Below are 144,179 nucleotides of genomic sequence, written 5' to 3'. Positions count from 1 at the left end.
CCAATCCCCTTGCTGTAGAAACAACCACAACCAATCCCCTGACTGGAGAAACAACCACAACCAATTCCCTGACTGGAGAAACAACCACAACCAATCCCCTGACTGGAGAAACAAAAGAGAAGCAAAATAAGCCTATACTTGCAAGAAAAAAGTACTTTAGAAGTATGCTAATGATATAATCAATAAATGTGCATCTATTCTCAGCTTGCCTGAAATAATCAGCAGTGGCAACACTGTTTTACACCCTAGTGTAAAGAATCAAAGATGAGTAATGGATTGTTTGGTCGTTGGTGCCCCTTCCCGCATATGTGATAACCATCAGCTATCCCCTCCCTCAGTCAGTCAGTCAGGTATTCAGTAACTGTACTGGTGTGGAGCAGGTGGATTTGTGGGACTGTTAGTGTAAATCAATGTAAGACATTTACCCATCTCTTCCTCCTGGTCCCTGTCCTCAGCTCTCTGCATATAAAGCACTACTCCTCCCGCCCTGCCAATCGCCTCGTTCCCCTTTTCCTCATTTTCCCCTTATTGATTTTTGGGGACGGCGGCCTGCTTTGGTGTAAGGGATTACATTTAGTGGGGCAAGCTATCTCTTAAGGATTGAAACATATGGTTCTCAGAATGTTGTGGGAAGGTTATATGCAAAATAACCATAGGACAACCATGCTCTCACCAAGCTCTAAGAAACATTATGTGCTAGCTTGGTAGTATTCCAAGTCTCCACATGGCACAATCCACCATCACTACTGTGTGACTAACCATAATGATGAAGTCAAACCTTGGTTAGTATGCTCATTAGCTAGACAGCCAAACAAGCCTGGATACCTCCTCCGTCCTTTCCCTTTAGTAGGAGCTGGAGCCTGCCCACCTAGCACATTTGGTTCCTTGGAAGTTGTGGGAAAATATGTTTTTGGTTTCACACAGGTTGTGGAAACGAAGCTTATACAGTACCAGTCAAAAGTTTGGACACGCCTACTAATTCAAGGGATTTTCTTTATTTTTACTATTGTAGAATAATAGTGAAGACATCAAAACTATGAAATAACACATATGGAATCATGTAGTAACCAAAAAAGTGTTAAACATCAAAATATACTTTATTTTTGAGATTCTTCAAATAGCCATTATTTGCCTTGATGATAGCTTTGCACACTCTTGGCATTCTCTCAACCAGCTTCATAAGGTAGTCACCTGGAATGGATTTCAATTAACAGGTGTGCCTTCTTAAAAGTTAATTTGTGGAATTGCTTTCCTTCTTAATGCGTTTGAGCCAATCAGTTGTGACAAGGTAGTGGGGGTATACAGAAAATAGTCCTATTTGGTAAAATACCAAGTCCATATTAAGGTAAGAACAGCTCAAATTAGCAAAGATAATCAACAGTCCATCATTACTTTAAGACATGAAGGTCAGTCAATAAGGAACATTTCAAAAACTTTTAAAGTTTCTTCAAGTGCAGTCGCAAAAACCATCAAGCTTATGATGAAACTGGCTCTCATGAGGACCACCACAGGAATGGAAGACCCAGAGTTACCTCTGCTGCAGAGGATAAGAAATTGCAGCTCAAATAAATGCTTCACAGAGTTCAAGTCACACACACATCTCAACATTAACTGTTCAGAGGGTACTGTGTGAATCAGGCCTTCATGGTCAAATTGCTGCAAAGAAACCACTACTAAGGGACACCAATAAGAAGAAGAGACCTACTTGGGCCAAGAAACACAAGCAATGGACATTAGACCGGTGGAAATGTGTCCTTTGTCTTTGTGAGACGTGGTGTGGGTGAACGGATGATCTCCGCATGTGTAGTTCCCACCGTAAAGCATGGAGGAGGAGGTGTTATGGTGCTTTGCTGGTGACACTGTCTGTGATTTATTTAGAATTCAAGGCACACTTAACCAGCATGGCTACCACAGCATTCTGTAGCGATACACCATCCCATCTGGTTTGTGCTTAGTGGGACTATCATTTGTTTTTCCAACAGGACAATGACCCAACACACCTCCAGGCTGTGTAAGGGCTATTTTACCAAGAAGGAGAGTGATGGAGTGCTGCATCAGATGTCCTGGCCTCCTCAATCCACCGACCTCAACCAATTGAGATGGTTTGGGATGAGTCGGACGGCAGAGTGAAGGAAAAGCAGCCAACAAGTGCTAAGCATATGTGGGAACACCTTCAAGACCATTGAAAAAGCATTCCAGGTGAAGCTGGTTGAGAGAATGCCAAGAGTGTGCAAAGCTGTCATCAAGGCAAAGGGTGGCTATTTGAAGAATCTCAAATATAAAACATATTTTGATTTGTTTAACACTTTTTTGGTTACTACATGATTCCATATGTGTTATTTCATAGTTTTGATGTCTTCACTATTATTCTACAATGTAGAAAATAGTAAAAATAAAGAAAAACCCTTTTGGTGTGTCCAAACTTTTGACTGGTACTGTACGTTTTCTGACCTGTAAAACTGAAAATGTTTGAGATGTTCTGAGAACAGAAGTGAACAGTTTGTCTGTTCTGGGAACGTTTATTTTTAGGTTGCAGGGAGGTTCTGAGAACGTTTTACTCTGGTTCCTTTGAAGTTTTCCTGTGAGGTTTTATTAACGCTCTGAGAATGGAAATTATAGGTTATTTTGACGTTTTTTAATAACTTCCTTAAAACTTTCACTGAATGTTTCAATTAGACTTTTAATAACACTGCTAGCTTATTTTGGGTTAACTTTTTTGAACTCCAAGCACAGATAGTACACTTGGAAATGAATTTCCTTAGGCATTAATCATGCATACACACTTTTTTATTGTGACATGGCATCTGTTACGAACCCCGTGGCTTTAAAAGTCTAGGATGGATGGACAAGAGACCCGTAACATAACTCATGCAAATTTGAATGGTGACACGGAAACAGTGAGATCAAAAATATACCGACAACCATAAGCTACCGTCAAACACAAAATGTTTATTATGAACACACGGTAAAGGTTTGGGAAAAAGGGCTGAGCAGGACCCAAGGAATGAAACGATAATGTCAAAAATCCCTAAACTGATCTTGCCTGCCTCAAGAACCACTAAGCTACTGCTAATCTTACAAAAATACAGTGGGTGGTCCGCTCAGGTCTAACTAGTGTTTTTAGACAATGTTCTTTCTACAGGTAATGTATGCCCAAGGGCAACTTGCTAAATCCCCCTTTTCCCAGGAACACACAACATAGTTACCATACAGAGTAACCAGCAAATGAGTGAGTACACAAAAAAACAGGACACCACAGTATCCATACTCACAAACGAAAAGAGTCTCTGTCAGCAAACACAACTGACTGGCTTTTAAAACAATGGGATATGTGATGTGAGTGAAAAAACAGAAACAGGTGGTGCAATGCAGAGGAATGTCCACTGATTGGTCCACCTCAGCAATCAGCAGACAAACGGATGTTGGACAGGTGGGACACCCCAACCACCAATCAGGAACACAAAGGACACCTGGGATTAGGGCAGAAGGAGAGGAAAAACACAAAAAAACACATACAGGATACCTGTATCCGTAACACTCCCATCCTTAAAAGAGCAAACCACAATGGTTTGCGACACACGTACTATCACAACACCCAAAAATTCAAAGATCTCTAAACACGAGACAAAGCGTCTGCCAACACATTATCCGAACCCTTTTTGTGGCGGATCTCCAAATTATAATTTTACACTACAAGTGCCCAACGCATAAGGCGTTGGTTCTGGTTGTACATCCGGTGGAGAAAAAGGGGTTATGGTCAGTATACACTATCACTGGTAATGCACTGGAACCAACATCAACTTCAAAATACTGCAGAGCGAACAACAAAGCTAGAGCTTCTTGTTCAATGGTGGAATAGTTTGTCTGACATTTGTAAAATTTCCGCGAATCAGCAATCAGCAGACAAACGGATGTTGGACAGGTGGGACACCCCAACGACCACCAATCAGGAACACAAAGGACACCTGTGATTACGGCAGAAGGAGAGGAAAAACACAAAAAACACATAAAGGATACCTGTATCCATAACAGCATCAGTGAGATTAAAACCTATAATTTTCTCTCTATCCACGGAATTAGTCCACCATGCCATGAGGATGGAGCTAGAATGCATGTTTTTTACGCATACAAAGCTGTTCATTTTAGTCTATTCATCAAACAGACCCCATTTCAAAAGAAACAAGCACTAATTAAGATCAGGTGTGGCCAATTAGTGGGCACGGCCATCACACCTGAACACACTTAACAAAATAGAGGATAGCGAGAGTTTTATTAAAGCTGAGAATGGAATGTATATGTTTTTAAATATCATTCTTAGAATGCTCTCTGAACATTACTAACGTTTTCTTGTGGTTTTTATGGAATGTTTTCTTAACGTTCTCGGAAAACTATTTGAGAACATGACTTTAAATAGAACCATGAGGAAACCTGTAGGAAACGTTATGTTGAATTACTAAATTTCCCATAGAAGTACGTTGTTTTTTAACATTCTTGGAACAATTTGAGAACATGACTTTAAATAGAACCACGAGGAAACCTGTAGGAAACGTTATGTTGAAGTAGTGAAATTCCCACAGAAGAACGTTGTTTCTTAACGTTCTCTGAACTATTTGAGAACATTTCCAATGTCAAACCAGTTGGAGAACGTTCCTAGAACATTACCAAATTTAAAATTAAATGTAACCATGTTTGAACTTTTCAGAAACATTCTATTATAGTAATAAAATACCAATAAAATAATCAAGTTCCTTAAATGTGCTGAGAATGTTCCAAAGCCAAGCAACTATCCTGCACCATTCCCAGAAAATTGTGGGAAGGTCGTATGCAAAATAACCAAAATAACCACGCTCTCACCAAGCTCTAAGAAACATATGGTTCTCAGAACGTTATGTGCTAGCTGGGTGGATACCTTAACACTGCCGAGCATGACAAGGGACAAGCCTGCCTGTCGTCCTTCATCACTTCCTGCCTTCCTACCTTCCTGCCTTCCTGCCTGTCATCCTTCATCACTTCCTGCCTTCCTACCTTCCTGCCTTCCTCCCTCTCACCCTCCCTGCCTCCCTACTGGGGGATGAGTAAAGGTTGAGGCAGGGGGATGCTGGCCCACGCTCCTCTCCTTGTTCTAATTGAAAAGGAAGATAGTGTGGCTGGTTGTCAGGGCAAAAAGAAGTCAGTCAGTCAGTCAGTGCATTATTCCCCAGTGCTTGGCTGGCCTCCCCTACTCTTCTGTGTAATTTAAATGACTGTCAGGTCAGTGGCGAGAGCAGCACCTCTCCTGTTAAAAGGGAGCCTGCCACCGTCGTCACCAGCCTGCCTGCCACACTGTTGATTGTCTCCCCCCCCCCCACCCCCCCAAAGCCAATGGCAGGCCAGGCACAGCTGTCATCCACCGGTCACAATGCATTTACTTAGTGACAGAATTCTAATTAGTGGCTACGGTGGTGTCACCAGATTGAGAGGGAGAGAGGGGGAGCGAGGGAGTTTGTTGAGTAAGGTGGTGGGTGGGTAGGTGGGGCAGAGAGGAGTGAAGTGACAGGATGTAGTTAACTCCCCTCCTGTAAGGAAATAGACCCACATACAACCGTAACAATGTTCTCATTGGCATCTTATGTCGTCACAGTTTTGTTGCATTCAGTTTTAACATTCAGTACATCAGCTATAAAGCTTATCGTGAACATCTTCAAAGAGCTGACTCATAAACACTGCAGTTCTTTGAGTCATTATACACAGGGGATTGAATCCCCCTTTCTTAAATAATGTCATCAAAGATATTATAATTCTGTGCCATAAAAACCGAACCACAATGTAGGCCTACTGCATAATTGGAGAACTTGCACATCAGGACTTGACTTTACACTCCAACACTCAATCCTAACATTTAGCCATCGAACGATGCAGCTTTTACATCACTCACTCCTCTCCAGCCTGCCAGCGTTTCTCTTTTGATAATATTTGTTGAACTGGAGGTTATACAGTAGAGAATGAGAGCCACACACTTGTCCCCCTTGAAATAGTCACCTGGGGGCCCCAGAGGAGGGCCCTAATAACTGGAAGCCCCCAGTTAAAAGCCCACGGGGGCCCCTCTCTGACACCCTCTGTCTCCTCTGTCTACCTCTCCATCCAAACTGACTGTTCCACTCCATCTCCAGCCCTCGGCAGAGTGAAAGCGTGGGCCTAGAGAGACTTTTAAGCCACTTGAAGAGTTCATCCTGGCCCCATTACCATAGCTCAGGAGTGGAATGTCGTCGGCACCTGGGCGGTACAAGGCCCTGGAGCAGGACTGGAGGGCCCTCCAGGAGGAGAGGAGAGCCCAGCCAGGCGAGGAGAGACGAGGGCCCTTTCTACCTCCCTTTCCTTCCCCCTCCATCCCCTCTTTCCGCACCCACGCGTGGTTCAGCCCAGCCAGGCAGGGGAAGGGCCTGTCAAGGGTCCCCTCCAGGAGCAGTTGAAAGGGTCAAGCACAGCTGTGGAGACGGCGTCGGCTGGCAGTGCCAGGTCACAGCACATTTACTCAGTGACACAATTGTAATTAAGCGACGCTGCTGTGTCACTGCACCCCACAGACAGGGCCACGTGTCGGGAGCATCGGGGCCGCGGAGCACTGAATGACTAATTCTGCCTGTCTGGGTGGCTGGGTGGGGACCTCTTCTTCTTCTCCCTCTGTCGAGAGATTTGTCTTGCCCCTTAGCTAAATTATCTGTTTGGCCATTGTTTTTGTGGTTGGAAGTATCATTTTCAATTCACACGTACAGCGAATGATGTCATTTTCATTTGGAAACTATGTTCAGCTCTGTAGGTTTGCTGTACACGTTTTCATCAGATATTGTATCCACAGAAGAACATGATGTAGACATGATGAGACAGACAGACACCATGTTTTTCCACCAACGGGATCAGATCATTTAGACCTTCGACTAGTTGCGTTCTTGGATTAAGTCTTTGGCCATACCTCAACATCGGTGAATAGTGAGAGAGCCCAGCCCCTGTGGCAGGGCTCTCTCTCTCTCTCTCTCTCTCTCTCTCTCTCTCTCTCTCTCTCTCTTTCTCTCTCTCTCTCTCTCTCAACATTCTGCCTGTCTGCAATCAAATGCTGGGCCGACATAATGACAAGGAAATCAAGAGGTGAGATCAACACGGGTCGAATTAACACTCACAGGAATGGCCCCTGCCTCCATGACCCTGTCTGATCTCTGGGGAGAGCGTTGGCCACATTATGTTAATCACTCTGCCTAGAGACACAGCCAGGCAGATGCACAGAGTAATGGTGTGTGTGGTCTGTGAGTGAGTGTGTGTGTTTTTGTGTGTACATGCGTGCGGGTGTGTGTGTGTTAAAGACATTGAAGAGGAAGGAAACAGCGATGGTATATCTGAAAGGCAAGCCCAGATAAGGTGACGTTCCCGGGATTCATTTGTGCCTGGCCATAAGGATTAAGAGGACAGAGGCTGGAGAACAGATAGAAGACAATTGAACCCCATCTAAAGGTTTTTTCCCCTTTCCCCCTTGCTCTCTTTTAATTTATACATGTGTCATGTCTGTCACGACTGTCAGTGAGATGCGGTTGAAGAAGTCAGGCGCAGAACACGGAACTCTCGGAAACGTACTTTAATCCGATACTGAAAAGATGAACACAGAATAACTCCACACAGGGAGGAAATAACCCGCTCACAAACGACATACGTGAAGGGAAGAAATCACACACAAGATCCCGATGAGAGACAGGGGTAATTATAGGGCAACAATCAAACATAATGTGGAACAGGTGTAAACAATACAGACAAAACTAGACAGACACCGATAACATCGATCGGCAGCAGCTAGTACTCCGGGGACGACGAACGCCGAAGCCTGCCCGAGCAAGGAGGAGGAGCAGCCTCGGCAGAATCCGTGACAGTACCCCCCCCCCTTGACGCGCGGCTCCAGCCGTGCGCCGACCCCGGCCTCGGGGACGGCCAGGAGGACGCGGAGCAGGGCGAGTCGGATGACTCCGGTGGAACTCTGTCAACAGGGAGGGATCTAGGATGTCCCTCCTAGGGACCCAGCACCGTTCCTCTGGACCGTACCCCTCCCACTCCACGAGATACTGCAGACCCCCCATCCGACGCCTCGAATCCACGATGGAACGGACTGAGTACGCCGGAGCCCCTTCGATGTCTAGTGGGGGCGGAGGGGCCTCTCATACCTCATTCTGCTGGAGTGGACCAGCTACCACCGGCCTGAGGAGAGACACATGGAACGAGGGGTTAATGCGATAATTAATAGGCAGTTTTAACCTATAACATACCTCGTTCAATCTCCTCAGGACTTTAAATGGCCCCACAAACCGCCGACCCAGCTTCCGGCAGGGCAGGTGAAGGGGCAGGTTTCTGGTCGAGAGCCAGATCCGATCTCCAGGTGCATAAACCGGACCCTCACTGCGGTGGCGATCGGCGCTCGCCTTTTGCCGTCTGATGGCCCGCTGCAGATGGACATGCGCAGCGTTCCATGTATCCTCCAAGCGCCGAAACCATTCATCCACCGCAGGGGCCTCGATCTGGCTCTGATGCCAGGGTGCCAGAACCGGCTGATAGCCCAACACACACTGGAAAGGCGTAAGATTAGTGGAGGAGTGGCGGAGTGAGTTTTGGGCTATCTCTGCCCAGGGAATATACCCCGACCACTCCTCCTGCCGGTCCTGGCAATAGGACCTCAGAAACCTACCCACATCTTGGTTTACTCTCTCCACCTGCCCATTACTCTCAGGGTGAAAACCCGAGGTAAGGCTGATCGAGACCCCCAAACGTTCCATAAACGCCCTCCACACTCTAGAGGTGAACTGGGGACCCCGATCAGACACTATATCCTCAGGCACCCCGTAGTGCCGGAAAACGTGAGTAAACAGGGCTTCGGCCGTTTGTAGGGCTGTAGGAAGACCTGGCATAGGGATGAGACGGCAGGCCTTAGAAAACCGATCCACAACGACCAAGATCGTGGTATTCCCCTGGGATGGGGAAGGTCCGTGACAAAATCCACCGACAGGTGAGACCACGGCCGTTGTGGAACAGGTAGAGGTTGTAACTTCCTTCTGGGCAGGTGTCTAGGCGCCTTACACTGGGCGCACACCGAGCAGGAAGAAACGTAAACCCTCACGTCCCTGGCTAAGGTGGGCCACCAGTACTTCCCGCTAAGACAGTGCACCGTCCGACCAATACCAGGATGACCAGAGGAGGGTGACGTGTGAGCCCAATAAATCAGTCGGTCACGGACCTCGAGCGGCACGTACCTCCGTCCCTCTGGACACTCTGGGGGAGTAGGGTCGGTACGTAACGCCCGCTCGATTTCCGTGTCGACCTCCCACACCACCGGTGCCACTAGACAAGACTCCGGTAGTATGGGAGTGGGCTCAATGGACCTCTCCTCTGTGTCATATCGTCGGGACAGGGCATCTGCCTTAACGTTCTGTGACCCTGGGATATAAGTGATCTTAAATACAAACCGGGCAAGAAACATGGCCCACCTAGCCTGACGAGGGTTCAGTCTCCTCGCTGCCCAGATGTACTCCAGGTTACGATGGTCAGTCAGAATGAGAAAAGGGTGGTTAGCCCCCTCAAGCCAATGTCTCCACACCTTCAGGGCGTGGACCACCGCTAGCAGCTCCCTGTCCCCCATGTCATAATTGCGTTCCGCCGGACTGAGCTTCTTGGAATAGAAAGCACAGGGGCGGAGTTTTGGAGGCGTGCCCGAGCGCTGAGACAGTATAGCACCGATCCCCGCCTCGGACGCATCCACCTCAACTTGGAACGCCAAAGAGGGATCCGGATGTGCCAGCACCGGAGCCGAGGTGAACAGGTCCTTCAAATGATTAAACACCCTGTCCGCCTCAGCCGACCACTGCAAACACACCGGGCCCCCCTTTAGCAGGGAGGTAATGGGAGCTGCTACCTGTCCAAAACCCCGGATAAACCTCCGGTAGTAAATGGGAAAGCCCAGAAAACGCTGCACCTCCTTTACCGTAGTGGGAGTCTGCCAATTACGCACGGCTGAAACGTGGTCAATCTCCATCTCCACCCCTGACGCAGACAACCGGTGTCCCAGGAAGGAGATGGACTCCTGGAAAAACAGACATTTCTCTGCCTTCACATACAGATCATGCTCCAACAGTCTACCCAGCACCCGACGTACCAGGGACACATGCTCGGTACGTGTAGCGGAGTATATCAGAATGTCATCAATATACACCACTACCCCCTGTCCATGCAAATCCCGGAAAATCTCGTCCACAAATGATTGGAAGACTGAAGGAGCATTCATTAGACCGTATGGCATGACGAGGTACTCATAGTGACCCGAGGTGGTACTGAATGCTGTCTTCCACTCATCTCCTTCCCGAATGCGCACCAGGTTGTAAGCGCTCCTGAGATCCAATTTTGTGAAGAAGCGCGCCCCGTGTAATGACTCCGTCATACTAGCAATCAGAGGGAGTGGATAGCTATATTTAATAGTGATCTGATTGAGACCACGGTAATCAATACACGGGCGTAAACCCCCATCCTTCTTCTAAACAAAAAAGAAACTAGAGGACGCAGGGGAAGTGGACGGCCGTATGTATCCCTGTCTCAAGGATTCGGCGATGTATGTCTCCATAGCAGCCGTCTCCTCTTGAGACAGAGGATACACATGGCTACGAGGGAGCGCAGCGCCAACCTGGAGGTCTATCGCACAATCCCCCTGTCGATGAGGTGGTAATTGAGTCGCCTTCTTCTTACAGAAGGCGCGTGCCAAATCGGCATACTCAGGAGGAATGTGCATTGTGGGCATTTGGTTCGGACTTTCCACCGTCGTTTCCCCTACGGAAACACCTACACACCGCCCCACACACTGATCAGACCATCCCTTGAGAGCCCTCTGTTGCCATGAAATGTTGGGGTCATGAGATGTTAACCAGGGAAGCCCCAACACCACAGGAAACGCAGGAGAGTCAATTAAATACAACTGTATAGTCTCCTCATGACCCTTCTGCGTTTTCATCTTCAGTGGCGCTGTGACCTCCCTAATCAATCCCGACCCCAAAGGCCGGCTATCTAGGGCATGGATAGGGAAGGGCCCATCGACTGGTAATATAGGGATTCCTAACTTATATGAGAAATGGTGATCGATAAAATTCTCAGCTGCGCCTGAATCAACTAGCGCCTTATGCTGGGAGTAAGAAGAAACCTCGGGAAACACAACTTGAATACACATATGAACAACAGAGAGCTCTGGGTGAGTTGGGGCCTTACTCACCTGGAATGACTCATCAGTGTGTTGCCTGCTGCCTCGAATCCGAGGAGACCCTCCCCAGCACCGAACCGCCGTGTGTCCTCGGCGGCCACAGTTGGTGCAGGGGACAGCCTCTCTCCTGGCCTCCCTACTACCAGCACCCCCGAGCTCCATAGTGCTCGGCTCGGAAGTGCTGGCGGATGGAATGGACGGCCCCAGCTCCGGACGTCCGCGGGTAGCCAACAGGGTATCCAGGCGAATCGACATGTCCACCAGCTGATCGAAGCTAGGTTGGTGTCCCTGCAGGCCAACTCTCGACGAACGTCCTCTCTTAAGCTACACCTGTAGTGGTCGATGAGGGCCCTCTCATTCCATCCCGAATTGGCAGCCAGAGTCCGGAAGTCCAGTGCGAATTCCTGCACGCTCCTCCTCCCCTGTCTGAGGTGGAACAGACGCTCACCCGCCGCCTTCCCCTCCGGGGGATGATCGAACACCGCCCTGAAGCGGCGGGTGAACTCCGCATAGTTCACAGTAGCGGCGTCTATTCCTCCTCACTCGGCGTTGGCCCACTCCAGTGCCTTGCCGGACAGACAGGAGATGAGGGCGGACACGCTCTCGTATCCCGAGGGTGCCGGGTGAATGGTTGCCAGGTAAAGTTCCACCTGGAGCAGGAAACCCTGACACCCGGCTGCGGTGCCATCATAAGCCCTCAGGAGCGAGAGCCGAATCCCACTGGACTCCTGATGTGAGACGATAGGAGTGGCCGATGGTGGTGGTATCGTTGGAGGAGGTGTGGGCAAACCTCCTCTCTCCCATCGTCCCAAGGTGTTCATCACCCTTTCCATGGCGGCACCAAGATCTTGAAGCATAGCTGCCTGTTGTAGGACGCGCTCCTCGACTGATCCGGTCGGTGCCGTCGCTCCTGCTGACTCCATGTTGTGGTGTGTGATTCTGTCACGACTGTCAGTGAGATGCGGTTGAAGAAGTCAGGCGCAGGACACGGAACTCTCGGAAACGTACTTTAATCCGATACTAAAAAGATGAACACAGAATAACTCCACACAGGGAGGAAATAACCCGCTCACAAACGACATACGTGAAGGGAAAAAATCACACACAAGATCCCGATGAGAGACAGGGGTAATTATAGGGCAACAATCAAACATAATGTGGAACAGGTGTAAACAATACAGACAAAACTAGACAGACACCGATAACATCGATCGGCAGCAGCTAGTACTCCGGGGACGACGAACGCCGAAGCCTGCCCGAGCAAGGAGGAGGAGCAGCCTCGGCAGAATCCGTGACAATGTCTTCCACAGCACCCCTGCCTTTCTCCTCAACAGGCTCAAGTCATTAGCAAAGGGGTGGTCAGTTCAAGATTAACTAGAAAGTCACACAGCCGGAGAAGTTAAAGGCTTGGGCAATAACACAATAATGGAAAAGGCTAATTAAAATCACAGATAAGTTGGATCTGGGAGGGGGATGACGAAGATGCTAATGAGATGAATATGCCAGATCTTTTTCTTATCTGCCTCTCTGATGAACATGTATCAAGCCTAAGTAAAGATTTAAACATTTAGAGGCTAAAGAAGAGGTCATGTCTCCAAATTAGAATTAGTTCGATATGTCTGGGTTTGCACTTAAATTCTGCACACACAGGTGAAGCACATATGAAGTCTCTGACAACTTTTCTTTGCGATATTGACAAGTCATTGACATGAATGTTAATGAATTAGCATAAATCATTCGACATTGCCCTACTGGTTATGGTAATGATAATTCATTAATTTACTCACAATCAATACATTTATATTTCATCAATCATTCATATTCTAATATGCCTCGTACAAAGACAGACCATGAGAGTGAAAGCGTATTTACAGGGAAAAGCATTGGGATAGGTTGTTGATTAGTGATCGGATGATACTCGTGATCGTGTTTTAATATGCCTAAATACACTACATGACCAAAGGTATGTGGACACCTGCTCGTCGAACGTCTCATTCCAAAATCTAGGGCATTAATATGGAGTTGGTCCCCCCTTTGCTGCTATAACAGCCTCCACTCTTCTGGGATGGCTTTCCACTAGATGTTGGAACATTGCCGGGGACTTGCTTCCATTCAGCCACAAGAGCATTAGTGAGGTTGGGCACTGATGTTGTGCAATTAGGCCTGGCACGCAGTCGGTGTTCCAGTTCATCCCAAAGGTGTTAGATGGGGTTGAGGTCAGGGCTCTGTGCAGGCCAGTCAAGTTCTTCCAAACCGATCTCAACAAACCTTTTCTGTACGGACCTTGCTTTGTGCACGGGGGCATTGTCATGCTGAAACAGGAAAGGGCCTTCCCCAAACTGTTGCCACAACGTTGGAAGCACAGAATTGTCTAGAATGTCATTGTATGCTGTAGCGTTAAGTTTTCCCTTCACTGGAACTAAGGGGCCTAGCTCGAACCATAAAAAACAGCCCCAGACCATAATTCCTCCTCCACCAAACTTTACAGTTGGCACTATGCATTCGGGCAGGTTGCATTCTCCTGGCATCCGCCAAACCCAGATTCGACCGTCGGACTGCCAGATGGTGAAGCATGATTCATCACTCCAGAGAACGCGTTTCCACTGCTCCAGAGTCCAATGGCGACGAGCTTTACATCACTCCAGCCGACGCTTGGCAATGCGCATGGTGATCTTAGGCTTGTGTGCGGCTGCTCGGCCATGGAAACCCATTTCATGAAGCTCCCGATGAACAGTTATTGTGCTGACGTTGCTTCCAGAGGCAGTTTGGAACTCGGTAGTGAGTGTTGCAACTGAGGATAGATGATTTTTACACGCTACGTGCTTCAGCACTCAGCGGTCCCGTTCTGTGAGCTTGTGTGGCCTACCACTTCGCGGCTCAGCCGTTGTTGCTCCAAGACGCTTCCACTTCACAATAACAGCACTTACAGTTGACCGGGGAAGCTCTAGCAGGGCCAAAATTTGACAAAATGACTTGTTGGAAAGGTGACATCCTATGACGGTGCCTCGTTGAAAGTCACTGAGCTCTTCATTACGGCCATTCTACTGCCAATGTTTATCTATGGAGATTGCATGGCTGTATGCTCGCTTTTTTACACCTGTCAGCAACGGGTGTGGCTGAAATAGCCGAATCCACTCATTTGAAGGGGTGTCGACATACTTTTGGCAATGTAGTGTATCTGTCAATTTCTGAGATCATCCACAGTATTAACTCATGACATGATGAGAAACACATCTTCACTGATCTTGATCCTACCAGATGACAAAACAGATGATCAAACAGTTAACTGGTGTACTAGAACATCTGCCAAGGGAGTAGAACCACAGCCAGTCACCCAGTGTTGGTACAGCATAGTCTGGCCAAGTGGCCATGCTGGTGCCCTGGGTACGGTGGCCGAGAGTTAGAGTGGTCCATCCAGACCCTGAAGAGTGCCCTGCCAGCCCTCCACCACTCAGAGAGAGTGATCCCATTTAGGGTACTTCAGCTAAAAGAGAAGTGCTGCCTGGTTAAAGTAGGCTTCGTCCTAAATGGCACACACACCTCTATCCCATCCTATCCCATTCCTCTCAGACCAGTGTGCCCAATGCACAAGTCGCCCGCCTGCCTGGGCTGAGAATGATTTAAAGGTCCAATGCAGCAGTTTGTATTTCAATATAAAATAATTTCTTGGTAACAATTAAGTACGTTACTGTGATAGTTTTCAATTAAAATGGTCAAAAATAAACTAAAATAGCTTCTTAGCAAAGAGCAATTTCTCAAGGAAGAATTTTGCTAGGTCTGTCTCTGGGAGTGGTCTGAGTGAGAGGCCTAATTGGACGAGCCTAATGGGAAGGCTACGTAACCTGAAAATTAGTTGTTATTGGCAGAAAGGTTTGAAACTCTCTTTGTTATTGGTCTATTTACTCATACATACTTCCTGGTGATGTCGCCAGGCAGGCCAAAACTCCATCCCACCAAAACAGGCTTACATTTCAGGCGGTCTTTTCAAACAGCTCTTACACTAAAAGTGCATTATCATAATTTTCACAATTTCTTAGTATTATTCCAACCTCATAATCTGGAAGAATATATAAAACACATGAAATTTCACGTTTTTGACTGCACTGGGCCCAGGTAGGAAAAGTAAATGTCACCATAAATACTGCCGATCTCCGTGTAGCCCTGTTTGATCAGCTCTGGGTGGTTCTCTGGTGATTAACCAACAACCTTTTTATGATATTCATCCTCATAAAAACCTGGTCTTTCTAATGCATCGTGATGTTAAATTAAATCTGGTGTCCTCCAACTATCCACTTCGCCCTCATTGTTACAGTTTTGTATATCCAGTGTTATAGCCTACACTATGGTCAGATTTTAATGACCCATTGTCCAAATTCCCAAACTCGGCTCTTCCTCTCACATTAATTGGAGCAGCTGTTTACATGCATTCAAGTAAATGGCAAGCATGAATGAAAATGTTGTTATTAATATTTCTGTTCTGATTGCTGTACCATCCTATTAGATGTTCCAGTCGACGGTCTAGCCGTTTGTGCCCCTCGGTGGCGGCGGTGCCTACTTTGCTGTCTCTGGTATTTGTTTCTAATGAAAGCTTGGAGCTACAGCTAGTTAGCAAGGGGGAGTGTTTGGGCAGTTCCAAATGGGCTGATTTAAGGTACGGGGTCAGAGGCCGGTCCAATTACGTCCGTGGCGAGAGCGCCTCTTGGCTCTTTGATTCCTCAGTTCTAAAGGGCTGGCTGGATGTAGGGGGTCTATGGCTGCCACATTAAGGGGGTGTTAATTGGAGCAGGTTGTTTTCACGATGAAGCCATCAGGCCAGGGCGCAACAACTGTACTTTTCTAATTGCTGAGGTAAAGGCCTTTATTTCTCTCTCTCCTGAGAAGCCCCGGCGGCAGCAACGGGTAGGGAGTGATGTAAAACAGGCAAAACAGTTCAAATTCACGATATTATGCATGGTGGAAATGACTTGCAGTCGCAAGCTGTGAAAATATGGAGGAAGTGCAAACGAGACGCACCTACATAGGCCATGGTTTTTCTTATCAAAAGCATTTTGTCAGTTAACATATGGAGGAAGACAATGCTCATGACAATGCCACGGTCTGATTTCTGAAACCATTAACAAATTGAACTTTTAATGGCAGCGCTGCTTATTTTTTGTCTCATTTTAAAACAAGAACGTTTTTGTTTCAACCCACTCACATCTGAAATGTTTGTTCATCACAGCCCAGAATTTGGATGGTTAGAACTACCTTTGGCTCAAGGTGTTGTAGCCTAAGCTATAATGGCAGCTATAGGCTTTCAGGTGCAGTCAGCTGTGGCAGAGAGAGCTGCTAGCCTGCTAGCTCACACCATCTCATCCTGCCAGCAATCCTAAACAAGGAATGAGGAGGAAAGACAATAGAGCTGCCGACAGCACTGGGGCCCACCGCCATAGACAGCCTGATAGAGACATCAGATCAGGAGCAGAACAGCCAGAAGACAGAGCACTACAATGAGAACTCTTCCCCTGCATTTGGTTGTTCCCCAAATGGTAGCCTATTCTTATATGGTAGCCTATTCTTAAATAGTGCACTACTTTTGATCAGGGTCCATGGGGCTCTGCTCAAAACTAGTGCACTGTGTAAGTAGTAGGGTGCCATTTGGGACTCGGACTTGGCCTCTCCCCTGGTTTGCACCATTTTCTCCTTCGCTTTTATCAATGCTTGTTCGAGACTAAGTGTGATTATTTGCGTTCGAGGGGGTTATTGTTCCCTGGGTCGTCGACACAGCTCAATTTGTGTGAGATGAGGTATTGAGCTGTGTGAATGAGACAAGCCGTTATAAGGCATTTTGTCTGTCATAAAGTATGTCTTCTTTATTGGGCCCAGCAGCACTCTCTCTCTCTCTCTCTCTCTCTCTCTCTCTCTCTCTCTCTCTCTCTCTCTCTCTCTCTCTCTCTCTCTCTCTCTCTCTCTCTCTCTCTCTATATCGCTCTCTCTCTCTCTCTCTCTCTCTCTCTCTCTTTCTCTCTCTCTCTCTCTCTCTCTCTCTCTCTCTCTCTCTCTCTCTCTCTCCTCTCTCTCCTCTCTCTCTCTCTCTCTCTCTCTCTCTCTCTCTCTCTCTCTCTCTCTCTCTCTCTCTCTCTCTCTCTCCTTCTCTCTCTCCACTTTGTGTCCAGTCATCTTTAATCCGGTGCTAAGAGCAATCTCCTGGGCTTTGACATGCAGGCTAGGGAAACAGGATCAATGCTTGTCAGGGATGTGTGTATTTAAACTACAGGGAGCTGCTAGGGGACTGAGTGGGGAATTTAGTGGGTCTGCTCCAGTGACCGTCGAGTACAATTCCTACACCCTTCTCCTTCGACACTATACTATACACTCAACCAAGGCACTTGACTCATCCCTGGTTTTATATCCTTTTCCCTTCCCATTTGGGTGAGGGCTAGGGAATGGATCCATGTGGATTGACTGACTGCCAGACGGTTGTTTAGTCAGCATGTTTTATTATGTTGAGTATTATGACAGGACAGGGAAATGATAGGGTTCTTAACTACATCCCAAAGTGTGTAGGAGAGGCACAGACCATAAAGGAATGCAAACACATACTGTATAGAGCTGAGCGATAGACCAAGCATCAATCAATCAATCTACCGATTGTACATTAGCATATTGTCAATCAATATGCCTATGTTTTCGTTCATTGATATAACTCATTGTGAGTAACTCTTAGTTTATTCTAAGACAGTTAACGCCTGCGGGACAGAAATACTCAATAAATAAATGGGGTTTTCTAGTGATGGAGAGGCATTATAAAGTAGATGTACAGAATGTAATGCTATTTTTTTCCCCCTCTCAGATCCCTCTAAGAGTTTGCCATTTGTTTGAATGGTCTGTACCTATTGCTTACAGATCAAGTAACACGTGTAAGAATAGAATGCACCCACAGACTTTTACTTAAGGACTATTGATTTGAGAATGGTAAATCTTGATTCTACAAGAGAATACTGCATGCTTCATCTTAGGTTTTTCTCTCCAATAGTGTTCCTTTGACCAGCTCCCCATGTCCCATGTCCCATGGTTCTGGTTCTTCTGGTATTCTTAGCCTGTGCACGTTGCTCTGATCTGCCTTATCAGCATGATCTTAATTGCTTATCATCTCATTACACTAGCTTCTCTTCGCTGAACTTGGCTAAATTATTATTTTCAAAATAAAATGTCAATCTACCTGCATCTTTACAGTAATAAGCAATTTCCCTTTCATCCAGAACCTACATTCTCTAGTGTCCGAGTGTCATTTTTATCTATAAAATATAATTTTGTATTTCTGAGGTACATTTAGCCCCACAACGTCAGACAATTCCTTAATCTTCAAAGCTTCCCATCTTACTTGACTTTTTCTGGACCAGGATAGAGTGGTGGTGGACCCCACCAGGCTCCAACAAAGATATGGCTTCTTCCCTGTCCCACTGTGCTAAAACTGGTTGAATCAACATTGTTTCCACATAATTTCAACCCCCAAAATCAATGTGATGATGTTGAATCAACGTGGAAAACTAATTGGATTTGCAAAAAGTCATCAACGTAAGGGCTTTTCGTCTTTTTTTCACCCAGCTTTTAACTTAAATCCAATGACATGTAAACGCTAAACTTACATCTGTGCCCAGTGGGGTTACATTAATCTATTCTCCATCACCAACCTACCAGTAAAGTGCCCCAGCCAAGAAGAGCTCCCACCCAGTGTGTTCAAAAGCTCCTAAAAATGTCCCTGCAATAGCACCCAGACTGAGCCCCTCTCCAGTCCAGCCACCAGCCACCCTCTCTGGTCCTCATGTGTGTTGCGTATGTCCTGATGGATGGCCCCACTCTCTGGGTAGACACCATGATAAACACCATGCCTGCAGATAGCCCAGGGACGGGCCCTACCTAACTGTGGCAGCCCTGCCGGAACCTGCTACCCCTCTCAGTGCTACAACACCACCATCATCCATTCTCCTGCTTTTATTTATTCATCTGCTCACGGCCTGTTTGTTTTTTAAGCAAGACAAATTGAAAGAAATAAAAGAACCAGGTTAGAGTTTGTTGTTTGTATTGCTCTGTGTCAAAAGGCAGCAGTGTAGGTTGTGAATCATGCCATGTGGGGTATGCATAATATGTTACACAGCAGCCGGGATGATTAAAGGGTTGAGACACACTCAGGTGGTGCCGGCTAGTCTGTTCTGCTCACTGGTTTTACAGGGGTTATTTAACCATGCTAGCTACAGACTCAACATAACAAAGGGAAGCTATAGGATCAGGGTGTAAAATGACCATACAAGGTCATGTGACAACAGGAGAGGAAGAGGACTGTGCAGAGAATTGACATCGAACTGTAAATACTGTTTAGAATTAGAAAAATATCCCCTTTTGATAAACTGAGTACTTTGGCATGTAAAGTTTACATACACTTAGGTTGGAGTCATTAAAACTTGTTTTTCAACCACGCCACAAATTTCTTTTTAACAAACTATAGTTTTGGCAAGTCGGTTAGGACATCTACTTTGTGCATGACACAAGTAATTGTTGACAGACAGATTATTTCACTTATAATTCACTGTATCACAATTCCAGTGGGTCAGAAGTTTACATACACTAAGTTGACTGTGCCTTTAAACAGCTTGGGAAATTCCAGAAAATGATGTCATGGCTTTAGAAGCTTCTGATATGCTAATTGACATAATTTGAGTCAATTGGAGGTGTACCTGTGGAAGTATTTCAAGGCCTACCTTCAAACTCAGTGCCTCTTTGCTTGACATCATGGGAAAATCAAAATAAATCAGCCAAGACCTCAGAAAAATAATTGTAGACCTCCATAAGTCTGGTTAATCCTTGGGAGCAATTTCCAAATGCCTGAAGGTACCACGTTCATCTGTACAAACAATAGTACGCAAGTATAAACACCATGGTACCACGCAGCCGTCATACCGCTCAGGAAGGAGACGCGTTCTGTCTCCTAGCGATGAACGTACTTTGGTGTGAAAAGTGCAAATCAATCCCAGAACAACAGCAAAGGACCTTGTGAAGATGCTGGAGGAAACAGGTACAAAAGTATCTATATTCACAGTAAAACCAGTCTTATATCGCCATAACCTGAAAGGCCGCTAAGCAAGGAAGAAGCCACTGCTCCAAAACCTCCATAAAAAAGGCAGACTACAGTTTGCAACTGCACATGGGGACAAAGATCGTACTTTTGGAGAAACGTCCTCTTGTCTGATGAAAAAAAAAATAGAACTGTTTGGCCATAATGACCATCGTTATGTTTGGAGGAAAAAGGGGACAATTGCAGGCTGAAGAACTACATCCCAACCGTGAAGCACGGGGGTGGCAGCATCATGCTGTGGGGGTGCTTTGCTGCAGGAGGGACTGGTGCACTTCACAAAATAGATGGCATCATGAGGAAGGAAAATTATGTGGATATTTTGAAGCAACATCTCAAGACATCAATCAGGAAGTTAAAGCTTGGTCGCAAATGGGTCTTCCAAATGGACAATGACCCCGAGCATACTTCCAAAGTTGTGGCAAAATGGCTTAAGGACAACAAAGTCAAGGTATTGGAGTGGCCATCACAAAGCCCTGACCTCAATCCTATAGAAAATGTGTAGGCAGAACTGAAAAAGCGTGTGTGAGCAAGGAGGCCTACAAACCTGACTGAGTTACACCAGCTCTGTCAGGAGGAATGGGCCAACATTCACCCAACTTATTGTGGGAAGCTTGTGGAAGGCTACCCGAAACGTTTGACCCAAGTTAAACAATTGAAAGGCAATGCTACAAAATACTAATTGAGTGTATGTAAACTCTCTGTACTATTATTCTGACATTTCACATTCTTAAATAAAGTGGTGATCCTAACTGACCTTAGACAGGGAATTACTAGAATTAAATGTCAGGAATTGTGAAAAACTGAGTTTAAATGTATTTGGCTAAGGTGTACAGTGGGGGAAAAAAGTATTTAGTCAGCCACCAATTGTGCAAGTTCTCCCACTTAAAAAGATGAGAGAGGCCTGTAATTTTCATCATAGGTACACGTCAACTATGACAGACAAAATGAGAAAAAAAAATCCAGAAAATCACATTGTAGGATTTTTTATGAATTTATTTGCAAATTATGGTGGAAAATAAGTATTTTAGTCAATAACAAAAGTTTCTCAATACTTTGTTATATACCCTTTGTTGGCAATGACACAGGTCAAACATTTTCTGTAAGTCTTCACAAGGTTTTCACACACTGTTGCTGGTATTTTGGCCCATTCCTCCATGCAGATCTCCTCTAGAGCAGTGATGTTTTGGGGATGTCGCTGGGCAACACGGACTTTCAACTCCCTCCAAAGATTTTCTATGGGGTTGAGATCTGGAGACTATCTAGGCCACTCCAGGACCTTGAAATGCTTCTTACGAAGCCACTCCTTCGTTGCCCGGGCGGTGTGTTTGGGATCATTGTCATGCTAAAAGACCCAGCCACTTTTCATCTTCAATGCCCTTGCTGATGGAAGGAGGTTTTCACTCAAAATCTCACGATACATGGCCCCATTCATTCTTTCCTTTACACGGATCAGTTGTCCTGGTCCCTTTGCAGAAAAACAGCCCCAAAGCATGATGTTTCCACCCCCATGCTTCACAGTAGGTATGGTGTTCTTTGGATGCAACTCAGCATTCTTTGTCCTCCAAACACGACGAGTTGAGTTTTTACCAAAAAGTTCTATTTTGGTTTCATCTGACCATATGACATTCTCCCAATCCTCTTCTGGATCATCCAAATGCACTCTAGCAAACTTCAGACGGGCCTGGACATGTACTGGCTTAAGCAGGGGGACATGTCTGGCACTGCAGGATTTGAGTCCCTGGCGGCGTAGTGTGTTACTGATGGTAGGCTTTGTTACTTTGGTCCCAGCTCTCTGCAGGTCATTCACTAGGTCCCCCCGTGTGGTTCTGGGATTTTTGCTCACCGTTCTTGTGATCATTTTGACCCCACGGGGTGAGATCTTGCGTGGAGCCCCAGATCGAGGGAGATTATCAGTGGTCTTGTATGTCTTCCATTTCCTAATAATTGCTCCCACAGTTGATTTCTTCAAACCAAGCTGCTTACCTATTGCAGATTCAGTCTTCCAGCCTGGTGCAGGTCTACAATTTGTTTCTGGTGTCCTTTGACAGCTCTTTGGTCTTGGCCATAGTGGAGTTTGGAGTGTGACTGTTTGAGGTTGTGGACAGGTGTCTTTTATACTGATAACAAGTTCAAACAGGTGCCATTAATACAGGTAACGAGTGGAGGACAGAGGAGCCTCTTAAAGAAGAAGTTACAGGTCTGTGAGAGCCAGAAATCTTGCTTGTTTGTAGGTGACCAAATACTTATTTTCCACCATAATTTGTCTGTCATAGTTGGCGTGTACCTATGATGAAAATTACAGGCCTCTCTCATCTTTTTAAGTGGGAGAACTTGCACAATTGGTGGCTGACTAAATACTTTTTTTTCCCCACTGTATGTAAACTTCCGACTTCAACTGTACTTTCATCAAAGTACTTCCCCAAACCAAGTACTTTCTTCAATCAAGGTGGCATTAACAAATTGCAAATGCACCTACGATTATATGTTGTTGTATAACGCACAGTTTCTATTGTGTTTACAAAAACCCACTGACCCACAGTTTGATAGATCTGGCTACCTGATCATCTGAAAGGAAAATACGCAGATACACCGTCTTTTCTGTAAGAGGTCGGTTTGGAAAAACACATAAAAAACAAACGTAGCCTGGCTGTCTGAGAATGCCTCTCAATGCAGTGTCACACATTGTTGTCATATCGGTATAAGTGCCGTGCCTGACGGACTGGAAACAGAATCAAAGTCCCCAGATGAAAGACAAGCAGAGTGGAAGGCAGTTGTGCACAGAGAAGGGCACATCAATCATTTTGCAATGCTCTGACCGCTCCACGCACTGAGCTCTGATGAGATCCCCTAACTCCGCTGGCTATGCCTGGACCGCAAACCTCTGGGTCCACAGACCAGGTCTGGTCTGGTTTGCTCTGGTCAAAATAATTGCACTATATAGGGAATAGTGTGCCATTTGAGACACACCCTAGTTCATCACCTTTGGTGCCTCAGTGCTCTCTCCTCATTCCCCTGCGGCCTGCTCTGCTACAGAAAATGTTCAGCACCCTGGACAGCAGCACTGACTCACTGTCAAAGCTCTGCTACCCTCAGTGCAGCTACTCAAAACAGTAACTCAGAGGCACAGGCTAACTACACCCATCCAGGTGGGAAAGGTGGAGGATTCCATCCATAGGATAGAATAACTGTCTTTACGGATCTACTTTTTGGGAAAGGGAAGTAGGAGGGAATATAGGCTGATGTCAATGAATCTTTGTGTGGAGTCCAGAGGAGTTTAAAGCCTTTTGAAGTGTCCTGGTTTCTGATAGGACATCCAACCCGTCCCATTAATCTGGGTTTGTGTGAGGATGAGGGACACTCCCACCGGACCATACAGAGGAGTTCCAGCACACTGCTTTTACAGGACAGGACAAAAGCACTTCAGTCTGCTCTGGCTGCAAGAGAGAGAGAGAGAGAGAGAGAGAGAGCTGAGAGAGAGAGAGAGAGAGAGAGAGAGAGAGAGAGATGAGAGAGAGAGAGAGAGAGAGAGAGAGAGAGAGAGAGAGAGAGAGAGAGAGGAGAGAGAGAGATAGAGAGAGAGAGAGAGAGAGAGAGAGAGATGAGAGAGAGAGAGAGAGGAGAGAGAGAGAGAATCATCCCCAGAGTGTAACTCAATAAAGGAGAAAGTGTCACGTTGACAGGGTGAGATATTATTTAGAACAGAGACTATTTAAACGACATGTACAGGGTGAGATATTATTTAGAACAGAGACAATGTTAATGGAAGTGAGGGCGGCAGCGGTGGTGGTTGGCGGGCGACGCTGATGTCCTACATTTTTATCCCCCACCCTGCGCTTGTTTATCACTGCCCCCCCCCCCCCCCCCCCCCCCCCCCCCCCCCCCCCCCCCCCCCCCCCCTCCCACCCCCCCCCCAACCTGTGAGTCTCAATCACTGCCTTTCTTCCAAGCTGGAACAGTGCTGCCTACGGTGGGGAACAGGCAGGCACGCTGCCTCTGACAGAGAGTGCAAGTTTTAATTTTGTCCAGAGGGGCTTATTCTAGCACATTTCTCTATCTCCTTTGGAACTAACAAATATATGTCCTCATTATTAATTAAACAGGGAGAGGAAGAGCACAGATGGAAATTGACGACTACATATCCACACGCACACACACACACAGACACTAAAAAACACACCCTCTGAGACACACTTGCATATAATCGTACATTCCCCCTGGCTTGGAGAAACGACTTGCTGTTGTGATTTACGAGTGCTGTTGCATTTGGGCTCGGGCGTCCACCTGTAAGCTATTCATAAACAAAACAGCTAAATAATAAATGTCTTTGACTGTGGCGCTTGCCATGTGGCGTTTAAATGAATAGGAATTAGTGGGGAAGAGTTGAGAAGGGAAGGGCCCTATGTGGGATGTTGTTTATGTGTATGGGGAGATCCATTTATCAGACTGTGCTGTTTGGTGGAATAGAGAGGAGAGTAGAGGAGGGTTGGCTGTGAGGAGAGAACCGTGGGTGGTCCTGGAGCATGCTGCTCTGTTTGATTAAAACCCCCGGCGACCCCATTCACAAAAACAACATGGACATCTCTGCTTACTGCCAAAAGGATTTTATTTCACCCACTTCCTTGTAGAACTGTTGTACTGTACAGTGTATGGGCCTAAAGGGAAGAAATGCTCCAAATGAATATAATCAAATACAGCACACATCTTTTATTGATTGTTTATGCCATGTGTGTTTCATAACGCAGCCCTTTCCACACACAGACTCTGTCATCCTGTATATGGGTTGAAAATGGCAGATTTGGTCATTGATAAGCGCCTAAATTGGAACAAAGTGGCTGTACAGTAACATGCTATAAATGACGTCAGAGCTCAGGTTCTCCGCTTCAGAGCTCTGTATTGGTTTTGAGTGACAGCCGTTATAAACTTGAGCACTGCACGCGACAAGAAGATGCCCCCCATCCCTACTGCTAATTGGGCTACTTTTTCACATTTGTTGTTGTTGAGTGAGGGAAATGCTGTAAATCGAGAGGAGTTCATGTGTTCTGAAAGATGAGACGCTGGGGATTACAATAATTGTCACTTTGATATCATACAAGCAAACCACACACCAATGAGTCCAAATGTGCATTCACATTTCCATATTTGAAAACAATTACAGTATCAACATTTCTGATCGATATGTTTGAACCACAGTTACAAGGATGACGTGTTATATCCTGGGTTGTCCTGAACAAAATGAGCCTATTTTTGTCGAATTGTGAAGAAGATTTGACGTGGAACACGCACTTGAATGCACTCATGACTCCATTCTATGCGCACCAAAATTACAATCTGTTTGTCTGAAGTGCCTTTTGAAAGCCTAACACTGTAAGATCATATTTTGTAATTTAGCTAGTCATGTTGGCAAAACTGGGCAAACACTGGTGGAATCACGGTTGTTTCCACATCATTTCAACCCAAACAATCAATGTAATGATGTTGAATCAACATGGAAAACTAATTGGATTTGCTAAAAGTCATCAACGTAAGGGCATTTCGTCTTCTTTTCACAAAATATTTTACCTAAATCCAATGACAAGGTGATTTTATTTGTTGATTTCACGTTGAATTCACGTTAGTTGATAACTCAAAACTAAACGACCTCTCACTTAAACCCTTGTAATCGTTTTTTCTTATCTTGCACCTACTCCAAAATGTAACTGGATATTCTTATTATGTTACTGAATGTATCCAGAGTATTTTCAGATTTCATTTTTGACAAAATGCTGTGAGAATTACAGTAAATATAAAATGCACATGAAATCAACAGTGTAATGTTTGGATTCAGTCTTGTGTCAGGTGACCTGTTGTGTCCTCACTTTTGGTCTGACAGTTTCCCCATAATGTCCAAAGTGTTCTCTTTCAATTGCTACCATGGTCATGCATATGTTTTTTATAGTTCTTCTGTTAGAAACACTGCAATTTGGCCCTATCCATATAGGCCAATTTCTACGGGTGTAAGGGGTTAATGATGCTATGCCAAGGTCTTTAGTAGTCATAATTACACTTTAACTCATTGTAAAACCCTGGCTGGTTGCTGGTTTTTCTGAGGTCTTCCTCCCTCCATCTGGAGCGTTTAGTCTGTCTGTAAATCAGCTGGCGTGGGTAAGAGGCTGACCTTTCCACTCTCCAGCGGCTCAGCCCACAGTCAGCACACAGCTAATGGCACCTGCCACTCATCCAGCCTCTGCCCTCGCTGCTGCCATTGGGGGGAGAAACTGTCACAAGTGTTAAGAATTAGTGGGCCGTGTGATCTAATGGCAAGATAGAAGGAAGTATGGAGGGATGGCTAGGCTAAGGCAGGGGAGGCAGAAAGGGACCCCCCCCCCACCCCCCCCAGACATGGTTTCTGAATACCAGCATGATGGGCATCACCCGGGGCTGATTGACAGCTGTACATCTGGGTTAGGACAGACTGGATCCTGTCACACACAAATGCATGATGATGATGCTCAGTCTTGGACATACACAGAAGGTATATCACTCAATAAAAACAACGCACAAGACTTCAGTTGCTACATTATTTAGTCAAATAATTCTGATGAAGATTTTTTTTTTTTGATAAACAGGATGTCCATTTTCTTCTTCTCTCTTCAGATATTTGGGGGGAATATTTAGTTAGAACATTAAGGTGTAGCTCAACATAATACTGTACATATTGAGTAACAACAGGAATATGTAGTCTACTATAGGTCTGAGTGTGTAATGAAAGCCCTATCTGATGTCCAGCCCCACCCTAATTACGTGTAATCAGAGTGACCCAGAGCCCTCCCAGAGCCCTCACACTGACACAACACTAGCAGTTGTGACAGCAGCCAGCCAGGAGAGAGGAGAGAGAGCACTACCCCTGGGCTATCCTTGCACCTCCACTGACATTTAACTAGAAACCAATCTCCATGTCTATGAGTGGGGGCCCTTACCTGAGGGCTGCTGTGCTGTGTACTGGATGAGCTTGTGGTGGATGTGTGTGTGTGTGTAGTGTGTGTAGTGTGTGTGTGTTTAGTGTGTAGTGTGTAGTGTGTGTGTGTTTGTGTGTGTGTGTGTGTGTGTGTGTGTGTGTGTGTGTGTGTGTGTGTGTGTGTGTGTGTGTGTGTGTGTGTATTGAGTGTGTGGCTATGTGTATACAGTAGGGTGCATGTTAATGCTTGTGTACAGCTCAAGTATATAAATGTGTATGCTTGTGTATAGCTCAAGTATTAAATGTGTATGCTTGTGCATAGCTCAAGTATATAAATGTGTATGCTTGTGTATAGCTCAAGTATATAAATGTGTATGCTTGTGTATAGCTCAAGTATATAAATGTGTATGCTTGTGTATAGCTCAAGTATATAAATGTGTATGCTTGTGTATAGCTCAAGTATATAAATATGTATGCTTGTGTATAGCTCCAGTATATAAATGTGTATGCTTGTGTATAGCTCAAGTATATAAATGTGTATGCTTGCGCATGCTTTGTATGTGTGCACTACCTGGTATGTGTGTGTCCACGGGTCGCTGTGTGGGTGAGCCAGAGTAGCAAAGGGGATCTCTGCAACCAGAAGAGAGGTCAAGGTCCGACACACTGGAACATCAGCATCTCCATCTTATCAGCGTTGTAATAATTTGACGATAAAATAAAATAAAAAATAAAAAAAGCACCATAATCCCAGCTCTCTGGAATTGGAAACTTATACAAGGGTTAGCGATTGGAGGTGGATGACGCCCTTGGGCCTCCACTGTGCATTGGCAGGGGAGAGAGAAAGAGTGAAAATGTCCTTCTGTTTGACATATTGCACATCATTTCGCCCGTCTTTTACGGTTCTGCAATCTTTAGCATTTCACAGAAGGGTCTCCGAGTGCAGGTTAACTAGTAGCCAGGGGCTAAAAGAATTCTGTGTGACAAATGGGACAGTCAATTGGAATGGGGAAGTGGAGGGGGGAGGGGGTGGGAGAGGGCTGAGTAGGGGGTGGAGGGGGGTGGGGGTGTCCAGGGGAAATGGATGGAGTGGGCTGATCAGTGGTGTGTTGTAGAGGGGGGTGGAGGGATGGAGCTGGAAGAGGGAGGGAGGGTTGAAAGAGTCAGATAAATCTCTCTGGTTGGATTGCTTTAACCAGGTAGGTAAGGAACATGGACGCTCTGTCAGGGTCGAAGGTCAATGGCTAGAGTTCTAAGGGCCATCGGGGGAACCAGGCAATGTGATTTTTTATGGCGCCCACTGCCCCCAACTGACACAGCCTGCCGCCTGCACTATCAGGTCCTAGGCCTCACTGACTCTCTGGTGAAGATAGTAAACACACTAAGTATTATCCTGATATCTAGTTTTTACCACCAGGGTTGGGGAGTTCTGATTACGTGCTGTAACTGTAATAAATTATGTTAGCAGCAAACATATTGTAATCAGATTACAAGATGATTACTAGATGATTACTTCTTGGATTCTTTTCAAATTCAGAAAGGGTGTTGTGAAAAAATACGTTATGACAGCTTTCTGACCACAAGTCAGATACCACTAATGCCTCTTCTAAGGGGAAAGTAATACAAAAGTAATCAGATTACATTACTGAGTTTGGGTAATCCATAAATTATGTTACTGATTCCAATTTTGGACAGGTAACTAGTAACTGTAACAAATTACATTTATAAAGTAACCTATACCCAACCCTGTTTACCAGCTACACATATAGATGTTTCATGTATGTGTTATGCTGTTCTCATTGCAAATCATTTCTTGACTTTACTGAAACATCTTCTCCTCATCCTCCAACCTATTTCAAACAGGTAATACTGTTGCTGCATTTACCATAGAGCTGTAGAATTTAAACAAGTTGGTTATTTTGTCCAAGTTCTCCAAACTTCCCCCTACCACTGAAGCAAACATTTAGCTTTACAGTCCATAGACTCTTATTCATTCTTCTCACTCTCTCTTTTCTCTGTCATGAAAAGGCCATCAGCTCCACACGTTTTTCCAACTTCCTCATCCACTCATTTTCCACCAGTCCCCATCCCTCCATTCCCATATCCCTCCCTCCATCCCCATATCCCTCCCTCCATCCCTCCCTCTGTCAGTGGCACAAATGCATTTGTTCAATACCTCCAGCAAACAGATTAGAGGGCTCTTATTGGAGACAGGGAGTACGTGATAATGGTTTTCACCAGATCCCTGCACTGTCACAGATTAAAATGGCCCCGGCTGAAGCGTATTAGCAATCTGTTTTTTCTTCTTCATTTTTTTGTCTCTGCTTGCCATTGGATTTCCTGTCCAATCTATTGTCACAGGACCCTAAAGATACAAGGAGAAGTCAGTTTCAATCTGATAGGTGATTGTTTTTTCCCCTCTCCCTGTTGCTGATTCCCTGGTCTGCCATCGATCGTGGCTTCGCTCGGCTGTTTGTCACCTTGGTGTGTGTGTGTGTGTGTGTGTGTGCATGCGTGTGTGCGTGCGCGTGCATATCTGTGTGTGTTTGTGTGTGTGTCTTAGAGCTCACCTCCCACTCTTCCTTTAAACTTGATCCACAGTGATTGATCTTGGGGTCCACTGAACAAAGGCAGCCAAGTGAGCCTGAGGACAGACACAATGTGCCATGCCACGCACCCACTGACGCTCAATTACCAGGGTTACCCGCTCTGAGACTACACCTCCCAATGGGCACCAAGGCCCCAGAGCCAATGGTGGCTGGTGGCACTTTAAATCGGAGGATAGGCTCATCGTAATGGCTTGAACCGAATGAAAGGAATGGTATCAAACACATCACATGGTTTCCTTGTGTTTGATACCATTCCATTCTTTCCCTTTCAGCCATCAGTATGAGCCATCCTCTCCTCACTAGCCTCCTCTGCCCAGAACCCACAACTCAACAGGTTCCCCTACCACAGATGGTACACTATATTTTTCCCAACACGCTAATTTGCATCCAACCACAGAGAATGTATAATAATACTTTATACCTTTGTGATTTAAACCTGTCTGGCTTTTCATGGAATCTATTTTCTGCCACCTGTGTAGCGGGATCCGGTGAAGCTGGTCTCTAACTAGAATAACAGAGCCATAACAGCGTAGTTATGCCTCTGCAGCAATGATTAATGAGCAGGATGCAAGCGTAATGTTTCCCTGCAAAGCCCCGGGCAACGAGAATCAAGTCAATAATTGTCGTTAGGATGGTACATTTTTTACAACAAACACTTGTCGTTTTATCAGCGGGGCAGATCATGCTCATTAGGGACGTGTGTGTTTGCAGAGAGATATGGTGCTACAGGAAAATTGATAAAAACTGGAATAGTTTGGAGCTGCTACCTGGCATTACTGTACCTTACTGATATAGGGCTGGTCTCAGAGGTGTTCTGACAGGTCTTGAAGACATGAGCCCCCTAGTTCTTCCCTGTAGATACAGTAGTGCATAATGTGTTATCCTCCAATATCTACCTTTGTCTACAGACTGACTGCCTGACCCTCATTATTTTGGAGCCCTCTGCCGGTGTTCCATCCCAGGTCCAGGGGTGTTCTCTCTCTCTCTCCCCATCTCTCTCTCCCCGCCTCTTTCTTCCCGTCTCTCTCCCCATCGCTCTCTCTCTCTCTCTCTCTCTCTCTCTCTCTCTCTCTCTCTCTCTCTCTCTCTCTCTCTCTCTCTCTCTCTCTCTCTCTCTCTCTCAGCCCACCCTGGCCTATGCATGGGAGCCCATTAGCAGGCCAGTCCTATCCCTGTGAACACCTCAGCCCTCCCTGTCCCTGTCCATGTCCCTGTCGATGGCAGGAATTTACTGCATGCAAATAGGCCCCAGCGAGCGCCTGCCTGCTGAGGGTGTGTGATGAGATATCCATATTTAATGAGACGGAATGAAACGTGGGCGAAGGCAAGGAGGGTGGAGGAAGTGCATCAGACCACCGTCACCCTCCTCACACACACACACACACACACACACACACACACACACACACACACACACACACCATCACCCCCATCTCCTCGTTTGGCTGTTTTTATAGACTTGTCCCTTACAAGGCATTAAATGTCAGTGCTGTTGTTAATCCCACTACAGCTGAACTAATGAGATGAGGCCATACTGGTGTCTGTGTCTTTGTGTGTGTGTGTGTGTGTTTATGTGTGTGTGTGTGTGGTGCACCTGAGTAGAGTGGGGTGGGGGGGCTGCTTCTCTGAACTCTCAGAAGAGAATGCCACGGCAGGCTGTTTTTGATGTCAGAAGTTCTATTGTGTGCCCCAAGGGTCTTCTAGCAGTCATGTTTTCCCTGTGTAGTGAAAATGATTATGTGGCTGGGCCGTTTAGCCACGCAGGTTCATCCTAATGAAAGCCTCCCACAGGAACAGGACTGTGCTGCTCTGCACTGCTGTAGAGGTTGTCTCTCATTCTGCTGGACCACCTCACAATCACACTGCTTTACTCAACGGGCTGAGCTGCCAGGTGCACACACACACGCTCGCAAACGTACACACTTAGGCCTGCACGATGTACTGGGGAACTTTACCCTGTAGCTGCAACACACACAACACTCCTTGATCTCTGTCTCCTGCCTCTGAGGCCAACCCTGTCCTCTTCCCGCCCTGAGGGGAGACCCAAATCATTTTACATAGAGATTAAATTATGCATGCCTGTTAGGAGCACATCCTGTGTCAGACTGGGGCAGGGTAAGGATGTGTTGCGAGACCTTAGCTCACTGACTGTCACCGCTGTTGGGAAACCACTGTAGTAGAGACCCTATTTACAGTGTCCTTAGGATGGGGACAGGGAAGGAGAGGAATAGGAGCTGCCAAACAAGCTAGTTTAGAGCTCAAATTAAACCTAATGACTGGAATATGATTTTGGATGGGATTTTCTCATTTTATACCTATAGTATATGTCGTTAAGTCTTGCCAGGGCTTAGATGGTGGGGGTTGGTTCATTGGTTTGTATTGTTATCTTTGTGCAGTAACGTTGGCTATACTGGTAAGGAGATGTCTTAGCATCCGGGCTCACCGCATGTGTAAATCAGAAGAAAATTGGATCTCTCTGGTTGGATTGTTGTGGTAAATGAAAGTGTGTTTGTTGAGTCTGTATGTGTTTGTGTGTGTGTGTGTGTGTGTTTGTGTGTGTGTGTGTGTGTGTGTGTGTGTGTGTGTGACTGTCTGATGGGATAAAAGTAGCCTGCAGATCTCCACTTATGAGACAGTAGTGCAAAGAATGACGGCAACTACTTTTGACTGTGACAACATTCTCTAACCTGCCAAATCAGTAAATGGTATGATCACATATTCTGTAACATTTAGTCTTTTATTCTTTTGAATGAAGAGACTGCTTGAGCTGAACAGTATTGAAACAATAAACCATCCTTGAATTATCGGAAAACCAACATGAATTAAAAAAAGAGAAGAAAATCTATATAAAAACAAAACTCAAAAACTCAAAACAAACATTGGCAGGATGCAATGAAGTAGAGTCTGTGTAAGCTCCCCAGAAATGGCCCAGTGTTAGTGAGCCTGTGTAGGATTGGCAGCATCCCCCTGGCCGGTGCCAGCGCAGTCTCTGTCACTGTGCCATTATTATGAATAGTGAGCATAATGCATTGCCATGAATAGGATTGTCGGCCTGATTGTGATGTATAGTTTTTCATTACTGTTCCCCAGCCCCTGCCATTAGGCATGTGGAAAATTCTATTTATCCCCTAATTTGTAAAAATCCCTTCCCTGTCTGATAGCAATCAGAGGGCTGTAATTGTCTGTGCAGCTCTGACGGCTGGGGGCTGATGAAGAGCTATGTGCCGGAGCCTGGCCGCGGAGAACGCCTGTCCTGTCGCCCTGCTGCCGCCAACGTCACCGCCCGCCCGTCGCCCTGCTGCCGCCACCGTCGCCGCCCGCCCGTCGCCCACCAACCCGCACCTCATCCCGCCATGCAATTAATAACCATTTGCAAATGGCAGACACGTAACAGCTCTCCCTGTCCTGCATCATCCTACACCACGGCCACGGCCACCTCTAGTCTACAAACAGACACCCTACCTGCATGCAGGGATATGGACAGGGATAGAGACAGAGATAGAAAGGTGGTGTATGAAGTTCAGGCTCGACCTAGACAGGCAGGGTAAATAAAGATTTAAGGGGTGTAATTAACGATTGCGTGTGTCCTCTGGATTCTGTGAAAGAGATTGTTAATTGTGGGTGCACCATATTTTTTCAATGTGAAGAAAGAACAAAGACAGTAGAACTCCCCACAGAGAATTTATGTATTTATTGAAGTCAAGTGTTACTTTTTATGTTGTGGCAATTAACTGAAGATACACTTTTCTCCTCTTAGCTTATAAAGGTAAAAGCATGTATAGGAAATAAAATGATAATTTACAGTAAGCACATCTTCTCCCTAGCTCATCATTCCTTTCATCTAGTCATGATCTATGCATGTACTTTATTTTAGCCAATTCTGAAAGCTTTACCCGTTAATTCAGTTATTCTAATTTATGATACAACATTATGCAGATAATACTGAATTACTTCTTGATTGAGGACCACTAATAACACTCCTTCCCAACCCCCCAAATCTTAGCTACAGAGCTGGTTTTTTTCTACCCAGGTTTACAGTGAAGTGGCTCAGCATTTTAGTGGATCCTTTCTAAGTGGACATTGTCTGTCTTGATAAACACTTTATGCATATCAGGCTCCGCATGTCTCCCGGCAGTGAGAATAATGGCTGTCTAATTGTCTCATTTGGATGCTTTTTGCCTACAGGAAGGAGGACCTTGCATTAACTGTTTGATCTGCCTAATTTCCAAACACATCATTAGGTCCATCTTGCTCTCCTCTCTTAATAAGGACTTTATGAGCCTCGCTGCTTTAAAATTATTTTTCTCTTATCGCCAGGTCCGGGACCGGCTAATTAAGTCAAATATTTCAAAATATGGTAATGCAGGACCTGTTTGAATAAGTGTCCGCCATTTCCATTATTTCATGATCACGTAAAGCACACTAATTGTGTCAGAGTGTGGGGCAGTGCTTGGCAAAAATGTTATACTAATTACAATGAGAGTGGCTGGCCAAGCTGAACTCCCAGCCTTAGTGTGAGTAAGCAGCCAGAGACCATTTAGACACTGTGTAGACATTCTTGGCCACAGTACAGTGTTGGTTAGCCCAAGGGTCCTCTTTCATGTGGATGGACTAATGGCTTGCTTATTTTTATTATTATTAATACATCTAATTCCTAAAAGGTCAATGTTATTTTATCCATTATGAGTCCAAGACCACTAATTCTAAATGTTTTAATTTAAACAGAAATATCAAACTCTACTATTATTATCGTTTTTAATAGCACTGTCTTGTGTTTTGGCATGTGGATTCAGTTCTTTCCCCCACTACCGCCAGTGAGGGAATGCTGTTTACATCCTGCCTGTCTTCCTCAAGTCGTAGGATTGTTGTTGTTACAGCCCACAGCTGTGACTATTGGTTCAAGTAGAGCGTCACCACACTTCCTCTGTATCCAAATGGCTTGGACCAAAATAATCTCCTGCCTGTTGTTCAGCTTTCCTTATTTACAAACTGCCATGAAATACAAAGTCTGGAAGTTGCCGGAAACATCTTTATATGAAAAAGGAGAACTGGCTCTGGTCATAATTCATATACCTTAAAATCAAATTAAAATGGTTGATTTGATGTTGTTGCTATGTCATTTGTCATTCGGAAACACTTTGTTTTTTGTGTATCAAATATTGAGTCTAAAGAAAAGCACATGTAATGTGTAAAGAAATTGTATGAATATTTGAATGTTTATTATGAAGATTCCGTCAGAGAGGTTTGAAAAAAGGAGCTGAAACGGTGCCTTTCCATTCATGGAAATAGGTGACCTTTTCAGAGATATTAAAGTTATCAGGATTATCAATTTTAGTAACCGGGTTTAAAAACATGGTAGGAAAATGTAATTCTTGAGTGGGCTTTTAGCCATTCAGGGTTAGGCTAACAGATTAGAATTTCCCATCTGCTCCACCTAAATCATCTCTGACTCCGCTTAGCGCAAAGGGCATGCTTCTCATCTCTCACTGCTGGACAGATTGCATTACAGAGCAATATATGCCTTCCATTTAATCCTTACCATGTAATGGAGCAATGCAAAGTCCAGTAATAAGACACAACAATCAAATGTAATCAGTCGTCTGGGCGATCAACTCGGTACTGTTTACCCAGTGCATTGTGTTACAGAGACTGTGTCAAAACATTCTTGTGAGGAGGAGACAAACAGTTGAAAACCCCTTCAGCACCACCATCTATGGCTCATGCATCTGTAATCAACCTTGATGCTTAGCGCTGTTGTTTCCATTGATTTTTCTGTTTCACATGTGGGTGAAAATTGCACTTTAAGTTACCCTGAGTGTTAAATTAATAATGAAACCACAAGAGTGCCCTCCTCTGACTTTCAATTAAAACGATCAGGCTTATTGGGATGGAGAGGAGGAGGAGAGGACAGCAGAGGAGGAGAGAATAGAAGAGAAGAGAGATGGAGGAGAGAAGAGGGAAGGTCGCTTTGCAGATGTTATCGCAGGTGCAGCGAAATGTGCATGTTTCAAGCTCCAACAATGCAGCAATATTTCGAAATACATTAACAATACAAACATAACTACACACATAAACATAAAGAACAAGAAGTTAAGACATATCAGAAAGAGCAATATCAGAATGAGCAATGACAAAGCCTGGAATATAAATACATATTTATGAATGTGAATAGTGTGTATAGACAATATGGACAGTATATGGATAGAAAATGTGTGTGCAGCATTAATTATATAGGATGAGCCATGACTAGAATACAGTATACAGTATACATACAAAGTGGGTAAAACAGTATGTAAACATTATTAAAGTGACCAGTGTTCAATGACTCTATGTACATATGGCAGCAGTCTCTAAGGTGGTAGCCAGCTAGTGACAGTGACTAAGGTTCAGGGCAGGGTACTGGGCGGAGGCAGGCTAGTTTAGTATTCTGATGGCCTGGAAATAGAAGCTGTATCAGTCTCTCAGTCCTAGCTTTGATGCGCCTGTACTGACTCCACCTTCTAGATGGTAGCAGGGTGAACAGGCTGTGGCTCGGGTGGCTGAGGTCCTTGATGATCTTCTTGGCCTTCCTGTAACACCGGGTGTTCATTAGGGTCTCAGCGACCAGGCCGAATTTCATTAGCCTCCTGAGGTTGAAGAGGTGCTGTTGCGTGATGTGCACACCAAGGAACTTGAAGCTTTTGACCCTCTCCACTGCAGCCCTGTTGATGTGGATGGGGGTGTGCTCTCTCTGCTGTCTCCTGTAGTTCACTCTATGTGGGGCCCCCGTGTTGAGGATCAGCGTGGCGGAGGTGTTGTTGCCTACCTTCACCACTTGGGGTTAGCCCGTCAGGAAGTCTAGGACCCAGTTGCACAGGGAGGGGTTCAGACTCAGGGCCCTGAGATTAGTGATGAACTTGGAGGGCACTGTGGTATTGAAGGCTGAGCTGTAGTCGATGAACAGCATTCTTACATAGGTGTTCCTTTTGTCCAGGTGGGATAGGGCAGTGTGCAGTGCAATGGGGATTGCGTTGTCCGTGCATTTGTTGGGGTGGTATGCACATTTTAGTGGGTCTAGGGTGTCGGTTAAGGTGGAGGTGATATGATCCTTAGCTAGCCTCTCAAAGCACTTTATGATGACAGAAGTGAGTTCTACGGGGTGCTAGTCATTTGGGTCAATTACCTTCGCTTTCTTGGGTACAGGAACAATGGTGGACATCTTGAAGCAAGTGGGGACAACAGACTGGGATAGGGAGAGATTGAATGCTGTATGTCCGTAAACACTCCAGCCATCTGGTCTGCACATGCTCTGAGGACTCGGCTTGGGATGTCGTCTGGGCCGGCAGCCTTGTGAGGGTTAACACGCTTGAATGTCTTACTCACATCGGCCACGGAGATCAGGAGCACATAGTCCTCGTGCTCCCACACTGGGAGAAAAGGGTCCATATCAGGGAATATCTTTACATGACACGTTTTTGATTTTCTACAGAATAGAGACCATTTCCAATGCATATTTTGAGCTTTGTGGATGCACCATATCCTGACAAATTCTGAATCCAGATGTGTCATTTAGACATATATGATATTGGGATTACGCCGAATATCACACATGGATATTCTCTATGGCCGGATACGGGCTCATTCAATATCCTGAGATATGTGACATCATATTTTCTCTCTTAATGTTGACAAATACTGACTGTATACATCGCATATCTTTGTTTTTCAGCACATGCTCAATAATTTGACAAATATGAAATCCATATTTTTCTTTCAAGCACAAATCATTTTTGGATTCCCTCCGGATATCGTACATGCTATGGCCAGATATTGACTCATTAGATATCCTGAGATAGGTCTATGTGGACATTTTATTTTCTCTATATGATGACAAATACTGACAGTATGCCTACAGAGTATATTTCCTCAAAATGGCATATGCTCTTGACTTAGGTGTACACTACCGGTCAAAAGTTTTAGAACACCTACTCATTCAAGGGTTTTTCTTTATTTTTACTATTTTCTACATTGTAGAAGATAGTAATAGTGAAGACATCTAACTATGAAATAACACATATGGAATCATGTAGTAACCAACAAAGTGTCAAACAAATAAAAATGTATTTTATATTTGAGATTCTTCAAATAGCCACCATTTGCCTTGATGACAGCTTTGCACACTCTTGGCATTCTCTCAACCAGCTTCACCTGGAATGCTTTTCCAACAGTCTTGAAGGAGTTCCCACATATGCTGAGCACTTGTTGGCTGCTTTTCCTTCACTCTAAGGTCCGACTCATCCCAAACCGTCTCAATTTGGTTGAGGTTGTGGGATTGTGAGGCCAGGTCATCTGATGCAGCACTCCATCACTCTCCTTCTTGGTAAAATAGCCCTTACACAGCCCGGAGGTGTGTTGGGTCATTGTCTTGTTGAAAAACAAATGATAGTCCCAATAAGGCCAAACCAGATGGGATGGCATTTCACTGCAGAATGCTGTGGTAGCCATGCTGGTTAAGTGTGCCTTGAATTCTAAATAAATCACAGACAGTGTCACCAGCAAAGCACCCCCACACCATAACACCTCCTCCTCCATGCTTTACGGTGGGAAATACACATGCGGAGATCATCCATTCACTCACACCACGTCTCACAAAGACATGGCAGTCTAATGTCCATTGCTCGTGCTTCAGGGCGGCAGGTAGCTTAGTGGTTAAGAGCGTTGTGCCAGTAACCGAAAGGTCGCTGGTTCTAATCCCCGAGCCGACTAGGTGAAAAATCTGTCGATGTGCCCTTGAGCAAGGCACTTAACACTAATTGCTCCTGTAAGTCGCTCTGGATAAGAGCGTCTGCTAAATGACTAATTATTATATTATAATTCTTGGCCCAAGCAAGTCTCTTCTTATTATTGGTGTCTTTTAGTAGTGGTTTCTTTGCAGCAATTCGACCATGAAGGCCTGATTCACACAGTCTCCTCTGAACAGTTAATGTTGAGACGTGTCTGTTACTTGAACTCTGTGAAGCATTTATTTGGGCTGCAATTTCTGAGGCTGGTAACTCTAATGAACTTATCCTCTGCAGCAGAGGTAACGCTGGGTCTTCCATTCCTGTGTCGGTCCTCATGAGAGCCAGTTTCATCATAGCGCTTGATGGTTTTTGCGACTGCACTTGAAGAAACTTTCAAAGTTCTTTAAATGTTCCGTATTGACTGAGCTTCATGTTTTATAGTAATGATGGACTGTCATTTCTCTTTGCTTATTTGAGCTGTTCTTGCCATAATATGGACTTGGTCTTTTACCAAATAGGGCTGGTTGAGAGAATGCCATTGAGTGTGCAAATTTGTCATCAAGGCAAAGGGTGGCCATTTGAAGAATCTCAAATATAAAATATATTTTGATTTGTTTAAAACTTTTTGGGTTACTACATGATTCCATATGTGTTATTTCATAGTTTTGATGTCTTCACTATTATTCTACAATGTAGAAAATAGTAAAAATAAAGAAAAACCCTTGAATGAGTAGGTATTCTAAAACTTTGGACCAGTAGTGTATATGAGGATCTTATGTACGCTACACAAGGATTATTTCTGATGCTTATTTGAGTTTTGGGGACATGCTTAATAATTGGACAAATATTACATCCATATCATTCTTTCAGACACTAGCTATAAAACATTTATTCCCTCTGCATAAAGGTGCGCAAACCGCAAGCTAAAAGCACTGTAACTGGTAGCCTAGCAACAAGAATCATGTATTTTCTGCTGTGAAGTTCCAACTGTCATTTTTTAATTTGGGTGCCATAAATGAGTGTGTATACAGTGTGTGGTCGAACAGACAACTGGAGAATCAAAGAAATTAGAAGCTGTTCAGAAAATACCTTAAAGAAGTTAATGCTAAAACGAGTAGCTAATTTGAGATGTTTTATTTATCTTAGTAACTAGAATTAAGAACGTTGGCTAATTTGACCAGTAGGGCTAGCTAGCTAGCTAGGCTCGATAGGGGGATAAAAGCTAATTGGTTGGCTGCCTAGTAAACTAACAAATAACGAAATTGCCTTCCCTTCAATGATTTTTTTGTTACCCCCTATCAAGTCTCAAGGTGACAGCTAATGTGTTCATACATTTAGGCATATTTTGTATTGCTGGTTAATATAAGCTAGCTAACTACCTAACTAATTTAGCTAGCTAGCTAGCTAGCTAGCTAACTATCAACTTGGCTAGCTCGCTAGCTTGTTCCAGTTAGTTTTCTCATCATGAATGAAGCAGGTAGAGTAGCTACCTTGTGGTATGGTTATGTGAAATGACAATATTTTCTTGCAGTATTAACACAATTTTGATTTACCGATTTTGCATTGACATTTTGGAATGGATCACAGACCAACATTACCACCACATTGGGTCTAAACTGTGTGGGACCACCACAAATGAACCAATCTTCTCCCTTCAAATTCATCGTCCATGACAAACAGGGCAGGCAGGGGTTTTGAGGGTTTGCAACTTTTTTTCTGTTAAATAAATAAAATATATTTTTAGCAAAGATTATGTTTGCATCTTTACAGAAAACATGTTGTGATTTGCTGGATTTGATATGCTGCACAGAGATGTGCTTTGGAAACAGCAACTTGGATTAAATATGACAATGTTTGTCTTTCCATGCCCTGTATTACAATATTACATATCATGTCAGGATATCTATTTTAATTCTGGCAATTACATGGCAGTGACAATAACCAAATAAAATTATCTCGGGTGGTAATGCGGTCTGCATTTTATGGTGAGATATTCCAGATTGGGAGAACAAAAGGACTTAAGTTCCTGTACATTACCATGATCTCACCACATATTTTTATAATGAGACATACCCCTCCACCTCTGTTTTTCCCAGAGAGTTATTTCTTCCTGTACGCATGACGAACCAAGATCCCCACTGGCTGTATGGGGCAATATATCCAGAGAGAGCCATGATTTCGTAAAAAATAGTATGTTACAGTCTCTTATGTCTCTCTGAGCTCGTCTACTTTGTTGTCTAGGGACTGAACGTTAGCGAGTAATATACTCGGAAGCGGTGGATGGTTGGCTCACCACCTGAGCCTGACTACTAGTAGTAGTAGGCCTAGTATAAGAGATTTGACTCGTAGGCCCAGTATAATAGATCAGACTGGTAGGCCCAGTATAAGAAATCAGACTAGAAGTGGTAGGCTCAGTAGAAGAGATCAGAATAGAAGTGGTAGGCTCAGTAGAAGAGATCAGACTAGAAGTGGTAGGCCCAGTAGAAGAGATTAGACTAGAAGTGGTATGCCCAGTATAAGAGATCAGACTAGAAGTGGTAGACCCGGTATAAGAGATTAGACTAGAAGTGGTAGGCCCAGTAGAAGAGATCAGACTAGAAGTGGTAGGTCCAGTAGAAGAGATCAGACTAGTAGGCCCAGTATGAGATTAAGATCATTTTATTGGTCAATTGTACACAAGGTCCAACCGAAATGTGACTCCTACTTTTAACCCAACCCATCCGAAAGACACACATACAGGTTTTTGGAGAGTAGCGGGAGGCTGCCACACTGGGTGCCGTTATGTGTCTTGCTTAATGGCTCAACGGCATCTAGGATTTGACACCAGCAACCCTCCCGTTGCCAGCTCACTTACTACCCGATTTTTACGTCAGACCCAAGATTCAAAGTGGCAACCCTACGGTTGCTGGCTCGCCTCGCTATCCGCTAGGCTACCTGCCGCTCACTATTATGCCCAGTATAAGAGATCAGACTAGTAGGCCCAGTGGAAGAGGTCAGCCTGGTAGTCCCAGTAGAAGAGCCTCTACAGACAGCTGAGTCACGTGACCACAGGAAGCCGACCAGAGCCAGAGCCAACAGGCAAACAGGGAAACAAACAGCAGTGTTCCAGAGGAAACAGGTGCCTGCTGCTGCTTTGTGTCTGGGGCTCTAGGGCTGGCTTTGGAGCTGGCGGTGGAGTCCCCTCGCTGTCCCCTCACAGCTCCCCATTTAGACTGCTCATCAACCAGGTGCTTCCGCCACAGAGGAATGTCAGGGTCCTTGCGGTCTGTCAGCATGGCATGCACACAGCAGGAGAGAGAGTGTCCTGTGGTCATTGGTCAGTATCAGGGCAATGTCATTCAGGAAAATAACATTGTCAGCATTGGAATGTGGTCACTCTGACAGTCAGCCCAAACATGAGGTCAGTCAAGCATATGTAGATGACAGACATGTGACTCATACGGTGTAGGACACTGACAGTGAGTGAATTAGTGAGTCACTACACACAAAGGCAGAGATCTTGCATAACAACATGTCATAATGGATGTCTTTTGGAAAGGTCTGTTGTGAGTCACTTACTTGGTGTGGGAGTGCAGGTGAAGGTAGAGTGTTGATGAGGTAATGTTTTCAATAGATTGACTGTCTGGCTAATGTCTTCCTCTTCCTGTTGCCCTGGTGTGTCCTGGTGCGTCCTGCTCCCTGGTCCAGGCAGGGTCCACCCTCTGGGCCACGTGGAGCCATGCCCATAAAAACACACGACAGACCCGCCTCTACTCCCACACACTCCCCCCAATTCGTCTCACACACAGTCAGCGTGCAGGGAGAGGTAGCAGGTGGGACGGGGGGCTGGATGGAACTGTGTGTGTGTGTGTGTTTTTGTGTGTGTGTGCGTGTGTGTCTGTGTGTGTGTGTGTGTGTGCGAGTGTGTGCGTGTGTGTGCGTGTGTGTGCGCATGCATGCGTGTGTGCCCTTACCATTTTTTTTATTTTGTAATCACATGTCAAATCAAATCAAATCCAATTTTATTGGTCACATGCGCCGAATACAACAGGTGCAGACATTACAGTGAAATGCTTACTTACAGCCCTTAACCAACAGTGCATTTATTTTAAACAAAAAAGTAAGAATAAAACAACAACAAAAAAGTGTTGAGAAAAAAAGAGCAGAAGTAAAATAAAGTGACAGTAGGGAGGCTATATATACAATAAAATAAAGTGAAAGTAGGGAGGCTATATATACAGGGGGGTACCGTTGCATAGTCAATGTGCGGGGGCACCGGCTAGTTGAGGTAGTTGAGGTAATATGTACATGTGGGTAGAGTTAAAGTGACAATGCATAAATAGGCACGTGAAGTTTACATGGATTTTCAGATGTGTAAATGTATTTATGTAAATGTTATGTTGTTTATTGTTTTTGTCTATATACAGTGGGGAGAACAAGTATTTGATACACTGCCGATTTTGCAGGTTTTCCTACTTACAAAGCATGTAGAGGTCTGTGATTTTTATCATAGGTACACTTCAACTGTGAGAGACGGAATCTAAAATCCAGAAAATCACATTGTATGATTTTTAAGTAATTAATTTGCATTTCATTGCATGACATAAGTATTTAATACATCAGAAAAGCAGAACTTAATATTTGGTACAGAAACCTTTGTTTGCAAAATACAGAGATCATGAATTTTATTGCATGACATAAGTATTTGATCACCTACCAACCAGTAAGAATTCCGGCTCTCACAGACCTGTTAGTTTTTCTTTAAGAAGCCCTCCTGTTCTCCACTCATTACCTGTATTAACTGCACCTGTTTGCACTCGTTACCTGTATAAAAGACACCTGTCCACACACTCAATCAAACAGACTCCAACCTCTCCACAATGGCCAAGACCAGAGAGCTTTTTTTTTTCTTTTTTTTATTCCGTCTCTGTAGACCTCTACATGCTTTGTAAGTAGGAAAACCTGCAAAATCGGCAGTGTATCAAATACTTGTTCTCCTCACTGTATATATTATTTTTTTAAAGTACAAGAAAATATTACAAAAAATAAAATTAAAATATCACGTGAAAAAAAACATGGTTTTTAGACACGTGAAGTTTCACATGACTTAGACACGTGGTTTCCCAACATTTCACGTGATATTCTAAATGTCATATATGTGTTTCTAACCAGCGGGATTAGAACCTGGGTCTCACACGGGAGAAGCCAAAGTCTTGACTATTTGACCAAGAAGGCCAACACTGTGTTTCTCTTCCAATGTAAATTTATTATCAATTTCTCTTTCTCTCAGAATATTCACTGTTCATTTCAAAATAGGTTTAAAAATGTAATCAAGTTAATCGCAGGATTTGCTGTGATTAATCACGATTAATAACAAATTCAGAATTTGCTGAAATTGATCTGTAATCTAAGATTTTTTATATAAATGCATCACAAGAATATTGATGTCTTGATTTTGTCCAAAGTAACGGTTAGCAAAATCTGGTAAATTGATAAAGCACACTTGTCACGGATTCTGCCGAGGCTGCTCCTCCTCCTTGCTCGGGCAGGCTTCGGCGTTCGCCGTCCCCGGAGTACTAGCTGCCACCGTTAGATGTTTCAGTGTTTGATTGCTTTTGTCTGTCTATTGCACCTGTGTCCGTTTGTGTCTGATTATGTGTCCTATAAGTTGCCTGTTTTGTGTTGGTTAGTTTGTGTGTTGTTATTCGCCTGTCCGTTAGTGCTGCGTGTTTTCTCTGTTTGTTGTTTTTGTAGTTTACGCAGAGTTTGCGTAATCGCTCGCCTCTGGTTTATGTTGAGGCCGTTCATTTGTATTGTGCCTTGTGTTGCACTAGTCAACTTTGTTGGACTAAGCTTCGGTGTCCTGCGCCTGACTCCCACACCACATTCACCTCAGCCATTGACAGAACAACACACCACATATGGAGTCAGCAGGAGCAGCGGCGGCACCCAAGTCGCTGGAGGATCGGATCAGCGACCAAGACACCATGATCCGGCAACTTGGGGCCGCCATGAACGAGGTGTCCAACACTCTGCGCCGGTTGGTTACGGGAGAGGTGCCCACGCCTTCGCACACCTTACCATCACCATCGGCCAGTCCTCCTCTCCCAGCACCGGAACCCAGTGGCATTCGGCTCTCGCTCCCGAGGGCATATGATGGTTCTGCAGCCGGGTGTCAGGGGTTCCTCCTGCAGGTGGAACTCTACCTGGCCACCATACACCCGGCGCCCTCGGGATACGAGAGCGTCTCCGCCCTCATCTCCTGTCTATCCGGCAAGGCGTTGGAGTGGGCCAACGCCGAATGGAGGGGAATAGACGCCGCCACCATCACCTACGCTGAGTTCTCCCGCCGCTTCAGGGCTGTGTTCGATCATCCACCTGAGGGGAAGGCGGCGGGGGAGCGTCTGTTCCACCTCCGACAGGGGAAGAGGAGTGCACAGGAGTTCGCCCTGGAGTTCCGGACTCTAGCAGCGGATGCGGGGTGGAATGAGAGGGCCCTCATCGACCATTACCCGTGTAGTCTACGAGAGGATGTTCGTCGTGAGCTGGCCTGCAGGGACACCAACCTATCCTTCGACCAGTTGGTGGACATTTCCATCCGTCTCGACACCCTGCTGGCTACCCGCGGACGTCCCGAGTGGGGGTCGTCCATTCCACCCTCCAGCACCTCCGAGCCGATTCCCATGGAGCTCGGGGGTGCTGGCGCTAGGGAGAGGAGGAGAGAGAACCCGAGGGGGGCCGTCCCCTGCACCAACTGTGGCCGTGGAGGACACACTGCGGCTAGGTGCTGGGGAGGGTCTCCTGGGAGAGGGGACAACAGGTCACGCACTGGGGAGTCATTTCAGGTGAGTAGGCGCCCCACTTACCCAGAGCTCTCTGTTGGTCACCTGTGTATACCTGTGAGATTTCCACAGGTGGCACCTCATTCCCAGCATAAGGCGCTAGTAGATTCAGGTGCAGGAATTTTGTTGATCGTGAATTTTGTTATAGGTTAGGAATTCCCCTTCGGCCGGTAGAAGCCCCCTTTCCTGTTCATGCCCTAGACAGCCGGCCGCTGGGGTCGGGGTTGATCAGAGAAGTCACAGCACCACTTAAGATGACGACGCAGGGGGGTCATGAGGAGATCATTCAGTTTTATCTGATCGACTCTCCTGCGTATCCCGTGGTGCTGGGGCTTCCCTGGTTAAGCGCCCATGATCCTACCATTGCGTGGCAACAGAGGGCTCTTATGGAGTGGTCTGCCCAGTGTGTAGGGAGATGTCTAGGTGTTTCCTTAGGGGCGACCTCGGTGGAGAGTCCGAACCAAGTGCCCGCAATGCGCATTACCCCTGAATATGAGGATTTAGCACTTGTGTTCAGCAAAACTAGGGCAACACGGCTACCACCTCATAGACAGGGGGATTGTGCGATAGATCTCCAAACGGGAGCGGCACTTCCGCGGAGTCGTGTGTATCCCCTGTCTCAAGAGGAGACAGCGGCTATGGAGACTTACATAGCCGAGTCCTTGGCACAGGGATACATACGGTCCTCCACTTCCCCGGTTTCCTCGAGTTTCTTCTTTGTGAAGAAGAAGGACGGGGGTTTGCGCCCGTGTATTGATTACCGTAGTCTCAATCAGATCACGGTTAAGTACAGTTACCCTCTTCCTCTGATTGCGACTATGACGGAGTCATTACGCGGAGCGCGGTTCTTCACAAAGTTGGATCTCAGGAGCGCGTACAATCTAGTGCGCATTAGGGAGGGGGATGAATGGAAAACAGCATTTAGCACCACCTCGGGTCATTACGGGTCACCCATGCATGGGCAGGGTGTGGTAGTATACATCGACGACATCCTAGTGTACTCTTCTACACGAGCCGAGCATGTAGCCCTGGTGCGCCGAGTGTTGAGGAGGCTGTTGGAGCATGACTTGTATGTTAAGGCAGAGAAATGCTTGTTCTTCCAGGAGTCCGTCTCCTTTTTGGGTTATCGGTTGTCCGCGTCTGGTGTGAAGATAGAGGTTGACCGTGTGTCGGCCGTGCGTAATTGGCAAACTCCGACCACTGTAAAAGAGGTGCAGCAGTTTTTGGGTTTTGCTAATTACTACCGGAGATTTATCCGGGGCTTTGGACAGGTGGCAGCTCCCATTACGTCCCTGCTAAAGGGGGGTCCGGTGCGTTTGCAGTGGTCAGCTGAGGCGGACAGGGCGTTTGGTAAACTTAAGAACCTGTTCACTTCGGCTCCGGTGCTGGCGCATCCTGATCCCGCTTTACCATTCCAAGTTGAGGTAGACGCGTCCGAGGCCGGTATTGGGGCAGTCCTGTCGCAACGGTCCGGCACCCTACCTAAACTCCGCCCCTGTGTGTTCTATTCTAAGAAGCTCAGCCCGGCGGAGCGCAATTATGACGTAGGGGACAGGGAGCTGTTAGCTGTAGTCCAGGCCCTAAAGGTGTGGAGGCATTGGCTTGAGGGGGCTCAACACCCTTTCCTCATTCTGACTGACCACCGTAACCTGGAGTACATCCGGGCAGCTAGGAGATTGAACCCTCGTCAGGCTAGGTGGAACATGTTCCTGACCCGGTTTGTTTTTAAGATCACATACATCCCAGGGTCCCAGAACGGTAAGGCAGACGCCCTGTCCCGGCGGTATGACACAGAGGAGAGGTCCATTGAGCCTACTCCCATACTGCCGGAGTCTTGTCTGGTGGCTCCGGTGGTGTGGGAGGTCGATGCGGAGATCGAGCGGGCACTGCGTACCGACCCTACTCCCCCAGAGTGTCCGGTGGGGCGGACGTACGTTCCGCTCGAGGTTCGTGACCGCCTTATTTATTGGGCTCATACATCACCCTCCTCTGGACATCCAGGTATTGGCCGTACAGTGCACTGCCTTAGCGTGAAATACTGGTGGCCAACGTTAGCTAGGGATGTGAGGGTTTATGTCTCCTCCTGCTCGGTGTGCGCCCAGTGTAAGGCGCCTAGACATTTGCCCAGGGGAAAGTTACATCCCCTGCCCGTTCCACAACGACCATGGTCCCACCTCTCGGTGGATTTTGTGACTGACCTTCCCCCCTCCCACTATTTTGGTCATTGTGGATCGGTTTTCTAAGGCCTGTCGTCTCCTCCCAATGCCGGGTCTCCCTACTGCCCTACAGACCGCTGAGGCCCTATTCACCCACGTTTTCCGGCACTATGGGTTGCCCGAGGATTTAGTGTCTGACCGAGGTCCCCAGTTCACCTCCAGAGTCTGGGGGGCGTTCATGGAACGCTTGGGGGTCTCGGTGAGCCTTACCTCGGGTTACCACCCAGAGAGCAATGGGCAGGTAGAACGAGTCAACCAGGATGTGGGTAGGTTTCTGAGGTCCTATTGCCAGGGCCGGCCGGAGGAGTGGTCTAGGTATCTCCCCTGAGCAGAGATGGCACAGAACTCTCTCCGCCACTCCTCCACTAATCTAACCTCTTTCCAGTGTGTGTTGGGGTATCAGCCGGTCCTGGCACCATGGCACGAGAGCCAGATCGAGGCCCCTGTGGTGGACGAATGGATTCGGCGCTCGGAGGAGACGTGGAACGCTGCTCATGTCCATCTGCAGCGGGCCATCCGTCGACAGAAGGCGAGCGCCGATCGCCACCGCAGTGAGGGTCCGGTGTACGCACCGGGAGATCGAGTCTGGCTCTCGACTCGAAACCTGCCCCTCCGCCTGCCCTGCCGGAAGCTGGGTTGGCGGTTTGTGGGGCCCTTTAAAGTCCTGAGGAGATTGAACGAGGTGTGTTACAGGTTACAACTGCCTATTGATTATAAGAATATTAATCCCTCGTTCCATGTGTCTCTTCTCAGGCCGGTGGTAGCTGGTCCACTCCAAGAAGGTGAGATAGGAGAGCCCCCTCCGCCCCCTCTGGACATCGAGGGAGCTCCGGCGTACACGGTCAGGACCATCTTGGACTCGAGACGTCGGATGGGGGGTCTCCAGTATCTCGTGGAGTGGGAGAGGTACGTTCCGGAGGAACGGTGCTGGGTGCCTAGGAGGGATATCCTAGATCCATCTCTCCTGACTGAGTTCCACCGTGGTCATCCCACGCGCCCGGCTCCGCGTCCTCCTGGTCGTCCCCGAGGCCGGGGTCGGCGCATGGCTGGAGCCGCGCGTCAAGGGGGGGGTACTGTCACGGATTCTGCCGAGGCTGCTCCTCCTCCTTGCTCGGGCAGGCTTCGGCGTTCGCCGTCCCCGGAGTACTAGCTGCCACCGTTAGATGTTTCAGTGTTTGATTGTTTTTGTCTGTCTATTGCACCTGTGTCCGTTTGTGTCTGATTATGTGTCCTATAAGTTGCCTGTTTTGTGTTGGTTAGTTTGTGTGTTGTTATTCGCCTGTCCGTTAGTGCTGCGTGTTTTCTCTGTTTGTTGTTTTTGTAGTTTACGCAGAGTTTGCGTAATCGCTCGCCTCTGGTTTATGTTGAGGCCGTTCATTTGTATTGTGCCTTGTGTTGCACTAGTAAACTTTGTTGGACTAAGCTTCGGTGTCCTGCGCCTGACTCCCACACCACATTCACCTCAGCCATTGACAACACTTTCATTAACCTCCATGTCAATTTGTTTTCACATCACCTTGTTATTTTTAGCTGTATAGATTATGTATTTAGGATGTTTTCAGTGCATTTTGAAAGATTTCAGACCATGCCATTAATCACAATAAAAACATTTTCCCACAAAAATTACAAAAAGTTAACTTGAGTTAACTGATTAACTCTGACAGCCCTAATTCAAAATCCTCTCTTTGTAGGAAAGTATCTGTTTACATTCATTCCAATAACAAACACATTTATACATTTTCAAATACATTAAAATCAGTTTTAGGCCTGCGTTTTAAATTAAACAAAATAAATGGAAAGCTAAAAATAGCTAGCTAAGATGAAATGGAAGGCTAGCAATCGCCTATCTCTAAGCTAGCTAGCGGTTAGCAATTAGCATTAGCATTCTAAAATACATATCATTGGCGTGGTTCATAGGTACACGTAAATACACTCAATATGAGCTCTCTTTTGTAAAAACAAAAAACTACAAAAACATTTAAGAGCCAAAACATTTATAATGGAAATAAAAAATAATCTGAAACACAATCTTGTTCTCATTGACTTGAATACAAAAGTGAGCTAGCTAGCTACTTAGCTTGGCTACAGTCACGTAAATTGGAAAATCTCACAAGTTTTTTACTTTGTGAAAACAATTCAATTATACATCAAAATGACCAGAAAACTCAACACGGTTTAGTTGAACATCTCTAGATTTAGAAAACATAACCGTGTGTACAAACCGGAAAACGGAGAGCTAGCTTCTCTGTTCTTTTCACTGGGCTTCTTCCAACGGTCACGGACCAACATACGAAGAAGAGAGGGGCGCCTGCAGCAGTAACACTGAATGCTCCCTATTGGTAGCGCTAAGTATACATACAGTGGGGAGAACAAGTATTTGATACACTGCCGATTTTGCAGGTTTTCCTACTTACAAAGCATGTAGAGGTCTGTAATTTTTATTATAGGTACACTTCAATGGTTAGAGACGGAATCTAAAACAAAAATCCAGAAAATCACATTGTATGATTTTTAAGTAATTAATTTGCATTTTATTGCATGACATACGTATTTGATACATCAGAAAAGCAGAACTTAATATTTGGTACAGAAACCTTTGTTTGCAATTACAGAGATCATACATTTCCTGTTGGTCTTAACCAGTTTTGCACACACTGCAGCAGTGATTTTGGCCCACTCCTCCATACAGACCTTCTCCAGATCTTTCAGGTTTCGGGGCTGTCGCTGGGCAATACGGACTTTCAGCTCCCTCCATAGATTTTCTATTGGGTTCAGGTCTGGAGACTGGCTAGGCCACTCCAGGACCTTGAGATGCTTCTTACGGAGCCACTCCTTAGTTGCCCTGGCTGTGTGTTTCGGGTCGTTGTCATGCTGGAAGACCCAGCCACGACCCATCTTCAATGCTCTTACTGAGGGAAGGAGGTTGTTGGCCAAGATCTCGCAATATATGGCCCCATCCATCCTCCCCTCAATACGGTGCAGTCGTCCTGTCCCCTTTGCAGAAAAGCATCCCCAAAGAATGATGTTTCCACCTCCATGCTTCACAGTTGGGATGGTGTTCTTGGGGTTGTACTCATCCTTCTTCTTCCTCCAAACACGGCGAGTGGAGTTTAGACCATGAAGCTCTATTTTTGTCTCATCAGACCACATGACCTTCTCCCATTCCTCCTCTGGATCATCCAGATGGTCATTGGCAAACTTCAGACGGGCCTGGACATGCGCTGGCTTGAGCAGGGGGACCTTGCGTGCGCTGCAGGATTTTAATCCATGACGGCGTAGTGTGTTACTAATGGTTTTCTTTGAGACTGTGGTCCCAGCTCTCTTCAGGTCATTGACCAGGTCCTGCCGTGTAGTTCTGGGCTGATCCCTCACCTTCCTCATGATCATTGATGCCCCACGAGGTGAGATCTTGCATGGAGCCCCAGACCGAGGGTGATTGACCGTCATCTTGAACTTCTTCAATTTTCTAATAATTGCGCCAACAGTTGTTGCCTTCTCACCAAGCTGCTTGCCTATTGTCCTGTTGCCCAATTTCATCCCTGATGTCCTTACACAGCTCTCTGGTCTTGGCCATTGTGGAGAGGTTGGAGTCTGTTTGATTGAGTGTGTGGACAGGTATCTTTTATACAGGTAATGAGTTCAAACAGGTGCAGTTAATATAGGTAATGAGTGGAGAACAGGAGGGCTTCTTAAAGAAAAACTAACAGGTCTGTGAGAGCCGGAATTCTTACTGGTTGGTAGGTGATCAAATACTTATGTCATGCAATAAAATGCAAATTAATTACTTAAAAATCGTACAATGTGTTTTTCTGGATTTTTTTTTTCAGTTGAAGTGTACCTATGATACAAATTATAGACCTCTACATGCTTTGTAAGTAGGAAAACCTGCAAAATCGGCAGTGTATCAAATACTTGTTCTCCCCACTGTATATATCAATGCAACACCATGGATGACTACAATAATAATGGAGTGGTTGTCTCAGAAATAATAAATAATTATTAGCGTACTTCAATTATTATACTCAGGTAGGCTAAGTACATTTTTTACAGAATGGCATTACACATGTGGAAACATTGCTACTGCAACTTGTTAACACCACCTTTTCACATTTTAGGAGAATAACACTATTTTACCCTCACATATGAACATGCAAATCCACATGTGAAAGTGAGATTTTCATGTGGAGTTTTCGTGATTTTCACATGTTCATGTTTTTTAAATGTGAACTTGTAATTTCACATGTGAAAGGGACATCCACATGTGAAACTGAAAATGTGCTTTTCAAATTTGATTGCAATTCACATGTGAGGTGAAAACATGTTATTCTCCTCACATGAGAAAATGGGGTGTTATCATGTGCAATCTAAAAGTAATACATGTAAAAATATGGTTTCACGCTATTTTCATGTGAAACTGCTAATTTCACGTATTCTTTTGTAAGGGTGCGTGCATGTGTGCGTCAGGCTCATGGATAGGAGTTGTTTGGATGTTGTTTCAGAGTTTGATGATGAGACATCACATGGGAGGATGTTTGAGTCTAATGTAACCTCCTCTAGTCTCATTAAAGCGCTGTGCGGTCACAGGAAATTCCATCACGTTGAGGTAACGCCGTTTCCTGAGCGATTAATATGATGTTGACAACATATGCTGGTCAAGATGAATGAGATCTACGGTACGTAAATAGAGAGAATTCATATTCAGTATGAAGCGCATGAGTAAAACAGATGTCACATTGTTTCTTGCTGACTTCCAAAAAATACATTTATTTAAATGTTATATAGCCTTTATAAATGTTTGTGTGTGATCTACTGTATTTTGGTGTTTGTGCATTCTCAGTTGTGAGGAGGGAGGGAATATTTCCTCCTGTCATGGACTGATGGCTGACTGAGGACCCTAGCTGTCCAAATCGCCTGGCACACTAGCTTATGGATGAGTGACATCTGCTGGGGACATTTATGAGGAAGCCCTGTCACTCTCCCTGACACTCTTCAAGTTTAGAAAACCACATCTGGGTCTGTATTGGTCAAACCAACATGATGCAACTAAAACAGGCTACATAGGCTCGGTAAGGGGTGAGGGAATGCTTGGGTGGGGAGTATGACTTATGCATATGTACCATTAATGACAGGTTTGTTATTGTATCAACAAAGAGAAATGTCTTTCGAACAGTCCCTTTCCGTCCCTCCAGTTTTTCTTATTCCTACATCATCAGGAATTCTATCATCACAGTCTGGCTAGGACTGTGCATGGAATGTCCCCTCATAAGAAGTTGTGGGGAGTAGATTATAGGGTTCCACAGTTTATAGCCTGCCTTACTGTCCCGCTAGCCCGGCAGTATTAAGCACAGTTAAATATCACTCATTAAATGAAATCCACTCTCAGCACTGTCATATAAAAAAGTGATGAAGGGGAGCAGGGAGGTTCCATGGTGTGTGTGCAGATAGAGGCGGGGTGAGGAGAGGAGGCGGGGTCTTGTTTTGGTGCTTTGCTCCTCCTCTCTGACATACACGCTCAACACAAATATCATTCATTAACCGTAATCTGCCATTTTAACACTGATGTATGGCCACCTGGTTGCAGAGCCACTGGTTCACACCCCTGGCTATAAAACACAGGGACGATTTAAATATGGACCTGCTGGGCTGGGGCTGAGTGGCTATCCGTCTCCCGGCCCCCATACTGCCCTACCCCCTCCGTCACTACCCCAGAGTCTCAGGTGCCACGCCAGTGCGCTGCAAATGAACACATTTCCAGCAGCCGGCACCTTTGATAGCTCTATGATTCCTAGTGGGTCAATAGCAGGCAGGCAGTGGGAGAGGAGACAGCAGCACTGGGTTGGCAGGCCGGCAGCATGGTGTTGATACAGAGACACTGGAGGGGAGAGGAGGCAGGCAATAGAAACAGCAAGGCTGGAGGGAGCACCAGGGAGTAAAGGCAGAATATGTCTATGGTTAGGTTCAGTTGTGCTGTTTGAGAACACAGCAAAGGGGAGCGGTAGCTAAAGTAGTATTTATACTACACTACACCTCATGCTGGAATGCAAACAATGTATTTAGCTACATTTGTTCAGGCATTGTAGCCCAAGGTTAGAAGAGATTACAAAAACAATACAGCTATTATTCTACTTTTATCATTAACTACACTGTAACCATACTCTATGAATAAAAACAATATTATCAGTAATTGCTATGATTATGATTCGGACTATGCAAGCTCAATTTGGCTGCCATTTGAAACTACAGAGCCCACTTTACAGCTTCCGTTGGTCTTCAACTTTGCCTCACAATCATTTCAATTTACACATTTTGGTTGCTGCATTAAGCTGAAAGACTAACACTGCTGCCTGTCCCCAGGTGAATGCTGACTGACTGGCATGAAATACTTAAATGAATACCTTGGAAATGTTTTCCCACAACAAGCGTCAAGTCACATAGACCAGCAGACAGACAGACTGTGAATAACCAAGCTGTCTCTTCCCTAAATGCCTTGTGTGCTATGTTGTTGTACAGCCTCAGCTCTTCACCTGGCTGTCAAGCCCAGTAAAAACTCTCCCCCACACCCAGGTTGTCTACTGAAATGAATTTGTGGACATCTTAATTATCTTAGTTATTTGAGGTTCCAAATAAATATTTATCTAATGTGATCCATGGCAGTGTTTCCCATCAGGCCCTGCTAGCTATTAAACTGATTATATTAGGAAGTGATAGTTTGAGAGATGGCCACTGCCACGTTTATGAGCCAATGGGCCTCAACCACCATCCACCATGCCATTATAACACCTAAAGTCATTTGGGGAGATGCGTTTGGTAATATGAAAATTGATGCAGTGAGCTGACCTCTTTGTCCTCTCATTTCAATGCTGCCATTTTGTGTTGAGGATGGTGAGGATCCATAGTGGTGTCATGGTGGGAGTTTGTCCTCATTAGAACCACCTCTGAATAGGAGAATATAACTAGTCTTCGTGTTGTTGGACACAATCTGATAACATAGCACTGTGCAGAGTGGAAAATTAATCTGCCCAGGCTTTGACAGCAGAAATGTGTGGAGAAATTGCTTTCGTGTTGCCGGATGAGTCAGGAATGTATGTCTTCTTCACCATGTGGAGAGAGAGAAGGAGATAGGGTGAGAGAGAGAGAGCTGTGAATCATATCTCTCCAGAGTGAATACTGAGGTTATCCCGACTCCACATCACTGATATGTAGCCGATATGAGCATTATCATATAGAGCAGCCATATCCTGATATACAGTACATTCATGTTGTCTTGCTGTCATTATTGTTATTGATTGGGCACATTTCGTAAATGCCGAATGCATAATGTGGGATATAAAGTATATCACTGTAGATAAATTATTTTTTATAAAAAGAGTCAGTGAAACTGTTAATCATCGACTCAAGTAGATATCCACTTCATTCTCTCTAATACTTATTGCCTAGAGATCTGTAATAAAATATGTTTTACCAAGCGTTGCAAATCATTCAAGTGTGTTTTTCTGAATACAGATGTAGGCTACTGTATGTGAAGAGAAAAAGCATAGTGCATTTTTATTCGACTGCCCACCCTGTTTTCTCTCCTTTTTTGCTCTCTGTTGGCTCAACGCTGCATGATGTATAGACAGGAGGACATAATCAGAGTGTGGCTTTTGAAGATCTAGTCATGTGCAATGTGGTCCACTGCGCCTTAAATACACCTGTCAAGGGATATTTGAGAGCACTGGACACACACACACACACGGCGGTAGATAGTGGTCAGTGACAACTTAAGTGGTGACAGCTAGATTGATTTAGTGAGCATGCAGTCTGTGATAACCCCTGCAAACATCCCATGGAGACCAGCTGCTTTGTTCATGTTTTCCCCCTGAAGGAAATACAGCCGTCTCCATGTGCATTGAAATTTATGAAAATTGTGTTTCTAATATTCACCAAGCCCTGCCCATATAATGGCCTTATTAAATCAATTGGGGATGATTACATTGAGAGGAAAAAATCAATGCCACCCTGTAATTGCATATTACAAAGTTATTTTCTGCATTGATATTGATAATACGTATGTTTACATTTCATATGATTAAAATCAATGTTGTAAAGTGAGTTATGACAGCTGCCCCTGATGAGACACATTTATGGAGCAGGCTTAATGGGCTTGTTGATGCTTGCCATGGATTGCTTTATCCATCTCCATACAAAATGCTTCCGGGGGTTCCAGCCATCCAGAGGGCTCTACAGCTAATGCCTGCCTGCCTGTATCGCACATGGTACTGTACACCACTTAAACAACGCATTGTCTTTGGGGCTTGGGCCCATGGTTTTCAATGATGCATTGGTAAATCTTTGGGCTGCTCTGACTGTAAATATTTGATATGCATAACTCAAATATGGGTATGGCTTATCATTATGATTTTTTTGTAAAATACCGGCAATACCAACATTTCCCAACATTTTATTCTATCCTATTTTTGAGGCCACCCAGAGCCATGTTCAACCCTCATATTTGATTCGATGATGTGTCCATCATTGAAATGAGATTGAGTTCCATTTTAAGATAGATGCCCCTCTCTGAATGGTTTTCCCCTTAAATAGCTGTGTCATTTTACACCAGGAGCACTGATCCAGTCAGCCTGGTGCTCAGCAGCTAGCTAACAACTCCTCTACTTAATTGTGTTATGTGGCTCTTTGGACGATGCATTTTACTTTGGGAGCCAATGTTTGTTGCATGTTCCTGGTATCAGGTGCCTGGTCCTGTAGTGCGTCTGAAACCAGATCCACCTCAGGGAGGCAGTTGCAGAAGAAACATCATAAGAGGCACACACACATCCTCAGCTGCGGTGTCTTTAAAAACCACCAGGCTCTCCAGCACATCATAGAGAGTCATTGACAGCAACAGGGCTATCAGATAACAGCCACGCTCAAAGGATATTTGGATTCTGTCTGTAAAATGCTTTTAGGCAACATGGCTGTTTGCCTGTGTAAAATTGTTATCCCTCCAGAGTAGATGATTGCTGCTTAATGACTCATAACTAGAGAACACTATAGACCAAGATAGAATTATGCATTACCTTGCCACAAACACAGTTAAGCTTCCACAAACAAGCAACACAACTGTACATATCATTGTGTCACCCGCACAGATACACAGAGTGCAGGTGGGTAGGTGGAGGTTTGGGGTGGGGAAAAACACTCTCACTTTCTCAATCCATTGTTGGTTAGTAAGGACATAACCTTGTCCATTAGGTAAAATTCATGGAAATTACCTCCCCTCTTCCGTGATGTTAGTGCCCAGATTGGGTGGAGGAGGGTAGCGGAGGGGGGCAGGAGCACTGCTAACCCCTATCCATTCTACCCCATCTCGTCCCGAGGTTTCAAGCTGCTGCTGAAGCTTTAACTTTAATTAAACTTTTCTTTCCTTCTAGGTGCCCTATGTTCTCTGCCAAGGTGAGTGAGAGTCAGGGGAGGTGACAGAACTGATTAAAGAAGAGGGAAGGGGGAAATGAATGAAAGGAGTGAAAGGGAAAGATCGTTGGACAGGCAGGCTTACTGCAGGGACTTATGGAAATTGTGTAGCGTCGTCCCTCTTTTGCAATAAACAAATGTTTTTGTACATTTGGATGTTTGAGTCCTGCATAAATAATGAAACTATACACTCTTAGAAAAAAGGGTTCCAAAGGGGTTCTGTGGCTGTCCCCATATGATAACCCTTTTTGGTTGCAGGTAAAACCCTTTTTGGTTCCAGTTAGAACTCTTTTGGGTTCCATGTAGAACCCTCTGTGGAAAGGGTTCTACATTGAACCCAAAAGGGTTCTACCTGGAACCAAAAGGGGTTCTTCAAAGGGTTCTCCTATGGTGACAGCCAAATAACCCTTTTTGGTTCTAGATAGCACCTTTTTTTATAAGAGTGTAGTAAAGTTGAAGTAAGTAAGTACAGGCATGTGACATAAAATCACACAGATTATATCCGTGTTGAAGATTTACATTACACATGACATTTTAACCTTGTGTTAAAATCAACCATACAGTACATACTGCTAGACCATAAACATCTGAACAACTTTCCAGGTCTCAGGCAAGGCTGCTCAATATGAGTCTATTTATGCTTTTCTCCATACACCCCATTAATGAATTTGGCCCACAATCAACTACAATCATTCCTCTGATTTGCAGTCTTATGCCTATATACATTACGTATATCAAACATTAGGAACACCTTCCTAATATTTAGTTGCACCCCCCCCTTTTGCCCTCAGAACAGCCTCAATTCGTCGGGGCATGGACTGTAAAATGTGTCAAAAGCAATCCACAGTGATGCTGGCCCATGTTGGCTCCATTGCTTCCCACAGTTGTGTCAAGTTGGCTGGCTGTCCTTTGGGTGGTGGGCCATTCTTGATACACACGGGAAACTATTGAGCGTGGAAAAACACAACAGTGTTTCAGTTCTTGACACAAACTAGTGAGCCTGGCACCTACTACCATACCTCGTTCAAAGGCACTTACAATTTTTGTATTGCCCATTCACCCTCTGAATGGCACATATACACAATCCATGTCTCAATTGTCTCAAGGCTTAAAAATCCTTCTTTAACCTGTCTCCTCCCCTTCATCTACACTGATTGAAGTGGATTTAACAAGTGAGATCAATAAGGCATCATAGCTTTCACCTGGATTCACCTGGTCAGTCTATGTCATGGAAAGAGCAGGTGTTCTTAATGTTTTGTATAGTCAGTGTATAGTAAAGATGTGACCATCCCATCCTGCTAAGCTAAGGGACCATCCTGAAACTTAACATCCTCATCTGATCTACACAGCCCAGGCCTGAACTCCAGGGAGATCCATTCTGCTTTAGTAAGAGGGAGAGGGGTGGAAGAGGGGTACAAGAGGAGGAGAGGAGGGGGACCCTCTGTTTCAATTACTGTCTGTCTCTTCCCTCGCTCCCAGCTGAGCCCTCCCTGTGAGTCGACTTTATCTGCGTTCAATCATGCCGCCGCTCCAGCAGGCCAAATCGTTCACCACCCGAGCTCCCGGACAGTGAAATATGGCCACAATTAGCCCTGGACACAGTTCAATGATGATAAAGAGGATTCACACCTTTTAGACCATGATTAAAAGGCCTGCCTACTCTGCCATTAATAGAGAGAACTAATTTCACATTATTATTATTATCACCATCTCTTGATTATAATGCAGTTTTTCTCTCATCCTCCTTCCCTCTTTTCCGTTCCCCCCTTGGCCGCAGGTACAGTGCCTTGCAAAAGTATTCATCCCCCTTGCCGTTTTTCCTAATTTGTTGCATTACCACCTGTAATTTAAATGGATTTTGATTTCATGTAATGGACATACACAAAATAGTCCAAATTGGTGAAGTGAAATGAAAAAAATAACTTGTTTCAAAACATCCTAAAAAATAAATTACGGAAAAGTGGTGTGTGCATATGTATTCACCCCCTTTACTATGAAGCCCCTAAATAAGATCTGGTGCAACCAATTACCTTCAGAAGTCACATAATTAGTTAAATAAAGTCCACCTGTGTGCAATCTAAGTGTCACATGATCTGTCACATGATCTCAGTATATATACACCTGTTCTGAAAGGCCCCAGAGTCTGCAACACCACTAAGCAAGGGGCACCACCAAGCAAGCGGCACCATGAAGACCAAGGAGCTCTCCAAACAGGTCAGGGACAAAGTTGTGGAGAAGTACAGATCAGGGTTGGGTTATAAAACATATCCAAAACATTGAACATCCCACGGAGCACCATTCAATCCAAAAAGAAAGAATATGGCACCACAACAAACCTGCCAAGAGAGGGCCGCCCACCAAAACTCACGGACCAGGCAAGGAGGGCATTAATCAGAGAGGCAACAAAGAGACCAAAGATAACCCTGAAGGAGCTGCAAAGCTCCACAGCGGAGATTGGAGTATCTGTCCATAGGACCACTTTAAGCCGTACACTCCACAGAGCTGGGCTTTACGGAAGAGTGGCCAGAAAAAAGCCATTGCTTAAAGAAAAAAATAAGCAAACACTTTTGGTGTTCGCCAAAAGGCATGTGGGAGACTCCCCAAACACATGGAAGAAGGTACTCTGGTCAGATGAGACTAAAATTGAGCTTTTTGGCCATCAAGGAAAACTTTATGTCTGGCGCAAACCCAACACCTCTCATCACCCCGAGAACACCATCCCCACAGTGAAGCATAGTGGTGGCAGCATCATGCTGTGGGGATGTTTTTCATCGGCAGGGACTGGGAAACTGGTCAGAATTGAAGGAATGATGGATGGCGCTAAATACAGGGAAAATCTTGAGGGAAACCTGTTTCAGTCTTCCAGAGATTTGAGACTGGGACAGAGGTTCATCTTCCAGCAGGACAATGACCCTAAGCATACTGCTAAAGCAACACTTGAGTTGTTTAAGGGGAAACATTTAAATGTCTTGTAATGGCCTAGTCAAAGCCCATACCTCAATCCAATTGAGAATCTGTGGTATGACTTAAAAATGTCTGTACACCAACAGAACCCATCCAACTTGAAGGAGCTGGAGCAGTTTTGCCTTGAAGAATGGGCAAAAATCCCAGTGGCTAGATGTGCCAAGCTTATAGAGACATACCCCAAGAGACTTACAGCTGTAATTGTTGCAAAAGGTGGCAGTCAATAGTTATGCACGCTCAGGTTTTCAGTTTTTTTGTCTTATTTCTTGTTTGTTTCACAATAAAAAATATTTTGCATTTTCTAATATTTTGCATCTGTCGCACATGTTAGACATAACTCCACCAGTCCTACCGATGATATCATTTATCAAGATTATACCTTTTTTAAACATTTTGTCCAAAAAAAAAGTTTTTTTATCCATTAGTATATTTGAGTTTAACCACAATATTTGTTGCATTATTTGTTCTGTCGTTTCTGGAGGATTAAATTGAAATTGCAACCAACTTTCTATGGCTTGTTTTAGAAATAGTGATATTTGGGAGATTATTTCCTTTTCAAATAACTGAAAGTGAGAGGTTGTAATCTGAATAAAGGGAAAAAGGCCGTTCTTGAACATTGGGTGAGACAATCTTACTAATTTGCTAGAGAACCAGTTCGGATTTAAGTATAACTTTTGTATGACTGAAGCTTTTAGTGATAGGTCTAATGCTTTAATATTTAATCATTTCTGTCCTCCGAATTCATATTCACTATATAAATAGGCCCGTTTAATTTTGTCTGGCTTGCCGTTCCAAATAAAATGACTCCCTTTTTTTTGTTTATACCTATGCTATGTCTCTATTCACATCATCCAGTCTGCATAGAGGGCAGCCCATCTCCCTCTCTCCGGCCTATTACCCATACCAGCAACACTAACAGGGCTGGCTCCAGGAGACCATTGAACATCATCACCCAGAGAACTTCTCATGTCAACCAATAAATACCCCCTCCCCACAGGCAGATAGTCATACAATCACTGTCCCCCTCACCACTACCAGGCAGATAGTCACACAATCACAGTCCCCCAAAATTGTGCATGAGGAAATTCACTCCTTAAAAAAAAAATGGGTTGTTAAATGGAGGGGCAGTAATGAAATGGAGACATCAAGGAGCATGAAAAGGAGAGGAGGAAAGGATTTAGGGATAGGGCAGTAATCTGGCAGAGAGAGCGAGAGAGAGAGAGAGAGCGAGAGAGAGAGAGAGAGAGAGAGAGAGAGAGAGAGAGAGAGAGAGAGAGAGAGAGAGAGAGAGAGGGAATGAGAGAGATAGAGAGAGAGGGAATGAGAGAGATAGAGAGAGAGGGAATGAGAGAGATAGAGAGAGGGAATGAGAGAGATAGAGAGAGAGATAGAGAGGAAACGAGAGAGGGAGAGAGTGAGGGCGAGAGAAGGAGAGAGAAAGAGGCAGAGGAATAAGAAGGATCGCCTTTCGCCTGTGTTCCATCAAGGGAGAAATTACACATTTACTAAGGTTTTTTCTTAAGACGACGGCCCCATAGATCAAACCACTAGATGTACGAGCCAATTTTCAACATGAAGTATAGACACCAGGAATCAATTTCACCTGTGTTCTCTACCCCTGTCTACCACAAAATATTACTCCTGGCTCTTTTAGGGAATGTATCTACCTATGTCTTTCACTGTCTGACACATTACATTATCTGATGTACTGATGTACTATTAAATTAAATTATTATGTGAGCATTTAAATAGTCTTCTATAGGTATGTTTCTTTTTTTCTTTTCTTTTTTACATTTCTGTAAAGTTGATGTTATAAAAACTCTCCAGCAGGCATTAGATATATTAGATATATTAGATATAGGCTAGTCTTTAATTGACTTGAATAGAGTGAATCATGTTGTTTTTGCAAAAGGACAAGTGTTACCATTGTCTAATTCAATAGAATCCTGTTAGATCATACATTATGTTTTTGTAACAGTAATTAGAAAGGTATTCAGACCTACTAGAAATCATAAAAGAAAGCAACGGAATTCACAGTAGAAGAAGCTGACATCATTCATTGTTCTCTTGACCTAGGGAGTTTTGACATGATGTCATGTTTTTTGCTTCATAGAGTTAATAGTCTTATTGTCATTGAATAGATAGCGGAGAGTACATAGAATATCATGATACAGCTGGTGTCTCCTGCACCTGGTTGGCAAGAAGTGATTCACTTCCTGCTCGGAGACAGAGGGGAAACGCCGCTGTGCAAACAGTTCCATCCCGTACGGAGCAGGAGCAGGAGGGCACCTGGCTAGTTTACTGTCTGACTGCAGACACCTTGGAAAGTCATTGTCAGCAGCACAGCAGACGACTAGATCAGGAATATGGCCCTTTGGGATAGGAGAGGGTAAAATATGCCATTGGGGAAGAATAGGAGAATCTATACATGCAGCTCGATGCAAGGATATTTAGTCCTGTAACAATATTCGGAATGTAGGCCTATATCATGATATTAAAATGAAACCAGATGTGTTTTTATCTTCATTTTGGACTATGTGACTATCTCTTATTTGCCTTTATTTTACCCTCTCTTTGTAATTTTTGACTATGAAACTGTCTCTACAGTTTGTCTTTTTTTAAACTTCCAAACTAGTGCCAGTGGTGCACAAGGCCCCTCCTGCCACATCCCTCTCTCAGTATGAATATAACATTACTTCAGTTCACTTCCCCCCCAGCCCCAGTCATCGTCTGTGTCACAACACAATTACTGCACAACCAGTCAGGGGCCGCGGTGGAGAAGTAGTGGGTGGATCTTCATGTAAAATTAACTTAGGTGCCATATTTTTCCTCCTGGACAAGATTAATTGCATTATAACTCGTTTTGGGAAGAATAATGGCAGTGCTACCGCACTGCTCAAACACCCCGGCTTACGGCGATTTCTTAATACATCGCACCAAATGGAGGTTAAGAGGGGATATCCTGGAGGTTATCTGGATCTCTTGCACAAGGCGGAGATTGATGGGCTAAAAAGACTGGCCATATTCATATGGTAATGCTCTATTGTCAGGAGGAGCTGGGGCTTTTCTTAATCTGGGCTGTAGTGAAATGAAGCTGTGCTGAGCACTTTATCTCCACACCTTGATGATGTGGTATGAGTGTTGCAACAAAACAACATGTTTTATAAATTAAAGAGGGTTTGAAGAAAAAAATGGACACATCAGATTATTTCATGTGGGATATTATAACTCTATTACATTATTGGGTTATAATAATATAATAATCCATGTCTGGTACAAAAATTGTACTTCAGACATTTGATGAAGAAATATAACACTTCAGAAACAGGAGAACCCTGTGATATCAGTCATAACATTTTCACAAAAACAAAATAAATCTATGTAGAATTTATTTTAGATCCAAATGGCATACAGGTTCAATGTAATGTATGCATGTCTGCAAAACCTATTGTATATTTCCACTAAAGAAAAATGACTATTATGCTATTAATTGCAGCCTTAAATGGACAGCCCGTTCACTTTGAATGATACCTGCATCTTCCAAGAATCACACATCACTGGTCTATAACTAATCTATGCAAATGAACACACAACTCTATGTGTGTGTCCCTATTCCCCATAGGGCTCTGGTCAAAATTGGTGCACTATATATGGGATAATGTGCCATTTGGGACACAGACAGTGGCGGCTCCTGAAAAAATTCTCAGGGGGGGCAATTTTTCTGATGATTTAGGTGACCTACACACATTTAAAAAAATATATGTCCAGCAACAACATGAAGACAGGGGCAGCATATAAGTCAATACTGATATACACATTACTTGCTTCAAAAAGGCCTCATGGTTGAATTGGAAATATGTGCACCTGAGCATAATTCACAACAAGCAAGCAGGAGCTTTTGATAGAGGCTACTGAAAACATTGATGCAAGTTATTGGTAATAAGACATTTTTATAGACTTCCATATTCTGCCCTCTTGTATAGATTTGTGAAAATGAACAGTGATAGACATTTTGCCTGAAAACAGAATTTGAAAATAATTTATAGAAAAGGTAAACACAGCTATCTGTATGGCTTTGTAAAAATGAACAACCATATTCTGGCCAATTGTATAGATTTGTAAATATGATGATGTCTCCTTTCATGCATACATTTTCAAATAAAGCTCTGCTTTGAGAAAGATTGAATGATATTGTTTAATCTTACCTTATGGCCTGCACACTGCTTGTGAAGCTGTCGAGGGCACGTTTGATGAAGACAGCATCGATGTCCTTCTTCTGTAGCTTCTGGTACAGAATGTCGACGTGGGGCATGATTTTGTGAAAAAGCCCCAGGAAAAAAATTAAATCTTCTTGCTATCTATGTACCTCAGCACAAGCACCAGCTGTGTCTGTGTAAAAACGTCCGTGGTCTCGTCAGCTTGGATAGCTACGAAGTTCGCCGACTTCACCTCCTCCACAATATGTTCCCTCATGACCGCTAGCATACACTCCAGTAGCTCGTTTTGAATGGTCTTTGATGTGCCCTTGAAAACTTTAGCATTTTTAAGATGGTCATCAAACACCTCATCTAATTGTGCCACAAAGTTGACAAGTCCAAGAAAAATACCAGGGTTGGTGGAGCCCTCAGTTTCATCTTTGCCTCGCAAAGCTAACTCAAACACTCCGCAAAACTTCACACACTGGATTAGCCGGCTGAGGATGTGGCGGTTCTTGCTAACCTCATCGTTGTGGCGGCGCACAGCTAGCCTGTATCCCTCATCCAGTTGAGTGGCAATGTTCACTCTCCCCAAAGCAGACAATCTCAAACAGCTATCCATGTGGGTCTTTGACAGCTCATGTTTCTTAATCTTTTCTGAAAGATGGTGCATGTCCGTTACACCAGTCGCTGTCCAAGTGGTGCTGTCTGCCGTGCCGCCTTCAGGGTGAAAGAGTAAGCAGGGGTAGCAGAAGACTGCATTAGCTACATCGCAGCCTGCTAGCCAGGTTTTTCGTTCGTACCAATTTTTGGAAAATCCTCGGGTGTAGGACTTTCCCCCTTTAGTAGAAACCTGTTGAATTATTAAATTTGGTCTGGGAGGTCCTAATTGTTTCGTTGCCAATTTATCTTGATTTGTTCGCCGACAAAAATGAACTTCTTTCAAAGAGACAATCGAGTTGCTCTGAACGCTAACCATCTTGACAGTAGTACGTGAATTGATTGACGCTGCTACCCGCTCTTTTCTTAGTTATGTTCATGGTTATATTACGTATGACGAAAGCGCGTAAGTGCAAGCCCTCCCGGAACCCATAGAGATTGTTTTGAAAGCTCTGATATTTGAAAAAAAAAATGATTTTACATGAGAGTCTGAGAGACTTCTGGGGCGATTTTCAACCGGACTAAAATCGCCCCAAAACGGGCGGGGCCATTTGAAGCACGACTTTAGCCTGATTGGACATTTAGTGGCAGATCAGACGTCTAGATTAGAACACTGAAAACTACTGTTGCCGTGATATAATTGATTAGAAAAAAAATCCCTTCCTTTTCCCGTTTGGCAGTGCGTCGCCCATATCGCCCTAATGAACACACCGCCCCTGGACACAGACTATATCTAGACAGTATGGATGCCGTTACTGAAAGTCACCATGGCTCAGAGAAGCTTTGATTAAATAGTTAAGGATCTTAAGCACAGCAAATTTGTAACATATTGAATGATTTGGATTCATAACATATCATATGAATTGCAACAGGACATAACATATCCTACGAAATGGATGACATCGTACACAATTGGATGACGCAGTACACAAAAAACAGGGACCCGTTTGGCTCGTGAGCACCACTTTCAAAACTACTGGCTGAAATTATACAAAGGTTCAGGAGCATCACTTTAAGATGGATGCAGCATTTTTGACTGCTGGCCACTCTTTAAGTGCCCATTGGATTTTTGTATCCTAGTGCTTGTGCATGCATTTTTCTCCATATTATCTGCACGCTTGCCGGACCCTAATCAATAGGCATATTAATCACTTGGAAGAAAAAAACCCGGTGACAAACCAATTATTAATCTGCCCTGTCAAGTCCAATACAGTAATGAATTTACTAAAAATGGTCTTAACTTCATCCATTCATTAACTGCTGATGGGTGGCAGACTTCACAATGTCACAGGATTTTCTCTGGTATTGACGTCAGCTCTGGCAGCTAATTTACAACCCTGTCTCTTGTGCAGAGCTCCACCATGCGCTAATAAAGCGTACAGAGGGAGCTTGAAGCTTGATAATCGTTAAGGAGCCTGATGGAGGGGAAATACAGCACCCTTCATCTGACTCCATGTCCCAAATAGCCCTGTTCTGGAAGTTGGAGTTCACCTTTGAAAGTCACTTTCCCAACCTACTAGCTGTAGTGTGTGTGGATGTGTGTGGATGGCCAATTTCTTCTAGGCCACAGGAAGACAGCCCATACTCACTGCCCTGCCCCTGCTTGTCAAATATGTTTGAAATGAACGTCTTTTATGTTTGCAATATTCATCAACAGCTGGAGTTTAGACTGAACCAAACACACAACAGGAGCATCAATTTAATAAAAAGAAAAGCTTTAAAATGACTCAATCAAATCAAACTGTCTATTGTGCTTTCTGCCTATTCCCAGTCAACACCACTAGAGGGTGTAGCGCTGTAGCTCTCTCCCAGGTCTTCTCTTCACCTCTACTTATTGATGAGATGGCTTTACACTCGACTAAGCCTGTACTCAACAGAAAAAGATCAAAGCAGGATGATACATCGGGAAATCATTTACTGGGACCACCCCACTCCAGTAACCACAATGTATGAACATTTGATGAATTGATGAGCTCATGTTTCAGACAGTAAGCAAAGCTGCTTCATGCCTCTGAGCAGATTGTTACTAAATGAGTGACAGCAGCAGGAGAGTAACTTATCTTCTACCTCCTTGAATGTTGACATGATTCGTTCTTTTAGTTTGTTAGTGATAAAATCCTAGTTTCTCTGCTGCATGCATCCACACTATGCAATAGCCCAGCCATGCAACCTAGTGTAAGATCATATAGGCTACTATTTCTACACTTTAAAGAGCGACTGTCCCTAAAAAAAACAACTTCTCGTTTCGTAAACGGCTTATGTGGCATCGATGTGAGTCAGAAACATTTATTGTAGTGTCAAAATGGACTACAAAGTGTAAATAGGATCATTTTGGTCACATCTCATCCAAAACTGAGATTTGCGAGATGATAGGAAAGAATTGTATGTCATGGAATGAAGGGTACCGTAACAGTTTTCCTTAGGTTGGGTTTAATGGTGAATTTAATAGTGCTTTCAAGACAACTGGGAACTCTGAAAAATACAAGGTCAAATCCTGGTGTCAGTGATCTTCAGGTCATAAAGTCAGAGCTCTAGAAAGAGGCCCAAGTCCCCGAGTTGGAATTCCGAGTTCAATGACCGTTCAAAACAATTTTTCCCAGTCGAAGCTCGTTTATTTCCGAGTTCCCAGTTGTCTTGAACACACTGAGGTCGGAAGTCGGAGGTTTTCGAGTTCCCAGTTCCCAGTTGTTTTGAACACGGCACGAGTTCCCAGTTGTTTTGAATGTGCGGTCTCTTTCATTCCTGCCCACATGCCCACAGTTGGCAGCACCCAAGTAATCATCAATTTGGAGTGCAGATGCACATGACCCGACCCAATCGTAATGCCCATGGTTAATTTGGTTGGACATTCGATATCCTTATGGGGCTAGGTAGGGACCATCAGTAAATTACACACTGTACATGGGACAATATTTTTTAAGGTCAATAGCTCACAATTTCAATGACTTAAAAACCTCAAACCGACTATACATTGTAGACATTCATATACAAATATTGAAAGCATATAATGAGACAACTAAAAGATGTGCAACATGAAAATATTGTCAATTTACATTGTGTAATTTATTGACATCCCTAACTAGCCCCAGAGATAGGCTACCCAGTGGTTAGCATCTTTCTTTATGAATCTTGTTCTGGAGGCAGCTCTGCAGAGTGGTCACTAGCTGGCACAGCCATAAAGTTATAAAATCGGATTTTAAACCTAACCCTAACCTTAACCACACTGCTAACCATAATGCCTAACCCTAACCTTAAATTAAGATCATAAAGCTAATTTTTAGTTTTCATGAATTTGTACAATATAGCCAATTTTGACTTCGCAGGAAAATCGCTCAGTTCTGCCTCCAGGACAAGACTCATGACAATAAACGTCAACCTGTCTTTAACGTTGTCAAGTGGTGAACCCCTCTCCTTCCCCACAACCCTACATTTGCATACAAATGAAGTTCTAAACGGGCTCAATTACATAATTGACTTGCAATTAGAAATATTCTTGAGCTGGTCACTTTGCAGTGGACAGAGCAGGTGCAAAATGAGGGGAAAAGGCCTGTTTAGCATTTTAATGAAGCTCATTACTTGTCACTTCGCTGGGCTGACAAGAGGACCTATTTATACAATGGCCTTACAGCTTCATTTGAAACGTGAGTTCTCAGCAAAAATTGTTTTTGAGCATGTTGTCCCTTGATCATCATTGAAATTAGGCCCATTTTAGTAGATTAAACTTGGCCAACATGTAGAAAGTGTCACCTACTACAGTGCCTTGCAAAAGTATTCATCACCCTTGGCGTTTTTCCTATTTTGTTGCATTACAACCTGTAATTTAAATGGATTTTTATTTGGATTTCATGTAATGGACATACACAAAATAGTCCAAATTGGTGAAGTGAAATGAAAAAAATTACTTGTTAAAAAATAAAATAAAATAAATAACGGAAAAGTGGTGTGTGCATATGTATTCACCCCCTTTGCTATGAAGCCCCTAAATAAGATCTGGTGCAACCAATTACCTTCAGAAGTCACATAATTAGATAAATAAAGTCCACCTGTATGCAATCTAAGTGTCACATGATCTGTCACATGATCTTAGTATATATATACACCTGTTCTGAAAGGCCCCAGAGTCTGCAACACCACTAAGCAAGGGGCACCACCAAGCAAGCGGCACCATGAAGACCAAGGAGCTCTCCAAACAGGTCAGGGACAAAGTTGTGGAGAAGTACAGATCAGGGTTGGGTTATAAAACATATCCAAAACTTTGAACATCCTACGGAGCACCATTCAATCCAAATGGAAAAAATATGGCACCACAACAAACCTGCCAAGAGAGGGCCGCCCACCAAAACTCACGGACCAGGCAAGGAGGGCATTAATCAGAGAGGCAACAAAGAGACCAAAGATAACCATGAAGGAGCTGCAAAGCTCCACAGCAGAGATTGGAGTATCTGTCCATAGGTACACTCCACAGAGCTGGGCTTTACGGAAGAGTGGCCAGAAAAAAGCCATTGCTTAAAGAAAAAATAAGCAAACACTTTTGTTGTTCGCCAAAAGGCATGTGGGAGACTCCCCAAACATATCGAAGAAGGTACTCTGGTCAGATGAGACAAAAATTGAGCTTTTTGGCCATCAAGGAAAACGTTATGTCTGGTGCAAACCCAACACCTCTCATCACCCCGAGAACACCATCCCCACAGTGAAGCATAGTGGTGGCAGCATCATGCTGTGGGGATGTTTTTCATCGGCAGGGACTGGAAAACTGGTCAGAATTGAAGGAATGATGGATGGTGCTAAATACAGGGAAATTCTTGAGGGAAACCTGTTTCAGTCTTCCAGAGATTTGAGACTGGGACGGAGGTTCACCTTCCAGCAGGACAATGACCCTAAGCATACTGCTAAAGCAACACTCAAGTGGTTTAAGGGGAAACATTGAAATGTCTTGGAATGGCCTAGTCAAAGCCCAGACCTCAATCCAATTGAGAATCTGTTGTATGACTTAAAGATTTCTGTACACCAGCAGAACCCATCCAACTTGAAGGAGCTGGAGCAGTTTTGCCTTGAAGAATGGGCAAAAATCCCAGTGTCTAGATGTGCCAAGCTTATAGAGACATACCCCAAGAGACTTGCAGCTGTAATTGCTGCAAAAGATGGGTCTACATTGACTTTGGGGGGGGTGAATAGTTATGCACGCTCAAGTTTTCTGTTTTTTTTGTCTTATTTGTTGTTTGTTTCACAATAAAAAATATTTTGCGTCTTCAAAATGGTAGGCATGTTGTGTAAATCAAATGATATAAACCCCCCAAAAATCAATTTTAATTCCAGGTTGTAAGGCAACAAAATAGGAAAAATGCCAAGGGGGGTGAATACTTTGGCAAGCCACTGTATGTTTAACTTGTGTGTGGTAGTTCTCTTTCATCCTTCTGTTTTGATCCAAGACAGGGCAACACTATCAAGGTACAGAAATAAGGAGCGAAAAACAATCAGACATGTTTCAAATGTGACCAAACCTATCTTTAGATTCAACATTGCTTTGTAAGGGTTCAAAAACATATTTGATCTATAGCAACTCTCCTGCTTTGACAGTCACAAAGCATAATCTGATTTGAACAGATAAGGGCACCACACACCTTACTTTGTATCCAAGGTACCCACTGTACTCACATTCAGATGTTTTGTTTGCTGGCATCCTAATTATCCTGCTATGCTGCTCTTTCCCTGGGTGTGAACCAGGCAGGCAGACAGGCAGACAGGCAGGCAGACAGGCAGACAGGCAGACAGACAGACAGGCAGGCAGGCAGGCAGGCAGGCAGGCAGGCAGGGAGGCAGCATTACTGGAAGATGGTTATCTCCTATCTTCCAGACAGGTTTAGCACCCCACATTGTAAACAAGGGCCCCGATCGCTTCCTTCAGCTTGTTAACATCATCTCCGTCATTCAGCGCACCGTTACTGTCAGGTCCTCGCTGCGCCCTACGCAATCAGCATTAACCATGTCAGGCCCTTAATGGGAGCGCTGTAAAACCCGTTGACAGGCCTCGCACTGTGGATTCACATGGAAGACAAACTGCCTCCTCCACCACACATGTACTGATATGCCACATTCATAGAGACACACACATAGCGTGCACACACACACACACACACACTGAAGGCTGTGGAATAGGATTACTGTACAAATTAGAGGAGCATACCTAAACATCTTTCTCTCAACAAGAAGCCTCATAATAGTGTTTGTAATGCTATGTGTTATTTCCTTGTTAGTACCTCAGCACTGCATGGGTCAGTGACAGTCTGATAAAGAATGTTGGGTGACACCTGTGACTGGTGCATTATGAAAGCATATGTTGTAAGGAGCCATGTTCTGTGCATTTATTTATGCATTATAGACTGTTATGAAGTACCAGTGCGCTGTTATACATGTTTGTAGAAAGTCTTATAATACACTAAGGTTTGATAGAAGGCATTATAACTGCATTACACATTATGCATCATGTTTAGATTCAAATACTTCACTAGTGCTGTGTCCGATTTCGTACAATTACAAAGAAGTTGTACAGAACATAATTGCATGTTTATAACATTGCAACAAGGAGAAACTCAGATACATGCCTAAGAGGGGTGTGAGAGATATGTCTGAAAGTGAGCGAACGGAGGTCAAGTCAGAGTTAATGTGATCTGTACTGTGGCGACCGATTGCATCATCCCCCTGCACAGCCTCTGTGTGGATGCTTCTCAAATGGCACCCTATACCACAGGGCTCTGGTCTGAAGTAGTGCACTATATAGGGAATAGGGCGTAATTTGGGGTGCAGCCACTGTGTCTGCTGCCTCTGCCCTTCATTTAAATTAAACAGGCCATTCTCCATCTCTCCCAGCCCACGATTAGTGCCCCTCAGCAATTTACAGGTTATATGTGACTTGATTTTGGTGTAAAAGGGACACCCGAGAGGTGTAAGAGGGATGAGTATAATGGAATGACATGTCATTTAAAGTCCAGTGGTAACAAGATACAATCATGGCAAGGCTTGAGGTGGTGGGGACTGGGGAGACAGACAACGTGATAAGGTTTGAGGATAGTCAGCGTCTGGTTTGTCGATATAATTCAATAACGCCATCTTCTAAGCTCATTAATAAAACACAAAGACCAAGACAAATATTCTTAAAGGGAATCACTGGGGATGACGATGCTTTCAGCCAGGTATCCATTGAGCACATAAAAAGGAGAATATGCGAACCATGTTGTGATGTTGCCCTTTATGCAAACGGCTTTTGGGGCCACAAAGGTTAACTGCCCCCTCACTTGGAGCCAATAGGTTATTTCCGGGATGCCACTTTGAAACAATCTCTACCTGGCCGAGCAGAACGGCCACAACTGTGAATGCGCTTGACCTTTCCCTCCCTGGACTAATCTGATTGTGCCTTCTTTATGAAATCAGCCGCTAAAGGTCGCAGAGCTATTTAACATAAGAACCCTTTAGCTATGGAATTTGCCTTGCAGTAAATTACCTTTATTATGTTTCATTCACATGTCACCCATGCAAAAGGCTCCTTAACTCATTGGGTGTCATGAGCCAAGAGATTCTAGAGCAATGGTGTTAATGGTTAATGTAACTCTGGTTTATTTGACGTTAAATCATGTGATGGATCGGCAAATGCCTAAATACAGGGGCGCAACTTTCACTGAGGACATTCTGAAATTGCATTTTTGTCCCCCCCCAGTTTTATCATTGGAATGTGATACAAAACGAAGCAACGGTGTGCTTTAGAACCATGCGGACGCCTCCGAGCGGTCGGGTATGCTGTTTGGAGTATTTATCTGACTGGGCAAAAAAAAAAATGTCCCCCCCACTTCTAAAACCAAAGTTGCTCCCCTGCCTAAATGTGTAGGCTATCAGGCTAATGTTTTTAGGAGCAGAACCCTGAACATGTGTATACAAGGCTAAGATACACACATAATTTTGTGTGCAGCTCTTCTATAAAAATACCACAGAAAAAGGCTCTGTGGTAACTGACTCCCAGACCAAAGAGAGCTTTCTGAATATGACTAATAACATAACATGTCTGACTTGAAAATTGACAACCATTCATCATGAGTGTTGTTAGAGAGATGTTATAGAGAATCAGAAAGGATAGACCTTCAACAAACATTAAATTCATCCTGGAGAGAGACTGTCTCAGAATTAAGAAGCAAAATGTCAAGCTCGATATGGCCATGATTGTGGGGCAGATGTCAAGGCAGGAACTAATAATGGGCTTGTCATTTGAACTGTTGAGCCATCATCCAGCAGCTCGTGACCTTTTGCTTTCATGGATACTGTATGTCAGATATCCTTGGCCCCAGTTCCACTGTATGCCACTATGCCACTAATGGACAACTGGATTACTGTCTTATTGGTGACATCAGACTTTCTGTTGCTGCCTATAGGAGGGGGAAAAAGATAGGATGCATCTCAGAGCTGCAGACATAGGATGGGATCCAAATGGCACCCTGTGCCTTAGGCCCAGTTCTGGTCAAAAGTAGTGTACTATATAGGGAATTGGGTGCCATTTGGGACATAACCATATATACAATACCAGTCAAAAGGTTGGACACACCTGCTCATTCAAGGGTTTTTCTTTATTTGTACTATTTTCTACATTGTAGAATAATAGTGAAGACATCAAAACTATGAAAATAACACATATGGAATCATGTAGTAACCAACAAAGTGTTAAACAAATCAAAATATATTTTATATTTGAGATTCTTCAAAGTAGCCACCGTTTGCCTTGATGACAGCTTTGCACACTCTTGGCATTCTCTCAACCAGCCTCATGAGGTAGTCACCTGGAATGCATTTCAATTAACAGGTGTGCCTTCTTAAAAGTTAATTTGTGGAATTTCTTTCCTTCTTAATGCGTTTGAGACAATCAGTTGTGTTGTGAAAAGGTAGGGGTGGTATAAAGAAGATAGCCCTATTTGGTAAAAGACCAAGTCCATATTATGGCAAGAACAGTTCAAATAAGCAAAGTGAAACGACAGTCCATCATTACTTTTAGACATGAAGGTCAGTCAATACGGAACATTTCAAGAACTTTGAAAGTATCTTCAAGTGCAGTCGCAAAAACCATCAAGCACTATGATGAAACTGCTGCAAAGAAACCACTACTAAAGGACACCAATAAGAAGAAGAGACTTGCTTGGGCTAAGAAACACGAGCAATGGATATTAGACCGGTGGAAATCTGTCCTTTGGTCTGATGAGTCCAAATTTGAGATTTTTGGTTCCAACCGCCATGTCTTTGTGAAACGCAGAGTAGGTGAACGGATGATTTCCGCATGTGTAGTTCCCACTGTGAAGCATGGAGGAGGAGGTGTGATGGTGTGGGGGTGCTTTGCTGGTGACACTGTTGGTGATTTATTCAGAATTCAAGGCACACTTAACCAGCATGGCTACCACAGCATTCTGCAGCGATACGCCATCCCATCTGGTTTGTGCTTAGTGGGACTATCATTTGTTTTTCAACAGGACAATGACCCAACACACCTCCAGGCTGTGTAAGGGCTATTTGACCAAGAAGGAGAGTGATGGAGTGCTGCATCAGATGACCTGTTCTCCACAATCACCCAACCTCAACCCAATTGAGATGGTTTGGGATGAGTTGGACCACAGAGTGAAGGAAAAGCAGCCAACAAGTGCTCAGCATATGTGGGAACTCCTTCAAGACTGTTGGAAAAGCATTCCAGGTGAAGCTGGTTGAGAGAATGCCAAGAGTGTGCAAAGCTGGCATCAAGGCAAAGGGTGGCTACTTTGAAGAATCTCAAAAATAACATATATTTTGATTTGTTTAACACTTTTTTGGTTACTACATGATTCCATATGTGTTATTTCAAAGTTTTGATGTCTTCACTATTATTCTACAATGTAGAAAATAGTAAAACATTAAGAAAAACCCTTGAATGAGCAGGTGTGTCCAAACTTTTGACAGGTACTGTATATATATTTTTTAACTCAACTGCCCCTAAAGGTTCAATGTGGAGAATGTCCTGTACTTGATTAAGATACCGAAAATCTCTGTTGTTCCATCAATGGATAATTTGTGCAATACTGTATATAAAAAAATAAAAGTATCATACAAGTACGCAACACAGTTAGTCAACTAATTTTGAAATATGTTTAACATTTAAGAAATAGCAGCAAAGTAAAACATCTACTCCCGTCCAGAGTCTTAACAAGAGTCTGTCCATAAGAAAAAGTTGAATCATGGCCAAGAATGTAATTTCTACAAAACCTCCTTTTGAAAGTGGGAGCATGCTTGTATTCAAGCAGATAGATTTATGAGCTGCACAACAACAGAACTTGTTATGAAAGGTCACGTCAAAGCTTGATCCACATCGTCCTTCATATCACCATGGTACTGGAGATATAAAAAGCCACATCTTTCTAATCTCTTTCCCTTCTTTGTCCTTAAATGTTACCATGAAATAGAGAGGCTCTTTAACCCCCCCCCCCCCCCCCCCCCCCCACACACACACACACACCGTAATCCAACATGGTCCTGAAAACAGTCCAAATGGAATTATTCTTGTCTGTTTTGTCTAAATGGGAAAGCAAAGTTTTTCTAATAGATTCATATGTCATCTGTACTAAAAGCCTCTCCTCGAGAACAATTAAAGATAACAAATGAATATTGCCTATTATTTCAAACAGATTTCATAGCCTATGCAGCATCCATTATTCTAAACCAATTGCAAAATTACTTCTAACAAATGTGTTGCAACGTGTAATGCAATGTTTCGTACTAAAACCATTTATTTCAATAATCAGACGTTAATGACAATGAAGTTAGAGTTGATGTGATGGTAGGCCTGCGCACTCAGACTTGGGGCACTCAACTTTTTCCTGTAGAAAGCAAATTATACTATACTATAGGATAGATAGGGACAGTATGGAGATAAAGCAAACGTTTAGGAATGGTGTAAAATACTATTTTACAATCTCAAAAGCAAGCCTTAATTTATTCATTAACGCTAACTCTATTCGTTACTAGGCTCAATAACTATTGCATAATCCCCCACTTAAGCATACATCATAAACAAGACACTTTTGTGTTGCATCATTAAACATTTTAAGTGCATATAGTGCCCATGTGTAAACAGATGTTCTCTCTCAAAATCGAACTGCAGTACTAGTAATTACTTGTTAATTTATAATATCTAACAAAGGTTACAGAAGTAAATAGAGAACAGTAGCTCCACATCATTCACTCTCCACCAGTCCTTTGTTATGCTGCTGTAGGGGGAAATGCCTGATGAGAGATTAATATAATTATTGAAATGTTATTATATGGTTTTCCTCAAATTGGAAGGGTTGCATTTCTCTCCTCCTGAGATAACTTGTAGGTTCAGAGAGGAAGTGGAGACAGTGTCAAAGTCCCCTGAATTGACTACTGTAGCCCGGGACTAAACAGAACATAAAACTTCAGAAGAAAAGATGTGACATATATTTCTATACACAAGACTGCAATCCAAACACCTACTGTAAGTAGGGTTGCAAAGCTACCAATCATTTACCAAGTTTACCTGAATGTTCTGTAATTTTGGTAATTGAAAGGTAATCTATGGCAATCTATGGTAATTTAGGTAATTTATAGTTGAATAACCTTATTTATTTTTATTCATATATAGTATTATTATTTGTATATCTGTGTCCGTATTGTCCATGAGTTTTTAGTGGATAGACCATATAGTTCAAGAGAAAATAGCCAAATTAATGAAAAAAGCATCTAATCAACAAAGGCTTTATTTTCAATTAACTCTGCAACTCTTCCAAGTCATTGTCTTTTTTCACAACTGCAATGAGTTTGGCTGCAAAACATTCACAACAAAGACATATTGACATAGTAAAACAAATAAAAGTTTATTAAAAAAAATGATATTTCATGCTGAAACCCTCATATTAAACACCAATGGTATCCACTACAGTGGCTTGTGAAAATATTCACCCCCCTTGGCATTTTTCCTTTTTTTTGCCTTACAACCTGGAAATAAAATTGATTTTTGGGGGGTTTGTATTATTTGATTTACACAACATGCCTACCACTTTGAAGATGCAAAATATATTTTATTGTGAAACAAACAAGAAATAAGACAAAAAAAACAGAAAACTTGAGTGTGCATAACTATTCACCCCCCCCAAAGTCAATACTTTGTAGAGCCACCTTTTGCAGCAATTACAGCTGCAAGTCTGCAAGGGGTATGTCTCTATAAGCTTGACATATCTAGCCACTGGGATTTTTGTCCATTCTTCAAGGCAAAACTGCTCCAGCTCCTTCAAGTTGGATACAAAGCAATCTTTAAGTCATACCACAGATTCTCAATTGGATTGAGGTCTGTGCTTTGACTAGGCCATTCCAAGACATTTAAATGTTTCTCCTTAAACCACTTGAGTGTTGCTTTAGCAGTATGCTTAGGGTTATTGTCCTACTGGAAGGTGAACCTCTGTCCCAGTCTCAAATCTCTGGAAGACTGAAACACTGGGGAGGGTGTTCTCGGGGTGATGAGAGGAGTTGGGTTTGCGCCAGACATAGCGTTTTCCTTGATGGCCAAAAAGCTCAATTTTAGTCTCATCTGACCAGAGTACCTTCTTCCATATGTTTGGGGAGTCTCCCACATGCCTTTTGGCGAACACCAAACGTGTTTGCTTATTTTGTTCTTTAAGCAATGGCTTTTTTCTGGCCACTCTTCCGTAAAGCCCAGCTCTGTGGAGTGTACGGCTTAATGTGGTCCTATGGACAGATACTCCAATCTCCGCTGTGGAGCTTTGCAGCTCCTTCATGGTTATCTTTGGTCTCTTTGTTGCCTCTCTGATTAATGCCCTCCTTGCCTGGTCCGTGAGTTTTGGTGTGCAGCCCTCTCTTGGCAGGTATGTTGTGGTGCCATATTCTTTCCATTTGGATTGAATGGTGCTCCGTGGGATGTTCAAAGTTTCGGATATGTTTTATAACCCAACCCTGATCTGTACTTCTCCACAACTTTGTCCCTGACCTGTTTGGAGAGCTCCTTGGTCTTCATGGTGCCGCTTGCTTGGTGGTGCCCCTTGCTTAGTGGTGTTGCAGACTCTGGGGCCTTTCAGAACAGGTGTATATATACTGAGATCATGTGACAGATCATGTGACACTTAGATTGCACACAGGTGGACTTTATTTAACTAATTATGTGACTTCTGAAGGTAATTGGTTGCACCAGATCTTATTTAGGTGCTTCATAGCAAAGGGGGTGAATACATATGCACGCACCACTTTTCCGTTATTTATTTTTTAGAAGTTATATTTTTTCCATTACATGAAATCCAAATAAAAATCTATTTAAATTATAGGTTGTAATGCAACAAAATAGGAAAAATGCCAAGGGGGATGAACACTTTTGCAAGGCACTGTAAGTTGATGGTTTGTATTTAGGATAATGCTTTACAGCTTTATCATTCTATTTTAAAATCACCTTATTTTTAAAATATATTTTACATGATAAGGCCACACAGAAGGTCAGAGATCATTAGAGACACCTGTGATAATCTGAAGTACCCAAAAAACCCTCTAGCTGTCATCTGATAATATTCCATATATTCCTTGAAAGTTACCAAAAAGCTGGTAGTTTACTGGTAAACCTTGAAATTGACTGTACTACACTGTAGATGGGTTGGCCAGGGATCAGGTAATGGAGCTGTAATATATTCCAGATAAGATTCATATTATTTAAATGACATTGTAGCAGGAAGGAAGGAAACCATGCTGGCCTGGCCTAGCTGGCAAGCACACAGTGGACAGTGAGTAGGGAGGAACAATATGATTTAATGTAATGGGGAGAATAAAGCATAATTAGTGCAAATTAACTTTTGTCAGCTGAGGTGATCTTGTTGGGTGCTAATGCCACTGGCAACCGTGGAGATAGCAATTTATGCTCAGGGGGTAGGGTGAAGTGAAGTGCACTCTGTGATGCATTTAGCTCTGAATGGCAGCCGTGGTCACCGGCATTCCACACTGTTTTGTCTCCCTGAGTTTGCAGTGCCAAGATGAAGGATGCACCATGTTTAATTCATACCGTTGGTGTTTCATTCGGAGCCAGGAATGGGCCCTAGTCCATTAATTAGTACCAAACGACCATTCAAAACAAGATCTGCCTTGTATAGGTCGCCCATTTTGCAGGTTTGAAGCGCTCTGTGTTGCCTTGCTCATTTGGCTGGAGTGGAGTGGACATCCAAGGCTAAAAGCATGTGTCCTGCTGACTGCTGCCTGCTGTGGCTGGAATATGGCACATTACACTTTCTCATAATAATGCAGATAGCTGCCTAAATGATGCATTGCAGCTGTAATTAATGAGAAAGCACTTATCTGAACAGTGTCATCATTATAATTATTGAACTGCTAATGCTGTTATGTAAGATTATGATTGTTTGATATTATCATTGTACAACAGGATGTCCTGTGTACTTGTCTCTTGGCTGCTTTGTAGCTACGCCTGAGTACTTGGATGAGTGTGTACTTGCCTTCCAAATGTTTCATTGGCTTAAGTTGATTCATTATTATAGTATTGTTCAAAAGGTGCCAAGAATATAAGAAAGTATTGATGCTTAGAAAACCGCATGACATCATGGTTTTCTGTCCATTTTAAAGTGGTAACTATCATATTCCACCTCTATCATCACTCATTTTGTAAGCTGCAATAAACGTAATGAACTTATTACAATTAAAAAGACAAAAGAACAGTGTTGACTAATTCAGATGGACCCTTGAGACAGGATTCTCCTTTCCTGGGGAACGAAGCCAAATTGATTTTACATTTACATTTTAGTCATTTAGCAGACGCTCTTATCCAGAGCGACTTACAGTTAGTGAGTGCATACATTATTTTTTTTAGTTTTCATACTGCCCCCCCGTGGGAATCGAATCCACAACCCTGGCGTTGCAAACGCCATGCTCTACCAACTGAGCTACATCCCTGCCAACCATTCCCTCCCCTACCCTGGACGACGCTTGGCCAATTGTGCGCAGCCCCATGGGTCCACCCACAGTGTAATTTCCTCCACAAAGATAGAGTACATATTTTTCTTCTGTCTTTTTTCATGCCAAGAAACCAGTTATTAGTGCAGGGGTTGCACACAACTACACCTATCTCCCTTCTGCAGTTTCTCTGTGTTACAATTAATTGTTCAATGTTATTTATTTGACTGTGTTGCTATATTTTTCTTAACCTGTATTTTCTCCATTAAATGATAATGATGAAAACATTAAAAACCTTTATTCTGGTTTTTATGTTTTGTCGCTTTTTTCCAGAAAACAACATCATGTTTCAAAGGAAACTACAGCGCATTCAGAAAGTATTCAGAACCCTTGACCTTTTACACATTTTGTTACATTACAGCCTTATTCTAAAATGGATTAAATCGTTTTTTCCCCTCATTAATCTACACACATTACCCCATAATGACAAAGAAAAAACAGGTTTTACATAAGTATTCAGACCCTTTACTCAGTACTTTGTTGGAGCACCTTTGGTAGCAATTACAGCCTTGAGTCTTCTTAGGTATGACGCTACAAACTTGGCACACCTGTATTTGGGGAGTTTCTCCCATTCTTCTCTGCAGATTCTCTCAAGCTCTATCAGGTTGGATGGGGAGCGTCGCTGCACAGCTACTTTCAGGTCTCTCCAGAGATGTTCGATCGGGTTCAATTCCAGGCTCTGGCTGGGCCACTCAAGGACATTCAGAGACTTGTCCCGAAGCCACTCCTGTGTTGTCTTGGCTGTGTGCTTAGGGTCGTTGTCCCAGTCTGAGGTCCTGAGTGCTCTGGAGCAGGTTTTCATCAAGGATCTCTCTGTACTTTGCTCCGTTCATCTTTCCCTTGATCCTGACTAGTCTCCCAGTCCCTGCTGCTGAAAAACATCCCCACAGCATGATGCTGCCACCACCATGCTTCACCGTAGGGATGGTGCCAGGTTTCCTCCAGACGTAACGCTTGGCATTCAGGCCAAAGAGTTACATTTGGTTTCATCAGACCAGAGAATCTTGTTTCTCATTGTCTGAGTCCTTTAGGTGTCCTTTGGCAAACTCCGAGCGGGCTGTCATGTGCCTTTTACTGAGGAGTGGCTTCCGTCTGGCCACTCTCCCATAAAGGCCTGATTGGTGGAGTGCTGCAATGATGGTTGTCCTTCTGGAAGGTTCTCCCATCTCCACAGAGGAACTCTGGATGTCTGTCAGATTGACCATCGGGTTCTTGGTCACCTCCCTGACCAAGGCCCTTCTCTCCTGATTGCTCAGTTTGGCCGTGCGGCCAGCTCTAGGAAGAGTCTTGGTGGTTCCAAACTTCTTCCATTTTTAAGAATGATGGAAGCTACTGTGTTCTTGGGGACCTTCAATGCTGCAGAAATTTTTTGGTACCCTTCCCCAGATCTGTGCCTCGACACAATCCTGTCTCGGAGCTCTATGGACAATTCCTTCGACCTCATGGCTTGGTTTTTGCTCTGACATGCACGGTCAACCATGGGATTTACCATGAATTTACCACAGGTGGACTCCAATGAAGTTGTAGAAACGTTTCAAGGATGATCAATGGAAACAGGATGCACCTGAGCTCTTTTTCAGGTGTCATAGCAAAGGGTGTGAATACTTATGTAAATAAGGTATTTCTGTATTTTATTTTTAATACATTTGCAAAAATTTCTAAAAAGCTGTTTTCACTTTGTCATTATGGAGGATTGTGTGTAGATTGACGAGGAAAAAATACAATTTAATCAATTTTAGAAAAAGTCTGTAACTTAACAAAATGTGGAAAAAGTCAAGGGGTCTGAATACTTTCTGAATGCACTGTATATTACAATGTAATGAAAAGTAAAACATTATACTTCATTATCAAGTCTTCTGAACGGCCTACACAGGGAATACTAATTAACCATATTAAATGTATTAGTAGTTATATTTAAGGATTCTTACAACCGGAAAAGAGGAGAACATCTGAGACTAAAAGCATGATCTGAATCCTTGGCGGGGTAGCTGAGAGACTAGGAGGACCATGTTAGACGAGAGAGAGATAATGCCTTGTATGTTAATCAAGCCATGATGTATAGGTCATGCTCACACAACCACAGGAACATCAAGAGTCCCTTGTGCATTCTCCACACAACTGGGACGGGAGGACAAGGAGAGAGAATTAATTATATAATGTGAGCTTGTACTGTATGCAGATAAGTGGTGTGGGGTGGGGGTGGGGGTCACTGGAAAGTTAAGTTCATGTAATGCACTTCAGAGGTGGGGCTGTCATCACCGTATCATATCTAAATCTGCTTAGTTAGTGGGGTCTAGCTAACGGATTATCAGCCACGTTTGAGTAATAGACTTCTCATTTAGCTTTAATGTGTTTTGCATAGAGAGCAACCTCCCCTCATCACTCTTAAAGATGAATCGGCTTCTAGGCAAAATTCTAAAGATATTAGTCTGTCGGCAACTGCATAAATCAGTATATTTTACTAATGGGAGCAAAGTTAAACACTCCTCCCACCTAAGCACATGGAGGAGGATTATGATGATGCTGCCATGGCCATTGGTTCTCCAAAGCAAGCAAAGGTCCTCTTTATTTACATGGACTGTATGCATCCCAAATGGCATCCTATCCCCTTTGTAGTGCATTATTTTTGCCCAGAGTTCTATGGGCCCTGGTCAAAAGTAGTGCACTATAAAGGGAATAGGGTGCCATTTGGTACGTATCTATGGAGTTCCACACAGCCCACAGGAAAACTGGCTTTACATAAGCATAAAGCCATTTATCATTGATATTTATTTCCATTAACTACTGCAATATCATAGTGTAATTTATAATGTTTGCCTCTGCATAGGACGAATACTAATGGTAGAGTGTTGACCTACCGTGTGTTTACCGCTCATGAGAAGATTATATAATAAGATAGAGGGAATAGTGTAAGTGAAAAGGTGGATTATTAAGATTACTATTAAAATAAACTTAAATGGGTATATGATATGATTCTCATTTAATTTATGAACCTACAAATACTCTATGAAACTGTATGAAATTCACATAGGGAATCAAATAACTCAGATTGTATTCATACTGTAAAAAATAGAGGTTAATTACTCACCGTTGATAATTATCACATTCATTTAACAATGAGAATAACTGTATTTTGTGCCCCTGTATTTTAAAACGTATGAAACCTATAACCTGGAGGTTTCTTGGAATAAAACAAAAACACACAAAGACAGTCCATGTCGACAGGAGGCTTGACGACAAGGCGTGAGGCAGTATCAAAAGGCTGCTAGCTTGTGCCTGGGCCTGTGTGGCTCGTGGCTTTTGAGAGTCCCACACTGGTGGGCTGTCAGACACTGGCACTGCTTTCCCCCTCATTAGACACGCTTCCCCAGTGCCACTCCCCGTGTGCCTCTCCCCCGCTCCGAGCCAAATTAAACACACAAACACACACACACATAAGCGTGAGCACACACGGCCCAGTACACCGTCACTGCCATCACACCAGCGACGCCTAACTGACACACAGTTTGTTTTGTACATCTAATTTGACAGTGCTTTAACTAGAGAGCCTGCTGCTTGTCAAATGTGCCAGCAGCACACAGCTGAACTGGAGGTATTCAGTTGAAGGGCATCTGTGAAGCAGCAGAGTCCCTTTGAACAGGCCGCGATGGCTGCTGCTCGCCCTGTGTGCTGAGAGGTGCTGCGCACACGCTGAGGGCTTCCGTGTCTGTCTCTTTCTTTATTTCCCTTCTTAAGTGGAGGGCTGATGGGAGATGGGAATTCTGATGATGACAGTTGGTTCCATGTCTAGTCCAGCTCAATCCCCTCCCCCCACTCTCTCTCTCTCTCTCTCTCTCTCCATTCTTCAATCCAAGCACCAGGGAAACCTTTTAAAGTGTCTCAAAGCAGAGCTGACTTTGGTCCCTATAGCCCCCTGGCTTTGAAACCGAGGGAGGGTGCCGTGCTGTCACCAGCATGTTCCACGGGACACTTTGCTCATTAGGGAAGAGGGGACTGGTTCGTGGCTCCCTGCTCAACTTGATAACAAGTCAGTCAGCCAAAACAGCTGCAGAGGAAAGGGTTGGACTAGGAAGTAGGAACAACCCTTAGTGTGTTTTCAGTAAACGTCAGTGTTCTGTGCCAGAGTAGTCTGAGGGCATTAGAGACGGAAGGACAAACCAGGGATGATGTCTGGTGTCTGTTTCCTGACTCCAGACAGTCAAGGCTGGAAAACAAAAGCCTACGAGCTTACAAGAGGGAAAAGGTGACCAAACATATCTGTTCACATATCTGTTCACATTCAACCTTTAAAACTGAATGTAGGGGGTTGTCCCTAAATGTGGGTAGAGGAGCAGTATTACTATACTACATTTATTATAACACCTTGCTATATGCATGGTGTTGCTGTTATTTTGTTTTTAAGGAAGGAACTTGATTTGGTCAGAATTACAACGTATTTAACCTACTGAATGTTGAATGGAAATCAAACTCAGTGAACCTAAGTCATGACTTCAATAATAAATCTAAATGTCATATTTTGCCTCATCATATCAGCGCACATCATCTGAGGAGAACAGACATATGTGAATGATTCCATCTACATCATTCACTGATATAAAATTGGTTTATAGCAGTCCTCGGATAATGCATTGGCCTATTGCTTGCAAAATGTAATAAATCAAAATACAGTGTTCCACCTCAAAAAGCCTCTGCTTAAATCAGACATATAACCTGACATTAAACTGAGCAAAAGCAGCCTCTGAAAGACATAACTCTGGTGAAAGAGAGATCATTCTCTCTTTTAGGTTTAGTGCTACTGTACATGTTTGATGGTCTACACAGCAGGCAGTGTACTGGTCACACAGCCATCCGTATTTAATACGGCCATTTATTTAAGGGACATTGTACTGACTGAGTCCTACAAGAAACTTTGGAAAACCCATTAGCTCCTGTGACCAGCATTGATTCACATCATCCAATCTCATGTTATTGAGCAGGCACTGCACCCTGAAGAGCAAGACTAGAAATTCTTGAGACATATAGAAATGCTTGAGACCCCATGAAACAATCATTCCAAGGCTGATGCCTATTTGTAATCCATTGCGGAAAATGCCCTGCATGCAACAGAAGAGATGTTCAGCGTCACAAAAGAGGTCTTCATCTCGGACAGGCCGTCCTCCCCAACTTCTGATCCGACGAAACCTAGACTAGCTCTTATTGAAGCGACGATGGCTATATTCTCCAGAGCAGACAAATTCAGGTAAGTTCGATAGATAGATGTTTAACTAGACTTTCTAGGAAGGTAAGTAAGTGCAATTTGTGTCTTCGCAGATGTAAAAGTTCCAGCTCAACAGATAGTGTCCATCTCGCTTCTCCTCCTCACATCTCGAGCAACATCACGAGTCCGAGTGACCTAAAAGTAAAATAAGTCGCAAAATAATTAAGTGGATGGCACATTAAAGAATTCAACCAAACAGCGACTCTTTAAAACATTGACATGTCGATTCTTTGAAGTTTGCACATTAAAGTAAGTGTTTGATGCAATGCAAACCAACATAGGCTCAAATGCAAAGGCTGTAGTAAAACTTAGTTCTCAAATATATGGTTTTAACAGGGTATTTCATAAGATATGATTGTTTGATATTATCATTATACAACAGGAGGTTGGTGGCACCTTAATAGGGGAGAACAGGCTCGTGGTAATGACTGGAGTGGATTCAGTGGAATGGTATCAAATACATCAAACACATGGTTTCCAGCTGTTTGATGCCATTTCATTTGCTCCGTTCTGGCAATTATTGTGAGCCATTCTCCCCTCAGCATCCTCCACTGCGATGGTACAATAAGATGTGGACTTGGCTGCTGTTTAGCTACACCTGAGTATTTGGCTGAGTGTGTACTTGCCTTCCAAATGTTTCATTGACTGATTGGTTAATTCATTATTATAGTATTGTTAAAAAGGAACAACAGGAAATCATTGTAGGTTTAGTGCTACATGGTTGATGGTAGAGACATATATGAGACTATCAGATTAAACTGAGAAAATGTTGCTTGATTGCCAAATTCTACCACTTAACACCATTCATCTTGGTGCTTGCCTTGCTTGCTGTATGAACGCTGAGCGTCTTCTACTGTAAGGAGCTTGACAGTGGCCATTTTCCATGGAAGAGGAGGCGAAAGAGGCCCATTGACCCCTCTTCACCACAATTTTCCCTCATTGTGTCGAGACTTCATTAACTTCTAGGGCAATTTCGGTGCATTTTCAGATCAGAGCAACCTCCTTAGAGCTTCGACTGTCAGTAACACAGCCTGACTACTGTTACCTCAATGAAAGCCTATCATAAAGGCATTGCGGTTCTTTGAAGGCCATTGGATGGTAAAATTGTGTAAAATAATATACTGTAAAATACACAACTAAATGTGAACAATTACCCTTTCTATATTTCAAGAGCAATGAGAAAGTTTACAGTGCTTATAAACATTTAAATAAAAAATAATATATTGTGTAGTCTTTGTATGTATTGTGGTGAGACGCTGAAGAAATACTGTTGTTGAAAATAATGGTTAAATGCTGCCCTCCACAGGCATAGGCATGTTACTGTGGTCCAGTGTGGACACAATACAGCTCAACAACTACTATAGGCCTATGTGAACACATGGATCTGCCCTGCTTCGTTTTCCAGAATTTGACTCACAACAATGCTGCCATTATAGTACCTATAGACCTTGCCTGTTAGTGAACAGATTGAATAGATTGATACTTGGATGAGTATATGAACAATGGTTTGATATTTTGTAGAAGGTTTTTCACAGGTTTTTGTAAGACATTTGCTCCGTAACTTTTTGCACATAGACAAATGTTGGTGAATCACTCAAATAGAATATTGACCAACAGAGAATCTCTGAATAGTCCCCTTCATGTACTGCTAAAATCACAGAACAACACCTTTGTTTATTCTTTACTCTTTTTAAAGTTTTTAATTAATAAACTAGAAACAAAACACCAGATGAGGAGGGTTTCGAAAAATTATAAAGTTATACTTTTTTATTACAGATGACAAGTGTATTTGTGACGACTTCAGCTGACATTTCAATTTTCACCTGACATTTATTTTCTCAAATTACAACCAATCCTACACTGTACCTCTATTTCAACTTTACCTCATTCGCATCAGCTGATTGAGGCTAGAGGCAAAACCATTTAAACAAAGCATGTCATCAACATTTGTTTTGATGTAATTAGAATAAAGCCCCCCATTTATGCCTCATATCAACATTTTGAGAAAATAAGGCAGGAATATTAAGGTCATAGAAGCTAAAGAAAATAAATGTCTACAAAGAGAAAGAACACACACACACACACACACACACACACACACACACACCTATCCCTTTAATGTTTGTATAATTGGCACACCATTACTATTAGGAGCAGTGTGTATGAGTCTGTATTGTCACAGAGTTGGCCATAGTTTATCCACAAATCACCTCAGGAATTATTTCATGTCTTTAGTAATATTGCAATTCAGACTTTCATTAATTGGGAACACCATCCAAATGGTTATTCATGCTTGCTCTTCATGTCATTATTTAGATCCAGACATGTTGTCTCCTTGCTTTGTTAACCACCTCCAGCATTCTAACAGCACATTTATATTTGTCTTTCTGTTGAATGAAAAGTTCAAACCTTAAACTCAGAGAGCCAGTTAGGTTTAAAATCAGGTCAGCAGGAAGTGTCTGCATCGCTGTCAAACATTTCCAAAACAACCATTTGGCAACATGAGCCATGCAGCCACCCAACCCAAGCCAAGGGAACAAAAATAATCTAGTATGCACTCCAATAAGTGATGTTCATCTGTCTCTGCAGATATATCAACTTTTCCCTTCTCCTTTTCCTTCGAGTGGCTCTAAATGATGTATGAAGTGCCAGGGTGAGCCTTCTGGAGAGACAAATGCCAATGACTCGCTCCAAAATGTCAAACATGACAGTCAGAGACATTCAATAATCATATCTGCCTGACCAATTCAGAGCCCTGCTCTTCAAACTATCGCTGATGTCTGGTGAGGCAAAGGCTGAGTTTATCTGCCTTGAGGTAACATATCTCTCTTTAGACAAGGCCAAAGGTAGCCACGCACAATCTGCAGTGCTAGGTTGAGTGGAAGAGGTCTTCCATCGCAGCATATAAATATAAAAAGTCAAGTCAGAAAGAATACCTACAAATGACCTTTTGTGTGATGCAATATTTACTATTTCAGTATAAAGTAAATATCAATGCTACACTGCATTACCATAACTGAGACATGTTATTTAAATGTAATCAAGTGTTTATAGCGGCAATCAGCAGTTAAAACAATAGCAAAGCGTCTCCCCACTCGTTTTAATAAAAAGCAGAGGAACGGGGTTGGAGAAATGTAACCACTATCAAATTTATAGACAGAGCTATGGATGCAAGGACTGACCATCCATGATAAACATTATAGTTTCAACCATGTTTTGAGGCTATACAGTGTTTGTTTGCATTTACTTTGTTTACAAACATTGGAGTAAAACAAGCTTAAATGTTGGGTTCTGATGGGGTATGACAGTTGAACTAAGCTAGTGAGGCATTTATAAGTTATATTCTTCAAGAATCAATGGGAACATTGATTTATAAGTCAAAAAACAGATGTAGCAACTGCTGATTGCCCCTTTAAACATATCATTTCACAAGAAACTTAATTCATGCAAGGGCCATTGCAAACTAATTGTCAATTTTCCAAAGTAATCTACAGTTCCACATTTTTAACCAAGAAGACCAAATGAAATGCAAATGATGAAAATGCTTTTTTAATTGTAAAACACATGTTTAGTAAGTACATTAATTCTTAGTCAATCACATTCTCTTGAAGACATCAACAAGTGGATTAAAGATTTAAGATTCACAAATGGTACCAATCAAATTTCACCACGCCGGCAATTTGGTTATCACCTGTATAATTTTGCTTTGTTGTCTTCAACTCCTAAAACTTTAGCATTTGAAATAAGGTGTCCAGTGGAGCTGCAGATTTCCTAGTACAGATTTACACATGTGTAACTTTACAGTAGAATCACAAAAATATAAGTGCCATAGACTTTTGAGAAATGTTACAGTAGTGTGCTTTCAATGCTGGATCAAGTGTCGCTTTTTTGTTTGGGTCCCTTCTGAATCCTTCATACAGTTGGTCAGGAAAGCCAGGCATCGCTTGGAGTACTCCTCTGGAAAGTCACGGAAATGGCTCACATGGGCAGGGGTTTTGAAGTCAAAACTTTCAACAGACACGCCTTTCTCCTTTAGAGCCTTGACCATGAGCTCAACATCACTGTTCCGAATCACTCGATCAGCTCTGGAGTACAGGTACAGCTGGGGCCAGGTAGGAGGGCACTCCCGGATGGCATCGTAGTGGTCCTTGTGGATGTACTTGGTCACAGGATATAGAACCACCCTAAGCAGGAAAACTGTTACAGCAAACAGTGCCAAGAGAACATACCTCAACATCACATTGATTTTGGGTCCCAGAGTGTCTGTAAGAGCCCGTAATGCCCCCCTCACATTTCCACTGCCTGGGGCACTGTCCACCACAGTTCCAACTATACATAGGGTGCTGAACTGTTTATGATTGTGCAAGAGCTCAACAATGTAGCGGTAAAGCATGAATCCCCCATTGCTAAACACATGGAAAAATATGGGACTGTTTTCCACTTCGTAATCATAGAGTATCTCAAGCAGTTTGTGGGCAGTGTTACTCAGCTCCTTGTAGCCAAAAGATTCAGAGATGAATACTGTCTTCAAGGGCGCTGTGTAGCAAATAGTGACACAACCCTGGAACAAAATGGGGGAAAGGTAAGTCACACATTAATAATGAAGTAGATTAATAATTCCTTGAAATGACAGGAAACATTAACCCCCACAATAATAGTTTAACTCCAACCTGTTCGTTATAAATGGAGCTGTACTTGGCAAGATGTTTGTCTCTGCAGCCAGCCCATCCCAACAGTATGACAACTGGTTCATTTGTTCCATGCCAGTGTCTATCTGAAAGGAGGGAAAAAAAAAACTATTCTCTGATTAGTAAGCTAGTTAGCTACTTAACCAGGACAATTAATTTAGCTAGCTAGCAAGCAGCCTTTGAGTTTGTCCAATTCAGCTGTCACTGAATTATTATGGACAAACCTGCCAGTGCCAACGTTGACTAAATAGCTCATACCATGGCTCTGGGTGACACTCAGGTGACAGCTAATTTAGCTAGATGCGTGTTGTTAGCTAGCGAGCTACCCTAGCAAAGCTATATCGACAACAAATTGCTCACCCGAGATCAATGCATCTGGAAACACAATGTTGTAGTCCATGCCATCATTTGCCATTTTGTATCCGGTTATAATCTCTGTTTCCCTTTTGCTATACGATTCATTTGGCTGATGTGTTAGCTGAACCTTTTTCGCAGGTTTACTCGCCGCCACTCGCTAGGAAAGTCAAAGGGTTGTAGTAGTTCGTTCATTGGTTCGCGTTCCCTTCACCAGACAGTCAGTTCCATGTTCCTCCATGAGATGGCGTACAATGTCCATATTTGAGTTTTCAAGCTTCTGTAGAAAAACAAATCGAATTTTTCACTCAGAATAACATGGGAATTATTTGACAACATTATGCAATCTGTGGAATAATAATTTAGTCAGTTATGACTTTATTTAATTGGAACAAAATCGATTCACCAAATTATGTGATTAGTGTTGTAGTAGAGTGATATGTGAAATAACTGTAAATTAGAGTCAATGCATAGTAGAGGGAAATGAGTATTCACAGCTGGTCAAATTATTATATACTTTCAAACTACTATCAATATTAGAGCTAACGCAGTAGATAATAAAATACCGTACATTACACACCACTCCATCATAAACAAAAACAGTGTCGCATGCTCGTCCCTGAATGGAAGCTTCAGCTGTCAATCTGGACGTTAAAAGGCGGAGGAGGGCACTTAAGTGGGAGTGTTGAAGGAGCCAGCCAACACTGCGCAGCAGAGCTGTCAAATGGTTGAAATATCTAACCACCGCAGACGGCAATTGTGTCTTACTAATGAGAAAACAAAATGCCACATAAGGGGGACTGTGCGTTTACGTTTTGAGGTCAGCTATAATTCGTGTAGTTAGCTAGAGTTACTTCGGCGTTGGCTGCATAACTTCTCGTTTGTTAGCAAACTGGAGTGGCTAACGTTAGCTAGCCTCTCGTCTTGTTTGGACTGTTGACAAACTAAACTAGCTATCTAGCTAGACCAGCGAGCTAGCCAACTAACCACAATAAAGTTAGCCAGCTAGATACTCTACTAGCTCGTGCTCTCTTGTGCATGGTGAGTAGATCAAATAGCCTGTAAGTTATTATTACAATGAGATGTAACTGAGTTTGGCCTGTTATTTCATCTAGTTGTTGAAGAGTCCATCATCTCATCGTCGTCTTAATGACAAACGGCAAGGTAAGAACTCTTGATAATTCTGCCACTGCTGCCAGCATGCGAAGTTTGCTAGCTAATTTAGCAAGCTCGTTAGTTAACGAAGCCAGCCTCTCAAATTAGCTAACTGTAATGTGACCATTTAGTAACTAACTAGACAAGAATTTGGTCAGCATATTGTATCCAAGCTCAATATATCTTAGTTATTACTAGGTTATAGATTGATTACAGATCAGGAGAAACTGGGCCCTCCCCTATGTCTATGAACTAGACTGGGTCATTATTTAAAATCTCAGGAATGTCATGTATGTTATTGCTGCCTCTGATATCCACCCTTTACAACAGATTGGGCTCAGATAGTGAGACTAAGAATAGCTGTTTTGGTGATTGCAATCCGTTGACTAGCTATTTCACAACAGAAACCTAACCAGTGCATTCTGTTTTCTACCCTCATCCACTCATCATCCCTCTTTTTCCTGGGGATTATCAATCTTGCACTTCCTCATAACCAGCTGACCCTCCTGTTCGGTTGATTTACAATAAACACCTTTTATTATAGCCCATTTACACAGCTATATAAAGCAAAAAAACATTGCCTCAGGGGACCACAGGGATGTCCCATCTGTTTTTTTATTAGCGGCCCAGCCCTCTGTACCAATTCCTCTGTTAAAATTCCTCCACTTTTCCTTACAGTCACTTATAGTTGAGTCTGAGATTTATCACTTTGGAAGCATGCATTATGTCCACACAGGCCTTATTGTTTTCTCACCAGCTATGACATGTAGGCTACTGCTGAGATGCTAGTGAGGGAAGTTAGTGTTTAGACTGGAGAAATCCCTCTTTGCCTGTATACAGTAGGCGCAATGTGGCTGTGGGAGGGTTGAAATGACATCCGTTATTTATGTTGTGTTTCTGCTTTGAATGAAGGGAAATGTATCTTCTTTTTTTTACCCAGACAATGCCTAGCAGCAATTGAAATGAAAGAACTACCTTGTATGTTCTACCCTCATTCTGCTTCTGAAAAGCTGATTGTTTCAAGTTGCTATTTTACTCATTCTTGGCAGTGGGTGTTTGATCATTGTCATACAATTGCTAAATGGCAAAGATGCTTTTAGTAGTAGAGGAGGATAACATCAGCAAAAAGATCCCCGAACTAGTCCAGTAACTTTGGAGGGTTTAATTTGATTTCAGTTGTTTTCATTTGGGATTGGATGGGAATCTCGCAAGAGGCTGAATTAAAAATAAATAGCATTATTTTCCCAGAGTTTAATAGCTCCTCTCTAGTGAAGTCTCTAACTCAAGAAAAGGGGAGGACAGCAGAATAATCCAGGGACATCGCCTAGTTACAACCAGCCCTTTGAGTAAACTCAATAGACCTGTGCATGCTGTGAAAATCAGGGGTCCTGAATAATTTAAATCAAAGGGCTGCTTCCTATGATCATTACTATGGGGTTCTTATGTCTCCTTCTGTTCCTGTTCATGGCTCCCTGGTTTGTTTTGGATCTCAGTTTTGGACTTTGGCGTTATCTTGGCTTAATCTCATATAATTGGAAAATCAATCCCTATTAGAGCCATTATTTGTGAACTTGTCAGACGAGAGGCGGGGTAGGACCCCTGTCGTGTGTGTCTAAGAAGATTGACCTTATCTAATGTAATGTTTTTGTCATTCTTAATTGTTGGGAAAAAATGGAGGAAATGTCAGAGGAATGTGATAAATAGATTAGGCTCATTATCCCCCTCATGACAACACAACCATGTTCTGTTTAAATTAATGGGGATAAGATCACACACACACCACACACGCTTATGAGTTAAAATACTTTAGGGGTACATACATCACCATTTTTTCCATAGAGATGCTATGGATAACAGCTGAAACTTTAAATATTTTTGTGTTTTCTGGCTGGTCATCCACAGCCTGTGAACCATACGCTTTGTATTGTGTATTCTGAACTACAGAGAATTATTAGTAGCTGGCACCCAAACACACCTTTTCCTCAGTCTGCCAGCTGAGATAGTATTTTTGTGTTTCTTTCCCCTTAGGGCAGTAAAGAGTTGCAAAGGAGTTGTCGAAAATGTGAAACCTTTATCGAGGAGTCCCTCACAGAGTTCACATTGAAGAAGAGGCAATGATGGATCGGAACAAGCGCAACTCCATTGCCGGCTTCCCCTCCATGAGGCCTGACCGTCTCGATGACCTGGATGGTGGAGGGGAATGGGCCCCGTCTCAGGTGGGAAGAGTGTGCCCCTCGTCCTACCGTGCCCTCATCAGTGCCTTCTCCTGCCTGACGCGCCTTGATGACTTCATTTGCGAGTGGATCGGCTCTGGCTTCTTCTCAGAGGTCTACAGGGTGAGTTTGTAATGCTTGACCTGAAATGCAAGAGGTTTATGCCTGGTAGGTGTGGTTGTCTGAGGACAGCTAATTAATTCATATCAACACACAGTCACCTCCAAAATGATTGGTACCCTTGATAAAGATGATAAAAAAGACTATAAAATAAATAACGCAAATACCGAGCTATGTTGTATGCTAATAAAAGAAAATTGCTCAGAGAAAGAGATTTTGTACAACAAAAAAATCTAAAAGATTATTGGCATCCCTAAAGATTATTATAAAAACAATCAAACAATGTTAAATCTGCATTAACATTCTACTTTTTTAAGTGAACCTAAGCTTAACCCAGTAAGACCTACAGTTGCAAAAATGCAACATGTCCTAAATTGCATCCTGTATCGGTCCTAAAATAAAAAAATAATGTCAAACAATACATAGGCTGTTTGCACAGGCAGACACTTATTTTTTTTTTTTTTTCACTAATTGGTCTTTTGACCAATCAGATCAACTCTGAAAAAGATCTGATGTGAAAAGATCTGATATGATTGGTCAAAAGACGAATTAGTGGAAAAAATGGGCTGAAAATTCGAAATTTGGTTGTGCATCAGCAGTTTTTCTCTTATGTCAGTCACTTAGCCCATGTCAGCAACAACAACAAAATTAGATTGGTAAATTAGTCTAGCCAGCCATCTAAACTTGTAGTAATCATGGTAAAATTATTGACCGGGGGGCAAATAGATTTTGTTAGTCACTCTCACTCAGATATCATATAAATAAACTGCAAACATTTCTCTCCGCCCCATTGGCTAAATGTGTAGAATTGCAGCAAACTTGCTTTAAAACTGTCACATTGTCTCTAAGCCCATGGCAAAATGTGTAGAATTGCAGGAAATCAACTCTAAAACCTTGCAACAACATTTCCCTTAGGACCCCCAACAGGCTAGGGCTGGCTCAGACTGCATGTGTGTGTATGGATGTGGGTATGCAGACCAGCGAGCCACTGCAGCCCTTGATGATGAGTTCACATTTTTTGTGGCCCCCACCCCCATCAAAGCTGCCCATCCCTGCTGTAAAGCAATGGTGTGTCATTTCATTGCACCTATCCGGTGTGTGACAGACACACACCGGATTACTTAGAAACCTATGATCTCATACACTGAGTTCAGCCCTCATTCTATTATTAAACATGTTAGTGGTGCGCAATACAGTTAGCTAATACATTGACTTCTGTGCAGAGTAGGAAAACCCTGCACCTCCCTCCAAACCACCCAGATATGTTATGTTATGGACCAGCCCCCATTGAGGTCAGACAGGCCCTTAGAGCATGCAGATACTCATGTGGCCTCTCCCTATTACATTGATCCATTCTCTCACAATAGACTGATTTGGGACGTGCGAAAAGCCCTTCTATATTTCCATGTCGTTGTGGTTACGACTCGGAGAGCTCCCTCTGAAGAGGTTTATTGATGGGACTGGTAGTTAGGCTACAATGGCTCTCGGGTAAGTGCTGTATCGTCAATTACACTAACTCAACCGGACAGTTGGTACTTGCACAGAGATGGCTGTTGAAGTCTGATGTTCAAGTCCTTAACTTGAACTCAAAACATCAGTAAACTGCCTACATTCACTTTTGTTGTAACTCACGTTTTCATTTCCTCCACCCTTTCAATACAATTAGGTGTAGGCTATAGAATTCAGCCCTGCCTACTGAAGTCAGTCTGAGTATTCTATTTTTGCTTGCACAAATACCACAATAATGTCAGCACCCACCCATGTCCCTGTCTTGCATCTTAGTCATACATACAGATGGAACTGAAATAGAATGCTGAGCAGTTTGCATATCTAATAGGAAATGATAACCTCGTTTTTAATTGAAAGAAGTGTTGCTAGGTGTTGAGCCATGCTTCACAGTGTAGGCTAATGCCTGCCTCTGAGCATGGCCACAGCAGTCTGCCTTGGGACCGCTCATTCACTGCTCATTGAATTCAATGGGTTAATGCACACCACTCACACAGGACCAATCACTGACTTGGTGGGGGAAGGGCAACATATAGACTCCTGCCCCAGTCTGTCTGAGGGGAAGTAATTACACAATGTATTTTAGGGATGGAATGCCCATCCAACCTCAACATGACTGGGGCCTGCTGCCCTACAAGTATTCCTCCTGTTGAACATATGCTAAATAAATAGCTTCCTCCATTCACCCGAACGCTCACCCATGTTTTAAACGTTGTTGTTTGATCCTTGGGGCTATTATATTGTTATAGCTTCAGCTGTTTCCAGTCTTTTCCACTCGAGATGCAATGAGGACAGGAACTGGCTCAAGTGATGACTTCGGCTTTATTAGTGCAACGATATTTACCCTCATTGCTTGTCAGTTGTTTGATTTGTCTCACTGACATGAGAGTCATGAGAGTTCCATATCTGTCTAAGCAAGGGGACTATTGATCTACATTGCTTTGAAAATGCATGAAATCAATGGAATGAGCTGTTTCTTAGACTGTGTCATGTTAACATGGCTAGGTATTGAGGAGTAGCTGGAGAGACAGATTGGAGCTGCAGGGTTTTGCTGGGGCAGCCTATGGGTCTTTTTAAGCCAGGCTGTTCTCTTTTCTCTCCTGGTGGGGAAGGAGAGTGTGTGTGTGTGGGGGGGGGGGGGTTCTAGAGAAGACCATCTGCTGCCTGCTCCTCTCCTACAGGGAAGAGGAAGACTAGCTCCTCCTTTGTACTTGAACTTCAAGAGTGGCTAAAGAAGCATTAGTCACAGGAGAGACTCATCCAAATGCTATATAAGGCCTAGATCGTTCCTCTTCCTTTTTCTGTACCTCAAACCTTTTATATCCTCTCTCCAACTGTGTTGATATACCACTAATATCTATAGGAAAGGGGGATCATAGTCATTAAGAAAAGAACTGAAAGTATAACTATATGCATTGTATCTGTTATTGTACTTGCAGACTTTGACCTGAGTGGATCGATTTAGTATATTCTTAGTCACTGTTGGTTTCAATGTCTTAATATTTCAGCTGGAGGAAGTGAGCAGTAGCAGATGAAGCTCACCATTTTCTCACCCTGATGCATAACTTCCTGTGGTTATGGCCCTCTGAGAAAGCAAATCGATCCAACCTTAAGCTTAGGGATATACAGAGAGACTTCTGTATTTTTATAGGTGTTAGTCTATGTATTCTCTGCCAAAGCATAGCCTACATTTTCTTAGCCTCAGCTCATTGTTCTTTCTAGTGCACCACTGTGGAATACAATCAGCCACTCATCTTTGATCACATCAGAGATAATGCTGCAAGGAAGGCAAGTGACAGTAGAAAGGCCTGCTGACTCCATGTACAGTTGAAGTCGGAAGTTTACATACACTTAGGTTGGAGTCATTAAAACTCGTTTTTCAACCACTCCAGAAATTTCTTGTTAACAAACTATAGTTTTGGCAAGTCAGTTAGGACATCTACTTTGTGCATGACACAAGTAATTTTTCCAACAATTGTTTACAGACAGATTATTTCACTTATATTTCACTGTATCACAATTCCAGTGGATCAGAAGTTTACATACACTAAGTTGACTGTGCCTTTTAAACAGCTTGGAAAATTCCAGAAAATGATGTCATGGCTTTAGAAGCTTCTGATAAGCTAATTGACATAATTTGAGTCAATTGGAGGTGTACCTGTGGATGTATTTCAAGGCCTTCCTTCAAACTCAGTGCCTCTTTGCTTGACATCATGGGAAAATCAAAATAAATCAGCCAAGACCTCAGACATTTCTTTTGTAGACCTACACAAATCCTGTTCATCCTTGGGAGCAATTTCCAAACGCCTGAAGGTACCACGTTCATCTGTACAAACAATAGTATAGTACGCAAGTATAAATACCATGGGACCACGTAGCCGTCATACCGCTTAGGAAGGAGACTCATTCTGTCTCCTAGAGATGAACGTACTTTGGTTCCAAAAGTGCAAATCAATCCCAGAACAACAACAAATGACCTTGTGAAGATGCTGGAGGAAAGAGGTACAAAAGTATCTATATCCACGGTAAAACGAGTCCTATATCGATATAACCTGAAAGGCCGCTCAGCAATGAAGAAGACACTGCTCCAAAACCGCCATAAAAAAGCCAGACTACGGTTTGCAACTGCACATGGGGACAAAGATCGTACTTTTTGGAGAAATGTGCTCTGGTCTGATGAAACAAAAATAGAACTGTTTGGCCATAATGACCATTGATATGTTTGGAGGAAAAAGGTGGACAATTGCAAGCCGAAGAACACTATCCCAACCGTGAAGCACGGGGGTGGCAGCATCATGCTGTGGGGGTGCTTTGCTGCAGGAGGGACTGGTGCACTTCACGAAATAGATGGCATCATGAGGAAGGAAAATTATGTGGATATATTGAAGCAACATCTCAAGACATCAGTCAGGAAGTTAAAGCTTGGTCGCAAATGGGTCTTCCAAATGGACAATGACCCCAAGCATACTTCCAAAGTTGTGGCAAAATGGCTTCAATCCTATAGAACATTTGTGGGCAGAACTGAAACAGCGTGTGCGAGCAAGGAGGCTTACAAACCTGACTCAGTTACACCAACTCTGTCAGGAGGAATGGGCCAAAATTCACCCAACTTATTGTGGGAAGCTTGTGGAAGGCTACCGGAAACGTTTGACCCAAGTTAAACAATTTAAAGGTAATGCTACCAAATACTAATTGAGTGTATGTAAACTTCTGACCCACTGGGAATGTGATGAAAGAAATAAAAGCTGAAATAAATCATTCTCTCTACTATTATTCTGACATTTCACATTCTTAAAATAAAGTGGTGATCCTAACTGACCTGACCTAAGACAGGGAATTTTTACTAGGATTAAATTCAGGAATTATGAAAAACTGAGTTTAAATGTATTTGGCTAAGGTGTATGTAAACTTCCGACTTCAACTGTAGCTATGGTTCTGGAAAGATACGTCTTGATTCATTTTGCTGCAGGGGTAGAGCAAGCCATGCTCCATGATCTTGGAATATTGATCATGTTTAGAGAAAAGTGTCCCCATGAGAAGGGAATATTGGCTAAGGGAACTGTATGGTTATAGAGAAGTGTTCATTTTCAGTGTAACTGCCTAGATATCGCCTAAATGACCGGATTGTTGTGTTTGTTGTAGGTGCAACACAGAGTGTCGGGCCAGGTGATGGCTCTGAAGATGAACAAACTGAGCAGTAATCGAGCCAACATGCTGAGAGAGGTCCAACTGATGAACAGACTGTCCCATCCTAATATCCTCCGGTGAGCTCCAGGAAACAAAACGCCTGTCTACCGCTAACTATATTCTGCATAGTTTTTCTTGGGCCCACCATCATCATCATCATCATCATCATCATCATTTTTTGTATAGTTTGAATATCAATCTGTCCATTGAGGAAACATTGAAATATAATGCCTTATGCAGTTTTATTCAATGGTGTTGAATTAATTATTGTTCAGTTGCTGATTGAATTACCCCAGCATAAAAAAAAAAGTAAAAATTTTAATAATCTCAAGGGGATATAAAAACAAAAATGGGTAAAATACAGGGCTAGCAAAGTTCAGTTATGGTGCCATATTCATAAATAGGCTTATTTTTTTACGGACTCAATATCACAGTCATTTTTGAACCCTTCATCTTTTAAAGAGACTTGGATCTGTAGCTTTGTGTCAAAATGACATAAGCCTCCTCTCCTTTGTAATGGAATCAGTGGGGTGACCTTGATCGCCCCTATTCCACAGAAAGCAGGTCAGAAACCTATTAACAATGGATTTTCTGGAACGACATCCTGAGTTTGAATTTCATTGACATGCACGCCCTTTCCTTTTTCACTTTCTTCTCACCAAGGCTGTTTATTTTCGTATAGCGTTGTGAGCCTGCACAAAGTATTTGACCAAACCCATCACGATGGAACACATTTCTTTGGATACATAATTGTATGACCATGTTTTATGTTGTCGTGGACAATACAATTTAACTATATCTAATCTGTGAATTTGATATCTTCATGGATTAGGCTGACCGAAGCTTTGCATGATCCTTGAGGTTGTTCAAGTTTCTCTGTGATTTCTGCCATTCTCAACACCCAATGTGTCTCTTTACTGAATTATATTCTACAGAGCTCACATTCTGCTGTAGGTGGTGGGTAGGAAAGAGAGACAGTCTGTATGTGCTGTGGTACAATCACAGCTTTGTTGCAGCTAGTTCTGTGGGGGTGGGCAGACGAGCATTCTGAGGGGGTCTTTGTCTGAGAAACCCTTCGAGGACGCACCAAGTCTCACGTTTATTGGGTCATAACTCTAGGGGCTCCAACACTCGCTGTGCATACAGCCTGGCTATTGATACAGGCAATTTGTGTCATTTAGAAAAAACTGACTTGACTGTGACTCCAGCCTGTTAAGATTTGTAAGCAGTACCTCAGGAAAAGAGGGAAAAGAGATGGAATGCAGGTCAAGAGCGTGAGCCTTGTTTTCCCCTCTGAAAATTACATTCTTGTTTGCACCTCTTGTTGGGTCTTGTCTTGCAGCCCACCAGTGCAGAAATATTTAACAATATCCACGCCAAGAGCATTGTCATTTTTCTTTCTAAAGGACTATGCTGGCCAGCTTATGACTTTTTGTACTAGCGAGGCTGCATTTACACAGGCAGCCCAATTCTGATCTTATTTCAACTAATTGGTCGGTCTTTTGACCAATCACATCAGCTCTTTTTCAGACCTGATCTAATTGGTCCAAAGACCAAAATGATCGGAGTTGGGCTGCCTGTGCAAACACAGCCATATATAGGCCCACTCAAATGTTTTATTCTGGACCCCATAGCTTAGCTTTGTCATGTCAATATAGATCAAGATTCTAAAATAAATTGGCAACGTGAGATTAGCACAACAGGAAATACACTACCGTTCAAAGGTTTGGGGTCACTTAGAAATTTCCACAAATAATTGTCCATTAAAATAACATCAAATTGATCAGAAATACAGTGTAGACGTTGTTAATGTTGTAAATGGCTATTGCAGCTGGAAACGGCTGATTTTTAATGGAATATCTACATAGGCGTACAGAGGCCCATTATCAGCAACCATCAGTCCTGTGTTCCAATGGCACGTTGTGTTTGCTAATCCAAGTTTATCATTTTAAAAGGCTAATTGATCATTAGAAAACCCTTTTGCAATTGTGTTAGCACAGCTGAAAACTATTGTGCTGAAAGAAGCAATAAAACTGGCCTTCTTGAGACTAGTTGAGTATCTGGAGCATCAGCAATTGTGGGTTCGATTACAGAATCAAAATGGCCAGAAACAAATAATTTTCTTCTGAAACTCATCAGTCTATTCTTGTTCTGAGAAATGAAGGCTATTCCATGTGAGAAATTGCCAAGAAACTGAAGATCTCGTACTCCCTTCACAGAACCGCGCAAACTGGCTCTAACCAGAGTAGAAAAAGGACAACTGAGCAAGAGGACAAATACATTAGTGTCTAGTTTGAGAAACAGACGCCTCACAAGTCCTCAACTGGCAGCTGCATTAAATAGTACCCGCAAGACACCAGTCTCAACGTCAACAGTGAAGAGGCGACTTCGGGATGCTGAGGTTCTAGGCAGAGTTGCAAAGAAAAAGCCATATCTCAGACTGGCCAATAAAAATAAAATATTAAGATGGGCAAAATAACACAGACACTGGACAGAGGAAGATTGGAAAAAAGTGTTATGGACAGAATAATTGAAGTTTTAGGTGTTCAGATCACAAAGAACATTTGTGAGACGTAGACCAAATGAAAAGATGCTGGAGGAGTGCTTGATGCCATCTGTCAAGCATGGTGGAGGCAATGTGATGGTCTGGGGGTGCTTTGGTGGTGGTAAAGTGTGAGATTTGTACAGGGTAAAAGGGATCTTGAAGAAGGAAGGCTATCACTCCATTTTGCAACGCCATGCCATACCCTGTGGACGGCGCTTGATTGGAGCCAATTTCTTCCTACAACAGGACAATGACCCAAAGCACAGCTCCAAACTATGCAATAACTATTTAGGGAAGAAGCAGTCAACTGGTATTCTGTCTATAATGGAGTGGCCAGCACAGTCACCGGATCTCAACCCTATTGAGCTGTTGTGGGAGCAGCTTGACCGTATGGTACATAAGAAGTGCCCATCAAGCCAATCCAACTTGTGGGAGGTGTTTCAGGAAGCATGGGGTGAAATCTCTTCAGATTACCTCAACAAATTGACAACTAGAATGCCAAAGGTCTTCAAGGCTGTAATTGCTGCAAATGGAGGATTCATTGATGAAAGTAAAGTTTGAAGGACACAATTATTATTTCAATTAAAAATCATTATTTCTAACCTTGTCAATGACTACATTTCCTATTCATTTTGCTATATTTTCTATTCAAACTAATTTCATGTATGTTTTCATGGAAAACAAGGAAATTGCTAAGTGACCCCAAACCTTTGAATGGTAGTGTATGTGTCCACCACATGTTTCTCTGTGGTAGTTACATGGAAACATAACCCTTTTTTTTTTTTTTCTCTGTTTTTTCTTCCTCTAGGTTCATGGGTGTGTGTGTTCAGGAAGGCCAGCTCCATGCTCTGACTGAGGTAAGAGGGACCACTGTTCTCCTTTGTGACTCTGTAGCTCAATTGGTAGAGCATGGCGCTTGTAACGCCAGGGTAGTGGGTTCGATCCCCGGGACCACCCATACGTAAAAATGTATGCAAACATGACTGTAAGTCGCTTTGGATAAAAGCGTCTGCTAAATGGCTTATTATTATTATTATTATTATTATTATTATTATTATTATTATTATTATTATTACTTACAGCCTCCTATAGATAGCCTACACCTGAGAAACCTGACTGTGCCACTGGCTGTCATGTTTCAGGTTGGGACGTTGAGACACTGTCTGTTTTCTTATTAAGTTTTTCATCCACGCTATAATAGAATGTGATTCTAGAAACATGATGGGTCCTCTAGCATCAGTATAGGCCTAGATGCATTTTACTTCTAATGTAGCTTATACTGTCATATTATTCAATGAGTCACGTTGCAGTACAGTCAGTTTGATGTTATATTACATGAGTACGTCTCAGATAAGTATAACCCTCTAAAAGGTGACCTCCTTGCAGTGTGAATATAATGAAAAGGTGTAAGTGTTTGACTGCGTGCTCAACCAAGTCTTTGTCAGGGGTTTTTCTCAGGTGAACATTGACACATCACCCAGTACAGGAACCTGTAATTGAAAGAACCTTGTGTTCACCTGAAGGCACAGTTTACATGTGCGCAAATAAAGCTGTGTGTGTTGATGTTCTCAATGAGAAGCCAGGGGATGGGTTCCATTATTGTTTTCAAGCTCAACTTATTTTTAACCTGTGTGGTGTGCTCTCTTGTTGTAATCCAAATAGATAACCTTGTGCTAATGATTAGCGTTGATTAGTTAGGGAAAAGCTTTACGACTGACTGCCACATCACATTCACCCAAGCACTTGTGTGAAGTGAATGATAGCAGGATGTTATCCAATATGTGGATCCATGGAGATGGGGAGGGAGGGAGGGAAATGTCTCTGCTGGCGCGCTCGCAGTTTCTCGGTTCTGCTCACCCCACCCCCAGTCTCTTGGGCTTTGATGTCAGCAGCCTCAAGCCACAGGCTGTGAATACTGAAAACACTGCATCATGGGGATATGTTTTGGAGCTACTGCTGTGTTATCAGAACTAGCAGCTAGCTACCAGTGCTGTTTGCTCTGACTGGATCCTGACCTTAGCGACGGGCCTGACAGACCTCCATGGTAGGAAATGAAGAGTCAAGTTACTGTGCAACCACAGGCTTAGAGATACAATCAGTCGTCCGTATAAAGCTCCTTGGCCTCCGCCGGCCCCGCCATGGCCCGTTGGGTTGGCACAGTAACCGCTGCACTGCTTTCCCACTGCCTGATAGATCTAGGCTACACATTAGGCAAATACCGATTAGGACCATTATAATCTGGGTAATCCATGACCCACTTGGGGATTACACCATTATTTGAAGATGCTCACAGTGGTCACGAGACAATTAATTCCCATTTTCTTTCCATCTTTCTTAGCTTTTCTTTAGTTCGAGGAAAGTTTCCTCAGCTGGTCGATATTATCAGTTGAGAAATTCTAAGAATAGCATCCGTGTAGATGTGTTACTCCATGTTAAGACATTTCAACGTCTTGGGTTTTTCCCCCTCTTCTCCTGTTGTCCACTGCTTCTGCTGTCTTTGATCTGTGATCACGTGTCAATGGCCTTGCACTCCCTTCTCCGGGTTACGGTGTCAGGGATTGGGGTGGAGGTGAGGTGAGGTGATGTTGCCTCATAACCTAAAATGGGCCTCCCTGTGTGCCTAACTTTGTCCTACGCTCCTTCGCTCACTCCTCTGATCTGGAGACTCTCGTCTCTAAATCTACTGAGTTCATGGAGTGCATCATGTCCACACTGACCGATTGGCAGCAGGATTTGTCTGGGCTTTACCCCTGTGTAGGGGAGGCTCCTAGTGGAGCGCTAGGCTGGCAGACGACAGATGCAGTGGGGCTACAGAGGAATTTGTAAGGTAAAGCCGACGTAATCCTCTGGTTTGGGAATGGTCTGCAGGGCAGGGGGAGGGAAGACAGAGGAGGTAGTGTAGAGAGCCTTACAGCGTGGGGGGCTTTTAGTGCCTAAACTTAGACCCATGGACATGCACATCCAACACACTTGAAGTTCATTTGTTTCTCTGGTATCATATGCATATCCTGTGGTAAACTATAGGCCTACCTGTACAGTATATTGTCTAGGTTGACTTATTATTAGGCTTACTACAAACAGTCTACCTGAACAAAGATAGAAGACTGAAGCACAAGTCAAAAGTGAGTGACGTTGTAACCTCTTCACTTTGGGCAGACTCAATTCTGCTCACTAATCCCATTAAAAGGTATAGGCTATAGGCTGTGTTCATATTTCGTGATCATTACAGTTCCAGCTGTGTGAAGACAGACACGTTTGAGTAATGTTAACTTTCCTAAGGCATCAATGAAGTCATTGTGACAGTTTGCCAAGAAAACTAAAACACACCAGTCTAGAACCACTGGTAAGGCCCAGAGAAATTAGGTCAGTCAAGGGACCTGTGTCTTACTCTCTACATTACTCTTGTCTACTTTCATTTCTCTCTGTAATTAATTGTCACGTTATTTATTGGATGTGGTGAGGCATTCTACAGCACTTGTCATATAGTAGTTCTGTGTACGGGACAGCCAAGCCTGTCACGATTAAAGCTGACATGCACAACGTAAAAGAGAGCTACTTTCTAGCAGATTCCCACTTCACTTCGTTTTCCCTGCACGCAGGCAATCCCGTCTGTGTCACTGTCATTGTCCCCAACTGTGCCTGGCATTAGATTGATGCTATGTTTAGAGCGCTCAGAGTAACTCAATTGAGTTCTTTGACCGGTCTTCCTGAATGGAATGGAGTGGTGTGTAGAGTAGCCTCAAATGACCGACAGGATGCTGTAACAATGACTTTACTTATAGTGCAGTACCTTATCTCTACCTCATATAAAGTACATACAGTAGGCTTATATATGGGAATTGAATTCAAGACAATGTGCATTTAGGCCTATTCGTAATGTGTACTTTGTACTGAAGTCTAATTTTAAACGTGAGCATGTTTTCCCTCCCTCTCTACCTTTCTGCAGTACATCAATGGTGGGAACCTGGAGCAGCTGTTGGACAGCAACAAGCCTCTGAGCTGGGCTACCAGGCTCAAGCTGGCCTGTGAGATCGCCAATGGACTGGGCTACCTGCACTCCAAAGGCATCTTCCACCGGGACCTCACCTCCAAAGTGGGTGGCTGTTAACTGTGGATGGATGCGTCCGAAATGCACTATATATATAGGGAATAGGTTGCCATTTCAGATGCACCTGTGTCTTCTTTCTACAACAGAGATAAGAATCATCGATCTAGTCCGCTTTAAATACAGCAACGTGTGCTTCAGTTTCTGTTCTTCAAACCTTGGGCGTTGGAAACTGTTTTTCCGCAGAGTACATTGTTATTGTAAGATGTGATTATCTGGCTAATTCGGCTTGTACTTCGGGTTGAAACACATGGGGCTTGCAAGGTGTAAACCTCTTGAGTTGGATCTAATTTACACACTTTGTTCGGTAGCTACAGTGGGGAAAAGTATTTAGTCAGCCACCAATTGTGCAAGTTCTCCCACTTAAAAAGATGAGAGAGGCCTGTAATTTTCATCATAGGTACACGTCAACTATGACAGACAAATTGAGAAAAAGAATTCCAGAAAATCACATTGTAGGATTTTTTATGAATTTATTTGCAAATTATGGTGGAAAATAAGTATTTGGTCACCTACAAACAAGCAAGATTTCTGGCTCTCACAGACCTGTAACTTCTTCTTTAAGAGGCTCCTCTGTCCTCCACTCGTTACCTGTATTAATGGCACCTGTTTGAACTTGTTATCAGTATAAAAGACACCTGTCCACAACCTCAAACAGTCACACTCCAAACTCCACTATGGCCAAGACCAAAGAGATGTCAAAGGACACCAGAAACAAAATTGTAGACCTGCACCAGGCTGGGAAGACTGAATCTGCAATAGGTAAGCAGCTTGGTTTGAAGAAATCAACTGTGGGAGCAATTATTAGGAAATGGAAGACATACAAGACCACTGATAATCTCCCTCGATCTGGGGCTCCACGCAAGATCTCACCCCGTGGGGTCAAAATGATCACAAGAACGGTGAGCAAAAATCCCAGAACCACACGGGGGGACCTAGTGAATGACCTGCAGAGAGCTGGGACCAAAGTAACAAAGCCTACCATCAGTAATACACTATGCCGCCAGGGACTCAAATCCTGCAGTGCCAGACGTGTCCCCCTGCTTAAGCCAGTACATGTCCAGGCCCGTCTGAAGTTTGCTAGAGTGCATTTGGATGATCCAGAAGAGGATTGGGAGAATGTCATATGGTCAGATGAAACCAAAATAGAACTTTTTGGTAAAAACTCAACTCGTCGTGTTTGGAGGACAAAGAATGCTGAGTTGCATCCAAAGAACACCATACCTACTGTGAAGCATGGGGGTGGAAACATCATGCTTTGGGGCTGTTTTTCTGCAAAGGGACCAGGACGACTGATCCGTGTAAAGGAAAGAATGAATGGGGCCATGTATCGTGAGATTTTGAGTGAAAACCTCCTTCCATCAGCAAGGGCATTGAAGATGAAACGTGGCTGGGTCTTTCAGCATGACAATGATCCCAAACACACCGCCCGGGCAACGAAGGAGTGGCTTCGTAAGAAGCATTTCAAGGTCCTGGAGTGGCCTAGCCAGTCTCCAGATCTCAACCCCATAGAAAATCTTTGGAGGGAGTTGAAAGTCTGTGTTGCCCAGCGACCGCCCCAAAACATCACTGCTCTAGAGGAGATCTGCATGGAGGAATGGGCCAAAATACCAGCAACAGTGTGTGAAAACCTTGTGAAGACTTACAGAAAACGTTTGACCTGTGTCATTGCCAACAAAGGGTATATAACAAAGTATTGAGAAACTTTTGTTATTGACCAAATACTTATTTTCCACCATAATTTGCAAATAAATTCATAAAAAATCCTACAATGTGATTTTCTGGAGAGAAAAAAATCTCATTTTGTCTGTCATAGTTGACGTGTACCTATGATGAAAATTACAGGCGTCTCATCTTTTTAAGTGGGAGAACTTGCACAATTGGTGGCTGACTAAATACTTTTTTTCCCCACTGTATGTGATTCAGTTCATTTCTGATTCAGTTTAAGTATGACTGATTGAGCATTATCTCTGAAACATCCCATTTTCTCCAGACATTTTTGTCATTTTAGAAGCTAATGATGGAATTTATGCTCACTGTTTATCCTCAGAATTGCCTGATCAAGTCTGACGAAAACGGCTACACAGCAGTGGTTGGTGACTTTGGTCTTGCTGAGAAGATTCCCAACCAGGAGTAAGTCATTTCCACAGAAACGCTTATTTATCAAACACGATCCATGACATGATAAGATCAAGACTGAAATTGAATCCCACAGTAAAATATATATAAATATACTGCTCAAATAAATAAAGGGAACACTTAAACAACACATCCTAGATCTGAATGAATGAAATAATCTTATTAAATACTTTTTTCTTTACATAGTTGAATGTGCTGACAACAAAATCACACAAAAATGTATCAATGGAAATCAAATGTATCAACCCATGGAGGTCTGGATTTGGAGTCACCCTCAAAATTAAAGTGGAAAACCACACTACAGGCTGATCCAACTTTGATGTAATGTCCTTAAAACAAGTCAAAATGAGGCTCAGTAGTGTGTGTGGCCTCCACGTGCCTGTATGACCTCCCTACAACGCCTGGGCATGCTCCTGATGAGGTGGCGGATGGTCTCCTGAGGGATCTCCTCCCAGACCTGGACTAAAGCATTCGCCAACTCCTGGACAGTCTGTGGTGCAACGTGGCGTTGGTGGATGGAGCGAGACATGATGTCCCAGATGTGCTCAATTGGATTCAGGTCTGGGCAACGGGCGGGCCAGTCCATAGCATCAATGCCTTCCTCTTGCAGGAACTACTGACACACTCCAGCCACATGAGGTCTTGCATTAGGAGGAACCCAGGGCCAACCACACCAGCATACAAGGGGTCTGAGGATCTCATCTCGGTACCTAATGGCAGTCAGGCTACCTCTGGCGAGCAGATGGAGAAATGAAAAATAAATGCCACCCCACACCATGACTGACCCACCGCCAAACCGGTCATGCTGGAGGATGTTGCAGGCAGCAGAACGTTCTCCACGGCGTCTCCAGACTCTGTCACGTCTGTCACATGTGCTTAGTGTGAACCTGCTTTCATCTGTGAAGAGCACAGGGCGCCAGTGGCAAATTTGCCAATCTTGGTGTTCTCTGGTAAATGCCAAACGTCCTGCACGGTGTTGGGCTGTCATTTTGCAGGGCTCTGGCAGTGCTCCTCCTGCTCCTCCTTGCACAAAGGTGGAGGTAGCAGTCCTGCTGCTGGGTTGTTGCCCTCCTACGGCCTCCTCCACGTCTCCTGATGTACTGGCCTGTCTCCTGGTAGCGCCTCCATGCTCTGGACACTACGCTGACAGACACAGCAAACCTTCTTGCCACAGCTCGCATTGATGTGCCATCCTGGATGAGCTGCACTACCTGAGCCACTTGTGTGAGTTGTAGACTCCGTCTCATGCTACCACTAGAGTGAAAGCACCGCCAGCATTCAAAAGTGACCAAAACATCAGCCAGAAAGCATAGGAACTGAGAAGTGGTCTGTGGTCACCACCTGCAAAACCCATCCTTTATTGGGGGTGTCTTGCTAATTGCCTATAATTTCCACCTGTTGTCTATTCCATTTGCACAACAGCATGTGAAATTTATTGTCAATCAGTGTTGCTTCCTAAGTGGACAGTTTGATTTCACAGAAGTGTGATTGACTTGGAGTTACATTGTGTTGTTTAAGTGTTCCCTTTTTTTTTGAGCAGTGTACTTGTTCTCCCCACTGTGTATATATACAGTGAGGGGAAAAAAGTATTTGATCCCCTGCTGATTTTGTACGTTTGCCCACAGACAAAGAGATGATCAGTCTATAATTTTAATGGTAGGTTTATTTGAACAGTGAGAGACAGAATAACAACAAAAAAATCCAGAAAAACGCATGTCAAAAATGTTATCAATTGATTTGCATTTTAATGAGGGAAATAATTATTTTACCCCCTCTCAATCAGAAAGATTTCTGGCTCCCAGGTGTCTTTTATACAGGCAACGAGCTGAGATTAGGAGTACACTCTTAAAGGGAGTGCTCCTATTCTCAGCTTGTTACCTGTATAAAAGACACCTGTCCACAGAAGCAATTAATCAATCAGATTCCAAACTCTCCACCATGGCCAAGACCAAAGAGCTCTCCAAGGATGTCAGGGACAAGATTGTAGACCTACACAAGGCTGGAATGGGCTACAAGACCATCGCCAAGCAGCTTGGTGAGAAGGTGACAACAGTTGGTGCGATTATTCGCAATGGAAGAAACGCAAAATAACTGTCAATCTCCTTCGGCCTGGGGCTCCATGCAAGATCTCACCTCGTGGAGTTGCAATGATCACGAGAATGGTGAGGAATCATCCCAGAACTACACGGGAGGATCTTGTCAATGATCTCAAGGCAGCTGGGACCATAGTCACCAAGAAAACAATTGGTAACACACTACGCCGTGAAGGACTGAAATCCTGCAGCGCCCGCAAGGTCCCCATGCTCAAGAAAGCACATATACAGGCCCGTCTGAAGTTTGCCAATGAACATCTGAAGGATTCAGAGGAGAACTGAGTGAAAGTGTTGTGGTCAGTTGAGACCAAAATCGAGCTCTTTGGCATCAACTCAACTCACCGTGTTTTGAGGAGGAGGAATGCTGCCTATGACCCCAAGAACACCATCCCCACCGTCAAACATGGAGGTGGAAACATTATGCTTTGGGGGTGTTTTTCTGCTAAGGGGACAGGACAACTTCACCGCATCAAAGGGACGATGGACGGCGCCATGTACCGTCAAATCTTGGGTGAGAACCTCCTTCCCTCAGCCAGGGCATTGAAAATGGATCGTGGATGGGGATTCCAGCATGACAATGACCCAAAACACACGGCCAAGGCAACAAAGGAGTGGCTCAAGAAGAAGCACATTAAGGTCCTGGAGTGGCCTAGCCGGTCTCCAGACCTTAATCCCATAGAAAATCTGTGGAGGGAGCTGAAGGTTGGAGTTGCCAAATGTCAGCCTTGAAACCTTAATGACTTGGAGAAGATCTGCAAAGTGGAGTGGAACAAAATCCCTCCTGAGATGTGTGCAAACCTGGTGGCCAACTACAAGAAACTCCAGATACTCAACTAGTCTCAAGAAAGCCAGTTTTATTGCTTCTTTAATCAGCACAACAGTTTTCAGCTGTGCTAACATAATTGCAAAAGGTTTTTCTAATGATCAATTAGCCTTTTAGAATGATAAACTTGGATTAGCAAACACAACATGCCATTGGAACACAGGACTGATGGTTGCTGATAATGGGCCTCTGTTTATGGAATATCTACATAGGTGTACAATCTGCCGTTTCCTGCTACAATAGCCATTTACAGCATTAACAATGTCTACACTGTATTTCTGATCAATTTGATGTTACTTTAATGGACAAAAAAATTGCTTTTCTTTTGAAAACAAGTACATTTCTAAGTGACCCCAAACTTTTGAATACTACCGGTAAAAAGTTTTAGAACACCTACTCATTCAAGGGTATATTCTGTATACCCCCCCCCCCCCCCCCCTATCTTGTCACAACACAACTGATTGGCTCAAACGCATTAAGAAGGAAAGAAATTCCACAAATTAACTTTTAAGAAGACACACCTGTTTAATTGAAATGCATTCCAGGTGACTACCTCATGAAGCTGGTTGAGAGAATGCCAAGAGTGTGCAAAGCTGTCATCAAGGCAAAGGGTGGCTATTTGAAGAATCGCAAATATAAAATATATTTTGATTTGTTTAACACTTTTTTTGGTTACTACATGATTCCATATGTGTTATTTCATAGTTTTGATGTCTTAACTGTTATTCTATTAGTAAAAATAAAGAAAAACCCTTGAATGAGTAGGTGTTCTAAAACTTTTGACCGTTAGTGTATAATTCAGATTTGCTCCTTTGAGTCAGTCCAGTTAAATCTCTCTGTACTAAATGAATGTGGGACTGCGAGGTAAAGGGATGGACAAGTGCCAGTATGAGAGGGCCATTTGATTAGGAAGGAACATGAAGTACTGTTCAGGTCAGGAATAAACTGGAGCGCTAGGCTAATAATACCAGGGCAGGTTAAGAAGGCCCCGCTCTCTCATGGCTAGGACTTCATTATTACATATGCCTTGCAAAAGTATTCAAACCCTTTGGATTTCTTTACATTTTATTGTGTTACAAAGTAGGATTAAATTGATTTAATTGTCATTTTTTGTAAACAATATACACAAAATACTCTGTCGAAGTGGAAGATTATAAATATTTGTTTTATTAATACAAAATTAGACAACTAAAATATAGTCATTGCTTAAGTATTCAGCCCCTTTGTTTAGGCAAGTCTAAATTAGTTCAGAAGTAACATTTAGCTTAACAAATAACATACGTTTCCTGGACTCACTCTGTGTGAAATAATAGGGGTTGACATGATTTTTGAATGACTACCCTTCCTCTGTGTCCCATGCATACATCTGTAAGGTCCCTCAGTCAAGTATTGAATTTCAAACACGGATTCAACTACAAAGACCAGGGTCTTTCGAAAGCCTCATAAAGAAGGGCAGTGATGGGTAACAATAACAAATCAGACATTGAATATCTCCTTTAAGCATGGTCTAGTTACTAATTATGCTGTGCATTATGTATCTTGGCCAGGTCGCAGTTGTAAATGAGAACTTGTTCTCAACTGGTTTACCTGGTTAAATAAAGGTGAAATAAAAAATAAAAATAAATTAAACCACCCAGACAACACAAATATAGTCATCCTTTTGAACTGAGCTGTAGGACAGGAATGTAACTGCTCAGGGATGTTACCATGAGGCCATTTGGTGATTTTTAAAACCGCTAGTTCAATGGCTGTGATGGGAGAGAACTGAGATGGGTCAACAACATTGTAGTGACTCCACAATAATGACCTAAATGACAGAGTGAAAAGAAGAATACAAATATTCCAAAACCTGCATCTTGTATGCAACAAGGCACTAAAGTAATACTGCAAAAACACATGGCAAAGGAATACACTTTTTGGCCTAAATGCAAAGGCCTGTGTTTGGGGAAAATTTAACACATCACTGAGTAACTGCCTCCTTATTTTCAAGAATGGTGGTGGTTGCATTATGGTATGGGTATCAAATCACATTTTATTTGTCACATACACGTGTTTAGCAGCTTTAGATGCTTGTGCTTCTAGCTCCGACAGTGCAGTAATATCTAACAATTTCACAACATATCCCCAATACACACAAAACTAGTAAGGAATGGGATTTAAGAATATATACATACAGTGAGGGAAAAAAATATTTGATCCCCTGCTGATTTTGTACGTTTTCCCACTGACAAAGAAATGATCAGTCTATAATTTTAATGGTAGGTTTATTTGAACAGTGAGAGACAGAATAACAACAAAATAATCCAGAAAAAACATCAGCATCGAAACCTTAATGACTTGGAGAAGATCTGCAAAGAGGAGTGGAACAAAATCCCTCCTGAGATGTATGCAAACCTGGTGGCCAACTACAAGAAACGTCTGACCTCTGATTGCCAACAAGGGTTTTGCCACCAAGTACTAAGTCATGTTTTGCAGAGGGGTCAAATACTTACTTCCCTCATTAAAATGCAAATCAATTTATAACATTTTTGACATGCGTTATTCTGGATTTTTTTGTTGTTGATCTGTCTCTCACTGTTCAAATAAACCTACCATTAAAATTATAGACTGATCATGTCTTAGTCAGTGGGCAAACATACAAAATCAGCAGGGGATAAAATACTTTTTTCCCTCACTGTATATGGACAAGCAATGACAGAGCGGCATGGACTAAGATACAGTAGAATAGAATGCAGTGTATACATATGAGATGAGTAGTGCAAGATATGTAAACATTATTAAAGTGACTAGTGTTCCATTCCTTAAAGTGGCCAGTGATTTCAAAAGGCAGCAGCAGCCTCTAATGTGCTAGTGATGGCTATTTAACAGTCTGATGGCCTTGAGATAGAAGCTGTTTTTCATTCTCTCGGTCCCAGCTTTTGGTATACTTGACATTGGCAAATACTGGGGAGTTTTTCAGGATAAAAAAAACTGGATAGGGCTAAGCACAGGCAAAATCCTAGAGGAAACCCTGCTTCAGTCTGCTTTACACCAGAGACTGGGAGAGGAATTCACCTTTCAGCAGGACAATAACTTACAACCCAAGGCCAAATCTAAACTTGACTTGCTTACCAAGAAGACAGTGAATGTTCCGAAGTGGCCAAGTTACAGTTTTGACTTAAATCTGCTTGAAATACTATGGCAAGCCAAGACTTGAAAATTGCTGTCTAGCCATGATCCCCAACATGATGACAGAGTTTGAAGAATTCTGAAAAGAATAATAGGCAAATATTGCACAATCCAGGTGTGCAAAGCTCTTAGATACTTACCCAAGAAGACTCTTAGATGTAATAGCTGCAAAAGGTGATTCTAACATGTATGGACTCAGGAAGCGGAATACTTATGCAATGACTATGTTTGAGTTATTTATTGCATTTTTATTAGTCTTTAAAAAATAAAATAATTTTCTTCCACTTTGACATTACAGAATATTTTGTGTAGATTGTTGTCCAAAAATCACAATTAAATCCATTTTAATCCCACTTTGTAACACAATAAAATGTGAAGAAATCCAAAAGGGTCTGAATACCTTTGCAAGGCACTGTACCTGATCATGAATAGACCTTTTCCTCAAAACAGTCATGGAGAAGGAACATAAAATGTTTGGTTTGTCTGCTAATTGTTGTGATAAAAATACAAAAATTTTCAAATTATTGAAGTAATTAATTGCATTATTCCCTTACCCTAAAGACACAACCTCCAGTCTAACATTTGTCTCCTGTACTTGTGTTGTGCCTGCAGTGGTGAGGGGGAGAAGCTGGCGGTGGTGGGCTCTCCCTTCTGGATGGCCCCCGAGGTGCTGAGAGATGAACCCTACAATGAGAAGGTATAATAATATGCCATTTAGCAGACGCTTTTATCCAAAGCGACTTAGTCATGTGTGCATACATTTTGGCGTTACAAGCGCCATGCTCTACCAATTGAGCTACAGAGGACATTGTCACTGGGCATGGGCATGGGAGAGGCAGGTAGGTCCCTGACTTCTGACCTCTAACCCTTGACCTCTCCCTGAACTAAACAGGACCACTTATCTCCTACACATCAACCCCCCCCAAGCTAAGAACTCATCTTAAACGCCTGTCTCTCTGTTTTCTTCCATTTCCAGGCGGATGTGTTCTCCTACGGTATTGTCCTCTGTGAGATCATCGCCCGAATACAGGCCGACCCCGATTACCTTCCTCGCACTGAAGTGAGGATTGCTCCGTTTCCTCTGTCCTCCATCCCCTTGATCCTCACATTACATAAGACTAACACTCATAAGACTCATGTCTAGATCTAGTTGACATTATGTTGGCACCAGAGGTGGTTTAGAAGAGCACAGCTCTTTCAATATGTTGAGTTAGATGCCAAAAATAGATAACATCCCAAAGTATGGATTTCCTGTCGGACCTCTCCCCCTCTATTTTATCTCTACCTACTCCCTCTCTCCTCTCCCTCCCTGATAGAACTTTGGCCTGGATTATCATGCCTTCCAGCACATGGTAGGAGACTGTCCTCATGACTTCCTACAGCTGGCCTTCAACTGCTGCAACGTGAGTAGGCCCTCAATCTCTTAATTTTCCAAAATCTGTATTTGATTGTGTGGAATAGAAACTAGTAACACAATCTGATTAGAATTAATCTGATTTAGTAGTACCCCCTTATCTTGTTTGACCTGGCTACTCTATCACCTCTCCTCTTCATATCCACTCTCCAGATGGACCCCAAGCTGCGGCCCTCGTTCCCTGAGCTGGTCAAGAGACTGGAGGAGATCCTGTGTCGGCTGAAGGCCGAGGAGTCTGGACGAGAGAGGATCCCCCTCAGTGGGGAAAATGACAAGAAGACCATCCCCAAAGGTGATGCCTCCAACCACCTCGTATCTAACCCCTTCAGAAGCCTGACTGCCATGGCAGTGGGACTGTTTTATTTATTCATTCTTGAGTAGAATTTTATGAGGATAGCATAAGATTAGCATGATCAAAACCATAAACATCACCACCAGATGAACTCCCTAAAACATTTACAACAGTTTAAAAAAGCCCCTCAGTTACCACTTTCCCTTCAATGTCCACTACACATGATTTTGAATCTCCAAGTCTGTGATCTAGTGTTGCAGATGCATTTGTACTGGCAATAAAACCTCGCCTCACATTATTGCTTTTCATAGTGGCAACTCCCCCTGACTGCCATGTGTTAGCCTGCAGTCCTGCACCACTTGACACCCAGTTTCCTGCACGGTGTCAAGACTGCACAGTGCAGACCAATGGTTTCTTGGAAGCAGGAAGAAGCTGTAAACCAAGCAGCAGTGAGGCTGCCAGTAGCTGCTCCACATTGTAATCTGCCTGTTGCATATCCACCGGGGTTGCCTCCCAAATGACACCCTAATCCCTTTATAGTGTACTACTTTTGACCAGGGCCCACATAGGGAATAGGCTGCCATTTGGGATGTAAATCAGGTCTACTCTAAATAGGTCCAGTGGCAAGCCAGGGCTGTCCTTTCCCTCCCAACTCTGTCCCAAAGAGTCATATACTTTCCCCAGTCCTTTCCTCTACTTTTATGATGCAGTGTCTGCTTGCAGGTTCAAGTTGCCTTACTACAATTTAGCATGACATAAACTTCTAACCTCTTAAGTGTTTTCGCAATCACCCGATTCTGTGAAACAAAGAATAAGCTACAGTAAGGTTGTTAGGTGGGAACCACCATGTATACACAGAGTAGTTGGAAATAATTTGTCTATTTCCTTTTTAATTTGGTTCATGGGAGTATTGGGTCTGGGCTTTGTTTTGTTTAGCTAGCTTTCCTTCCTCGGCCAGTCACTCCCTCTTCACTGTTTATTTACCTTCTGCTTCCCAGTTCACTTTAGTATTTCTACATTATATCTTAGAAACGATTTTGCATATGTTTCCCATAATGCTTCCACCTATGCGATTTACTTCAATTTAAGAATTTGACTGTGCCTCCTTTATTTATCTCATGCCTGTACTGTAGGTCTTGGCCTATATTGCCCCCTGGTGGTTACATTGGGAACTAACACTTCATAACAATCCCATGTGTTGTGCAGTAGAGATGTTTGACTGTTGCTTCTCTCTCCAGGTCCAGGTGAAAAGGTCCAGGGGATTAAGAGGTTAAACTCGTTGGGTCTGCAGGACGACAAGATCCCTCCCAAATCACCGCGTCCTCGTCGCAACATCTGGCTCTCCCGCAGCCAGTCAGACATATTTTCCCGCAAGCCAGGCAGAAAGGTCAATGTCCACGACCCTTACTACAACCCAGGCCCCAGGGCCGCGCCAGGGGCCCGCAAGATCAACCCCTTCAATGCCCGTGAGGACCTGTGCGGAGGCAAGATCAAGTTCTTTGACGTGCCCAGCAAGTCTGTGTTCTCTCTGATGTTCGATTTGCACTCTCTCCAGGACAGCGTGTTTTCCTCTGGGACCCAGACCCACTCTGGAGCCCCCGTCCACCCAGGCATGTGGCAGGAGACCTGGTTCACCGGCAGGCAGTGCCGCTCTCTGCCTGCCTCCCCCCAGCTGGCCCTATCGGATGGCTCCTGCCCCCCGGCCTCCTGCCCCCTCTCTGCCAAGTGTGACCCGGCCCAGCGGTGCCAAGAGGTCAGGCAGAAGGTGCTCAGCGCTTGGGCCAGGAAATATGCTGTGATGGAGATCCCTCCTTACCATGGAGGTCAAGAAACGGTAGAGGTAGAGAAAGGGGAGGAGAACAGAGTAGATGAGAGCTGGTCTCCCTCTCCCATGCCCATGCCCAGTGACAATGCAGAGGCTATGGACTGCTCCAGCAGCCAAGGGAGCCCAGTGGAGGACAAGGACAAACACTTCTTCTGCCACATGCAGGCCCAGAATGGAGGCCCAGTGGAGGACAGTAGAGGCATGGTGTCTATGTGTGAGGAGATGGAGGCTGAGGACCAGGAGGGCATGCAGCAGCAGCAACAGACCTCATGTCACACTGTCACCCTCAGCCCAACCACAAACGGAGGCCATCTGAGTCCCATCGTACTGGTGCCATGTACGGCCCCACATGCCACCACAGAACTGCCCTCTTAAGTGTGACATCTAGGAATAAAACGGGTCATGGAGAAAGGCCGCTTTGAGAGACACACTCCTCAGAGACACTCGGATAGGAATGATGACGTGTGGTGACGATTATCTTAATCAATTCTTTGCAGATAGAGATTATTTTTTCAAGATTGTTTTTATTTAATATACTGAAAATGTGTGTTTTGTTTCTTAAAAAAGGCGTCCCTAAACCAGGGGTCTCCTAATTCCTTGAGGTTCTTTGTGTGTATGCTGGTTTTAAGTCACTGCCTTCTTGATGTTCAATGGTTTTATTGTGATTACATTCTGCCCCATAGGGAGATGCATGGGAGTACATGTACATGATATGAAAGTAACAAATCTAACACTCTTAACAGGGAGAAAGGGTTGGGGTCTGAATGAAAAATGGCAACCATTGAGATCCCTGCCTTAAGATTCATTGTTACTGGTGGTATTTTTGTACTGGACAAGTGTGCATTTCAGAAGAATGAGTCCAAACCAAGGTGTAGGGAATAGATCATGACCATTTTAAAGGGCTATTTATTGAGTGGTCTACCAGACTACTGAGGTCTCTTATGGAGACTAATAAAAATGTACATTACAGAGCACTTAAACAGTAAACTTACCAGTAAAACCGAAGTTTGTTTATTGTACACCCCCACGAGCACTGGAAATGTGATCGTTTGTATGTACCTTTAACATTTTTATATGATTTAAACGTTTGGTAGGCCTATATGTTGGTGTGCACATTCTAAGGATTGTTTCTTTCAAATGACCCTGCTTATAGAAATATTTTGATAGATTCTGAAGACCAGTTTATCACATTTAGTTTTGTTTTCACTGGTATGTCTGTCCTCAATCATGAAAAAGTATAGCTCTATGAATAGAGAGGAATGATGTGAACACTTGTGGAATTGAGTGTGGCTTGAATGTGTGATCCACCACACTTTTGTTAAAGTGGGTCCTATTTTGGTCAGCACCTCTGGGTATAAGCTGTGCAAGCAGCACTAGTTGGTGTGGATGGCTCACTCGCTCATGCTTTGGTTCACAACTCCCTTGGCACCTGTTTTGATTTACTGAAATACTCCAGTCAGTAACTACTTTAATAGGAAATTGCACTTGAAAGGGGAAAAAAAGTTACCTCTCTCTTGTTTATCACTACATTTCTATGCAATAAATGTAAACTGCATCAGGATCGTTTTGCATAGAGGATCTATTTTGATATTTATAAAGGAAGATCGATGTTTACATCTTAATGTTTTGTATGCAATGTTATTGAGATGTTTGCCGATTGTTAACTGTAATTACTTATTCCCCCCAGTCTTGGCAAAAAAGCTTGTTTTAATACAAATCTGGATTGAATTGTACCTTTATTGTTGAAAGAACATGCGTCCCCAATCGCTTAAAAATAAATGTTTAACTTTTGCTTCTTTCAGTGTGACCCTATGAACGTAGGCATACACGTTACTCATCATTAGCAATCAGTAATGTGAAATAAGGGCTTGCTTTTCTATTTTCCTTCCTAACCTCGCATCAAGGGGTTTTCAGGATACAAATCACCATGTGTCATAACCAAGGAAAAGCATTTATTGAAACAATACTATCAACAAATACTGAATGAAATTACCCTAAAATCTGCAACAAAGCATGTCTAACTAAAAAGGCTTTATTATAAACAAGGAATAGATTTGGTTCCATTGAATGATTACACAGTTCCCTCTACTTTGCTAACCACGCTCTTTCCCCACACGACAGCCATCATGCGCATGTGAGCCTTGAAGGACTTGGAGAATGTGCTCTTGACGATATGCATCGGGACAGACTTGCCACTGAGGTAAACCTTGTTCAGGCACTCAGGGAGCCAGGACTCTGAGCTCAGTGGCTCACCTACTCTCTCTGTCAAAGTGGCGGCATAGGAGAAAATGTAGCCTGTCATGAATGCATCAAACCCTGTCCGGTGTGTACCACCCTCCAGCTTCTTCCTCATGGACTCTTCTTTCTTCTCTGCAGCTGGTGTGGCGAGAGGCTGTGGCTCTGACACTCCATTTCCTTCCACCTCTTCTTTGTCAGTCTTCAATTCCCCATCTGCAGACGCAGCCTGTGGCTCTCTGACTCCGTTGCCTTCCTCCACCTTAGTGTTCATTTTCTCGTCGCTCTCTGACCCCTGTGCCTGAGCCCCATCTGCCAGCTCTGTGACAGGGAGAGGTTTGGTGTCTCTGTCAGGGATCACCTGCTCCAGCTCCATATGGGGCTGCTTGCTCTCGGGGGCACCTTCAACCTCAGCTTTCCCCTGAGAAGAGCTATTTCTTTTCCTCTTCCGTTTCTTTTTCTTGTTTTTTTCATCATGCTGGATGATGAGGTCGGTGTCATGTGACAAGGGACACTGTGACCCATTGGGGCACCAATCATAATCCTGGCAAATACAGAAAACACAAGCTAAGTGGTAAACATGGCACTGATTATTTGAGTCTGCATTACCATTAGAAAAATAGTCCATGAAATACCCCAGTGCTGATCATCCTGGCACAGACATTTTAGGGATCCTTTAAAACAACCTGGTTTATGAGAAGTGATGTACAACTACTTACAGAGAAGCGCTGGCAGACATTGAGCGGTCCATCCGGGCTAGACCCAGCCAGACAGGGCCTGTAGTCCACATATTTGCTCAGGTGGCCTGTGTATTTGCAGAACTCCAGGAACAGATGGCGTCCACTACCACCAGCCTCAATCGACTTGCTGTTGTCCAATTTGCTGTAAAAATATATATATATATATATATATATATATATATATATATATATATATATATATATATATATATATATATATATATATATATACTTTAACTACCTCTTGAAATGTGGTGTTGATACAGTGCATTCGGAAAGTAATCAGACCCCTTGACTTTTTCCACATTTTGTTACGTTACCCTCTGTACTTTGCTCCGTTCATCTTTCCCTTGATCCGGTCTAGTCTCCCAGTCCCTGCCATTGAAAAACATCCCCACAGCAGGATGTTGCCACCACCATTCTTCACAGTAGGGATGGTGCCAGGTTTCCTCCAGACGTGACGCTTGGCATTCAGGCCAAAGAGTTGAATCTTGGTTTCATCAGACAAGATAATTTTGTTTCTCATGGTCAGAGTCCTTTAGGTGCCTTTTGGCAAACTCCAAGCAGGCTGTCATGCTTTTTAATAAGAAGTGGATTCCATCTGGCCACTCTACCATAAAGGCCTGATTGGTGGAGTGCTGCAGAGCTGGTTGTCCTTCTGGAAGGTTCTCCCATCTCCACAGAGGAACTCTGGAGCGCTTTCAGTGGCAATCGGGTTCTTGGTCACCTTTCTGACCAAGGCCCTTCTCCCCCGATTTCTCAGTTTGGCTGGGCGGCCAGCTCTAGGAAGTCTTGGTGGTTACAAACTTTTTCCATTTAAGAATGATGGAGGCCACTGTGTTCTTGGGGACCTTCAATGCTGAAGAAATGTTTTGGTACCCTTCCCCAGATCTGTGCCTCGACACAATCCTGTCTCGGCGCTCTACGGACAATTCCTTCGACCGCATGGCTTGGTTTTTGCTCTGACATGCACTGTCAACTGTGGGACCTTATATAGACAGGTGTGTGCTTTTCCAAATCATGTCCAATCAATTGAATTTATCACAGGTGGACTCCAATCAAGTTGTAGAAACGTCTCAAGGATGATCAATAGAAACAGGATGCACCTGAGCTCAATTTCAAGTCTCATAGCAAAGGGTCTGAATGTTTATGTAAATAAGGTATTTCTGTTTACTATTTAATACATTTGCAAATATTTCTAAAAACCTGTTTTCGCTTTGTCATTATGGGGTATTGTGTGTAGATTGATGAGGAAATTGTTTTATTTAATCCATCCTAGAATAAGACTAACGTAACAATGTGGAAAAAGTCAAGGGGTCGGAATACTTTCCGAATGCACTGTACTAATCAAAGTTTAGTAGCAAACAGCATTGATGTACTACCACAGCTTTATGGTTGGATAGACTAAGGCCTAGATTCAATCAGATCAAGCGTTAACTGGCAATAGCAGAAACCTGCATAGCGGATGTTTTGGCACTGTCAGAGGTGGAACTGCGTTGGCTCAGTCAAAATCGGTGAGCAGCTGCTCTTGTGGTCATTGTTTTAAAGCCATACCTGCCCCACTCCCGTTAGAAGTTCAGAACGAGAAAGTGTAGGCTATATAGAAATAATTACGCGCAAATTGAAAAATCATTAAATAATGCAGATTTCTATCATCCTAATCGAGGTGTAGATTACATATCAAATTCCAGCGTTCAAACTTGTAAACAAGGCTACATGGGGATTTCTGTTAATGTGACTACGTGCAGCCAATGGCAATGTCCGCTTTAGGTATAATGTCGGGAGCCACTTGTGGATTTGACAGCTCTAACACAGTTCCACTTCTGACATGTCAAAACAACCGCTATGCGGATGTCGGCTAAAGCGGATGTGATTGAATAGAGCCCTGAATATATATTAGTATTTACTATACTAACCATTTCTTGTAGGCATACTCCAGGTAAGAGGCAGCAAAGCGCAGCTCATACTCTGTAGCGTACTTGGTGTCATAGATCCCAGCAGGGAACATCTGGGACAAGTCAGCAGTGAAAGTGCCTAGTTTATCTGGCAGTTGGGCATAGAAGCACTGATAAAGGAACACCATGTCAATCAAGCCGTTGTGCAGCACCAAAGGCTTGCGAGCCCGTAGGAGTTCCACAAACAGCATCCTCATGTTTATTCCATGGGCATCCACTCCCTGGATACAAGAAAGGAATAGAACGCTGGATCACTTCACTGCTTAAAGGTAACAATAAGGAATAGTCCACAAAATCAAATCTGCAGCCTAGTAGCGGTTAAACGTGTGCATTTGTCTCTGCGAATCTATGAGTGATCACAACAAAATCTTGATCTCACCCTGTAATTTCCCCTGAGATAAGGAACACCTTCAGCATATTGTTTGTTGAAGTCAAATCCATGTTGCACCAGGAACTGCACGGACTGTGGTTCAATTATGTACTTCTCACTGCAGAGCAATGTCAGGTTGTACACCTGCACAAGGTACGTATCATCATCCTGGAAAGAGATATGACATCAATTAATGTTACATTTTATGTTTAGCTTTCTGAATGTCAAAATGTACATAGGAGACGTTTACCTTGTTTTCAAGTTTCTTATAACAAGCAAACCCAAGGGAGAGAATGGAGCGTGTGCGAGCTGCATTGCATATCGCTTTGTAACGGTCCTCTATGCATCTTAAAATTAAAACAGAGATAGATCCAATGTAACACTTTAGATTGAGATACCATAGTGCAAGTACATTACATAATGAGAAATCCAGATTAAACTGAAATTAATAAACATCCATACTCACTCTGCCAGTAAAGCTTTTCTATTTCCAAGGCCACTCAATTCCTGAAACAAAACATGCACAGACAGAATATGACATTATTAGTATCAATGGACCTACATAAAGGTTGTTGTGCCCATATAATTACGTATAGAACACCATGGATGTAGCTAGCTATATTTGTCTACTAAACTGATGGGACACTTACCGTATCCAGTGCAATGAAGGAGGCAGTCTTGATTGCAAGGACCATAGCAGGCCACAGTTCTTTGAAATTATCATTCTGCACATCAATAACAGGGACTACGATGGAGGATGTCATAGCTACCTGGTTAATATTTTGGAGCACAACCTAAATGTTCAACGTCTGTAGCTTAGCTAGATAGCTAAGCTAATGTTAGCTAGCTGGAGATAGTGTGATCGAATGCCTAGAATGAAGCGTAGTTTAAACAGTAAAAATTCCAACGTGGTCTGAATGGGCCCTCACAGATTTTCCGTCAACAACACACAAAGGACCCCAGTAGGCGTGGACCGTTTTTTTTATTGTTAAAAATGTAATCACTTAATTTTCAACATGGAGACAATTTCGACTAAATAGATATGGTGTCGTTTGTTAGTCAGCATAATTCGAATTTTAATGCGTGAGATGTTATATTTACTTCTCTTGAATAAATGTTTAAAGCTGGCATTCACTTGGACAGCGCATACCGGTGACGTAGACAAACAACCGTTGGGGCAAGTGCGCCATTTTGGCTCAAACAGTCGGAATTTACCTTCTTTGCAATTTCATATTTTTTGCCATGTTGCTAACATCGCTTGATGTTTTTGTAAACGATTAGGATGAGATCAAATATGTTACATGAGCTCATGTTTCAACCCATACTGTATTTAGTTTTGTTTCCTATGAGAACAAGTGTAAAGTTATGGTAGCATTAGCCTCACCAAGCTACATGCTAGTTAGCTGTGTCGTTCGATTGCATTGCCAACAACACTCTGGCTCATAGTTAGCTTGCTAGCTAAATTTAGCTATTTGTGACTTGTTAGCTCGCTAGGTATGGGTGGGTGCTCCGCTCCAAATTGCTCAAACTCAACAACCATTGGGAAGCAACTGTTTCGTTTTCCAAAAGAGCCTATACGCAAGAAGAAATGGCTTGTAAACTGCCGGCGTAATTGTGTACCAACTCCACATTCCAGACTGTGTCAGGCAAGTTTATTATGGGTGGCTAAATTTACTGGCTAGCTAGCTAGGTCCACCAGTCAACAGTTTCCTAACTCCAAATTAGGACAAAACATGTTGACAAGTTTGCCTACACATTTAATATCATAACGGTATTAATTGATTTTAGTACACTATAATGCACCAAGAGAAATATGTCGATATTTAGCCAGCTAACGTTAATCATACAGCTATGTCTTCTTGCAGGACCATTTTGAGCTGAGTCAGTTTGAAGAAATTGCCAGGTCGCCAGCAGGGGGAAAGAAGCTGAAACCAAATGCCATCCCAACTCTTTTCAATGTGCGAGATCCACCTTATCCCATCACCCCACATAGAGTGCTACCACTCAAGCCAGAGCCAGGTAACTTTACTTTTTATTTATTTCTCAAAATCACATAAAAAACATATGTGAAATTAGATATTGATAGATTACCAGAAAGCACACAATTGTCAGATAGTAGAAGCCTAATGCAAATGTTGGTCCTGTTGATCTAACACAACTTTTTTTTAACTGTTCATTCCTGATTGTAAAAGTGGATCAAGTGAGTGAGTCCAATGTGTTGTTAATGTTCTGTCTATCTAGTGGAGAGGGATCTCAATGTGGGGGATCACCGCTACGCACGACGGCAAACAACTCTGGGCATGGAGGAAGATGATGCTGATGAACTACACAAGACAGAGGAACGTCCCTGCACCCATTGTCAACATTACAGAACCCTGCTGGAACAAGAAATGCAACACACAGCCAGATTACAGAAAGAGGTGTGGTGCTAGCTCCTTTTTCTAAACTATTTCAAACTATTGCCTCATATTTCATAAAACAACTTTCTCCATTCAAACTTTTTCATTGTAAGTTATTGATACGTTATGTGCAATTATGCAATGGACACTTCAATCTTTCAGTCATTAGAATGATTTTACAGGGAAAAACAACAACATTTTGTGAGCGTCTTTGAAAAGACAACACCTCAACATGTATGTTATCTCATCTTTTGTGCAGGTAGAGGAAATGAAAAAGCGGATGTTCAGACTGGACAGAATAGAGAGGGGCCTCCAGACATTTCTGTATGAAGATCAGGTCCGTGCCCTGACCCTGACCAAGCGTTCCCGGAGAGCTGTGTGGTCCCACGAGACTGTGCTGAAGGCCCGTAAGATCCGATGTGCGGTTGGTGACAAGGGTTATGAATTCCTCCGGGAGTTAGGCTACCCCCTGCCCTCTTATAGAACTTTATGCAACCGCCTGGAGAACAAAATCATGGTGACGACAGCCATGGGCTGTGATGAGCTGGCAGAGCTAGGTCTAGGAATCATATCCACATGTGATAGTCCAGACGATGAGGAGGCTTTCATTGGCGTGATGTCATGACTCATGAAAGAGATTTTAAATTAATTTGTTTGAATATGTGTTTCATTTTGGAAGAATGCAACACACAATGACAGGACAATATAGCAAAGACTGACTGTACGACAGCTAGTAGGCCTATATGGTGAAGAAAATGTGGAAGCCTCACACAGGCATCCAAGTAAGAGAGTAGTCTTCAGAATCTCTCTGGAATAATAATTACTGTAGGACCTACTGTAACATACTGTTATTATACCACTGTGGAAAGATTTGGTAAAGAAATCATAATGATGTTGTAATAATGTATTTTCAAACAAATTGATGTGATGTTGTTGATGAAATGCTGCCAGTGATCCATTTCAGAAAGTTATTAAGAGCAGCCTACCCAAATATACAGTATCCAAATGACGACAGAATGGGTAGGAGTAAATATCACCATCTAGTGGCACTGTATCATGTTTGCTCTAGGAGGCCTGTGTGACAACAACCTGACAGAAGTGTCTTTCCTCATATTGAACGAGCGGGTGGCCCAGTCCAGAGGCATGTACTGGGAGCTGAAGAGTAGGGGGCCCCCGGACATCCCTGTCAACCAACAGGCCCAGCTACAGGATGATGTCTGGGAGGCCCTATATGGAAACAAGGAGGACTTCCTGATATAAATCAAATCAAATGTTATTTGTCACATGCGCTGAATACAACAGGTGTAGACCTTACCGTGAAATGCTTACTTACAAGCCCTTAACCAACAATGCAGATTGAAGAAAATTGAGTTAAGAAAATATTTACTAAATAAACTAAAAAAATAAAAGTAACACAATAAAATAACAATAATGAGGCTATATGAGAAGAAGGGAAGGGAACACTGCCCATACCTAGCTCCCCAACCAAGGTGTAGGGATTGACGAGAAAAAGCCCTGATGAAGGCTGAGGGCTAAAATGCCTTGGTTTTACTTGAAACAATAAACAAGCACTTTTATCAACTTTCACTGTCCTCCAAGAGTTGCTGAATAACCTTGTCACTTCAATATGACAGGTAAGATCCATCACAGAGGGGTCCTTGTGTGGGACAGCCCAGGTCCAAATACTGTCACGTTGCTTCTCAGAATTATAAATGTTCCATGAATAAGGAATGGGTTTGTATTGATTGAAGGCAACATGTCAGCACCAATCTAAAGCTTACCACTGCTCTTTAACTTTAATGGTATGAAGTGTCTTTTCAGGTTTAAATGAGATATTTTCTATCTACATAGATCTTTGTAATTGGTGTGACACCTCATTCATGTGGCCATGGATCTCTCTCCTCTCGCTGACAGATGTGGGAGACTAACATTCCACATAGTCCTGCCCTACAGCTTCCCCCACTACCCCTGTATAGAAGCAGCTGTCAGAGCCACCTACCACAAGGACATACAGTGGGGGAAAAAAGTATTTAGTCAGCCACCAATTGTGCAAGTTCTCCCACTTAAAAAGATGAGAGAGGCCTGTAATTTTCATCATAGGTACACGTCAACTATGACAGACAAAATGAGAAAAAAAATTCCAGAAAATCACATTGTAGGATTTTTAATGAATTTATTTGCAAATTATGGTGGAAAATAAGTATTTGGTCAATAACAAAAGTTTCTCAATACTTTGTTATATACCCTTTGTTGGCAATGACACAGGTCAAACGTTTTCTGTAAGTCTTCACAAGGTTTTCACACACTGTTGCTGTTATTTTGGCCCATTCCTCCATGCAGATCTCCTCTAGAGCAGTGATGTTTTGGTTCTGTCGCTGGGCAACACGGACTTTCAACTCCCTCCAAAGATTTTCTATGGGGTTGAGATCTGGAGACTGGCTAGGCCACTCCAGGACCTTGAAATGCTTCTTACGAAGCCACTCCTTCGTTACCCGGGCGGTGTGTTTGGGATCATTGTCATGCTGAAAGACCCAGCCACGTTTCATCTTCAATGCCCTTGCTAATGGAAGGAGGTTTTCACTCAAAATCTCACAATACATGGCCCCATTCATTCTTTCCTTTACACGGATCAGTCGTCCTGGTCCCTTTGCAGAAAAACAGCCCCAAAGCATGATGTTTCCACCCCCATGCTTCACAGTAGGTATGGTGTTCTTTGGATGCAACTCAGCATTCTTTGTCCTCCAAACACGACGAGTTGAGTTTTTACCAAAAAGTTCTATTTTGGTTTCATCTGACCATATGACATTCTCCCAATCCTCTTCTGGATCATCCAAATGCACTCTAGCAAACTTCAGACGGGCCTGGACATGTACTGGCTTAAGCAGGGGGACACGTCTGGCACTGCAGGATTTGAGTCCCTGGCGGCGTAGTGTGTTACTGATGGTAGGCTTTGTTACTTTGGTCCCAGCTCTCTGCAGGTCATTCACTAGGTCCCCCCGTGTGGTTCTGGGATTTTTGCTCACCGTTCTTGTGATTTTGACCCCACGGGGTGAGATCTTGCGTGGAGCCCCAGATCGAGGGAGATTATCAGTGGTCTTGTATGTCTTCCATTTCCTAATAATTGCTCCCACAGTTGATTTCTTCAAACCAAGCTGCTTACCTATTGCAGATTCAGTCTTCCCAGCCTGGTGCAGGTCTACAATTTTGTTTCTGGTGTCCTTTGACAGCTCTTTGGTCTTGGCCATAGTGGAGTTTGGAGTGTGACTGTTTGAGGTTGTGGACAGGTGTCTTTTATACTGATAACAAGTTCAAACAGGTGCCATTAATACAGGTAACGAGTGGAGGACAGAGGAGCCTCTTAAAGAAGAAGTTACAGGTCTGTGAGAGCCAGAAATCTTGCTTGTTTGTAGGTGACCAAATACTTATTTTCCACCATAATTTGCAAATAAATTCATAAAAAATCCTACAATGTGATTTTCTGGATTTTCTTTTCTCAATTTGTCTGTCATAGTTGACGTGTACCTATGATGAAAATTACAGGCCTCTCTCATCTTTTTAAGTGGGCGAACTTGCACAATTGGTGGCTGACTAAATACTTTTTTTCCCCACTGTATGTGGCAACTGCACCGTAAGTGAAAGCACACTTCTTAAGGGAATTACAGATATTTAATTTCTGTTTGACTCGTCATTTGAAAACACTACTGTCTGCAGTAGCGCTCCATAGGAATATAATTTCTAGAACAGGAACACCCCTAGAATGGGAACTGAATCTGAATAGCTAACCAAATAATGAGATCTATCTGTGGCTCTCCCAGGTGATGTATTTTTAGCTTGTATCTATTTTGTTAACTTTAGTGTGTTCTACTATTATGCAGGTGGACTCCAACTCTACTTCCTCAGCTGGGTGTAACAGCAGCCAGAGAAACAAGTCTCTGAGCAGCGCAGGGATGGGTGTTAACGAGACAGACAGCACAGTGGCAGATACAGTGAGGCAGATTGAAGTCGCTACTGTCGGCAACCCAGCTCCAACTGATGGACACCAGATGTTGTCTGAGGGGGGTGTTAATATGCTAAACATACATCACCATCAGCACCAGCAGCAACATAACTACCAGCAGCAACATAACCAGCAGCAGCAACATAACCACCAGCAGCGTCATAACCACCACAACCTTGGGTCAGACACAGATAAACAGGACTCCAATTAACATCATCTGTGTAGTTTCTGAGACGAGTAATAGTTAGTTAGCATGGTGGTGGTGGCTTATGTCAGTGACTTGACCGTCCGATAAATAGTTTTGTATGAATTCAGTTTGATTTTGTCTGTGCCTGTCAATTGTATCTGATAAAGCAAACCTGTACAGTAAACTGGCCCTTGGAATACATTGTGTCTTCCCTACATGTGGTTGGGTGACAGGTTCTACTCTCCTCTGCTATGAAGTCTGCGGGTCAAACCTTACTGAGGTGCCTGTAGGCAGATGCTGTGCTGAGGAAAATGGGACTGATAGTCACCGAACCCATGCAGGGCAGTGTGCTGGACTTCAGGGTATACTTAGGCATCTAAAATGTAGGTTCCAGGTTGCTAGTTGTTCCATGGTCAGATACTGGTTATTCACAAGCATGTAGCCTAAGCCTACTATGTTCTATATAACTAATCTAAATGCACAATTAAAAGTATGATTATGATGTTCTATGATTGTAATCAAAATACATTAAATATGTTGCGTTCCTATGTTCATAAAGCGTGGGTCAGGGTAGACTTATTTAGCTTGTCTTCAGTTACTGTCAGTGGATAAGTGAGGAAACCGAATATGAATACATCACCAGCAAAACACCTCAAAAGTTGAAATAATAAGAGTTGCATAAAGTGAAGTAAGACAAGCACCAAGGACAGAGTGGAGAGGGGGCAGCCAGAAGTAGGGAATTCCAAATACAGTTTGAGAAAATGGGTCTAGTCTGACTAAGCTGAGGAACAACTCAGCTGCTCTATTACTGATGTGCCATAGGAGAGAGGTTGGTGACCTGCAATCCCAGTTGAATGAATCTTACCTTGCTGCTAATGACCTGTGAGCCATACATTATACATTAGCAGTAGGGCTACATCTCGGTGTCAGTAGTGTTTCACCTTTATGTGAACTAATGAATTTCCCAACACATAATCGGAAAATATTATTGTTTGTGCCTAGGCCTATATCTAATCTATTCACCATTCTTTAAAACCCTTCATTTTTTAAAGTTAAATAACCGCTCACAAGTGGGCAAGGCATTAAATAGATAGCCTAGGTTAAAACACCATGCGTAGCAGGTGGATTATCTCATTGCCGCACGGGGTGATGGTAACTCAGGTCACAAATCATCATCAACACTCGGGAGAATGGCGCGCTGGATGGCAGACAATTCCAACGATCTTGAAGCTTGATTCATGCCATGGTTAGATGGTTTGCGACCATCCTCATCATCACCATTATCACAATCACTACTATTCATGCCAACAACACCTTGTTATTTGATGTAGGCTGTGTTACGCGTCTGTGAAAGAAACCATCATAGAAAGTGTATGTTAACTATTTTGTAGGCGACAGGGAGTTAAAACAGAAACGTTTATAGGTTAGAGGTTGAATAAGTGTGGTTGTGTAAGTGATTTTCTAAATCCTCCTGAAGCAAGAAGCTAAACCTACTTTAGCTTATCCAGCCTGCCGACTGACTTGAGTAGGCTATCAACAAAACATCTGCCATGCTTCAGTGGATCTTTTATAGGTAGCTGTCAGATATTTCTGTGCAGGTTTTGCAATTGTGTCCCATTCCATAATTTACCAATCTGACATTAGATGGCAGTACTGTCGTGTGCATAGACATTTCCATATGAGGTATGGTATATGAGTTGTGAAATGGTGTAAACTTCTAGGAGTAATTTCTTGTAGTTTCATTAGAGTCAGGATTTACTTTATATAATGGAAATTAGTAACTGAATATAACTTATCACATAATGCATTTTTGCAGCGTTTAGGGATGGCCACAACATGGCAGAAAATCCAACTGTTCTACCAAGAGGCGCTAGAGAATGGAGGTAACTAAGTCCAGACACAGTGCTCACTGAAGTTCTCAGTCCAATACCATTTTCTTAGCCTATAGGAATGCTGTCTTTGTGTCCTTCCAGACAAAAATACCGACAGCTGGTTGCTGGTGTACTCACCTGTGCCAATCACCTGCATCCTCCTGTGCTACCTGCTCCTCATATGGGTGGGCCCCAAGCTGATGGCTCAGACAGCCAGTCAACCTCAAGCCTGTGCTCATTGTTTACAGCTTTGCCATGGTCTGCCTGTCTGCCCACATGTTCTATGAGGTATGGAAACAGGGGAAAGCATGGGCAACTTGTAGCTATTTTACCCATCTTGGATATTCTTTAGATCTATTGTACACAGTACCTATCTATATCCTCGTTATATACTCTATGTGTAAATAAGTGACGATGAGCAGCTATTCCTCTACCTGTAAACATACAGTATTTTAATGCATTTTTCTTCCTTCCTTTTTTAAATTTTCTAATTGTATTATTTATTTATTCACAGGCTCACAGGTAATATTATAACTTCTTGTTCAACAGTTGCAACAAGGTTACTTAATATTGCTGCCTACAGCAAGGTGTTTAAAGGTTTTGGCAATGCTTTCAATGCATTGCAATTGCCTTAATATACAGTACATATCTAAACGATTTCTGACCTAAAACTACTGCTGAAATGTCTCTTCTCTGTGTTCTGAACAGATGGCCAAGGTCTGCTAGTGGTTCTACTTCTCCAAAGTCATTGAGCTTAGTGATAATGTAAGTACACTTCGGGGATTCTACTATCCCAGGTTGAAGCAAAAATTGTGTGAGCAGCACCACTTGGACTATATTTACATCTCTTCTATCAAGACATATTTTATGTACTGTCTTCTGTCTATGTGACTAATGTCTGTAAATGTAGCTAATTCATGAGGATTTGTTTTCTGTGTTTCTTGTCATATTCTTGTATACAGTTGAAGTCGGAAGTTTACATCTTAGCCAAATACATTTAAACTCAGTTTTACACAATTCCTGACATTTAATCCTAGTAAAAAGTCCCTGTCTTAGGTCAGGTAGGATCACCACTTTATTTTAAGAATGTGAAATGTCAGAATAATAGTAGAGAGAATGATTTATTTCAGCTTTTATTTCTTTCATCACATTCCCAGTGGGTCAAACGTTTCGGGCAGCCTTCCACAAGCTTTCCACAGTAAGTTGGGTGAATTTTGGCCCCTTCCTTCTGACAGAGCTGGTGTAACTGAGTCAGGTTTGTAGGCCTCCTTGCTTGCACACGCTTTTTCAGTTCTGCCCACACATTTTCTATAGGATTGAGGTCAGGGCTTTGTGATGGCCACTCCAACTCCTTGACTTTGTTGTCCTTAAGCCATTTTGCCACAACTTTGGAAGTATGCTTTGGGTCATTGTCCATTTGGAATACCCATTTGCGACCAAGCTTTAACTTCCTGACTGATGGTGTTCTTCGGCTTGCAAGACCCCCCTTTTTCCTCCAAATATAACGATGTTCATTATGGCCAAACAGTTCTATTTTTGTTTCATCAGACCAGAGGACATTTCTCAAAAAAGTACGATCTTTGTCCCCACGTGCAGTTGCAAACCGTAGTCTGGCTTTTTAATGGCGGTTTTGGAGCAGTGGCTTCTTCCTTGCTAAGCAGCCTTTCAGATTATGTTGATATAGGACTCGTTATACTGTGGATATAGATACTTTTGTACCTGTTTCCTCTAGCATCTTCACAAAGTCCTTTGCTGTTGTTCTGGGATTGATTTGCACTTTTGGAACCAAAGTACGTTCATCTCTAGGAGACATAATGCGTCTCCTTCCTGAGCTGTATGACGGCTGCGTTGTCCCATGGTGTTTATACTTGCGTACTATTGTTTGTACAGATGAACGTGGTACCTTCAGGTGTTTGGAAATTGCTCCCAAGGATGAACCAGACTTGTGGAGGTCTACAATTTCTTTTCTGAGGTCTTGGCTGATTTCTTTTGATTTTCCCATGATGTCAAGCAAAGAGGCACTGAGTTTGAAGGTAGGCCTTGAAATACATCAACAGGTACACCTCCAATTGACTCAAATGAAGTCAATTAGCCTATCAGAAGCTTCTAAAGCCATGACATCATTTTCTGGAATTTTCCAAGCTATTTAAAGGCACAGTCAACTTAGTGTATGTAAACTTCTGACCCACTGGAATTCTGATACAGTGAAATATAAGTGAAATAATCTGTCTGTAAACAATTGTTGGAAAAATTACTTGTGTCATGCACAAAGTAGATGTCCTAACCGACTTGCCAAAACTATAGTTTGTTAATAAGAAATGTGTGGAGTGGTTGAAAAACAAGTTTTAATGACTCCAACCTAAGTGTATGTAAACTTCCGACTTCAACTGTATCGGTCATGTGAATTAAACAAATATGACATGTCTCTTCCAGGTGTTCTTCATCCTGAGGAAGATGAACAGTCACTTGACCTTCCCGCATGTCTACCACCAAAGCACCATGATCTTCAATTGGTGGGCTGGGGTCAAGTACGTGGCAGGAGGCCAGTGTAAGTGTTGTCCCATTCACATCACTACAGCAGGGACAGTGTTTCATTTACCTGGTGTTAGACCCAGACAATTATCTCCTGTATGTAACAGTATGGCAATGCACAATCTATTTCTTGTATCTGCTTCCTGCTCAGCCTTGGTTGAAATAATTATTATGCTTTTCATACTTGTTCTTCTGGAGATATACAGTACACACACCCACATATTGAAATGCACATGACATTTCAATGAGTGGAACACGTGCAACGATACCCACAGTGTCCTTGGAACTGTTTCACACCCCTGCTATTTGAAAAATACATTTGGTGCGGTGAAAGCAGCAGTGATCAAACTAGACTAGCAAGGATTGGAACAGAACGGCCAAGATTAAGACAAGCTTTTGGCACTGAGATGCATTATAATTTGTTTAAAATGGCGGTGAGTTTGCAGAAAACAGCTGGCGGTGCATCTTAGTGCAGCATTTGCCCTCCTTTTGGTTTAAAGATAGTAAACACAGCCTGGCTATTTTATTTCACATTGCGCGTCCTAAGATGGACAGATGGGCAGTTCGTCACACTTTGCGATGAAATCAAATCAAATCAAATCAAACGTTATTTTCTACATGTGCCGAAAACAACAGTGAAATGCTTACTTACAAGCCCTTAACCAACAATGCAGTTAAGAGTTAAGAAAATAAAGTGTTAAGTAAAAAATAGATAAGTAAAAAAAAATGTAAAAGAACAAATAAGGCCTACCACTGTTGTGTCGCCGTCAAACTTAATGATGGTGTTGGAGTCGTGCCTGGCCATGCAGTCATGGGTGAACAGGGAGTACAGAACGGGACTGAGCACACACTCCTGAGGGGCCCCCGTGTTGAGGATCAGCGTGGCAGATGTGTTGTTACCTACCCTTACCACCTGGGGGTGGCCCGTCAGGAAGTCCAGGATCCAGTTGCAGAGGGAGGTGTTTAGTCCCAGGGTCCTTAGCTTAGTGATGAGCTTTGAGGGCAATATGGTGTTGAACGCTGAGCTGTAGTCAATTAATAGCATTCTCACGCAGGTGTTCCTCTTGTCCAGGTGGGAAAGGGCAGTGTGGAGTGCAATAGAGATTGCATCATCTGTGGATCTGTTGGGCGGTATGCAAATTAGAGTGGGTCTAGGGTTTCTGGGATAAAGGTGTTGATGTGAGCCATGACCAGCCCTTCAAAGCACTTCATGGCTACAGACGTGAGTGCTACGGGTCGGTAGTCATTTAGGCAGATTATCTTAGTGTTCTTGGGCACAGGGACTATGGTGGTCTGCTTTAAACATGTTGGTATTACAGACTCAGTCAGGGACATGTTGAAAATGTCAGTGAAGACACTTGCCCATTGGTCAGCGCATCCTCAGAGTACACGTCCTGGTAATCCGTCTGGCCCTGCAGCCTTGTGAATGTTGACCTGCTTAAAAGTCTTACTCACATCGGCTACGGAGAGTGTGATCACATAGTCACCCGGAACAGCTGATGCTCTCATGCATGCTTCAGTGTTGCTTGCCTCGAAGCGAGCATAGAAGTGATTTAGCTCGTCTGGTGGGCTCGTGTCACTGGGCAGCTCGCGGCTGTGCTTCCCTTTGTAGTCTGTAATAGTTTGCAAGCCCTGCCACATCCAACGAGCATCGGAGCTGGTGTAGTACGATTCAATCTTAGTCATGTATTGACTCTTTGCCTGTTTGATGGTTCGGCTGAGGGCATAGCGGGATTTCTTATAAGCGTCCGGGTTAGAGTCCCACTCCGTGTAAGCGGCAGCCCTACACTTTAGCTCAGTGCGGATGTTGCCTGTAATCCATGGCTTCTGGTTAGGGTATGTATGTACAGTCACTGTGGGGATGACGTCATCGATGCACTTATTGATGAAGCCAGTGACTGATGTGGTGTACTCCTCAATGCCATCGGAAGAATCCCGGAACATATTCCAGTCTGTGCTAGCAAAACAGTCCTGTAGTTTAGCATCTGCGTAATCTGACCACTTCCTTATTAACCGAGTCCCTGGTGCTTCCTGCTTTAGTTTTTGCTTATACGCAGGAATCAGGAGGATATAATTATGGTCAGATTTGCCAAATGGAGGACGAGGAGAGCTTGGTGGTCTAGAGTTTTTTCCCCTCTGGTTGCACATTTAACATGCTGGTAGAAAAGAGGTAAAACAGATTTAAGTTTCTCTGAATTAAAGTTCCCGGCCACTGGGAGCGCTGCCTCTGGATAAGTGTTTTCCTGTTTGCTTATGGCATACAGCTCATTGAGTGCAATCTTAGTGCCAGCATCGGTTTGTGGTGGTAAATAGACAGCTATGAAAAATATAGAAGAAAACTCTCTTGGAAAATAGTGTGGTCTACAGCTTATCATGAGATACTCTACCTCAGGCGAGCAAAACCTCAAGACTTCCTTAGTATTAGATTTTATGCACCAGCTGTTGTTTACAAATATACACAGACCGCCACCCCTTGTCTTACCGGAGTCTGCCGTTCTATCCTGCTGATGTAGCGTATATCCCGCCAGCTAATAGGATTGATGGAAGAGGCAGATTACTTGCTCGCCGTTGGATCCTTACAAGGCACCCCGACCTACGTCCACGATATCTCCGTCTCTTTCTCAGAGAGTGACGGGGATTTGGGCCTTGTCGGGTGTCTGTAGAATATCCTTTGCGTACGACTTGTTGAAGAACAAATCTTCGTCCAATACGAGGTGAGTAATCACTGTTCTGATATCCAGAAGCTCTGGCAGAAACATTATGTACAAAATAAATGACAAATAACGCGAAAAAACACACATAATAGCACAATTGGTTAGAGGGCCGTGAAACGGCAGCCATCTCCTCCGGCGCCATCTTTCTGGTCAAGATGTTGTTATTCAATGAAAGAACCCAGCTTTAGAAACAAGTTAAACAACTTACCTTGTATTAAAACAGTGAATAACTATGAACATACCACTGAATGAATAGCCCATTCTCTGGGTATTTTGTGTCTTCCTCCCTCCAGCCCTTCTTATTGGTGCACGTGGTGATGTAGACTACATGACCAAAAGTATGTGGACACCTGCTTGTCTAACATCTCATGGGCATTAATATGGAGTTGGTCCCCCCTTTGCTGCTATAACAGCCTCCACTCTTCTGGGAAGGCTTTCCACTAGATGTTGGAACATTGCTGCGGGACTTGCTTCCATTCAGCCACAAGAGCATTAGTGAGGTCGGGCACTGATGTTGGACGATTAGGCCTGGCTCGCAGTCGGCGTTCCAATTCATCCCAAAGGTGTTGGATGGGGTTCAGGTCAGGCTCTATGCAGGCCAGTCATGTTCTTCCACACCGATCTCGACAAACCATTTCTGTATGGACCTCGCTTTGTGCTTTGTGCACGGGGGCATTGTCATGCTGAAACAGGAAAGGGCCTTCCCCAAACTGTTGCCACAAAGTTGGAAGCACAGAATCGTCTAGAATGTCTTTGTATGCTGTAGCGTTCCCCTATACTGGAACTAAGGGGCTTAGCCCAACCCATGAAAAACAGCCCCAGACCATTATTCCTCCTCCACCAAACTTTACAGTTGGCACTATGCATTTGGGCAGGTAGTGTTCTCCTGGCATCCACCAAAACCAGATTCGTCTGTCGGACTGCCAGATAGTGATACATCACTCCAGAGAACGCATTTCCACTGCTCCAGAGTCCAATGGCGGCGAGCTTTACACCACTCCAGCCAACGTTTGGCATTGCGCATGTTGATCTTAGGCTTGTGTGCGGCTGCTCGGCCATCGAAACCCATTTCATGAAGCTCCCGACTAACAGTTCTTGTGCTGACGTTGCTTCCAGAGGCAGTTTGGAACTCGGTAGTGAATATTGCAACCGAGGACAGACGATTATTACTCACTACGCGCTTCAGCACTCGACGGTCCTGTTCTGTGAGCTTTTGTGGCCTACCACTTCGCAGCTGAGCCATTGTTGCTCCTAGATGTTTCCACTTCACAATATAGTAGCACTTACAGTTGACCGGAGCAGCTATAGCAGGGCAGAAATTTGACGAACTGACTTGTTGGAAAGGTGGCATCCTATAACGGTGCCACGTTGAAAGTCACTCAGCTCTTCAGTACGGGCCATTCTACTGCCAATGTTTGTCTATGGAGATTGCATGGCTGTGTGCTCAATGGGTGTGGCTGAAATAGCCAAATCCACTAATTTGAATGGGTGTTCACATACTTTTGACCATGTAGTGTATCTGTACTATGGGCTAGCAGCCCTGGGGCCTCACATGCAGAGATATCTTTGGTGGAAGCGCTACCTCACCTCCCTGCAGCTGGTGAGTAGAGTGGCCTTGATGCAGAGCCTCTGCTACAGTATGGCCGCCTCCCAAATGGCACCCTATAACCTATTATAGAGCACTAATTTTGGCCAAGACTCATAGGGGAATAGGGTGCTATTTGGGAAGCACCCGTACAGTACATCCTAGAGTCTAGATAATACTTAATTTACATTTACTGTATATCATGTAAAAGCAGGGTTTACCAACCCTCTCCTCGCACCTTAAAGTGCTTTAACCTTCAGTGTTTTGTCAGGATGCTAGGCTAATTAGCCTGTGGATGATCTGTTCATTGGAAGAAGCCTTGTTAAAGGTCCAATGCAGCCATTTTTATCTCAATATCAAATAATTTCTGGGTAACAATTAAGTACCTTACTGTGATTGTTTTCAATTAAAATGGGAAAAATAAATGGGGAAAAAATGCTTCTTAGCAAAGAGCAATTTCTCAAGCAAGATTTTTGCTAGGACTGTCTGAGAGTGGTTTGAGTGTGTGGGGAACACTGAACATGAGCTGTTATTGGCAGAGGTTTTGAACTCTCTTTCTTATTGGTCTATTAACTAATTTTACCGCATGTTGATCTCACCATGGAAGGCCAAAACTCCTTCTCACCAAAACAGTCTGAAATCTAGAGAGGCCAGTGTATAATTGTTGTGCCAAGACAATAGGATAGCATGTATTGAGCGTTAGTGCTGACTCATACCTTGTTTGTTTAAGTTTCCTGATTTGGTCCTGATGTTTGTATTAATTGTTTGGAAAATACGTTAACTCTGTTTATGGGCTCTACAACTGTATAGTTCCAATGTAGTCACACTAGAAGCCCACAACTGAGCTTTCTTCTTATTGACACTGGTTATGTTGACCCTTTGTGACCCCAGCTCCACTTCTTCATAGTGACCATCCACACCAGCTACAACCTGTTCACTGACTGCAACATCCCAGACTCCATGAACGCTGTGGTGTTTGCCTACTCCCTCAGCCTCATCACGCTCTTCAGAAACTTCTAGTACAAGAGCTACCTTAACAAGAAGAGCAAACAGACATGAGAAAGAGATGCAGAGGCAAATGTTACAGATTTTGTCATGTCATTAATACTGTATTTAAAATAAAATAAAATTGATCTATTTATTGACCAATCATGTTTAAGTAAAGCAGGTCTCTATCTTCTGGACCAAAGCCTCTGTTTCTGTTCTAGCCTTCCCTCCCACCTGTGGTATAACAAACACACACAGACCCCCAGAGCAAGCCCTCTCCCGTTCCCTCCCATCCCCCCTTTGGTCATTAGGGATGAAGTCTCAGCCACACTCTGGCGACTCTGCCTAATTGAAATAAACCCGAGCAGGCCTCCTGGTCTAGATTCCACTTATTTATCTAATCTCCCTCTGTGACACTTCATTTGTCTTAGGAGTCATTGGCTGGGAGGTAAGCCAATCGCCAGTCAGCAGGCAGTCTAAAACTGCCCCCTGAGCCCCTCCTACTCCCTCCTTGTCACTGTTCTGTGAGGATTCCCAGTAACCCCCCTTCCTCACCCGTCACCTCCTGTCCCATCCTCCCTCCTGTTCCCCTAACATTCACAACAGTACACCAGGGACCCAAGATTAGATGCTCATCAATTGGCTTCACCCTCTCTCTAGCTGAAACAGCCCACCATTTTTAAAGGGACACACAGTCAGATGATTTTTGTGTTTTGACGGCAACAAGAACACATTTTACATTTTTTGCAATTCTACACATTTTGCCATGGGACGTAGAGAAAATGTTGCCATTTTAAAGATGCATAAGGTAAACAGCATAGTGGGTAAAAGCACAAGGCTCAACTTCTCCTCTGTTTTGGTGCTCTGGCTACTACACTGTGGTTTGAGAGCGAAGTCTTGCATCTCGCTCATCCCAATATCTGTGGTGCTGCTCATGGCAATGACATTTTGCTGAGTCTTCCTTTAAGGCAAGTTTTCTGCAATTTTACACATTTTGCAATGGGACGGAGAGAAAATGTTGCAATTTCATAACTAATTTCATGCAATTCTACTCGTTTTGCCATGGGACGGAAAGAGAAATGTGCAGTTTCACAGATAAATTACTACAATTCTACACATTTTCCCATGGGGTGGAGATCTTTTTTTTTGCAGTGTTAAAGCTAATTTCCTGAAATGTACATGGCAGGTTAATATGATATCTGAGTGAAAGTGACTAACAAAATCATTGGGGGGCACCTGGAGGTCAGGATAGCTGGCTGCTAGACTATAACAAAAAAAATGTTAGCTGACATGGGCTAATTGACTGTCAGTGATTGACATAACAAAATAAAAATTGCTAATGCACAACCACATTTCGAAACTGCATCTTGTGTATTCTACTATTCTAACTCTCAACAGTAAATTGAGACCCTGACTGAAACCCCCCCAAAAAACATGCGGCCGGGGGCCCTAAGTGACCTCTTATGTTACTTATGCCTGGGGCCGTCCCTGAACCTGGATGTGTAACTCTCATTCTCACACCATTCATGGATGCTGGAAAACGACGTAGCTCAGTGCTCAGTCTGTTGTGTTGAATTGCATGCCAGATGTCTTAAAAAGCTGTTCAACAACATTCACTGAGAGGACAATCGCGCAGGCACTGTGACGTCTTTGTGACACATGTCACGACCAAGGACAGAGGGGCTTTGTGGCCCCATGTAAAGTAGCCAGTTCTAAATGTCTCTCATAGATACAGCTGTGTAGATTTACAGACCATATGCTGCTGGTGAGTTGACCATTGTTTTCCTCGCAAGTATATAGTGTCACATCTCATACCCCACAGCTGATTGCCAGAAGCACATTTGGACATATTTTGTCACTGGAATCAGCTCTGTAGTATTGCTCTGGGGGCATGTGTCCTCCAACAGAGATATTTGAGAGGAGCAATATATTGTTGTCAGTCTTCAACCCCAGCCATCCAACACCACATGCTCATGGCTGTGCTAGTGCCACTGAGTTTACAGTCTGAAAACAAACCCTTGAGTCTCCTTACAACACATTGTCTGTGCAAACTGCAGATAAATGATAGCTAGTATTTTCCACCACTCTCATTTTAATCAGTTTGACACAGCCGACACTCCTCCTTGGCTCCCTAAGCCTGTTACATATTATCTGACAAGATATCCTCTTGGAACTTGTCTTTTAATGTGACTTGTCTGGGAGAATGAAGTGGTCTACAGCTGCAGTGATTTACAGCAGAGGCCACCCCTCAACGTTTGTCCACTGACTGTTTGTGCAATAAACAAGTGACAGGTTCTTGGGTGTTCAGTTAAATGTCACTTTCCCCGTGAGACGGGAGATGAAGGTCATCCTTTAACGCCACTGTCACTTTAAGTATCGGCGGCTTCCTCTCCTGCTGCCGATTGATAAGGGGAATTGAAAGCGGATGAAAGCACATTACTTTGTGGTGGAGAGAGGTTGGACGGAATGAGAATCTCTCCCCTAACTCCCTCCTCTGTTTCTCCCTCTCTTTGTTTCGCCCTTTCTTTAGTTTAGCATGTCACGGTTGTGACTGATATAAAGGGAGCCATCTTACATTCAATGGCTGGTGCCAAATTATTTGGGATTGAGAAAGTGGTCCTCTGTAGCTCAATTGGTAGAGCATGGCGCTTGTAACGCCAGGGTAGTGGGTTCGATCCCCGGGACCACCCATACGTAAAAATGTATGCACACATGACTGTAAGTCGCTTTGGATAAAAGCGTCTGCTAAATGGCATATTATTATTATATTATTTGAATAATTTGTGTGCTGTCCCCAGCTACTCTATGCTGTTCTACATGTACAGTGCCTTCGGAAAGTATTCATACTCTTGACTTATTCCACATTTAGTTGTGTTACAGTCTGAATTCAAAATGCATTAAATAAATAAAACATTTCTCACCCATCTGCACACAATACCCCATAATGACAAAGTGAACACGTTTATATACATTTTTGCATATTTATTGAAAATGAAATACATAAATATCTCATTTACATAAGTATTCACACCGCTTTGCTATGACACTCCAAAATATATATTTAATCAATTTTAAATTCAGACTGTAACACAATGAAATGTGAAATAAGTCAAGGGGTATGAATACTTTCTGAAGGCGCTGTAGGTATACTGTAAAACAAACATAACTATGCTTCACATATCAAAAACAACATTAATTATATTTGCTAAAATATGATTGTTTTCTAAAAATCCATCCACTATGCACCGAAAAAGTCGTATTTGTTGTACAAGCTAAAAGCCTAAACCTCAAACAAGATAAGAACTCATATTCACGAGTCTCTCTCACATCTAGACATGGCGACATTATCTTTTGAATAAAATTACTCACAGATCAACAAACATACACCACTTACGGCGACAAGAGGGAAAAAAACACAACCACTGACAGCAAGGGAAAGTGATGATGTAGAGGCACTTGTAAGTTAGTTTGGTAGGCTCCCCAGTAACACCAAGTAGCACCTTGTCTGTAGACTATAATTAGTAATCACTTAAAGTGGGGGTGAGCCCTCCTTAGCCAGGCCAGCCAGTAATCACAAAGTCAGTGAGAGGGGCTGGAGAATGAGCGGCTGATGATGGTGCTTGAGGTGAGCGACTAGTTTCAGACAAAGAGGGTTAACAAGAGGGTGAGCAATCTCAGCTAGTGCTTTCATTTCAGCTTCTTGTTTCAGCCAGCCAACCAGCTAGCACTTGTAAAGGGGTCAGTACAGGGCACTCGTAAAGGGGTCAGTACAGGGCATAAGGTATGTATGAGCATGCTAAAGAGGTCCATATAGACATGGATGGAAATTGTTTTGTTGAAACAAGAGTTTATCATTTGGTTCCTAATGGAAGCGGCTTAAGATGGATATCCCTACACGCACACACACACACACACACACACACGCACACACACACACACACACACACACGCACACACACACTAAGCCTGATTAACATCTCAGTCATGTGTGTGCGGATGAGTCAGCCTCTCTGTGTGTGAAAGCTGAAAGCGACACAGTGGGGATGCTGCAGTCATCATTTAAGGCCTGTTTCATGTGACTAGGAGAGGAGAGCACCAGTCTGAATACAACATACCATACACACAGACAGACTTGGCAGACCTGAGAGGCCACTCCGCTCCATCTCAACTCTTTCCTGTTTGCAATCACAACACTGAATTTAAAACAGGTGTGGATCATTCTCACTACTCTGGATTGGGTCGATGTGACTGTGAATAGCAAATTTGACTCACAAACTTTCCCCCGGCTATCAAAGGATTGGCAATTTAATGTTCTGCTAAGTCAGGCTCAAGCTGATATAGCGTGACATTTGGAAGCTCATCACTCATTCATTGATTGCATTATATCTCACCGGACATGCCCTAGAATTGTGTTTGGGGTTGACCCTTTGTAAAAAGAGAAGCACCATCTGTTTCAACCCCCCCCCCCCCACACACACACACACACATTTGTGTTATTACACTATGTAGGTGTCATGGTTGTACCTTTTATGGGGGGGATGTCTGATGAACAATACAAAATGGCTGCCGAAGGGCTAGAAAGGCTCCTAATCTAGCATCTTGTTTACCTCTTGTAGAACCCTCATAGAACAGTGAGACAAGTAAGCCACCTTCAGCCCACCATCATATTTAATAATTCCCCACATATTAGCAGTCTTCAGTGGTCTAATATCAGTAGTGCTCTAATGCAGCACACCGCCTGGCCTCCCTCTGTGTTCAGATTTTCATCAGCAGCTGTGCTGTCAGGTTCAATTCCAATGTGCAGACAGCTCGTCTGCCACATACACTCCCCCAAACACACACACTCACATACACACCCACACAGAAACATAGCAAACAAGAACATGCACACACGCTTAAAGTGGTCCTTTATGTACCCTGTAGCCTTACCAAATCACCATCAAACAGACACCGCTCCTTTGTGGTGTTATTGTCACACCAAACGTGATGCAGAGCCTCACGCCACAGACACAGTGGGCCCTATTTGATATAAACACTTTACTTGGTTTAGATATATTTGTCAAATACATCTCGTCACTGCCCTCTAGTGAGATCAGCCCATACCAATCTCATTTGAATGGCACTAGTGGTCTATACCTGCTTATAAACTAGTCCTAATAACTCACCCATAACATTGTGATTGTACATCGAATCATTATTTTACAATATACTCTGAGGGGAATAC

General features: G+C 43.3%; 4 protein-coding genes and 1 pseudogene across 5 annotated transcripts; 3 read left to right on the top strand and 2 right to left on the bottom strand.

Annotated features, from left to right (window-relative positions):
- Window positions 1–88,790: 88,790 nt before the first annotated feature.
- LOC311146747 (transmembrane protein 53-like) lies at window positions 88,791–90,479 on the bottom strand. The gene is made up of 3 exons (XM_084183311.1): window positions 90,305–90,479; window positions 89,927–90,030; window positions 88,791–89,817 (listed from the first exon to the last, which is right to left on the bottom strand). Exons 1-3 carry the CDS (start codon window positions 90,357–90,359, stop codon window positions 89,119–89,121), a joined length of 858 nt encoding a protein of 285 aa, XP_084039437.1. The 5' UTR covers window positions 90,360–90,479; the 3' UTR covers window positions 88,791–89,118.
- Window positions 90,480–91,386: 907 nt separating this feature from the next.
- LOC311147213 (dual specificity testis-specific protein kinase 2-like) lies at window positions 91,387–119,174 on the top strand. The gene is made up of 11 exons (XM_084183853.1): window positions 91,387–91,462; window positions 93,482–93,789; window positions 98,935–99,056; window positions 102,333–102,381; window positions 105,471–105,617; window positions 107,680–107,762; window positions 114,465–114,549; window positions 114,829–114,912; window positions 115,169–115,255; window positions 115,420–115,558; window positions 116,797–119,174. The coding sequence occupies exons 2-11, from the start codon at window positions 93,568–93,570 to the stop codon at window positions 117,756–117,758; spliced, it is 1,980 nt and encodes a 659-aa protein (XP_084039979.1). The 5' UTR covers window positions 91,387–91,462; window positions 93,482–93,567; the 3' UTR covers window positions 117,759–119,174.
- A 139-nt stretch (window positions 119,175–119,313) lies between these two features.
- Window positions 119,314–123,874, bottom strand: LOC311147214 (target of EGR1 protein 1-like). The gene is made up of 7 exons (XM_084183854.1): window positions 123,334–123,874; window positions 123,150–123,190; window positions 122,934–123,030; window positions 122,693–122,851; window positions 122,275–122,534; window positions 120,338–120,500; window positions 119,314–120,162 (listed from the first exon to the last, which is right to left on the bottom strand). The coding sequence occupies exons 1-7, from the start codon at window positions 123,445–123,447 to the stop codon at window positions 119,455–119,457; spliced, it is 1,542 nt and encodes a 513-aa protein (XP_084039980.1). The 5' UTR covers window positions 123,448–123,874; the 3' UTR covers window positions 119,314–119,454.
- LOC311147215 (uncharacterized protein) lies at window positions 123,858–126,661 on the top strand. Its single transcript, XM_084183855.1, has 4 exons — window positions 123,858–124,329; window positions 124,549–124,702; window positions 124,925–125,103; window positions 125,342–126,661. The coding sequence occupies exons 1-4, from the start codon at window positions 124,180–124,182 to the stop codon at window positions 125,705–125,707; spliced, it is 849 nt and encodes a 282-aa protein (XP_084039981.1). The 5' UTR covers window positions 123,858–124,179; the 3' UTR covers window positions 125,708–126,661.
- Window positions 126,662–129,577: 2,916 nt separating this feature from the next.
- Window positions 129,578–139,027, top strand: LOC311146256 (very long chain fatty acid elongase 4-like; annotated as a pseudogene). Its single transcript has 7 exons — window positions 129,578–129,628; window positions 131,083–131,149; window positions 131,240–131,521; window positions 131,846–131,902; window positions 133,571–133,685; window positions 137,850–137,983; window positions 138,860–139,027. The product of its transcript is annotated as a very long chain fatty acid elongase 4-like (transcript).
- The last annotated feature ends 5,152 nt before the right edge of the window (window positions 139,028–144,179 follow it).

This window comes from Coregonus lavaretus, assembly GCF_964263955.1.
Source record: "Coregonus lavaretus genome assembly, chromosome: 19".
Classification (NCBI taxonomy): domain Eukaryota; kingdom Metazoa; phylum Chordata; class Actinopteri; order Salmoniformes; family Salmonidae; genus Coregonus; species Coregonus lavaretus.
This window is presented reverse-complemented; position numbering and strand designations above follow the sequence as displayed.

Excerpts from the sequence above, each read along its gene's own strand:
- LOC311146747 (XM_084183311.1), bottom strand. The coding sequence starts at position 90,359 with ATGGCAAATGATGGCATGGACTACAACATTGTGTTTCCAGATGCATTG. Across the intron at positions 90,031-90,304 it reads TCCAGATGCATTGATCTCGG|ATAGACACTGGCATGGAACA; the intron begins GTGAGCAATTTG and ends CCCTCCTTTCAG. Across the intron at positions 89,818-89,926 it reads GCTCCATTTATAACGAACAG|GGTTGTGTCACTATTTGCTA; the intron begins GTTGGAGTTAAA and ends ATTTTGTTCCAG.
- LOC311147213 (XM_084183853.1), top strand. The coding sequence starts at position 93,568 with ATGATGGATCGGAACAAGCGCAACTCCATTGCCGGCTTCCCCTCCATG. Across the intron at positions 99,057-102,332 it reads TCCCATCCTAATATCCTCCG|GTTCATGGGTGTGTGTGTTC; the intron begins GTGAGCTCCAGG and ends TTCTTCCTCTAG. Across the intron at positions 102,382-105,470 it reads AGCTCCATGCTCTGACTGAG|TACATCAATGGTGGGAACCT; the intron begins GTAAGAGGGACC and ends ACCTTTCTGCAG.
- LOC311147214 (XM_084183854.1), bottom strand. The coding sequence starts at position 123,447 with ATGACATCCTCCATCGTAGTCCCTGTTATTGATGTGCAGAATGATAAT. Across the intron at positions 123,191-123,333 it reads CCTTCATTGCACTGGATACG|GAATTGAGTGGCCTTGGAAA; the intron begins GTAAGTGTCCCA and ends GTTTTGTTTCAG. Across the intron at positions 122,852-122,933 it reads ATAAGAAACTTGAAAACAAG|GATGATGATACGTACCTTGT; the intron begins GTAAACGTCTCC and ends ATCTCTTTCCAG.
- LOC311147215 (XM_084183855.1), top strand. The coding sequence starts at position 124,180 with ATGGGTGGGTGCTCCGCTCCAAATTGCTCAAACTCAACAACCATTGGG. Across the intron at positions 124,330-124,548 it reads CACATTCCAGACTGTGTCAG|GACCATTTTGAGCTGAGTCA; the intron begins GCAAGTTTATTA and ends GTCTTCTTGCAG. Across the intron at positions 124,703-124,924 it reads ACCACTCAAGCCAGAGCCAG|TGGAGAGGGATCTCAATGTG; the intron begins GTAACTTTACTT and ends CTGTCTATCTAG.